Consider the following 120,344-nt stretch of genomic DNA (forward strand, 5'->3'; position numbering starts at 1 on the left):
AGCTGTGACAAGCGAGCGGTTCAGAAGATGGATGGATGCACCAAAAATCAATGAGGTGGACTCAAACCAAGTATATTCATAAATGGAGAGCAAGGAACGATTTCATGCTTGAAGAAAACAGTTCATGACTGCAAATGTTTGTTTTTTTCGTCATCGGTCAGAATGCGGCAATTGTCTCGGAAGCAGGAAAATGCCGAGTCTCTGCGTGAAAGGGAGGGAAATTCTTGCGGTGTGGAGGAGTTTTTTTTTGAGTGCCGGGGGGGGAGGGAACGCTCAAAGAGGAGGAGGAGGAACAAGACCACTTTTTTTGTTTTTTTGGCTCAAAGGAAACTTCAGGCCTGCTTCGCCCTCCCGCAAAGAAACTTTTCACCCAAATACCTGCTCGTACTTTTCAATCTTTTCTTTGCCACAAAGTTGAGAGCAGCTGGACAAAATCCATCTTGTACTTTTTCACAGTCCAGTCAAGTTTCATTTCCAAAATTTCCAAAAGGATTGCGCAAATTTCCTGCATCTTTTCACTCAGAACTTCTTGACGCTTTTTTGGGCTTTGTTTTCCTCATAAAAAAAGGATGACCAAACGTGAATTCTTCGATTTGAAGTCATGTTTTTCTTCTGAAAGAAACTTCTCACCCAAAAACCAGCGCAAAGGTTTTGAGTTATTTGTTGTTTTGGGGTCTTTGGTGGCTCATCTTGCGTTTGCTGACTCGGAAAAGTTTTTTGTTTTGCTTGCACGAGACGCAATCGCCGACGGGCGTCCTCGCTTTCACGTCACGTTTGCGCTCTCAAATATTGCATTCATATGGACAACTTTTCCCCCTCATTAAAATAAATCACTCATTAAAAACGATTTGATTGATTTGTACGGAAGCGTATTGCATTCACAAGCGAATTGTCCTTCAGACAACATTTGAGATTATTACATAATTTATATTGTATTTTTTAAGTTTGGATATCATTTTCGAATTATATATATTTTTTATTTGTATTTATTTATTTATATTTATGAATTTTATTTTTTTATTATATCCATTTTAATTTTCACTTGTAGTCTTTTATTTATTTATTTAGTCATGTTTTTATTTCTTCATTTATTTATTTTAAATTTTGTCAATTCTGGTCCTCCATACAATGCAGCCAACATGACAAGCAATTAAAAGAAAAAAAAAAAAGAAAAAAGAAAGAAAAGAAAGAAAATCCCAACAAAAAAAAACTTTCGCCCGCCTGGCGTCTGCTTTCAATCGCAGGCAGATGAAAATGTTGAAGGGGGGTTTGGAATGAGGGACAGGAATCATCTTTCACCCTGTAACCCCCCCCCACCCAAAAAAAAAGAGAAAAAAACCCAAACACGGGACCAGAAGGATGCTGAGCTGCTTTCTCAATGGAAACCACATGTAGGACAACAGAAGGGGGAGTTCGCGGGGGGGCGGGGTCTCTGATGACTAAACCCTGCCCCCCTCCTCCTCCCGTAGCCCCTCCCACCCTCCGACATTCCCGACACACCGTGCAAGGGGACGGCAAGCGAGCAAGCTAGCGAGCAAGCTAGCGAGCGGCAACAAAAGAGCCAGCGGGCGGCGTGAGCGCGACGGAACTCGCAACAGAACCTGAACAGAACCTGACAGGAACCGGCAGCGGCTCCAACAGCCAGAAGAAGTCAACCCGAGGACGTTCGCCGCCCACAAGAACCCTCAACATGTCCAACGCGCTGCTGAGGAGGAACTCCAGCAAACAAGGTCTCCAGAACCTCATCAGGTGCGTCAGCAGTCAACTTCCATTTGTTTTCTTTTTTTTCTTTTTTTTTTTGGCGTCATGATTGTTTATTAAACTCTCTGGAAGTTTCTTATTCAAATTTGCCTTGAAAAATCTTGCTGGCATTTCAAACTCAGCTGGCAGCCCGTTTTTGTTGATGTTTGGAGACCAGCAGGATTTTGTGGTCTGTGACAAGATACGCACCAAAATCTTTTGGAATTTTGCTTTTTGTTACTTTTTCGCTTCTTGACCAATCAGCAATAGAACTTAAGCTTAGTTTCACCAAAAACATACAAAAAGCGGACAAACAAAAGTTTTTGAGCCAAAAAAACCCCCAAAACAAAACGTGATTTTGACATTCTGTGACAGCTCAAACCATAAAACAACACAACCAGGAAGACAATTTTGACTTTTGGAGGAAGCCTGGAAACAAACAAAATCAACAGAAAATTGACAAAATGGCCGACGACCTGTGTCAATTCAGGTGTGCTTTTTTTTTTTTTTTTTTTTGTGGTTCTCGTCTTGATTTTCAAAGCTGTATTTCGAAAAGCTGCATTTCAACAACTCTTCATTGAACTTTATCGAGTGTTGTTGACTTCCTGCAAGCACAAAAAAAACAAAAACTTTTGACGTCTCCTTGGTGTTAGTGAAAACGTCGGGATCGCTGTGAGATTTTTTTGTTTTGGTCAGGATGGTTTTCGGTTTGACACATTTTGTTGACGTCGTTGACAGAAGAATCCTGACGAAGATGCAACCTTTTTTTTTTTTTTTTTTTTTTTACAAGCCGCTTAGGTGCATCATGTCAACACTCGCGATGAAAGCTCCCGCCGGGATTAACCAAGAGATTTTTTTTTTTTGTGTGGGTCACGGAGGTTTTAGGGTGTCGGGGATTTGGAATGTGACGACGCACAACATGTTGACGTCCATTCGGGGACAAAAAAAAAAACAAAAAACGAGATCTTTGTTGTGTTTGCGGTGGCCCGAAGAGGCGGGGCAGGAAGCGGTGCCAGTTTCAGAGGTCAAAGGTTACCCGCTGAAGCGTTTTCAACCATCCGCGGGGGGGAGAAAAGTTTGAGAGGAAACGTTGAAAATATCAGACATGATTCTTATTTGACTCTTCGTGACAATTTCAAAACTGGAAAGCATCAAAAATCAGCATATTTTTTTCCAATTTAAAAAAAACTTTTTTTGTATGTCTTTTTTTTTTTTTTTTTTTGTCTTGTGGTTTCATGTGTGGAAAAATATCCGCCGATTAATTGGGTTGGCTCTTAATAATTGTAACTTTTACTGTGACGATTTTTGGTTTGGTTTGGTTTATTGGTTTAGAAATATATACAGAAACACATTAAACAAGTTAAAAAAAAAATGTTTTTTTTACAATTTGTTAAGGGCCACCGATTAATCCACAAGACAGAGAATGAAATTCAAAAATATATTATATTTTTTAAAATTGGCGTAATTAACTTTTTTCAAGGCATCGTTACTCGTGACAATACCATGGCGGCCGTTTTACGATCAGGAATTAGAAATAAAAAATTGGAAGAATAGAAAATTTCCATTAATTTCATGTAATTTGAACCAATTAATATCATCTCATTCTATTTTTTTGAACATTTATGTATAAAAAGTAGTTGGTGGTATCGGTACTAAGTATTGGTATCGGTGACTAGTCAAGAGTGGATCACTTGTACTTGATGTTGGTCTGAAAAAAGCGAATAGTAAAAAGAAAACTTGATTTACGACACGTCAAGTTGGCCCCTTGTGATGTCATCACCGAGCGCCAGCGTCATCGGGACAGCAAACGGCGACTCATGGCGATGTCATCAGCCGGCGCCGCCTGATTCGCTCGCTGACTGCGAGTCACGTCTGAGTGACCAAAAGCAGGAGGCGGGGCCAGCCGGGTGTCACTGGCTCAGTGATTGGTCAGACGGTCCGAGATGGCAGGTAGGGTTGTGTTGCCGCGGCGACGCAGCAGCCAGGTCATGCCATTGGAACGGGACGGCTGGAAACTTTATCACTTTTATTTTGACAGCTTTTCAGAATCGGCTTTTTATTTTTGAATTTGGTCGCCAAAGAAACGCCAGCGAGTTGAGTGTGCTTATCTCAGTGTGGCGATGATGTCATCGCAAAGGAAGCAGAACAGCTGTAACCAGACTGCAACCTATGACCCCCCCCCACCATCCGACACGCACACATATTTTTACGATATGGCCAGATAAGTGCCTGAGGAATGTTTTTTTTTTTTTTTTCTCTTTATCAGATTGATTGACAGGGGATTGAGCCCCCCTCCATGCCACCACTCGGCCCCTCCACCACCCATGCTGTCTGTAAACAGTGTCATTCCTGTTTCCCCTCAAAGTGTACATCTGTTAGCATATTTAGCTAACTAGCATCACTCGAATTAGCTAGCTCCAATGTTGCTAGTGCTTACTTTTGTGTTTCTTAGTGATAAAACCAAAAAACATTTTACATGTTATCATGCTTAGCTAGCCTTAGCATACTTGGCTAGTTCTAACATTACTATTGTACCACATAGCAGTGTTAAAAGAATATACGATACTAACATGTATCTTTTTATACAAATTCTGTGCTTTTTATGTTTCGTAGTTGGAAAAAAAGATGAGTTTTAGCCCTAAAATGAAAAAACCTGAGCTATGTTGTGTGTTAGCGCGCTGAACTGGCTAGCATTGGCATACTTAGATTGTGACAAGTTTCCAATATTAGCTTTGTGTTACTTAGCTTTACTTAGTAGTAAAAAGAATATACATTTGTGCAAATGCAGTTACTTTCTACATGTTAGCCTACAGAGCTAGCTTGTATTAGCATGCTTGGCTAGCTGGACTTGCTTTCATGCTACATAGCTTTGTTCTCAAAATGATATGTTACATTAAAGTGTATCTTTTCATACCAACTCTCTTTTCTTTTTTCTCTTTTTAAATGTTTCACTGTCAGGGAATCAAAGTTGAAAGTGTTTTTAGCTGAAAGGAATGTTATCCGCTAGCATGAGATGAGAAACATGATGACAAACGTCTGCTGACAAGTCGTGACTGACTCGCCATGACATCATCTCGTCTTTTCGTGCGTGACCTGTAATTATTATTTTTGTCGTTGATGACAACACATCAACTTCATCCTTCACTTCATCCTTTTTTTTTTTTTTTTTTTTTTTTTTAACACTTGTGACATCATTCTCGTCTGCGAAAGGGCAAACAAGTACTGACATGTTGCTAACAAAACAAGCAGGTGGCCTTCATGGAGACTTTAAAAAATTATTTTTTTTTTTACGTTATCTATTTGTGGTGACGAGATGGACGTTTGAAAGCAAAACTTGACGTCCTCGAGTCGTAAATGTGACTAAGCATGAGGTTGTTTGCGGCAGGTTGACGGCCCAGAGGAGCGTGGAGGACGCCGAGGAAATCGAACGCGAACGCCGGAGACGAGCCAGAGACCAGTCGTGTCGCGGGGACAACAATGATGCGGCGCACGCCGACGAGCGGACGGGCAACCGCCACGCGTAAGTTGTCTCGCACACGCACGCCAGCTGTTGTGACACAACTTCCAAAGAATGCAGATGACGTCGCGTCTGCCGTGTCGTCGCTTGCTCAACAAGCGCCCGACTGGCGACCAGTCCATTGTTTTCCTGCCGGGAACTGGCGACCAGTTGTTTGTCGTCGTTTCATCTTGCTGCCACTTTAAATGTTTGACATGCATTTGGAGCAGCAGTTTTCTTTGGGGCAAAACCCTGGAAACAAATATTAGCTCCCAAGTTTGAGCAAGCAAAAAGCGAGGTCGACGACCTCTTCCTCGGCTGAGGTCACGCGGAGAGTTGACGTCAAGGCGGGATTGCGAAAGAGTGATAAACGGCTCGCAAATGTTTGTGGATTCCTCACAAACGGGCTGAATCATGTGACGGCATATTAGGACCACGTACAAATAGATTTTTTTAACGGGGCAGGGGCAGAATGTCGAGAAAAAAAGTGGCAAAGTTGCGACTCTAAAGTGGGAAATTTGCGAGAAAAAAACTTGTAAAAGTTACGAGTTTATAAATTGACACATTTCTGAGATTAACACCAAATTTGCGACTTATTAAAGTCGCAAATTTGCGAGTTTATAAAGTGGCAATTTGCGAAAAAAAAACACCTCATAAAAGTTCAAGTTCATAAAGTGTCAAATTTGCGTCTTTCTAAAGTGGCAAATTTGCATGTTTATAAGGTGGCAAATTTGCAAGTTTATAAATTGGCAAATTTGTAAGAAAAAACTCATAAATGTGTGAGTTTAGAAAGTGTCAAAGTTGTGACTCTATAAAGTGGCAAATTTGTGAGAAAAAAACTTGTAAATTTGCAAGTTCCGAATTTATAAAGTGGCCAAATTTATGAGTTTCTAATGTGACAAATTTGCGAGAAAAAAACTTGTAAATTTTTAAGGTTAGAAAGTGGCAAATTTGCCACTTTCTCAGCTGGCAAATTTGTCGCAAATTTGCGAGAAAAAGAAAACTTGTAAATTTGTGAGTTTAGAAAGTGGCAAATTTGCAATAATTTTTTTTTTCCTTTTTTTTTTTTTCTTTTATTTCGTTACTGAAACTGAATTTTAGTTGTTTATTTTTTTTTTTTCGTTAGCGGTAGTGAACTCAAATAACCTTGTTGGTCTCCCGACGCCATTCCATTTTTTTTCCTCCTGCAGATTTGAGGAGTCGCTGAAGCCTGGCGGTTCGCCGTCGCAGGAGGAGGACGAAGGCTTCAGCGACTGGACGCAGCGCAGACAGCAGAGGAGGCAACGGCGCCTCCAGGAGGTCGCCGCCGGGGGAGGACGGGACGCCGACCGGGACGAGGACGAGGAGGACGAGCGCAACAGCGCCGCCTACCGAGCAGCGCCAGAAGACACCTCCGGCTCGTCTTCATCCACTCGCGTCCAACGTGATGAGGAAGATGAAGACGGCGAGCGAAAGCGCACGGCCACGTTTGTGCCCGCTCAGGTGACCGATCATTTTTCTCCATTTTGTCATTCACATTCCAGTTGAGCACCCTATGGAGGACCAAAAGTGCCAAAATTCAAAATAAATTGGAAAATTATATAAAAATAAATAAATCCAACTGAAAAGAAAAAGAAAAAAATATATATAATTCAAAAATTAAATATATAAATATATTTATGTCTAATGTATTTTTTTATTCTTTTTATTTGCATTTACAGTTATTTTTTGATATACAATTTTGGAATTATATATTTTTTATATCCGTTTTTATTTTCACTTTTAGTTATTTATTTATTTATTTATTTATTTATTTACTCATGTATTTATTTAGAATTTTGGCAGTTTTGGTCCTCCATAGTTTGATCCCATGTATGTCATGTTTGCATTTTGTGCGGTTCTTGCATCCAGGTGGCGGACCGACGACAATCACAAGTCTCGTACACATCCAACGTTTTCCTTCTCCAAGACTCCAAACCGGTTGCGGATTCTGCCCAACAGGAAGTGACATCACCTGCCAGCGACCAATCAAAGAGCAGGTCCGCCAGGTACGCGCGCACTTGCTACGCGGCGACGCCGATGAATAGCATTAGCATTAGCATTAGCATACGATTGATGCGTCAGGTGCGGCCAGCGGAGCGAGGCGACGCCCATCTCGGAGGCGGAGCGTCGCCTGGAGAAGATCCGGCAGGGCCTCCAGGAGAAGGAGAGCCAGGAGATGGAGCAGCTGAAGCGACAACACGCCCGAGCCGAGCACGAGCTGGAGGAGCTGGCCAGGAGGAGGGAGACCAGGAGGCGCCTCCGAAGCGAGGACGAGCGACGGCGGCGCCTCGCCAAAGAGGAGGTGATCAGTTGACGGGGACGCGTCACGTCGCGCTCAAATCATGTCACTTTCCGAGAGGGAGCAATAAAGTCAAGTCAAGTCAAGTCAAGTCAAGTCTCAGTCAAAGGATGGCCTTCATCCACCGACAATATTGTGCAATATTCAACATGTCCACGAAAGACATTTTATAGAATTAATCATTCATAAATAAATTAGATCAAAAAAATCTATAATAATATGATATATAAATAAGAATTTAATATAAATTTAAAAATAAAAAAATAAAAAATAATATAAATAAATAAATAAATCATATATAAATAATAATTTAATATAAAATGAAAAATACTATTAAAATAAATACATAACATTATATATTAATAGGAATTTGACATCAGATTTAAAACAATTTAAGAAATATTATAAAAAAATAAATAATATAATATATTAATAATTTAATATAAAATTCAAAAATCAAATTAAAAAATAATATAAAAAAGAATAAATAATATATTAATAATTTTATACAGAAATTAAACCAAATTAAATTAAAAATAATATAAAAATATATAAATAAATGAATAATTTAATATAAAATAAAAAAAATAAAAACAAATATATAAACTAAATAAATAAATAAATAATATGATATATTAATAATAATTTGGTATAAATTTAAAAACATACTAAAAGTAATATAAAACAAATAAATAAAAAAAATATATTAATAGTAATTTAATATAAAATTTTATCATTTATTTAAGGGCTGCCGCACAGCATTTGATAATAAAACAAAATGTCAGTTCCGACTTGCATGGAGTGATTTACGGCATGAATTGCGCGAGACTGCATAAACTTTTGAAAGCTTTGCTGCTAAAAGATAAAAAAAAAAAAAAGTTGCCTAATATGCAGGTTGCGACAAAGTGGAAGCCTTTGATGGTTTGTTGATGTTTGATTGATGGGAGGAGGGCGGTGATTTGATTGACAGGAGGAGCGCGGGCGCATGAAGGAGGAGATGGCGACGAGGAGGACGGACGCGGCCGAGAGGATGAAGATGTTGAGCGACGACGGCGCCGAAGGTCAGGCCTTCAGCCCCATCAGGACGCCCACGCACAAAGTAAATAAATGGTTGCTTAGCGACTACCTCTGCTGACTTTTGGGGCCAACACAGGCGCAATTGTGTCGCGTTTCCGTGGCGACAAAAAAAAAACATACAAGCGCTTCATGTGAAGTCCGTTGTTGCACAAAATCCAACACTTCTGTTGTCTTAGGGGCCTTTTTCAAATCATTTCATTCATATCCTCATAATAATATAACATTGTTACTTTATTATCATGATTTTAATGAAGTGAATTTATACATTTCAAAAATATTTTATTATTATAGGCTATTAGAATGATTGCTAGACAAATCGCTAGCAATACTTAGCTACGTTAGCGTTAGCTCCAGCTAGCAACATTGAGCTCCATGCATAAGGGCAATATCTGAGGGCGGAGTTAGCGATGCACGCTTGCTGATGATTGGTCAATGTAGTAACTGCTGACTATTCAGGTGTGTTGTTACTCCACAGCCAATCGCCGCAGACGCCGCCGCTCGTAAGTTTGACGACGCATGTTTTTATTGCTTGTACACTTTTCATTTGGGTCTTCCTGCACGTTATTTTCATCTTTTCGAGCCGAGACGTGTGAGATGTTCCTCATAGACGTCATCTGGATGTCCGATGATGATGATGATGATGATGATGTCATGTTTGAAGTTTGCACGTTTCTGTCACACGTGTGTGCGAGGCCAACACATTAACTGGCCGGTATTAGTAAATGCTTTTCAAACTGGGGGGGAACTTTTTTATTTATTTTTTTAATTTTTTTTTTTAATTTTTTTTTTAAATTTTTTTTTTACCCCATTTACACATTTACCCCAAAACTTTTTTTTTTTTTTTTTTTTTTTTTTTTTTTTTTATACCCCATTTACACATTCCAACATAAGACAAACATTCTGATAAATGTTTAAAACATTTGTAATATTTTTTTCTGGTGTAAAGTCATACAAATACTCGTCGAAAGTCATTGTTCTAAATGTTCAGGGACCAAAAAAAAGCTATTATTTTATTTTATTTATTATTGGCCAATTGATTGATTATTGGCATTTTTACTTTGCCAAATCTGCACTTAATTGTGTCAAATTGTTTTCCTTTTACAAATACTGTATGTGTGCTTCACTCTGATTGGCTGCCGGCTTGAACCAATCAGAGCCCAGCTGCTAAAAATGAAGCGAGCAGCCGACTTGTGGGCGGCCAACAATCACTTTGAAACACTTCTTGGATCCATTTTAAAGACTTGTAAACATTTGCATAATGTTTGAAACCATTTGCACAAATGTTAAAGATATTTTGATGTAAACATCTTTTCCAAACATGCTTTTTAAAGGCTTTAATTGTATTCAAGACACTTTTTTTTGATAACTTCATAACTTAATGACCTCACTTCCTGTCTTGTCTTGTGACTTCCAGATCACCGAGAGGACAGAGTCCCTCAGCCGCTCGCTGAAGAAAAGGTAACTGAAATATCAATATTAATATATTACATATGCATGATGTCAATATTTTGGGACGAGGTCTGCAGTGCTGAGCGCAAACGTTATTTTTTTATTTAATTTTTTTTTCAATTTTATTTGAAATTCCGTAAAGTAGAAATGAATGTTTCCTGGAGCTTGAAATGGAGCTAGAGCTGGAGTGGGTTCTTCGTTGTCTTGTTGTCATGGCAACCGGGTCATCGTTTGTTGTTGTCTTCAAACCTTTCAGCAACAGTTTCAAAAAGACGCCAGCGCCCGTCCTCGTCAGCAACATCGACGACAAGATGGAGCAGTACGCGCACGCCGTGGAGGTGTGAACACGCGGATAGTCAAGATGGATCCATAGTCCAATCAATCAATCAAGCAGTTACTGACTCTCTTGTGTCCAGAACTCTCAGGAAGCTCGAGGCTTGAAGGGCCTGGTGGTGGTGGACCTTCCCAACTCGCTGGAGGCCGTCACCTCCAAGAAGAATCTGTTTGAGGCCGGCGAGGTGCGGACCAGCAGCCCCACCAAATCTGCTTCCTGTCGGGTAAGAGTTGCCCGAAACTGGACCGAAACGGAGGCTGAATTTAAGAATGGCGGATAAAAATGAATACTAGCCTTGACCTTCTCGCGGATTCACCAATCAGGACACTGACGGCTTCAAGGTGGGCGTGGCCAACCTGATCACCCAGTGGGTGAAGGGCCAACCAGACGGCGGGCGACCCCTGCAGAGCCGCGCGGCGGTGAGTAACAATCGTAACGCGCAAGTCTCCAAAGTAAACAAAAGTCATGCTAATGGCTTTATGCTAAGCTAAGCGCTAATTGCTGACTGTGTGTTGTCAGGATGTCAAGTGTGGTGATGTGATGCAGAAGAAGAACATGTGGGAGGTCATTGGCGATTCCTCGGGGAGGCCCGCCGCAAACGTCAAGGTAACAAATGCTAATGCTAACATGCTACGTGTATTATTTCTGCATGTTGATGTTTGTTGCGCGTCTTCGTCAGGGCTCGGCAGCAGCGAGTAAGAAGTACACGTTTGTGGTGACGGGACACGGCAAGTACGAGAAGATCTCGGTGGACCAGGAACATGCGACCGACGGAAAGTCTGGTGAGAGAAGTCGCGCCCGCTTGAAATAAACTGGAAACAAAACTAGAGGCACTTTTCTACTGTGAATGGCCAAGAACCTCCACTTCTTGGTACATTTTAGTTTTTAAATTATCACAAAAAGATTTGGGAAAATAGGTTCCAGTGTATCTTAAAAGTATTACCCTCCCAGTGGGGTCTTCTTTCAACCTCAAATATTCCCAGGAAATGAAGTTTTTGACAAATAATTCAAGTACTAAAACGTCTGAGGACATCGGTACATTGATGTAAATAACATTACATGTCCTAGCAGAAGTTCCTAGACCAATGTCTGAAAACTGTCACCTCTTGAAAGCACAGTTACTACCACACCTCTCAACTAGATCTTCTTTTGGCCAAAAATATCTCCAGGAAATACCTTTTCGGCACTAGTTCATGTGGTTGGAACATACAAAGTACTTTTGAAAGTTAAATACTTAAATATTTGACATTCAGATCAGCAAAAAAAAAAAATATAATATATCTATCCTGAAACCCCTAATCCTAAACCTACTTAACCCCTAAACCAGACTTGGGCCCGTTGTTGACGGATGCCCACCTTTCCGGCGAGTGCTTCAGTCAAGTGTTCAGTCCGTGTATTTTTTCGAGGCTTTGCATTGTAAAGCACTAATCGGAAAGATGGGCATGCATCAACGATGGGGTCGATGGAAGTGCCCACACCTGTCGTAAATTCAAAGCCAAACCATTAAACCCCTAACCCGACTGAAAATCCCAAATCCGAGTAGGTTCAAAATGATATCTAATTGACAACAATTGGCAACAGGTGAAAAACTTTGCCTGGTTGTTTTATTTTGAAAATCCCTCAGGAAGTGAAGGTGGAAATTCAGATTTCGATTTTAAAAATGTAAGATGAGCGCGCACACAAAAAAAACCAAAACATGCATTGACATTTCCAGTTAATCCCACTTCTTGACTGTCCAACCATTCGTCTTTTCAACTTTCACGACGACCTTCAAGTCTCTTGACATTCTGTTGACACAAACGTTCTCCTTCTGGAATCAATTCCGTCTAATCTAGAACACAACAAAGTCAAACGGCGTAAACGTTCCTTTTTTTGTTCTCTTTTATGACACAATCTAAAAGATCCAAAAGAAAGCATCAGACTTAAGGAAACTCGAGTAGCACCATGGTGAGCATGTACGACCACCAAAGGAACATTTGGAACAAATTGGGAGGCTCGCTACGGAGTTCAAACATCAAAGCTTTTAATCGGAAGACAAACGAGTCGTAAAGTCCAAACAAGCACAGCCAGGACCCAGCGACGACTTGAGGCCTGATGATTATGAGTCCACACACGCGCACATCGATGACGCTAACCCTTTCCCGAAAAACATCCGAGCTCCTTTTCGACTTCTTAAGAAGAGCTGAAGCCTCTGGCGGTTCTGTTAAAGTCTTTGGGTTCGTCTTCTTTCGCCTTGCGCGCGATCAGGCCCATCTCAAAGACGGTGGAGAACTTGGTGACGGGTCTGGAGGCTGCCTCCTTCAGCTTCTTGGCGTCAAACCTGGGGCTGAAGAGCAACAGGGGCAGCCGGTACGCAAAGGACGGGATCTCCTTGACCTCGTCCTTGGTCTTGTTGTCGTCGTTGTCGTCGTCGTCCTTCTTCCCCTCCGTCTTCTGCTGCTGCGCTTCCTTCTTCTTCAGCTCGATCTGATGCATGATGTTCTCCTTGCTGGAGAACATCTGGAAGAGGACGGCGTCCCACATCTTGGTGGCTTTAGGGGGTGTGGAGCCTGCCTGGCTCTGGTCCTGGCCTACTCCCTCTGTTTGCGGAAAGAAAGGCTCTTCCTGCTCCACTACCATGTGCTTCTTCAGTCTGGACCAGCCGCTCATTTTGGATTTCAACGCCTTTGGTTTCTGGACGGTTTTAGGCGGCTCACCATCTTTCTTGCCAGCTCCTGCAAGTGTTCCGGCCTTGGTGTCCTTGTTTTGACTTTGTGCAGATTTTGCTTTGACCTTCTCAACCTCTGCGACTTTCGCCGGCTCTTCCGCCTTTGCCTGATCTTGTCGTTTAGAGGGCAGGACTTTGTCTTTGCCGAGAAGCTTTCTGACTGCCATTAGAGGGTCCTTCTCAGGAGCGGGAGGAGCTTGTTTGGCCACAGGAGGTTTTGGCAAGTCCGTCTTCTGGTGCGCGGCAGTTCTGCTGTCAGAGGTTGGAGGTTTGGCATTTGGTGTTTCCTTGGTCTGCTTTTGTTTCTCTGGGAAAGGTGGAGGAACCATCCTTGCTTCAGGCTGAGGTGTCACTGCTGAGTTTTCTGGTGTCTGGGAGACAACAATCATAGGAATTATTGGGGTGGTCTTGTCCTCAAATTTGGAGGTTTCTTTGACTTCTGAGGCTATCACTTCTTGGGTTGGTGTTTTACGCTGGGTGGCTGCAGCGTCCTCATGAGTAGCATCCTGTGATTCGGTAATCCCAAAGGCCGGCGTGTGCGTTCTGATTCCACCGTAAGCAGCGTACTCTCCAGGCATAAGCCCGCGGTAGCCAGACTTGGATTTGGGCCCCACTAGAGTTGGGGTCTTTGACCTCTGGAAGGCTGCAGCCGGTCCACCTTGGGGGGACATCCCATATGTGGGAGTTCTTGGTCTTTTAAAAGCCGGAGATGAGCTTCGCAGCCGGGATGCCTCGGAAGTGGGGGTTTTCGGCCTCTGATACCCAAAGGATGTCACCGCGGATGTTAGCTCAGCTGTCGGAGTTCTTCTGGTCAGATCTGGTTCTGATGTGGACTTTGTAAGCATCAAGCTTTCCTGGACCTCCTCGTTCAGAACTGTCGTCAGCACGTTGATCTCTGGAGTCTTGGCTCTCATTTGGGGGGTTCTGGACCTCTCTGGCTCCATCATCACTGGTGACACCGCAAACAAGAGAGGGTTTGCTTTGGAAACCTCAAACACGGGCGTCGCAGCGCGCTTTGCCGGGGTTCTCGGACGCCCTGTGAGATACAGCGGTGATTGCGTTTCCTGGGTTGGTGTTTTGACCGTCATTTCTGATGTGGGCGTGGCTCTCTTGATCTCGATGGTTGGAGCTACTGCAGCGTTGATCTCAATTTTTGAGCTTTCTCTTCCCGCGTCTGTGGTGGATGTTTTTGCTTGTGGCTCCGAGGTGATCAAATGATTCGGGGTGGTGGACCTCCTGGCTTCAAATGCTGGTCTTGCTTCTTGGTGGCTTTCAGTGGTGATGGTGCTGCCAATGGCAGTCAGAGCGACCGTGTCATACACAGGCGGCGTCCTGGATGTCTCGTAGTAGGACGTGCTCGCTGTGTACTGACGGATTTGGGGGACATCAAACATGGACTTGGGAGATTTGGAAGGTTCGGTGGCCTTGAACGTTGGACGCGGACTTTTGGGCTTGACGAACTGAGTTAGCACTGTGATAGGCCTAACCATAGCCTGAGCTCCCACTGCCGAGTAGGAGAACGGATTGGGGCTGATTGGTTTCGGCTTGGTTGGTGGCGGTACAGCCAGTCTGGGAGTTTCTGGAAGAGGACTCAAATTTGGCGTTTTCGACTCTGGAGGAGGAACGCTTAGCTGAGGCACAGAAGAAGAAGGTTGCTGAATGATTAGAGGGGACATCGGCTGGACGAGCGGCGCTTGTTGCGGCGAACTCGAGTACAGAGTCGCGGCACCGGCGCCAAGTTGCGGGTACTGCGAGAAGGCGAGCGGCTGAGGCGAGAACCTGCCCGCTCGAGAGAAGGCCGCCCGCCGCGGGTACGGCGACGCCACATGCTGGTAAAGCGGGCGGGCGGCGAAGCGGGCCGGCTGCCGGGTGGCGTAGAACGCGTACGGCGCCTCGGGGGTTTTGGGCGGCGTGGCGTGGTCGCTGCGCTCGAGGTCAGGGCTGGCTTCGTTGACGGGGGAGAGGCTGGAGCGGAACGGGGCGGCCGACTGCGACACCTGCGGGGGCGTCTTCTTCTTGGCGTTCCGCTTCAGGAGCTTCTGGAGTCGGGCATTGTCTTTCCCGGGCTTGGGGAACAAGGGGGGCGGGTACTGGAGGGGGAAGAATCCGGGCGGGAAGGCTGCGCCGTAAGCGACCGCCATCAGCACCTCGACCTCCTGAAGGCCAAACCACAACAAAGTGTCAGACTCGAGCATATAGACAATGCAAACATAATTAGCTTAGCATGCTAAAGTAACACTCAGACCAGTTTTTCAGCAAATAACTGAGGATAGATTCCATAAAAAAGGAACTGAAAATCTAGACTCCGCCCCCCTTGTTGCACAAAAACTGTTTTCATTTTGATGTTGCAAGTTAAACCATGAAAAATGAAAAACATTTTTGCCGAGATTGGACTTAGCTGTTCATAGATGTTACATGTTTACTTTATTTTATAGACATTTGTAAATATATAATTTTTTTTAAGTTTTAGGCCTTAAAATGTCTATTTTACCCGTGCAATAAAAACTGGGTTAAATTTGATTCCGCCTTTCAAGAAACTAAAAAGTTTTAGTTAGTTTCATTAGTGTATTCTTTGTTTTTCTTTGCTACACCAAAAATGTTCCCACTTCAGTTTGACCTATTACAAGTTGCTGAAAAAATAAAACATGTTAATTTTGTCAAACCAATAAGGTTGAATTGTCTTTGGTGTTTTGGCATTTGCTATTTGTTTTTGTCAATGTTGAACATGTTTTTTTTCTGGATGTTTAAACTTTAAAATGGGTCAATTAAATCCGCAATACGACGGTCAAAAAACAACAACAAATAATTATAGTGACAATGAAGATTTTTTCATCAACAATAAGAATTTTTTATTTTTGTTTGTCTTTTCCAGATTTGTGTCAAAGTCACGACTGATGTGATGTGCTCACCTTTCTCCAGCTTGCCCCGCCCCAAACATACACACTGAACTCGCTCCCAAAATATTTCAGTACTTAAACGTCACACATCAATCACGTCGTGTCATATGTTGCTGTACAATCACTTCCTGTTTACTGTCCATGTTTACCTTGCAATCACTGAGGCCTTTTTTTTTATTTTTTATTGTGCTTGTATGAGTTTGTACCGCCATTTTTTAAAGTCAATTAAAAAAAAATTTCTACCACAATAATCTTTGACGATTTATCAATCTATATTCAAACAATTGTTGATTATTGAGGTGATATTTTCCAGATTAAAAAGGTTTGCTGTCGAGTGAAAATGACATCAGAGTTGCTCAGTTGAGCAAATGTGAAGCCACTTTCAGTTGACAGCACGTGTCAAAATGGCCGCCGCTAGAATTGAATAAAAATGTGTGGATGTTGGGGGGACAGTGCTAACGTGGTAACAACCAATCACAGCTCATCTTGAGAATGTCACATGACCAAACTCAGAAAACAGGTGATTGGTCGTTAACGTGAGCCGCTCAGTAACTGTGATGTCATTTTCAGCCCACTGCAAAATGGCCGCCCCCTGAGATGGATCAAAACGTGTCGATTTTCCTGCCTAATTCGTAAACGCAATATTCATCAGAATGCCATGATTAGATTATAGTGGATTAGATTACATTTGCTGGGTTGACTTTCCCTTTAATTGGAGGAAACATTCCATTTTTCATAAAAAAAAAAATGTTTTTTTAATTCATTTATTCCATTTGTTGCAATGTCTTGAGTGTAAGCTTTATTATCTTTCCTCCTAGCACCTAAGCTTACAGTACGTGTGTATTTATACTCGCCTATGCGCTGAGGTGCCAAAATAGGTTGTGATCATGTGACTGATGACATCACACCTGCCTGACAGCTGATTGGCTGCCGCCCAGCCAGAGCCAATTGTGGGAGGAGTTAGCAAGAACGAAGAATAATAAAAAAATAATAATCACAAAGTGGGGGATCGTAAAGAATCAGCTGTCACTTGGTGGGGAAATTTAGGCCAGCAAAACCAACCGGGTGGGGGGGTCCGCCAAACATATGTTACCCCCCACCCAGTCAGTCTCACCCTCCCCCCCCTCCTCCTTTTAAGGCACTAGAAGGTTGGCGTCAAAAGTGGAAAGAGTAATTATAGCCGTGTCATAAAAGCCGTTGTGGTCCACAATGACTGATATGGACCCAAAAAGACCCTGGTCCCCCCCGGTGACCCCCCCGAAATGTTCTTACCGGCTTGCGACTGGCGGCTGAAGTGCAGCAGGCAGGTTCCCCTTCAAGCAAGACAATTCCAGTCAGGAAGTCACATAGCAGGCACAACATGTGAAGCTTTCAAGGACTGTGCCGGCCCCCCCACCCACCCCCACCCCTGACAACAAACAGCGGCAAGGTGGGGAGGTGGGGCTGGCTGGACTGGAGCCACACCCACAACCCCTCCCGGCCGGAGAAGAAAAAGAAAAGGTGCGTTTACCTGGTCCAGTGGCGCTGGGGGGGCTGGCTGCTGCCTGCTTGTCGCAGCCCGGAGTGTCAAAGCGGCTGCTTCGCTCGGCGCCCCCACTGGACCCCCCCCCCCCCCAACCCCCCTCCTCCTGCCTCCGAACGCAAGGACCGCACGCCATGACAGTCCCAAAATAAACGGAGTGACAGCAGCGGGCCGCTGGGCTGCAAGTGCGAGCTCGGAACCTTTAGTTTCAACCCCCCCAAGCAGGCTCCAAAAGCGGGCTCAGGGGGGCCCCCAGGGGACCTGACTGCACCTGCAAAAGACCCCACCTCCCAGCTCAGCCTTCCGATACACATGAATCATAACTGTTTGAGGTTTTGAGCTAATGCTAAATGCTAGCTTGGGTGCTATCAACAGCGCTAAATGCACTCGGCATCATCCAAGCTCTTTTGGTCAGTCCCGGCGGTTTTTGGAACCTTGCGTCCGTCCCGCATAGTAACATTGGAAATATGACGCCAGAAAAGTTTACCTTGCTTTAGGCAACATTAGGCTAATACGACTACATTTCCCATGATTCTTAGACACGGAAGCCGGAAGGAGTTCTAGTTCCTTTATGACAAACGACACGGCTGCTAGTGAAGAGTTGTCGTCGAATGAATCGATAAGATTGGAACACTGAAGGTGGCTGCTTATGGAAAAAAAAAAATTGCGATCGGCAAAAATCGAGATCGGCAGGTCAGAATTTTTAGAAGATCAGGGATCGGCCGCAAAATTGTGATCGGTGCACCCCTCGTCTGCACAGTGCATGTGATTTAGGGTTGGCATAATTTCCCATAATGCAACGAGAAATGAACTGGTGCACGTAATACGCTGTTGCATTATGGGAAAAATGTCATGTTTGTCACATTGAGCCTACCAGCATGTTTGAACATATTCGTAAATATGCTCAAATGGATTCGAATGTACTTACAAATATGTTCAAATATACTGGAGGTCAAAAATGTTGACTCCATTTTTACACTCCTTATTGCTACATGACATATTTTGCATTTTGTTATTTTATGTTGTAGTTCATTTTCTATGGATGGAGTCCACTGGCATGGAACCTAAAAGTGTGTGTGTGTGCCTTTTGTGGGGGTGTGTTAGGAGGCGGTCCCAGTTTCCCTCACTTCATTCAGTGCGACTGCAGCACCCCCAAGTGGAAGGATGTCAGATCTGTCATAACAGGACTTTCTTTCAAAGCCCAAATCCATTTTCTCAACAGTTAAAAAATTGTTTACCGTCAATCATTCGATCAATACAATCAAAATCCGGAGAGGAAAAATGTTCCAAGAAGAATGTTGAGGAGAAGAACATCCAGATGAGAACATTCCATAAACTTTTTCAATTCGATTCTTGAGAGGAGCGCGTTAAAAACACAAATTTGAAGAGGAGAATGTTCAAGGACCTTAAGAAAAGTATGAAGAATCTGGAGAGAACGTCGAGAGAATTCTGAGCGGAAACATTTTGAGGAGCAATTTGAGAGTCAAGCAGGATGTTGAAGAATGCTGCGAGGTGAACGTCACCAGGAGAACGTTTGTTTCAGGGGAGGATGTTCAAGAAGCTTGAGAGGTAGAACATTGGAGAAGGGTAAGAAGATGAGCAGGGTTGGAGAATCCAGCAGGTCCAGAAAGTCCAAACCCTCAAAGCGATTGGCTTTAGCCACAGGTGCTTCTACTCAACCGGCAGGTCAACGAGCTCATCTCCACTTGTTGCGTCGAAACACCTGTGACTAAAGCCAAAACTGGTTCAGGTTTTTTTTTTTTTTTTTTTTTTTTTTTAAATAAACTTTCTGGACCTGCTGGATTCCCCAATCCTCAAGATTACTTTCATGGCAGAACCCTGAGAGAACAACTTGGAGACCAGATCACTACAAAATTTAAGGTGAGCATTTCTAACAGGCTTCCTCACTCCTGATTCTCAGGAGCCGGACTCCTGCAGGTTTTCGACATCCGTCCTCCAACACAGCTGATTCCTCTAATCAGATCCAGATCCAGATCCTGATCCTTCAAAATCAACCATGTTCGAGGATGGAAACATCTCAAACCTGCAGGACTCCGGCTCTCGAGGTCCAGGAGTGAGGAAGCCTGATTTAGAGAGCATCTGTTTCTTCTTCTTCTTCTTCTTCTTCTTGCTGATTGTGAAATGTGCTGGCCTCATGCCGTGTTCCCAGAATAGCCCAAAGACTTCCAGCTGGTTCTTGTCCAAACTTGAGCCAGCTTGCGTCCTCCCCGCCCAGGTGCTGGCATCTCCTTATTGAGGACCTTGAGAAGGAAGGAGGGGTCGCTTAGCGTCACCGAGACGGACCCTCCTGCCCGACTCCTCGGCCAATGAGGATGCCTGGCGGATCCAGTGTCACTATAACACAAGAACATAATCAGGAGAAGCTGACAGCCGCTCTGCGCCAGCGGGGGACCTCCACGCTTCACGTTTCTTCCAGCTTTTAGCTCAGGTAAGAAAGTCCAAATCTCAATTCTAATCCTAATCCTGGTTCTATAGTCTTAAAATAGTCTTTTAATCCAGTGATTTCCTATGAAGTGTGCTGTGTGACATCATCAGGTATTAAATTTCACTTCCATAGTCCAAAAACAGATTTTTGACAACAAATAATGTATCTTTGCTCAACTATCCATGCTAGTGACTTGAAGTGATCCGGTAATCCTGGTCCCAAACCTGTAATCCCGGTCCTAAAGCCTCCAATCATTCTGTTCTGTTTCCAGTCCAAGTGTGAAACTCAAATCCATCCACCATGTTGTCACCAGGACAGCTGTCGGTCAAGTTCACTTTGAGGTCCTCGTACAGGGACGGGCCTCGAGGGCCGGAGTCCTGCAGGTTTTGGAGGTTTCCCTCTTCCAACACAAGTTGATTCCAATCGACAAGATCGTTATCGGGCATATGCGGAGCTCGCTGACGAGCTGATCATATATCAGCTGTGTTGTGAAGGGAAACACGCAAAACCTGCAGGACTCCGGCCCTCGAGGACCACCTTTGCCCAGCCCTGTTCTAGTAGAACCGCTCGTGTGGTCTTTGGTGGACTGTGTCGGATTTACACGGAAAGCTGTCAAGTCCACTCAACTGTTGATTCCGATGTCGTTGCTTTGTGTTGGCAGGTTTGGAGGGTTCATTTAGATCGGAGGGGGGGGGTCACCCACACAGTGGCCCCCCACACAGTGGCCCCCCCCAAGGACCACTTGAGCAGCCCGCTTGCCTGTTTTAAAAATAGCTCAGCAGTAATAGCACATTGCGATTTCCTACGACTGTTAAGTATTTGTTTTCTATCCGTTGATCATTTTTGGAAGGAAATTTTTCAAGGTCATTTGGTTCGAGTAGAACTTCCTGTGTTGGTGTCAGTCTACTGAAAACGCTTCTTCAACTTCTACTTTCCTATTAAGCTTCCTGTGTTGTCTTTGACGTTGTGTTATGCGTTGGATCGTTTGGTAGGCGCCAGTCGATTAAGTCGAACTTCCAATGTCGGCTTTTAATGTTTGTTGGCTCAGTCAAAGCGTTTGTTTGCCTCTTGAGGGATCAACGGCAGATGGTTCCGACCGTGTCGTTTTTCCGCTCTCGCCGTCCCCGAGGGTCGCCAGCGTCTATTTTGCGAAGCCGCAAATGGGGCGTGGCACGCAGCCACATGGCGGCGGGATCAACACTTTAGCGCTGAGACGGGCGGCAAAAAGGTCTCCAGACGGGGGCGAGGAGCTCACGTCAACACATTCCCGTGGTCAACGTTGGGGAGGCGGGACGCCAGGACCCTTTTTTGCCAAAGGCCGAGTCAGCGGGGAGTCATGAGGTCGGCGGGTCAAGACGGGTCGTGATTGAAGGAAGCCAGCAGGCGGCCGCATAAGGAGCCGGCGGCGGCAGGTGGAAGGCGAGGGACCTCCTCCAAGGAAGGAACCGGATCCCGGGGACGGCGTTCCGGGAAACCCGAGTCGGGTGGGCGCCGCGCAGCTGCCACTCGGAAATAGACGGAGGAACGTGATAATCGGAATAATGTGTGCCTAAGCTCCTCTGCTCATTGGATCAACTCTTCACTCTATCACTCACATGTAGCATCTACGCTACGCTACGCTACGCTACGCTACGCTATGCTATGCTATGTTGTTCCAATCAATTTGATGTACTCATTTGATTGGATAAACTGTCACCGGGCATGTTAATCGCTACCACAATATGATACTTGATTCCATTTTGAATCAGTTCCAGTTAATTCGATTCTGTTAGCGAACACAAATTATTTCTGTTCGATTCTAGTCAATTCAATTCAATTAATTTAATGATACAATGCAATACGACACGATTAGGATAGTAAATTTATGATTACTTTTCCACGCGCTACGCTTTGATTGGGCAAAGTGTTGCCGGGCGAGTTAAACGATTGTGAAATGAATCTCTCATCTGATTGGATGAACAGTTGCTAGTAATTTACGATATTTTAACCACATCATATGATAGGTCGTTATTATTACAGTATAGTCTTAGATTAAGATTTTGATCATATTATGTCAGCGCTCTCATCTGATTGGATGAATTGTTGCCGGTCGCGATACGATATGAAATAATTTTGTGCTAAACTATTGCAAGAGAATCGATATACGACATGATCGCATGTGATATATGTTTTGTTTTAGGTCACGATTAATGTGCAACTAACCTCTTTGCCTTTCTGAAACGATCAAAATACGATACAACAGCATCTTGTAATTGTAAAATTGGGGTGTGCCGACGGGTTTTATTTCCTATGTCTAATTTTAAGCTGTTGACGATTTTTTTGCAAACTCGAAACTTGCGCCATCTGACACCAGTGGCAGCCGCGCACATTTTTATGCTGCTTTTGGTTTGGCGACGGGAGGGTGGGGCGTGCGGGGGTGTGAAATGTTTGTGTGGTGGAGGGAGGGGGGCGGGGCTTGTGTCAGTTATTTGAAAGCTGAGCTTTAAATAAAAGGCATCTTGTCGCCAACTCAAGTCAAGACGTCGCCTGTAAATGCGTCCGAATAACGTGAGCGCTTTCGTACGCAAATCGGCCGAAAATCAATTTTGTTGCCGCGAGTTTGAAAATGTTTTCTTGTTTTGACTTTCAGGTTGTTAACGTCCACTTTCAACATGTCTGACACCGAAGACTAGTAAGTCCCACGGTACAACAACAACAACAACAACAACAACACTCGCGTTTTGCTTCGGGTCGCCGATTTTTGTGGTCTTTTTTTTTTTTTTTTTTGTCCCCTCTCCTAACAACTTGTCCTCTTTTCTGTCCTCGTCTCCTCTATTTTTGTGCTTACTTCTGCTCTTGTATCAACTTGTTTCTTTCCTCTCATCTCCTCGACGCCAGACTTTTTCAGTCGTCTTTTGTCTTGTCTGTCTTCTATGGTGTCCTCTACTGGTCTCCTCATGCCTTCTCCTTTAGCTCTCCTGTCCTCATTATGTCCTCATTCTGTGTCCTCTGTTGTGTCCTTCTTTCTCTCCTCGTCTCCTTTTGTGTCCTCCATTTGTGTCCTCCGTTGTCCTTGTCTCTCTGTGTCTCCTTTTGTCCTCATTAGCATCCTCGTTTCTCTTTTATCCTCTCGTGTCTTCATTTCGCGTGCGCCGTTGTGACCTCATTTCTCATCCCGTGTCCTCAATGTTGTTCTTCTGGGGTGCATTTCATAAAGCAGGTTTAGTGAGAAACGTGGATGGAGAAACCGTTAAATGTGGGGAAACTCTGCTTTTTCGGTTTCAGAGAGGGAGGAAACTGAAACCGGAGGAAAATTGGTAACTTGAGCCCGTTTCATAAAAAGAGGTCATTTAAGGTCTCGGTCAGTTACCGTAGTAACCCGGTCCAATGAACCTGTTCGCGAGCAGGTTTTCCACAATGAAGCTCGAGTTTTTCCCTTGTCCCCGCCTCCTTTCAGCCACACACGACAATTCATTTCATCATATGATTGCATTAAGATTTTCGGTTGAGAGGGAAAAAAAAAAAAAGCTTCCCCGTTGCCATTGAGGTGGTCTTTAAATGCTTCATACGAGGGTGGTCAGAATTCGGATATATCTGAGTTGTTTTTTTCCCAGTTCCAAACCTTGAAAGCGTTTGAGGCGAAAGTAAACAACCAAAACAATGGATAGCGATAAAAAAAATGTTTATTTTGTTCCTCAAAACTCATTTTGAACTCCAGCAAATTTACCTTCTCACAGTTTTGCTTCCTTTATTGTTTTGATCTTATTTCATAATCATTCCATACAGTTCCGTAGTTTGGTGTCTTTAAACGCTGTCATTCCTGCTTCCCCTCAAAATGTACATCTGTTAGCATATTTAGCCAACTAGCATCATTCTTAATTAGCTAGCTCCAATGTTGCTAGTATACTTTTGTGTTTCTTAGCTTTTGTGGTAATAAGAAAAAAAAAAAGCTGTAATAATAAAACAATAAATGCATTTTACATGTTATCATGCTTAGCTAGCGTTAGCATGCTTGGCTCGTGCTAAGGTTACTATTGTGCCACATAGCAGTGTTAAAAGAAAAAAAAAAGTGTATATTTTTATGCAAATTCTGTGCTTTTTATGTTTCATAGTTGAAAACCGATCCGTTTTAGTGCTAAAATGAAAAACCTGGGCTTTGCTGTGTGTTAGCGTGCTGAACTGGCTAGCATTAGCATACTAATGCTGCATTGGAGGATGGTCGGAAGTCGGATATTTCCGAGTTGGTTTTCCCCAGTTCTGACCTGAAAGCGTTCGAGGCGAAAGTAAACAAACAAAATGGCGGATCGTGATAAATTGTGTTCTAAACTCATTTTCCACTCAAGTGGAATTTCCGAGTTGGAGGGGGCGTTCCCGTAGACACTTCCTGGTTTGAACTCGGAAACTTCTGAGCATCCTCGAATGCAGCATAAGTCAACATGGTGCAACTACTCAGCGTTGATATAACTCAGCTGGAGTGGAACCGAAAACGTCGAGTTTTGAAAACGCAGTTTCCAATCCTACCTGAACTCGTTCAGTTTTATTGAACCTGCTTTGTGAAATGGTCTCTTCGATTTGTATCATTTTTTATCTTCTCGTCTCCACCGGTGTCCTTTTTTTTTTTTTGGTCTCACTGTGTCTTCTCTTTCCTCTGCTCGCTCGCCTTCCGTTTTGCGTCTGCCATCTGTTTTCTTGTCATCCCCAGCGCTCCTTCTGTTCTCATCTTGTGTCTTCTTGTGTCCCCAGCGATCAGGCGGACGGTAAGTACGAGCGGACGTCACGGGCTCGTCTTTCACATCATCATCATCATCATCATCATCATCGTCATCGTCGTCACAATAGTCGTGACGCTCGTCATGGTCCTCAGTCGTCTTGTCTCGCTGCTGCCGGCGGTCCGGCTTGACTCCTGCTGGCTCGTGGCGGCAACTGCAGCTTCGGCATGACGGCCCGCATGGATCCCGCCGGCGCACTCGCTGGCGTTTTGACCGCGGGGACGCCGGTGGGATCTTTTTGTTGTTTTTCTTTTTGTTTTTGTAAATGTCTTTCTGCTCCTTCTCTTTCTCGGGCCGCCGTGAAGAGTACGATGGTAAGACCCTCGCGCTAAAACCTAACGGCTAACGGCTTCCTGTTCCCACTTGCTGAATTAACCCCTGACGCCGCCTTCCAGCAACGTTTGCGCTTCCTAACAGCCTGTGGGACCGCCCGGTTGGTCCTCGCCACTTCCTGTTCCCGCCCCTAAACTTGCCGCTTCTCTGCTCGTGGTTCTCAAACTGGAGGTCGGCAGTCGTAATAAATCCACAATAATGTCCGATAAAACTCATCGGAAAATAATATAAACAAAATAAATAATAAATAAATAAATATATAATCAAATAAATAATCAAATAAATAATAGAAAAAATTTAATAATATAATAATATAAATAAATATAATATAAATACAAAATATATTTACATTAATAAAATACTATTCATAATAATAATCATAATTAATGTCATGAGTCTTCTTCGCCTGAAGACTTGCGTCCATTTCCCTGTCACTCTTATGAGTCGCTCCCCCTAGTGGCCCGCCAAGTAATTGCTCAATAAGTCATCAACAATGGAGCCGTTCTAGTGGCTGTATATTAACAACAAATATGGCGTTTTGATAATCTATCTGGAGACAAAGTATCACGATTTATCGCGGTATCGATATATTGTCACACTCCGACTCCCTAGTGAAGTTTTGAGCCAATCAAAATGAGCAAAGAAGCTACTTACCGGCTTGGTTATTATAGACTTGGAATTTTTCTTTTTAGTTAGTTTTTATTTCATTTTGAGTTGTTGTTGTTGTTTTTTTAATTTAGATATTTTAGTTTAGTTTTTAGCTTCGTTTTAGTTCAGTTTGAGTTAGTTTCAGTATTAGTTTTAGATTTTTAAAAATGTGTATGACTTGTGCGCAATATTGAAAAACCACCATGCGAGCGACGTCATCTTTTAGTGCTTTTCTATTGGCTGCTGCGTGATGACATCACTTCTGTGTGACACATTTTCAATTGTCCTTATTCCGGTGAACTTTCCGCTCACCTCCTTTACTTGCTTTTATGCTTTTCCGCTCCCGCGTGACCTTCAATGTCTGCTTTGTGCTGATTGCTCACATCCGCATCGCACCGGCAAAGCGTGCAGAAACCGCCGCCAGGAAATTGTGCTCTTTCATCCATTCGATAGGAAAACATGTCCGACGTTTTGGCTTTTTTTTTTTTTTTTGCTAGCGCTGCTTTTTGCTGCCGTTTGGTTGCTGTCAAAGAAGACGGCGAGGATATGACGTTAGTCAGTTAGCCACACGTGAACTTTTTGTTCGCATTCATTCAACCAATGATTTTTTAACTGAAGCCGCTCTCGGCCAATCACAGACCAGTTGTGACAAACGTGGGGGTGGGGCCTGATGTTGGGTCACATCAACTCAACTGCGGCTCATTTTCTTGAAAAAGGACGACAAACCTGCGTCCTGCTTTGGCTTGCACAGGACGCAGGACGCATCACTGAAAAGTAGGACTTGTCCTGCCTAAATCAGGATGTCTGGACACCCTCAATTTTAAATCTTCCCCTTGGTCCTAAAACCCTCCCATTTCACTTGGGGGGAAAAAAATTGACCCCCCGATAGTGGTGTGCGATACTGCAAATTTTGGTATCGATCCGATACCAAGCTAATACAGGTCCAGTATCGCCGATACCGATATTTTTTTGAAAATTATGGTATATAATTATTTTTTTAAAATTAAGTTAGCTGAGTGATTGAATTGCTTATTCACAAATTTCAACCTTTTAAGTGTTTTTTTTTGTGTTGTTTCCTTTTTAAACAAAGGCCAAATTATTGATCAATAGAAAATACTTTATCAATATTTTGTCCCCCCAAAAACATACAACAACAAAAAATAATAACAATAACAATAACAACAACAAAAATAAAATTAATGTTCTTCAACAAAGTGCACAAAGTGATCATAGGTAAAGAAATTTAAACAAGTATTTTCTCATATACTGTTCAGAAACTTACAAATATTAAAAATGCTTCTAAATTCTCTTTTGTGTTTTTTTTTTTTTAGCACTAATTGTAAACTGTTGTGATTGTGTATTTTACATAATAATTAGTGGTGTGTGATGCTGCAAATTTTGTTATCGATACGATACCAGATAAATACAGGATTCGGTATCGCCGATATCGATACTTCTTGAAAATTATGGAGAATTTTTTTTAAATTGCTTATTCACAATCAAATTTCAACCTTTAAGTGTTTTTGTGAAGTTTCCTTTTTTTTTAAAACGACAAAATTAGGACAAAGTTTATTGATAGATAGAAAATACTTTATAAAATACTTTATCAATGCCCCCCCGCAAAAAAAATATTCCAACCATAACAAAATAATTTTTTAAACAAAGTGCACAGAGAGTGATCATATGAAAAGAAATGTAAACAAATACTTTATCATATACACATAAAAACAATTCTGCCTTTTTTGACCGAAATAAACAAGATGCTAAAGATGATCATGCAAATATAAAACATAACACAACATAGAAAAGAAATGATTTTCCAAGTCCAATATTGTATGTGTTCATGCAATCGACTACAAAGATGAGATGCTAAAAGTGGCGTGATGTCACACGTTCAAAGCCGTTATCGGTTTGACCGACTTGGTATCGATAATCTCGATATTTGGATCGATCCGCCCACCACTTTGAGAGCCAAACGTTTCCGTCGCTTTGCCTCCATGAATTAAGCGCATGTGGTGTAGAGGAGGTCGAGGCGGCTCTCGAGTTGAGCCAGAGGTAGAACCCGAAGCGGTAGCGGAACCTGAGGTAGAACCCAAAGCGGAAGCGGAACCTGAGGTAGAACCCGAAGCGGTAGCGGAACCTGAGGTAGAACCCGAAGCGGAAGCGGAACCTGAGGTAGAACCCGAAGCGGAAGCGGAACCTGAGGTAGAACCCGAAGCGGTAGCGGAACCTGAGGTAGAACCCGAAGCGGAAGCGGAACCTGAGGTAGAACCCGAAGCGGAAGCGGAACCTGAGGTAGAACCCGAAGCGGTAGCGGAACCTGAGGTAGAACCCGAAGCGGTAGCGGAACCTGAGGTAGAACCCGAAGCGGTAGCGGAACCTGAGGTAGAACCCGAAGCGGTAGCGGAACCTGAGGTAGAACCCGAAGCGGTAGCGGAACCTGAGGTAGAACCCGAAGCGGAAGCGGAACCTGAGGTAGAACCCGAAGCGGAAGCAGATGAGGATGATCCCCAATGTACGAGGCATGGACGGGGGAGGGCGGGCCAGGAAGGTATTCTATCACGCTAATGCTAATGCTAACGCTAATGCTAACTTACCTTCCTTTCACCTCTGGGCAAAGTTAAAAACTCGCAGCTAGCTTCATTTCCACATTCATGTTTATGGATCATTTTCATATCATTCCTTGTATAATAAGTGAAGACTTGATTTTGTGTTTTCAATGATAGCGACTCAAATTTAGTTTGATAGAAGCTAATAAGTGACATTTGAAAATGGTGGTAGCGCACTGAAAACCAGTTGAACTTTTCACGTTAGCGTACGCGCTACTTGCTTTTTATTTGGCTCGTCATCCGAGAACGATGCGTCATCATCAGCTTCAGTTTTTTTCCATTGTTGTTGCTCCTTTTGATTATCTGGTCAATTAACTTATGAGAATTAAAACCTTATTTGCTGAAATCAGTTTGTATTCCTTCGATAGCGTTGATGATTGAACAGCGATCATCAACACAAAATGGACGCCAACTTTGAGCTTTTTTTTTTTTTTTAGCATTTAGCCTCAAGTTTGCTTGCTAGCAGCAAAGCTAACATTTTTATTTTCTATTCTGCCTTTGAAGAGGAAGGTATGTTCTTTTCACAATAAAACTTTTTCATATTTCAACTTTGGAGTTTGGCACAATCGTGTCCAAAATGTCAGAAAGTGTCAAAAACAAACAAACAAGCGCTAGTGGCAGAAAAAAAAAGGATGAAAGAATATGATGAGATGCTAACGACTCCCCACCGCCCGTTAGCTGCATGCTAGCCGCATGAAGCAGCCGGCCAATGGGAGAGGACCCTTGTGATCATGTGACTTTGCCCGTCCAATCGACAGAGAAGACGACGACGAGTTTGTGGTCAAACCAACGAGAAAGACGGCACACATTTTGTTAGCGGTTAGCCGTTAGCGACACTGAAGAGGAGAATCATTAATAAGACAGTGAACCCTTTGATGAAAACGAAGGACATTTATACTGTAATGACTTTAATTTTGTAAACAAAAAATGTAGTTTAGGTTTTTTAAAAATATTTTTTGTTTTCATTTCATTTTGTTAAAACAAATAGTTTTTTGAATTTTAGTTTTAGAATTTTTTCGTTAGTTTCACTTCTTCTTCTTCTCTTTGCTGTTATTTGCACTGCATCTCCACCAATTGAGCTCAGTGCTGCCAACCGTCCAGTTGTGGCACAACGTGGTACTCCACTGACGTCGGACATCACAAAACGATGGCTTGAAAATTCACTGTCATCATCTTTTTAATATGTTTGCTCCCCCCTTTGAAAGTCTAATCACCGATTAATCATTTGAAAGCGTTAATAATCCGTTTGGCTTCTAACAAGCATTCAATGTACTTGTGCCCCTCCCCCTTCTCGACCGCCGCCGCCATCTTGACTTGCGTCCCGCAGAGGAGAAGCCAAAGTTCAAGTAAGTCGCATGACCACGAAAGCTTTTTTCACGTCACCGCTTCTCAAAAGCCAACGGAAAGATTTGCGATGTGATCGTAGGATGAGCGCTCCCAAGATCCCCGAGGGCGAGAAAGTCGACTTTGACGTAAGTTGCCGGCACAGGTGAGCTCATCATTCACCTTTTGTCACAAAAGTCCCAAGGCCGTCTCAAGCAGGTCCAGTTCGGCCGCGCTGACTTGACTTTAGTCAGTCATACGATAGCTTGTCATGTTCTCACGTTTTTCTCTCTCGTCGTGACAACGTTCAACGTTCAAATCTCATATTTTCTTCCTCGTTAGCTAACCCTCATTACGCTGCGATCAATAAATCCAAAACTGCCGTTACGTCATCACTTTGATGGAGACCTGTCATAACGATCTAATTAATTGACAACTATTTTAATCATCGAGTAATCTTTTCGAGCGCTTTTGTTGTTGTTGTTGTTTTTACTTTGGAAAACAACGACCGAACCGGTAACATAGTCCAACATCAATCTACCTTTTGTTTTTCAATAAAATTCAATTCAATTCATTTCCTCTTTAAAGTAAAAGAAATGAAAGGGGACAGAAAGAAGTAAAACTTATGTCTGTCCCTAATAAAAAAAAAATCGACACAAAATGAATGACGCTTAGTGTAACAATTAGGGGTGTTAAAAAAAAATCGATTCGGCAATATATCGCGATACTACATCGCGCAATTCTCGAATCGATTCAATAGGCGGCTGAATCGATTTTTAAACTTCCATCTTTAATGGGAAAATATTCAACAAAACGTCTAAATTTCACACCGTAAGCATGGAAGAATGTTAAATGAACGGAACATTAAGCCTTAATATTTTATTTTAATGCTGCTCAAACATGAAACAGATTATAAGACTGACGTTTCAGATCAATAAATAATACATTTTCATACAAATCTTACACTGATGAGTATTTTCTAAATTTGAATGAATAAAATCGCAACAATCGACTTATAAATTCGTATCGGGATGAATCGGTATCGAATCGAATCGTGACCTGTGAATCGTGATACGAATCGAATCGTCAGGTAGTAGGAAATTCACACCCCTAGTAACAATACTACAAAATAACTGCATGTCCTTGTGCTATATATACTTTTGTAGTAAATGTGCTTTTATACATTTTTCAAAAATCCAAATAGACTGAGAAGATTTTGTTTTACAATCCAAATTGTTCCACAGAATTGAAATCCATCCTTCTTTTTGTTTTGTTCTGTATTTAGGTTTGGAAAAAAATGTCTATTCCTCTTAATTTATGCTCACTTTCCCTTTTTTTTTAGAAATCTGATTTTGTATATTAACTGCTAAAATTTCCTGATGGGCTTTTTTACATTATTTTAAGGCGGTTAAACTCCATCAATTCATTACATTTGAACGTTTTTAGTTGTATAAATAATGGATGAGTGTGGTCTCTGTATCCACAACCAAAAATGACACGGGTAGCACGTTTGTGTTTAAGAAAAATTGCTTCGGTGTCAATTTTGCCAGCATTTTTTAATCACTATATGAATACGAAGCACAAAATAAACATCAATCACTGGTTTATAAAGGCTAATTTTTTATAATTTTTTTGCCTTAATTAAAATGAAGAGATTATCTAGATTCTTCAATCGATTAATCAGATTATTGATTCTAAAAAATGTTTGATAATGATAGTTTTTGTAGATGAAAATTTCCTTCTGTTGTTTTTCAACAAATACTAAAGGACAATAATTAGTCAACCAATCAAATGTTGAGCCTGTAATTTGTCGTCGTAAGCGGTAAGGAAAAAAAAAAAAAAAAAGAAAAAGATTTCATTCATGTTGACGTTGATGTCATGACGCCGCTGTGGTCGCGTCCCGCAGGACATCCAGAAGAAGCGCCAGAACAAAGACCTGGTGGAGCTGCAGGGCCTGATCGACGCCCACTTTGAATGCCGCAAGAAGGAGGAGGAGGAGCTTATCGCCCTCAAGGAGAGGATTGTGAGCGTCACTCGGGCGACCAATCGTGTTGCACTGCATCATTTTCACCTTTCCTTACAGAATTTTTGTTTTTTTGATGTCAGAACTGTGACAATTCCTTTGAAAAAGAATCTTGTTTGATGAATCTTTTCATATATTTTGCTTTTTAAGTTTTAGATTCATAAGTGTAAATTTAGTAAGTCTGTTTTTGATATTACTTTTTTAATTTGCAAAAGTCAATCATTAGCTTTTTAAAAAAAAAATATATATATGTATATATATTTCTTAATTAGATAAGACCCCAATTTTTTTATTTTTATTATTTATATATACAGTAGTTTAAGCCCCCAATTTTTTATTTTCTTATTTTTTCTATTTTTTTTCTTTAATTGTTATTGTGAGATTGTTATGTATGACTTGTAAGTTTATTGTGTTAAATGTTTGCCATGTTTTGGCTTATGATTTCAATTTGTTTCAAAAAAAAAAAAAAAAAAAAAAAGCAATGGCGTTGCGCTTGCCGATTGTGACACTTGATTAGGTACAGCCAATGAAAAGTCATCGATTTGGCGCAGATCATGAAAGAACGCGATCGCCTCCTTTCAAAGTGACACTTGGCAACTTCCCGCAGGAGAAGCGTCGCGCCGAGCGGGCCGAGCAGCAGCGGGACCGCGCCGAGAAGGACAAGGAACGCCAGGCCAGACGGGAGGTCCGTCTTCAACTCTGGGGAGGACCAAAACAGCCAAAATTCACAATCAAGAAATACATGAATAAATCAAAAAAAAAAAAAAACGACTAAAAGTGAAAATAAAAAGGGATCTAAAAAAATAGATCTCTAAATTATATATATTTATTTATTTAGTCATTTATTTATTTTGAATTTTGGCATTTTGGTCCTCCATATAAACTCCGCCCCCCCCCCCCAAATCCCTCCCCTTCATCGTTTTTTGCGTGTGCAGGAGGAGCGTCGCATCAAGGAGGAGTCGGACGCCAAGAAGAAGGCGGAGGATGAAGCCAAGAAGAAGTCGGCGCTGTCCAACATGGGAGCCACCTACAGCAGCCATCTACAGAGGGTACACACACGCATGCATGCGCGCATGCGCCGTCACCACGGCAACCAAACGGATGTTGGGTGGATGGATGGATGGACGGACAGATGAACAGATCGATGGATGTCAGACGGATGTTTGGACATCTGGACAAAGGAAGAGACGTTAGACGCTGACCCCGATGTGACTTTTTTTTTTTTTGTTGTTGTCTCGGCCGCAGGCGGACCAGAAGCGAGGAGGAAAGAAAGAGACGGAGAGAGAGAAGAAGAAGAAGATTTTGGCCTCCAGACGCAAGCAGCTCAACATCGACCATCTCAACGAGGACAAGCTCAGGTTCCATACATACGCCAATACACAATATGGATTCCATATTGGCAAATGATTGACGTCGTCGTAATCGTTTGTTCCAGGGACAAGATCAACGAGCTGTACGATTGGATGTGTCAGCTGGAATCGGAGAAGTTCGACCACACGGAGCGGCTGAAGAAGCAGAAGTATGAGGTGAGCGTTGAAAACACACTCAAGAAATAGGATTCTCGTTCTTATTTTTAAATGTCGAAAACGATGGAACGATGGACGTGGTCTTTGTTTGCAGGTCACCACCCTGCGCAAGAGAGTGGAGGAGCTCAGCAAGTTGTAAGTCACATCTTTGAGCATGTCGGTGTTACAGCGCCGCCGCTGGTCAGGAGGACACATTACACCATTGCAATTCTATTATTATTATTATTTACTAAAGGGATACTTGACTCATTGAACCATTTTTAGCAGTGAAAAGTTCAGATTTTGTTCAGTATTAATTCGATAACTTCATTTTTTTGTTCGTGTGTAAGTTTCACATTTCAACATGCTAACGTGGCTTTCGTTTGTCCGTTCCGCAGCAGCAAGAAGGGAGCCGCCGCCCGCCGCAGGAAGTAGACGTCGCCACTGCCGGCAACGTTAGCCTAGCTGAGAAGAAGCGCCGCGTCATCATCGCGCCGAGGATCGCATCGTCATCGCCTGCCGCTAGCCACTAGCGGGCTAGCTGCTAATGATAGCAATACAAAGAAAACATGTTGGACCTCCTCGCTCTCTCCACTGTTTGGTTCTCAGTATTTTTGTAAATAAAGTTTGACTCTTCAAGACGACGTTTTTGGCGACTCTCGTTATTCAATGATGCTAACAGGAAGACTGGGGCTAAATGCTAAAGAAGCTATGACGCTAACAAAATGGCTGAAACTGAACATAAAACAAAAGAGAATTACATTTGTGTTCGTTAAACAACAAAACTTTGCCTTCAAGCCCTCTTAGCTTAATGCTAACAAACAATGCAAAACACCCTTGACATGCTAACGCATGGCGCAATGGCGCCCCTGTGCCGGCAGGGGGCGACGTACGCCTGTTGGTTTGGACGCTCTGGGCTGATCAGCCAAAAAAGAAGAAGAAAGAAAAAAAGAACTGCGACCAGAAGACAACACGTTGCTTTTTGGTGGATTGATTGGCAGCAACAAAGAAAAAGCAACATGTAAAAAAATAATAATAATTTTACTACAATCAAAATAAAAAAAAATCACCAATAAATGATTTTTTTTTAAAAATAATAATAATTCAAAAAAATCTATGAAGAAATATGTTGAAATAAATTCCCCTTGCTGTCGGGAGAAGTGAATCCACCAGCGGCCATCTTGCGTTGCCCCTCGCTACGTGCGCCAAACTTGAGTACATTGTTTTCTCCGTGGCGTTTTTATTAGGGGTGTGAATAATTGTGCTAAAACAATTCAGAATCGAATTTAAATTTCCCCAAATTGATTTAAATTATTTTATACTGTGCCTTGTTTGTGTGTGCCTTTATTAGGAGCGCTGTTCATAGTTGTACACGATTTGGCCACTTGGGGGCAGTGTGGCTCCACGCGTTCTGATACACTGTCAAGTTAGAGCCACATTAGAGAGTAGAAGAAAAAGGTCACATCCTAAATCATGCCAACAAAAGTTGTTTTTTTTATGCAGTTAGGAAGAGCATATGCCGGTGAGTAATTTAAAGATGCTTCTCTGCCAACATTCCTTGAGCGTTTTGTATGAAAAGTCGTTCTTTGGAGTGATCAAAGTGCCGCGAGTAGCGCGCTAATTTAGCGTTAGCGAGTCGATGGCACTTTCCATTGTACGCTAACATTGTTGTGGGAGGACATCATGAAATATTTCTATGCGGATTGTTAGTCCAAAATCTGTCATCTCTCCTGCTCATCCTTTTTTTTCTCATGTTCAGCATGACTAGCAGAGGTCAGTAAAGCACCAGCAGCAATGAGGACTCGAAAACTGATGAATGATTCACTTTTTAAATGTGATGGCTGCCGCATGTTCCAAAAATATTTGGAACGGGGTCTTGTGTTATGTCATCTTTTCTTTGAACAACATTCAATAAATCTTTGGGAAGTGACCAAATGAATTTCCAGTGAAGATCCCGGACCCGTTTCACCATTTGTCTTCTATTTTCATTTGGCAATATTGCTCCATATATCGCTGGTTATTTGCAATTATTCGTTATTTTTCGTCATCTGCTTGCCTTTCTATTTTAATCATATATAATAGCTGATTGTACATTATCATGATATAAGTTAGTGGGGGTAGGAATAGAAAATTTGACACTTTAGAAAATCGCTAGTATACGAGTTTTATTCTTGCAAATTTGTCACTTTAGAAAGTCACAAATTTACGAGTTTTCTTTTCTCACAAATTTGCCACTTTAGGATGTCGCAAATTTGCCAATTTCTAAACTTGCAGATTTACGAGGTTCTTTCTCACAAATTTGCCACTTTAGAAAATTGATAATTTACGAGTTTTTTTTCTCGCAAATTTGCCACTTTAGAATGTTGCAAATTTGCCAATTTCTAAACTCGCAAATTCATGCATTTTTTTCTTTTTCTTTTCTTTTTTTTTTTTTTCTAATACGCCGTCGTACATGTCCACCATCTTCTTGTCTTCTTTTCACTGTATTTCACATCTGCACTCATTGAATGAATGAATGAATGAATGAATGAATGAACATTCCTTCTTGTAGCTCACATGAAGGACGTGCACTCTCGTTCAAAAGTCACCATTTGATGTGTGACTGTTTTCAGTGTTGGACTTGATGATGATGATGACGATGACGTCATTCCAATTCCATCCGCGTCTGCTTCCTGTTAATCATGACCGCAACTTTCCACTTGTTGTTTCCAACGTGCTCAGACGCGCACGCGCACGCTGCTGGCTGGCTTTATGGCTGTGTGTGCGCGTGCGTGCGTGCGTGCGCTGAACTGAATTCTTTTGTCATCGTGCACGTGTGTGGAGATTTCAGTGTGCAGTAGGGGGCGCACTCTATCTGAAAACAACTCCAAATACAAATTGATTGATTGATTGATTGATTGATTTGTATCAGGGACAATACATATGGAAAAAACATTTCTGTAAATATGTCAGAATGATCCAAACAGCAATTTTTTCATCTGCAGTCCCGAGACAAATGGTAAATGTCACCCTAGTAAAAATCAATCAATAAATAAATAAAATGCACAACAATAACACATTCAAGTAAAGTTTTTATTTATTTATTCATTTTATTTTATTTTATTTTTTAGTTCAAGCGTAAATGGAATGTTTTTAGATTTCTGATGTTAACAGGAGTTTATGAAATATGCAAATAAAATGAAAATGGAAATTAAAAATAAGATACTATAATATCGTTTTTATATTTATTTTTATTTATTTTTTATTTATTTTAATATGATATATTTTATTATTATTTTATGAGTTTTGTAAAAAATAGATAAAATAAAAAAATCAGTCCCACAGTCGGTTTTAATGAGCAAAAAGAAGTTTTATAAATGTATTATTTATTTCCATCCATCCATTTTCTTGGCCGCTTCTTCCTCACAAGGGTCGCGGGGGGTGCTGGCGCCTATCCCAGCTGGCTCTGGGCAGTTGGCGGAGGACACCCTGGACTGGTTGCCAGCCAATCGCAGGGCACACAGAGACCAACAAGCATCGTATTTATTTATTTATTTATTTATTTAAATTTTATTCTTTATTTGATCATTTTAGAAGTTTCATAAAAAAATAACATTAAAAAAAAATCAGCCACCACAGTTGGTTTTATTCAGTTTTATTCAGTTTGGTTTTTATTATTTCTTTTGTTATTATTTTATAAATTTTATAAAAAAAATAAAATAAATTAAATCAGCCACCACAGCCGGTTTTAATTAGCAACAAAAAGTTTTATACATTTATTATTTCTTTTGTTATTTTATAAATTTTATAAAATAAAATAAAATAAATTAAATCAGCCACCACAGCCGGTTTTAATTAGCGACAAGAAGCTTAATAAATATATTATTATTTGTTTCTTGTTGAGTTTGTTGCTGCTTGCCAGGAATTGTTGTAGCCGCCTTTGCCATGTGTGTTGCACATTTCCTTTTTTTTTGTTGTTGTTGTGGCCGCAGCGGGGGACGAAAGGTGGCGAAAAACAAAAAGTCAAAGAAGTGACGAGGTCCAGGAAAGGAACAAACGGCGGGTCGGGTTGGAGGGGGTGTTGTTGTTTCTGCGGTTGGGTCTCGCCCCTCGCAGATAAAAGGAGTGTCGGGCAAGTGTGGAGTTCGCATTTGTGGATCTGCGAGTGTGCGTGCGAGCGTTCGTCAGCCGTCTGTCAGCTCTGCCATGGATTCTTTGCGCTTCCTCTTCATCTTCTGGATCTGCCGCCTTCTGCCAGGTGACAACACACAAAATACTCCACATAAGACGCATGTTTACATTCACTTTTACTTCTATGACTTGTCTTATGGCCTCCATGATTTTTTTTTTGGAAGATGGCAATTTTGTTACGCCAATCTCTTCCGTTTTTCAAATGAATTCCTCAGAAATTGTGTGCTTTGAAAATTCGAAACATAAAATGTTTTAAAACGTTACAATTGAACTTTTTTTCCATCGAAACATTTGCAAACGTGAGTGAGTTGCTCATGAGTCTTCTTCTTCCAATCGTTTCCCGTCATTCTTTTGAGGCGCTCCCCCTAGTGGCCCTCCAAGTCATTGCTCAATAAGTCATCAACAATGGATTTGTTCTCGTGGCCGTATATTAGCTACAAATATTGCGATACTTGCATCGGTGTATAATTTTGATGCAAATATTTTCTCTTAAACTGCAAATGAATACCGGCTTGAAATATCGGTTATCGGCCTCCTGGACTACTGGTACTAATAATCGGCATCGGCCCTGGGGAAACCATATTGGTCTATCACTATTAGCGAGCTTCCCCCCCAAAAAATAAATAAAACCAGTTTGCAAAGGGTTTTATTTTGAAATAGAGCAGATTTACCTTGATGTGAAACGCGCGACTTCCTGTCCGCTTCGTGTCATTTCTTCAGCTTCATGAAAATCGGCATGCGACGTCTGGGAAAAATAGAACGCTAGCGGGAACCTTCCGCATCACCGCTTCCGTTCCGCACCGCAGCTGGTGTGAATTGACGTATGACTCAAATGTGTTTTATTCTTGTGGCGTGCATCCGCACTGCATCCGTTCCGCAGTCAGTGTGAATTGGTCGTACTTCAGTTTTGGGACTTGCAGACTTCAAGGTTGCGGTGTCAAGAAATGATTTTTTTTTTTTTTCAGTTCTTGTGACATTTTTCTCTTCCATGTGGCGGCATTGCTAACAACATGAAATTGTTTTCTTTTATCGTCAACTGTTTTCTTGTCATGAATATTTGTGGACATTTGCAGTCTGAAATTCAGCAATTCCTCCGCAGACTTTCAGTACTCGTTTTTTGCATCACCCGCAAAACTGAGAAGTTGGTGCTCAAAGATGTTGTTACATTTGTAACATTACTTTCATGTTACAAGCTCAACGGATGCTCGATAAATGTATTTGTGTCAACATTTTGCAAATTGTTTTGGTGTCATGCACCATGACGTGTACGTATTCTGTAAATTCAACAGACTTGCTTTCACTTTTGTTTTACAGGCAACATATAATAATTCCATGCTGCAATCATAAGAATATGACTATGATCATGTTAAAGTCTTTGTTCATTAGCAATCACTTAGCGTTGAGGCGGCCGCCTCTGAATTTTGTACACAGGAAAAACCCTTGAAGAAACAATCGAGAAGGAATTTGTTGTGTCTTGACACATTTTATTGAGTTTGCTTTCACACAATTAATCATCTGATGAAGCGTTAAAAAGACAATCAATGGAGACGGACGCTTTGTTGTTTAGTGCAACATTGCGCAATCATGTCATCATTTCAAAATGGAAAAATATCAAAGAGCAAGCATTCAGCGTTTGGTAAAATTGGCACAAATTGGCACAACGGATGTCGATAACCGATAAGTAAGCCGATAATTGTTTGCAAAATTGACTACAATGCAAATATACTTTAGCATACTAACAAATACATTGAAACAACTTTACGCAATGTTTCAATGTATGTAAAAGCTGAATTTTATTGATATGAAGCACAACAGATGGAACAACGTGACATGTCGATTATTATTGTTGGACTTATTTATTATCTAATTTATCTGTACGAAATCAAATTGGTTGATAATTATTGGCGGATTTCTCTATTATCTGGTTGACTTCTATAATGTCAAATTGGTTGATAATTGGCAATCATTATCGGCAAATTTCTGATTTATCAGTATGACGTCAAATTGGTCAATAATTGCCGATCATTATCAGCGGATTTCTCTATTATCTGGTTTATCTGTTTGACGTCAAATTAGTCAATTCTTGCCGATAATGAATCGGAGCCTGATATCGTGCAAGAAAAAGGTTCTTTTCACTCTTTTCTATCGTTTCCGCTTCCACTCGACTAACATGCCCGAGTGTTTGTGTTTACGTTTGTGACCACGACAGATGTCAAAATCGGTGGTGGAACACAATCGATTTGTGTACCAGCCAGGTGAGTACGATTTCTTGGATTGAAAGTTTGGATGTTTTTGTCATACTTTTGGATGAATTTAGCAAATGAGCAACAGATTAGTTGTTTTGTGGAGGATGGTGACGATGAATCGACTTTCTGTATGTTTTCTTGCTGTTTGTAGCCAAATGGTTTGGTTGCGTTTTGTCCAATTGCGCGAAGCGAGTGTTGCACGAGATGAAGCCCTGGTCCCAAATGGAGCAAATGATTGGCGGTTTGACAGGATCGTTCACGCGTCCTATTCAAAAGTCTTTTGGATACGTTTGATGACAGGATATTTGCCTTGGCCGCAAGCGTTTCCATGGAAATCATCCAGGTCCACAGACTTGACAAAGGCTCCTCCCAATTTGGCTTTGATGATGTACTTGGCCTGGATGGGCACCAAAAACGTTTTAACGGCTGACCAAGTGAAGCTCAAACGTATCTTGTTGGTTTTGTTGACGTTCGGCTACCTTGGCTTCAATGGTGGCGTCGCTGTCGATGTGAACTGTCAGAGGAAGTTTGCCAGTGCACACCTGAAAGTCGGATTCACCTTTTTTTTCGCATCACGGCTTCTCATTGCTCGGAATGCTCTCGCGTCTTACCTCGGATCTGGCCCGGATACTCGGATTGTTAAGGAAGGTGTTTGTGTCAAAACCATACGAAGCGATTCCCATGTTGAGCTTTCCCTTTGGCGCCCCCTTGCTGACCCAGTGCTGCATTGCATTTTGCTATAATTTAAAAAAAACAACAAAAAAACGTCATGGAGTGCTTCAACCAAGGTTGTTCTTTTTTTTTTTTTTTAGCATCGACCTAATTGTGCCGACTTACCGCATTGATGAATGGTGCTGGGTCACTGATAGGTGAATGAATTCGGTCAAGGTCAAAGGTCATCACATTGAAGAAGTCGACGATCCTAAAAAACACACACGCTGTTGATTTTGTCTGCCATTTTGAAATCTCATCTGAGTTTTAGTCCAATTTCAGTCACGCTTGTTAGTTTTTTTGTTTTTTTTCTTAAATCACAGTTAGTCAACCTCATCCCATTTTTATTTAGTCCATTTTTTTTTAGTGGACTATAAATCTAGCATTTTAGTCTTTATTATAGTCCAAGAAAACATCATTCATTTTAGTCGTCTAGTTTTAGTCAACATTTTAGTCAGGACAACCACAACGATAACCCAAATGTCACGATACGATAATTCTCACCATATTGTGGGGAGGTTGGCAATACAAAAAAGGTCACAATATTATTCAAAAAAATGTAATTGTAAAAATTGTACAATATTGTGTTTTTGTACATTACAGCAATAAAAAAATATATAAAACTTTGATAAATATCATATCAAATAATGTGCAGTTCTAGCACCCTCTGGTGGCTAGTTTTTTTTTTTAGTGCAGTTTCATTTTAACATGGCATATTTTGGCCCTTCTGTGTTGCATTAGACATCGTGACATGACGACGACGATATATTGTGGCAGTTTCAATATTGCGATAACATGATATTATCGTTACATCGCTATTTACTACTGTATATATATTTTTGTCAGCAGATTATATTTCACATCAAATGTTCTCATTTTTGATGAAAAACAACTTGCCACATAATTACAGTGGCGATTTGGCTCCATGCTATGAGCTAGTAAGTTAGCTAGCTTTCGTTAGCAGTCACATTAGCATTATTGTTCAAACGTTGGATTAATGTTCACTTATAACTCTATTTTATTTTTTTATTATTATTTTTTTTTTACAATGAATCCAGCTCCTGTCTGCATCGATAACTGCAGATTTGAAAGGGGGCGTGTCATTGTGTCACATGACAGATAAGCAGAGACAACATCTGACAAAATCGTATCGTTTTCATCTCATTTTTGTTCATGAACTAAAACGTCCATAGATATTTTGGTCTCGTCTTCGTTAGTCGGCAAAATTGCAGACTGATTTCGTCCCAGTTATTTTTTATTAATGAGGGTTTTAGTCCGGCGAAAAATGTGTGCTGACGAAATGATTTTTGTTGACGAAATGAACACGACACACACGTGAGTTTTTTTGCCCGTCTTGGTCTCAGTGCAGCTTTTGCTGCCAACTGATTTTGTTTTTTTTTGTGTTTACCTGGTAAGCGCCGGCACGTCATAACTTTGGTCGACGACAAGTATGACGGCCGAGACGCTCGCGGTGAGCATTCGCACGCCCTCTTCGTCCAGCTTGTCTTTCAATTCCTGGTGAGCAGAACAAAAAAAATCGTCAAATCTTTTTGGCAAACACATTTCGAGCGGCACAATTTGGAGATCGGACCTGCATGAGAAGTGTGAATCTTTTCTTGTCTTTTGGTTGATTGACGCTTTGTCGAAACGCCCACACGACGTTGACGCCATCGAAGCGCTTGTTTTTCACAATCTCAATCACAGATTTGATCAAAATGTCCGTGTTTGTTGGCGTGAATCTGGTCAACGAGGCAAAGGAAAAGTTTTAAAGAACAGCGCCACAACAAAAGACGCCGATGCTAACTGTTAGCATGTCAATGGCATTTTGTTATATGCTTGTTGGAAATAATTAATGTGTCATGTTGTTGAATTAGTAGCTGGGAATATCCAGAAAGCGCTTCAAGCCTCCTTTTTGAAGAATTGCCCAATAGTTGCCAAAGTACTGTGCTCATATCTCAAGCACTGGCAAGTCAAAGCAAAAAAAAATGGCCAACTCGGATTTGGTGAAAGTGGTCACGCGGGGTCGCTCGTAACTCGAGGCGGCGGCGGCAGCGTGACGGACAAGAAGTACAACAAGATCTGCTCAATTTGTGACTTACATGTCGTTGGAAGTCAAGTCAGTCAGGTCCACTTCCAGAAGGGTTTTAAGGTTCGGGTTGCTGTTGGAACAACAACAACAACAACAAAAAAAGTTATTATTCAAGTACAGAAGCGTAGAGCTGCCAATGTGGAGTAAACATTTTTTGGCTGGCGAGTATGTTTGAACGTATTTGCGAATATGTTTGAACGTATTTGCGAATATGTTTGAACGTATTTGCGAATATGTTTGAACGTATTTGCGAATATGTTTGAACGTATTTGCGAATATGTTTGAACGTATTTGCGAATATGTTTGAACGTATTTGCGAATATGTTTGAACGTATTTGCGAGTATGTTTGAACGTATTTGCGAGTATGTTTGAACGTATTTGCGAGTATGTTTGAACGTATTTGCGAGTATGTTTGAACGTATTTGCGAGTATGTTTGAACGTATTTGCGAGTATGTTTGAACGTATTTGCGAGTATGTTTGAACGTATTTGCGAGTATGTTTGAACGTATTTGCGAGTATGTTTGAACGTATTTGCGAGTATGTTTGAACGTATTTGCGAGTATGTTTGAACGTATTTGCGAGTATGTTTGAACGTATTTGCGAGTATGTTTGAACGTATTTGCGAGTATGTTTGAACGTATTTGCGAGTATGTTTGAACGTATTTGCGAGTATGTTTGAACGTATTTGCGAGTATGTTTGAACGTATTTGCGAGTATGTTTGAACGTATTTGCGAGTATGTTTGAACGTATTTGCGAGTATGTTTGAACGTATTTGCGAGTATGTTCGAACGTATTTGCGAGTATGTTCGAACGTATTTGCGAGTATGTTCGAACGTATTTGCGAGTATGTTCGAACGTATTTGCGAGTATGTTCGAACGTATTTGCGAGTATGCTTGAACGTATTTGCGAGTATGCTTGAACGTATTTGCGAGTATGTTCGAACGTATTCGCGAGTATGTTCGAACGTATTTGCGAGTATGTTTGAACGTATTCGCGAGTATGTTTGAACGTATTCGCGAGTATGTTCGAACGTATTCGCGAGTATGTTTGAACGTATTCGCGAATATGTTCGAACGTATTTGCGAATATGTTTGAACAGACTCGCAAATATGTTCGAACGTATTTGCGAATATGTTTGAACAGACTCGCAAATATGTTCGAGCGTACATGTAGACTACATGCTACAAAGTTAGCATACCTTCCCATAATGATCAATTACCAATTAATTAGAAAAATAAGTAGACAAAAAAAAGTGTTTATTCGAAACTTTTATGATTTATTATGTGGTCCAAATGACTAAAAAAAAAAAGGGGTTTTGTTTTCACTGGCGCATGTGCAAAAATACCCCGTGGCATTATGGGAAGGTAAGCTAACTTTGTAGCATGTAGCCTACAAGTACATTCAAACATATTTGCGACCTGAACATATTTCGAACGTACTTGCAAATATGTTCCAACGAAAGCCAAAAATGTTGACTCCACATTGGCAGCTGTCCGCTTCCGTATATTCAAAGAATCCAGCAAGAAAGTTGAAAGTGTTCCAAGTCTGACCTGTTCTTGCGGCTGTTGAATTGTGGGAAATTGATGAGGTCACTCGGGCTCGCGGTGACCTGCACCGGGTCGGGCTTGACGGAGCTGTAGATGAGATGAGTGCACAGGTACGGATCCACGTCCCCCACGATGTCAAAGGTGTTTGGAGCGGACGCCTTCTCATAGGTGCACACCAGCTTTCGTGGTATCGTAACTGAGACGTGAAAATCGCCAGCAGTTCTTAACGTCGACGACGCACGTTTGCTACAAATCGGCACGAGGGAGGCGCAAACTTACCCCACAGGGCGTTGACGGCGCACAGACCTTCAAAATCAAATCGACACATTTTGTCAACACTTTCAAAGTCCAACAAACAGTTGGGAAGCTTTGGGAAGTTTTGCTTTCGATTGCTGCGTCTTACGTACCTGCCAGAAGAATCAACGCGTACATCTTGTTGCTGGAAAACCAAAAAACGTGGTCAGTCCAAGCGGCCAATCGAGGATGACCTTTTGGCGAATTGAGGTCAAATCGAAGAGAAAATCGTCCTTACTTTTAACGGGATTGCACTTGAAGGTTTCCCAAACAAATCTTGAAGGACTGAAAAGCACACAAACAAGAAATTGGGCGGTGACATTCATTTCAAAATGGCGTTTGGAAATCTTTTCTGGCCCCCTGATTTTTTTTTTTTTTACACACAAATTTTAGTGGTCGAGCAGTCATAATAAGCTAGTAAATGCAGTGCATTTATCTGGTTTTACAGTTAAATTCCTGTTTGTCCCGTTTTCCTCGCCGAAAGGCCGACAGCTCGTTTCTTCGGGATGTAACGATACCGGCAATATCGTGATATCGCAATATTAAAACTGCCACAATATATCATCATCGTCATATCACGATATTAAAAGCAGCACATCAGTTCTAGCACCCTCTGCGGTTTAATTTTCACAAGGCATGTTTTGGCCCTTCTTTGTTTAAAATCCACCTGTTGGCACATTTTTTGACAGTTTTTTTTTTTTTTTGTGGGAGACAACCCCTTTTTCCAAGAAAATACATATTGAACAATTCTTAGTGTATCTTTGAAGAATATTGTGAGAAAATTTTATATGCATATTTTCTGCAAACTGAAAATGTCATTTTTAGTTCTCCATCTGCTTAAGCGACGTGTAAAGTCCCCGCCTCTTTGTGGGCCCCCATTTGCGTGAATAGAAAAACTGTGAACCGCCCCCACCATCAAGCCAGAAGGAAATTTCACTTCACTTTATTTATTTTGACATGTATTTATTTGAATTTTCCTCCTTATTTTGAAGCAAATCCGAATTCCAAATGCGTCTCAAGGGGATATCCTTGAAAGCAATGCAATTACATTTAAAAGATCGGTCGATGATGATGATGATGATGATGATGATGACGTGTGTGCGTGTACTTACCAGCTGGAAGGAAGCTTGCGAGTGCCTCTCAGTGGAGAAGTAACGTTTGCCTCGGACACGCTGGCATATTTATCTGCTGACTGGGCGGGGCCGACCATCGTTTCGCAGCAAAGTTGACGAAGGAATTCCAATTAATTGCTTCATTAGGGCAATTAGGTCAGAGCAATTTATTTTTTTTTCCATTTGATCCGGAGTCGCTTGTTACAGATCGTTTGAGGGAAAACCAAAAAAACAACTTTGATCTTTGCTGACTCAACACCAGCCAAAAAAAATAAATAAAAAATAAAGAGCACTTCCTGGTGCTGGACGCGAGTTTGGACTTGATTGATGTTGGACCTCATCAAAGAAGCGATTGGGTTCACACCCTTGGCAGCTCGCCTCGCACGTCCGCCTTGCACTCCTTGTGACCTTTTCTTGTTTCAAAGTTTTCTTTGCTGGGAGTAGCCGTAGGAAAAACTTCCGAAACATGTTAGCTGCATTCAAAACGCAAGCGCAGAGTTCAACAATTGATTGTTTTGGAGCGAATGCGTACAGTAGACAGACACCCGCATGGTCGCACCCACGGAGTCAACTGGCCCATGTACACCCGTTTTTGCTCCGTTTTAGAATTCACAGAGGAGGAAACACCCGGTAAAAATACTTTTGACTTCTACTCATCAAGTACATTTCAGAGCTGGCATTTTACTTGAGTAATTATTTGAGGTACTTTTGCTTTTACCAAAGTTTTTTTTTTTTTTTTTTTAACAAGTAATTGTACTTTTATTCAAGAATATCAGTACTTTTCCCATCTCTACGAACCAATTTGGCTGGTAGTGCATGACGCAGTTGCCAAATTGGCGAGTCCGCCATGTTTTATTATATGTATACAAGTTTTAGAAACAAGGTTTTGTGACAAGAAAAACAATATTTATCGCAGATAAACAAAAGAAAAGCCAAAACGCATTCAGCAATGGACTCAATTGATGCGTTCAGTGACCACACACATAGTAGGAAATCGTTTGTCTTCCACGTATTTGAATTTTAAGGTTATGGTTAGGTGTTGGGAACAAGGAACATTTTTGAAAAATGGCCACTTTTATGTGCACGGTAAAAGTTGTAAGATGCCACGGCAATTCGCTCCCGGCAAAAATTGGTTCAAGGAAACACGAGCAACATCAACAAGCATCTCCAGCGCCTGATCTACACACATTTTTTTGGTATATTATTATTATTATATTATTTTGTATTATTTTGTTTACATATTTAATACTACTGCGTAGCATTACTGTCGTTGCACGATGCAATTTTTGCTGACAAGCAAAATAAAGAGAATTTTGGGGCGGGATCGTTCTCTTTCCACACAAATGACGTACAGAAACCAAACCGAAACCGTGGCCCAAAAAAAAACCAAGGTACCCAACTGTGGGCCACCTGTACCGTCGCATCCCTTATATATTCATATATTCAAATGTGAATGTTGTCCTTCCATTGAGTACTAAAAACATATTTAAATTTGTTGACAGTTTTAATTTAGAATTATCGTAATTTGCTTTTCTGGTTGTTTTGATGAAGTATCTCGATTCATTTGACAAAATCAAATGTCATTTTATTTCATTGAATTCAATGCATCTTGATGGGAATTCTTAATTTGTGGGCCGCATTTTGCATCGTGTCATGTTTGGATTCGGCTTCTTCGCGTTTTTGGGCTACTTAACGCCTCCTTTGATCACTTTGGAGGATTTTTTCATTTGTGTCCAGCATGCGTAAATGCGGCGACCCTAAAAAATATGGAGAGAAAAAGAATCTCGTTTGTACGACAAGAAACAAGTTGTTGTTTCATGTCAGCCATTTTGTCCAAACGTCGCGTGAAAGCGAGACAAAAGAAGCCAACAATTTCTTCATGAAAGTGGAACTTATTATATTTAATTGTTGGGTGTCGGCAATTTTGAAAATGGCAGATAAACACCTGACACACCCCTAGTGACTTTTGATGGAACTTTGGACTTTTCTGGGCTGGCATTTGGCCTTTCTGGTCGCTTTCCAACTTGCTTTGCCAAACACAAAGACATCAAAAAACGCAGATATGTTCCCACACATTTGACACTTTTTGGCTTGGGATCTTTTCAAATGGAAAATTCCCACGGACGACTTCTTGCCAGTCCGAAGTCATTCGAGTTCATAGAAACTAAACTGGACAAATATTTTCATGAAGAAAGTTCAACAAAAGGAGCGTGTTTTTTTTTTTTTCTTCTTCTTTCAAAAACAAAAACCAACTGAAGCATTTTCTACTGAGACAACTACTGTTTCGTGCCTATTTGAAATCAAAGTGCAACATACGCTTTCACCAGCAGATGGTGCTTGCGTATCAGCAGTGTATGACGTGTACGGCCATCGAGGAAGAAGACGAGTCAGTTGACGATGACGACGCAAGAAATGGACGCGCACCACCGCGAACGCTGTATAACTTTTTGTTATTGTGCTTTTGACAGGTAAGATATGTTCTGAGTGTAAATGTAAACGATAGACAATGGTAAAAAAAAAAAAAATAGAAAGTGATTGTAAGTGTTTGACAAGGTCACATGTCGCGCTAGATTGTCCATGTACCATGTTTAGGAGCGTGTAGAAGTGAGTCACGTCACAAACGATGTCTACTTGTAATGGCGGATTAACGCCGAAATGAAACACGATGTCCGCGTGTGGTAGAATAAGAAGAGAAGTTATTGAAACTACTGCTGAGAAATGTATGTGAAAAGTAACAGAAACAAATGTTAAGCAAGTACGTGTCATGTCATGAGACACTAGTTTTACTTGTATGATTGAGCTAAGCTAAGCTAATCACAGTCATGCTAGATTGAGCTAATGAGCACACCTGTGGATTTGTAATTTTTGCATCAGTGCTATTTAATTTATTAGCCAGTGATGGACGCCATAACTGTCCACATTTTGTGTTTTTGGATTAAAGAGCAGCTACATATTTATTTAGGTCAATAATCGAAAATATGTTTGGGCATTAAAGTATAATAGTAATTAAAACAGGGTTAAAAACACTTAGGTTTAAATATTGTTCATTTAAGTGTTTCAGAGTAAAAGGCATATTGTGAATTTTTTTTGTTTTTTTGAGAAAGTAATATCTGAAAGAAATGATGTGCAACGATACGAGTGTTGTCACGAAACCAAAATTTTGACTTTGATACTATACCTGCATAAAATACCTCTAACGGTACCTCGACAAAAATCTAAAACGTCAACAGAAGCAGCAATATTAACTCTTTGTTTGCCAGGTTTTGGGAATTCCCGAACCCTTACAGCACTCTTCAGGTGTTTGTGGAGTACAAAAGAAACAAAAAACAGCGTCATAAACACTGATGTGCATGAAATACATCTTTTCACAAAAAGCCTCTTTTGTCCAAAGGACGGGATTTTGCTCTAACCAACTTGTTTTCTACTGCAGATTACGGAAAAGCGGAATAAGATAGAGAAACACTTTTTTTTTTTTTCTGATGAAAGATGAGACTTCAATCTTTCATTTGGTAGTTTCCGTGCTTGCGTAGTCCTAACACACAATTTTCTGTGGGCCTTGAAAGATCGGTCAAAATGCTCTGAATCAGCTTTTCTGAAAATGTTCAAAAGAAATAGAATGTGTTCCATGAAAAAACATTATTTCCCCAAATATTTTAAATGAGCTCATTTTAGAGCTGTAATTAGGTCTGGGAATAAAAGTTGACCAAGTCGGTTGGGTTGAGCATAAAAAGTGATCGACGCAAAAATGCTTAGCTAATCTATTTTAATAATTAAAATCAAACATATTTGTGGCACCTGGACGGTGCTGGGAGGCGCAGAACCAATATTTTGTGTTCCGCACGGACATTTATTGCTCATGGACCCACAATTTACCACTACTAAGATGCTTCTTAGTGTTTCTTTGTGGTCTCTTTAGACTGGAAAAAGGAGAAAATTAACATCTCTACGTCTTACGTTTGTAACAGAACAATCCGCGTCAAATTAAGTCATTGCTAATATCGTCTGAACAAAACACATTGACAATGCTAAATGTGCACTTATTGTCGTGTGCTTTATTGGGGTAAAAAAAAAAAAAAGACAAAAATCCCCAAAGTATCGCTCTTAAAAAAATATCGCCGAAAAGGTCATCGGTTTTGTCAAATTGGTCTGATGTCGCCCATGATGAGTCTGCAGTAACTTTAGTCGGTGTGGAAAAACAATCAGTGCAAAATCCTGGAATATTACAAAAATCTACCACGTTTCATATTTGCACTGTTAAAAACGTGAGAGGGCAAAACAAGTGAGCGAGGGTGGCCGCATTTTGCATTGTGTCGTGTTCGGATTCGGCTTCTTCACGTTTTTGGGCTTCTTAACACCTTATCAATTTGGAGGATTTTTTCATTTGTGTCCAGCGTGCGTGCTTTCAACAAGCTCCAAACGTAAATACGGTGACCCTGAAAAATTCTGAGAGAAAAAGGATCAAGTTGTCGTTTCATGTCAGCCATTTTGTCCAAACATCGCGTGAAAGCGAGACAAAAGAAGCCAACAATTTCCTTATGGAAGTCAACTTATTATATTTAATTGTTGAGTGTCACTAATTTTGAAAAGGGCAAATGCAGATAAACACCGGAGACACACCCACTTTTGTTTCTGACTTTTGTTGCCACGTTGACTTTTCCGGGCTGGCATTTTGAAGGCCTTCCTGGTCGCTTTCCAACTCGCTTGCCAAACACAAAGACAACAACAAAGACATCAAAAAACGCAAATATGTGCCCACACATTTGGCACTTTTGGGCTTCGGATCTTTTCAAATGGAAAATTCCCACGTACGACTCTTGCCGGTCCGAAAGCCGAATTTGTTTGTTGCCTGCGCTGACCGAAGCTATTCGAGTTCATGGAAACTAAAGTGAAAAAAGATTTTCGTGAAGCAAATCAAACCAAAAGGAGCGTGCTTATTCCAAAACAAAAACAGACTGAAAGTACATTTTGTTTGGGTTCTTGTACACGTCATTGATTGTTTGATTTTGAGCATCCACCATGTAGGGGAACATCTGATCTGGGCCTTGTCCACCACCACTTGTCCGCTAGACTTGTGGCTACTAACTCTTTATTTTTGACTTCTTGTAAAACAGGCGTAAACAAACCAACAGGATTGTCTTTTGATTGTAATGTTGGTTGACAATTTATTCTTAATTCACAAAAGTCACAACTCTCACAGTAACAAAACACGACAGCCTCAATCAGGAGCTTAGAGAAGATGTTTAGAAGCTCGTTTTTCACGACCGTGCTCGCTTGTGTGACTACTTCCAACTTCTGGCCTCTCACATTTTCCTTCTCAATCATTTTAAGCTCTTTGTTTTTAGCCAACAAAACTTTTTCAGTCCTTGTCCAACAAAGTCGAAGTTCAGCCATGACTTTTCTCTGTTCCTGCAAGGCATCTTCCAACTGGTTTTCCATTCTCTCTGTTTGTTTTTCCCGAGCTCTTTTATTGTCTCTTAGTTTCACCGAAGAACCTCTCAAGCGTCTTCATTTGCTGCATCGTGGCTCGGACTCGGAGGGTCTTCGGCTGCCCCTGTAGCTCGGTGATCTGCTCCTCCCTGAACGGGTCGGCTGATCCTGGTTCACCTTCGATCCGCCTGTGTGTGTTGACCTGCCCGGGGGTCGTGCCAACGGCTTGTCTGGGTCTGAACATTTTATTCCTTTTATTTTATTTTTTATTTTTTGCGACCGACTGGGTTTGCTAATTGTCTTTTTTTATTGTTTGAGTATTGCCGTGTGCCTCCTGGTGGTTGGGCTAGGCACTTGGGGGCGGTCCCACGGGTTTAGTTTACACCAGGGGTGTCAAACATACGGCCCGTGGGCCGGATCTGGCCCGCAAAGGAGTTCAATCTGGCCCGCGAGATGATTTTATAAAGTTAAAACAAAACCCAAAAAACTAATAATCAAAAATTAAAAGTCGGACCAATTAATCAGCCGGCCACAATCTAAACATATACATTTGTGATTTCACAAGCATTCCTCAGATAAGTAATGCAACTTGTACATGGTCATTATTTTACACACCACTTCATGTTTATAAAAAAAAATATACAAATAAAATCATAGAGCAACATGACCAACCAAATTCAATAACTGCTAATTTTGCATTTGCATTCGTGTTATTTTTGGAACAATATATTTACAGTTGAGCCCCGCTATAATAGGGCTGACCAACCCCCCCCAAAAAAATAAAGAAAAAAGAAAAATAAGAAAAAAAACTGTCTATAATAGACGCCAATTGTTTTTAAGTTGGCGGCATGAGGTTGGAGTCCAGACTCTGGCCTTCCTGGGTGGAGTTTGCATGTTCTCCCCGTGCCCGCGTGGGTCTTCTCCGGGTACTCCGGTCTCCTCCCACATTCCAAAGACATGCATGGCAGGTTAATCGGGCATCCGAATTGGTGTGCTTGTGGGCGTGGATGGTTGTTCGTCTCTGTGTGCCCTGCGATTGGCTGGCAACCAGTTCATGGTGTCCCCCGCCTACTGCCCAGAGCCGGCTGAGATAGGCTCCAGCACCCCCGTGACCCTTGTGAGGAATAAGCGGTCAAGAAAATGGGTGGATGGATGCATGTTTTGGTTATATAGCATGATTGCCCTCGTAGTAATTGATTTCCCTCCATGTGGCTAATATGAGTTTGACACCCCTTGTTTACACCGTTTTTGTTTGCCGTGTCAACTGCGGTGAGTACGAGGTACAAATAGTTTCATGTTTCTGACGTTTTCGGGCGTCTTCCCTGCTAAATGAACCCGACACGGCAGGAAAGGATTTCAAGCTCGTCTCTTTTTAGTGAACTCTGTTGTCGAACAAGGCTCGCTCAAATACACCTCTCTCTCTTTTGCTCTCATTACATGCGCGCTGTATAAAACATTTAAGCACATAAACTAAATATATAATTCCAAGTGTAATAATTTACAAAACAAATAAAAATACACATTGGCAAACATTACACTAACAACATGAAATGGGAAATTGTTTTCTTGAAGTAACGACGCCGGGGCAAACAAACAAACAAACAAATAAACAAACAAACCAAACATGGATGACGTGACGCTACAATTAATTCTGTTCTCTCGGAGAATTATTGACATTTCTTTGTTGAATCTCGAACGAGACGCGCTTCGTGCATTTTTAGCTGGTAAATATAGTCGTATTCCCCCAACCCCCCCCAAAAAGTGGTCCAATCAGCTCGAAGTATCGTACAGATGTCCCGCCTGTTGTATTTTGTCCATATGTGTGGGCTCAACAGATGACAAGAAGCTGGGTGGTTTCCACCAAGTTATTTTATTGTCCATTTCCTTTACCATTCCGGCCTTCAAAATAAAAGCATACCAGCAAACCATTCAGCTACACATCACCACCTTTCCCAAGCAAGTCACAGTGGAGCAGTCCCTTTAGTGAATCACAATTATCAGTCTGCCTATTGCCAGGTTAGATGTTTCATCGGTGGTGGAACACAATCGTTTTGTGTACCAGGCGAGTTTTTGGATTGAAGGTTTTCATGTTTTATTGGATGAATTTTGCGTCTGAAATGCAACAAATGAACTTGTAGTTGAGCAAATTGTTTTTGTCTGGAGGAAGGTGACGATTGATGTCTGTTTCTTGCTATTTGCAGCCAAATGGCTCCCTTTGTCACCTTTTGTCAAATTGCGATAAGCGAATGGCGCATTAGATCAATCAAGCCCTCGTCCCAAACGTAGCAAGTGATTGGTGATTTGACAGGATGGTTCCCTTCACCGCAGGAAGCGAGCCATGCATCCTATTAAAGTGATATGTTGTGGATCTGTTGGATGACAAAATAAGATAATCCCCTTGACCGCAGGCTGCATCCAACTCATCCAGGTCCACTGACTTGACAAAGGCTCCTCCAAATTTAGCTCTGATGATGTACTTGGCCTGGATGGGCACCAAATGGGGGGAAAAAACGTTTTAACGGCCGACCGAGTGAGGGACAAAAGTATCTTGTTGATTTTCTTGACATTTGACTACCTTGGCTTGAATGGTGGCATCGCTGTCACTGACTCTTGTGAGGAATAAGCGGTCAAGAAAGTGGATGGATGGATGGATGGAAGTTCTAGCACCCTCTGGTGGCTAGTTTAGTGCAGTTTAATTTTCACAAGGCATGTATTGGCCCTTCGATGTTTAAAATTCATGCTAATGGTGTTCATAGAGATTGTAGGTTGTTTATATGCATTGTTGTCATGTACAAGAGCACAATTTTGTTTTGTTTTTTGTGTCGCCAACCTCCCCACAACATTGTGATCATTATCGTATCGTGACCTTCATATCATGATGATATCGTATTGTGATGTTTGGATATCGTTACGTCCCTCGAACCAGGCGAGTACGAGTTCTTGGATTGAAAATGTGTTTGTTTTTTGTCATGCTTTTGGAGGAATTTTGAATGTGAAGTGCTGCAAATGAACTTGTAGTTGAACAAATTGTTTTTGTTTGGAGGAAGGTGACGATCGATGGACTTGCAGTCTGTTTCTTGCTATTTGTAGCCAAATAGGCTTGGTCACGTTTTGTCAAATTGCGATAAGCGAATGGCGCATTAGATGAAGCCCTCGTCCCAAACGTAGCAAGTGATTCGTGATTTGACAGGATAGTTCCCTTCACCGCAGGACGCGAGCCACGCGTCCTATTAAATTAATATGTTGTGGATCTGTCGGATGACAAGATAATGCCCTTGACCGCAGGCCGCATTGAAGTCATCCAGGTCCACTGACTTGACGAAGGCTCCTCCAAAGTGCTCAGCTATGATGTAATTGGCCTTGATAGACACAAGAGGGAAAAAACAAAACATTTTAATGGCTGGCTGGCTGACTGAGTGAGGGGCAAAAGTATCTTGTTGATTTTTTCTTTGAGATTTGACTACCTTGGCTTGAATGGTGGCATCGCTGTCCACGTGGACTGGCGAAGATGTGGTGGCACTGCACACCTGAAAGTCGGATTCACATTTTCACATCGCGGCTTCTCATTGCTCGCAATGATCTCACATCTTACCGTGTATATGGGCCAGATGAGCAAATTAGCAGTGGGGCTTGTGTCAAAACCATACGCAGCGGTTCCCATGTTGAGCTTTCGTTTTGGTGCCCCCTTGCTGACCCAGTAGTACATTGCAGTTTGCTAAAATACAACAACAACAAAAAACCAGAACAAAAAAAAACTCATGGACAAGAGGACAGATTGGGTTAGCCAAGGTTGTCCAAACTACAACCCACTTGCATTTTTTTTTTTTTTAGCATCGATCCAGTTCTGCCTACTTACCGCATTGGGGAATGGTGCTGGGTTAGTGCCAGGTGGGGGAGTTCGATCAAGGTCGAAGGTTATCACATTGAAGAAGTTGACGATACTAAAATACACACGAGATTTTTTTGCCCGTCTTGTTCTCAATGCAGCTTTGCTCCCAAATGATTTTTGTGTTTACCCGGCAAGCAGTGGGACTTCATAACTGTAGTCGATGTAAATGTTCTCAGCTGAGACGCTTGCAGTGAGCATTCGCACGCCCAGCGCGACTTGCATCTCGGCTTTCAATTCCTGTTGAGCAGAACGCCATCGTCAACTTCTTTGTCAAACGCGCAACAAATTTGCTCACCGTTTTTAGAGCAGGACAATTTCAAGATCAGACCTGCATGAGAAGTGTGAATCTCTGCTTGTCATTTAGTTGATTGACGCCTTGTTTAATCACCCACACGATGTTGACGCCATCGAATTGCTCAGGAATCATAACATCAATCACAGATTGGATAAAAATGGCCCTGTTATTTGGCGCGAATCTGGTAAACAGATGGAAAAGGAAAGTTGTCTTGAAAAAGGTTTGCTTCCTTATTGTGACTTTTTCCAATTGTTTTGCTGCCTTGAGATACAAGCTCAGTTCATTCTGTGACTTGTATCTCAAACCGCTTGTATGGGAAATGATCTTTACCCATAGAAATAAATCACAGCGCCATTAATACGTTCCAGCCGAAACCAAAATCAATTTTTTTTTTTTTTTTTTTAAATCAGGAAAACAGTGCAGTGTAATGTTGAGTGTGACGTAATTGAACAGAAGGTAAAAAATTACGGCTGGGTCTAAAATATCGATATATCCAATCGGTATTCCTTTTCATAGCCCAATATCGATTCATAAAACCATGAATCAATACTTTTAACACGTCTTTTTTTCCTTCCGATACCAGTACCGGTATCGGTAACCGGCGTTATGATTTAATGCTGCAATCCAATCCATTGTGCTCATCCTTCTGCTGTCCTGTGCCCTGTCCACTGGAGGGCAGTATAATAATGAAAACACAAAGCAAGATGAATTGGACTTCTTCTGTTCCTGAGTTTCTTTGTAAGCTGCATTAATATTAACAATTCTCTTTAGTGGATAAAGAATATATGCTTGTGAGTGTTGCCGTATTGTCTGTCTAGATGTGTTGCTACACTGTTTGTGTTGACTTTCCTAAGTCAGTTATGTGGCAGCATGATGGACAGAAAGTACAACAAGATCTGCTCGATGCCTTTTGTGACTTACATGTCGTTGGTAGTCAAGTCAGTCAGGTCGACTTCCAAAAGGGTTTTAAGGTTGGGGTTGCTGTTGGAACAAAAAAAAAGAAAGTTTCCTTGTTATTTTTCAAGGAATCCAACAACAAAGCTCAAAGTGGTGAAAGTCTGACGTGATCTTATGGCTGTTGAATTGTGGAAAATTGTTGAGGTCACTCGGGCTTGCGGTGACCTCCACCGGCTCGGGCTTGAGGGAGCTGTAGATGAGATGAGTGCACAGGTACGGATCGATGTCCTCCACAATGTCAAAGGGGTTTGGACTGGAGTCCTTCTGAAAGGTGCACACCAGCTTTTTTGGTGTACCTGAGACGTGAAAATCACCAGCAGTTCTTAACGACGACACGGCACATTTGCTGCAAATTGGCACGAGGGAGACGCAAACTTACCCAACTGAGCGTTGAGGGCGCACAGACCTTCAAAATCAAATCGACACATTTTGTCAACAGTCCAACAAGCTGTTTGGAAGCTTTTTGACACTTTTGTTTTCATGACTGCGTCTTACGTACCTGCCAGAAGAATCAACGCGTACATCTTGTTGCTGGAAAGCCAAAACAAAAAAGTGGTCAGTCCACGCGGCCAACAACCAGGATGACCTTTTGGGAATTGAGGTCAAATAGAAGAGAAGGTCGTCCTTACTTTTAACCGGATTGCACTTGAAGATTTCCCAAACAATCTTGAAAGCCTGAAAAGCACACAAACAAAAAATTGGATGGCAACATTCATTTCAAAATGACATTCAGAAATCTTTTCTGAATTTTGACATGAAATGTCTTCCTGCTAGTTTTTCACTTGGCAAAAATGTTGACGCTGGCCTTTCACAAAAAAAAAAAAAAGTGGTGGAGGCACTCGTTTGTGGAGAAATTTTGGCTGCCCCACCGTTTGATTATTATTTTATTTTTTATTTTTAAACAAATCTCAGTGGTGGGAATGATATAAAGACGTCTCCTCTTCTACAGTGGAGTCGCACATACGTGTGATTTGCAGCACCTACTGATTCTCCTGTTTGCACATTTGTTCTCAATATTTTTTCATGTATTATTATTGTAAGTATATTTTCTAAATTTATCAATATATTTTAACATATTTTATCAATTATATTTTTATTCAATACTTTTGAGTAGCTGTCAATTTTATATGTGTATTTTCTGCATATTGAAATGTGATTTTTGACCTCCATCTACTTCGGTCCCCACCTCTTTGTGGGGCCCCCTATTTGCGCTCATGACAAACTGTGGCCCCCTCCATCATGGAAGTTGCCCGTCCCTGCAGTCGATAATATTAGACGCACTTGCTTTCAAGTTGAGCGCAGACGTTGAAATGCAAAACAGTCAACGGGTTGATGATGATGATGATGAGGATGATGATGACGTGTGTGCGTGTACTTACCAGCTGGAAGGAAGCTTGCGAGTGCCTCTCAGTGGAGAAGTGACGCTTGCCTCAGACATGCTGGCATGTTTATCTGCTGACTGGGCGAGGCCGACCATGAAAAAGGAATTCTAATTGCTTCATTAGGGCAATTAGGGCAGGGCAATTATATTTGTTTTTTTTCCCCATTTCATCCAGAGTCGCACCAGCCAAAAAAAACAACAAAAAAACAACAGCACTTCCTGGTGATGCCACCGAAAACTGAAGCAAGTTTGAACTTGATTGAAGTTGGGCCTCCTTGCACTGGTGACCTTTGCATTTCCGGTTTTCTTTGCTGGGGTACCCGCAGGAAAGCCACACAAGCAAATGGCCTCATTCTTGTGTGGCTTTTATCCGGGTACGCCAGCAAACTTCCACCTTCCAAAACATGTTAGCATGTTAGCTTCATTAAAGACGCAAGTTTAGATACGTTTTTTTTTTTTTTTTTTTTTTTTTTTTTTTTTTTTTTTTTTTTTTAAAGACACCCGCATGTTTTCACCCACAGACCTTGCATACTAGCTACTTTTAAAAATATTATTTGTGCACTTTAGTAGCCGTCAATTACGGGTGTTCCATATCATACCTTCTACGATATTACCGGTGTATTTTTTTGTGCGATAACAATTTGAAATACCGCGAAATTGAGGTCATGCGTAGCATGATACATCTTGGTGTCAATTTGGACGTACACGCGTCATTCGCCGCTGCATAAAAAAAACCTGATGTCGGACTGTGTGCGGCTGCAAGAGCTGCAGCTAGTTGTCGCGTCTTCGGCAAAGTGGGAGTGCGCTTCGTCGCGTGGCGGCGGTTTCGTTGCAAGAGGTCGCGGTCGCATATTGTTTGGCCAAGATAAACAATCCGCGGTGTTTATTTTACCATGACCGGTAATTCGCCATCTTGTTCATGTGAGTTTGTGATGCTAACCGGCCGCTAAGCTAACGTGCTGTCAATGAGACGGCGTGTGCGTTGCTGTCAAGCGTGTGAATGTTTTTTCAGTTTGGCCTCGGCTCGCCAAGCCCGTCGAGAGTAACGAGAAGAGAATCCATCTTGGACCGAGCCCGCTGATTTCCATTGAACAATAAAAACATCTTTCAATTTCACAGTTTTAACGTATAATGACCCTAATTACAACTTATTTGCTTCCTGACAGGTTATTTGTTTTGATGAATTAGCATTTGACATTTTGTTTCATCGACTTCAATGCATCTTTGTGTATTCATATTTGTGCATTGATTAGTGACACTTGCATCATTTGATTGGAATGTGATGCTCGGGGTCATGTTCAAGTGTGCCTTTACACATGCTACGGAAAAATGAAGTCATTTGTCATCGCTAATATCTTTTGAGCAAAACACATTGACAATGCTAAATGCTCACTTATTGGCACGTGCTTTATTGGGTTCAAAAAATGCCCAAAATGTTTCATATGGAGTCGAAATTGTCACGAGTAATCGGTGTGCAAAATCCTGGAATATCACGAAAATGACCACATTTCATATTTGCACCGTGAAGCTTCTTCACATTATTGATCACGTTGGAGAATGTTTTGCATTTGTGTCCATCGTGCGCGCTTTCAACAATGCGGCCAGCCTGAAAAATACGGAGAGAAAAAGGAACAAGTAGCACGTTCGTACGACAAGAAGGAAGTTGTTTTGCATGGCAGCCATGTTGTCCAAACTGAAAGCCAGACAAAAGAGGCCAACAATTTCCTCATGATGCAATCATGAAAGTGAGCTTAATTATATTTGTCATTATTGTCAATTTCGAAAATGGCAAACTCGGCTAAACACCTGACACACCCGACTTTGACATTTCTGGGCTTTTATTGGGCGGGCGGCTTGAAAGACTTTCAGGTCGCTTTCAATTGGCGTGTCAACACCAAGACCTCAAAAAACGCGGGTGTGTCCCCGCATATTTTGGCACTTTTTGGCTTCGGATCCGCTCAAATGGAAAATTCCCACGGACGGACGGATGAGTCTTGCCAGTCCCAAAACCGAAAGTTTGTTTGTTTCCTGATTTGATTGACAAATAATTTCCGCTTCAATTTACAGATATGCGCAACATTGTCATGATCTACTCCAGTCTGCTTTGCAAGACAAAATGACAAATAGAGACATTCAAGTGTCTTTTTTTTTTTTGCTTAAAAATTTATTAATTTTGTATTGTAAGTGCCTTTTTCCACAAAAACAGCATTTGGGCTTTCACCTTCTTCTTCATTTCTAATTTAAATCAAATCGATTTTTGGATATTAAATATCAATTCGATTTGATTAATAAATGAGAATCTATTTTTTGGCACACCCCTAATGGATACCCTACGAACGGCATTAACTTGTAGGCATGTAGTTGATTCAATGGCTGAATTGATCCATTTTCCACAGCATTTACAGTACATGCACGCACAGTCGTGAGTACGTTGACCGCCATATTGGATGAGTGAAGACTTTGTAAAGATGCCTCGTTCAGTTTCTCCTTAGATGCATCATCAAGTCACAACTCATTGGATGAATATGGACCTTTGATTACATCATCCCATTCCAACTCAACATTGCTCATTATTTGCCGATTTAATGGCGAGTACAATTAATTGCTCCAATATGGCGGATGCGCTGACATATCGCTATTTACCGATTTAATGTTTGTCCTCGTCACAGCCAAATAGTGTTAATTTCGTAAACAAATATTAAACAAAGAGAATTGAGTCACCACACATTTTTCACTGGACTAAAACTCCCATGAATGAACAATAACTGGTTCCAAATCAGTATTCCTTTTCGTCGACTAATGCAAATGTACTTCACTTAAATACTCGACTAAAATCTGTGGACATTTTAGTTCATGAAGAAAAACGAGATGAAAATATGATTTTGTCAAATCTTGTCTCTGCTAATCTGTCACTGTGACCACACCCCCTTTCAAATCTGCAGCTAGCAACATGCACAAATGCATGGAACAGACAGGAGGTGAAAAAAAAAAAAAAAAAGTATAGTTATAATGTAACAACGGCTAAAATGTTCCGATAATGTTTATCCGACTACTAACTAATGCTGGCTAACTTACTAGCTCATAACATGCAGCCATAGTACTCTTTGTAGCCACTTGTCGATATACTGTAATCGTGTGTAAAGTTTTTTTTGTTTTTGTTTTTTTTTGTTATTAAAAAGATAAAAGAACATTTTGTGAAATTGTTTTAGATCCAAAATGTTTAACATTAACTGCTGAGCAAAATATATACCGGTATAAAAACACATATACCGGTGTGTGTGTGTATATATATTAAGGGTAAAATGATTAAAACCAGACTAAAATGTTGCCAGTTCTTGTTGACTAAAACTAGAGGAATAAAATTGTTTTCTTGGACTCAAATAAAGACTAAAATGCTCGCTTTATAGTAGACTAAAAATGGACTAAATAAATATGGGATGAAGGTCTTTAATTATGATTAAAATCTAACAAACGTGATTGAAACTGGACTCAAACTTTCAAAATGGCAGCAGCCGAGTTGGTCCTCGTCATAGCCACTCCACAGCAAGTCGAGGCGAATCGGGTCCTGTCGTGTCATGGCGACCAGTCCAGTTGCATCCTGTCGTGTCATGGCGACCAGCCCAGTCACGATTGTCTGCTCACCTTTTTCCCTGCGGTTCATTAAAGCAGCACGTGTTGCAGTCGATTCCTGTTTTGCTGCGTTATTCTCCTGCATTTTGGCTCCGCCATCCCTTAATGACACACACAAAAAAGAAAAACAGAAACAGACTGGAAGTCCGTTTTGTTTGGGCTGACATTGGTTGTTGTACATGGTCATTGTTTGATTTGGACTGTCATGTATGGGAACGTTTGATATGCCTTGCTTGCCTGCTTGTCACAACTTCTGTTTCAACGTCCTATTGTTCAGAAAGCCAACAAATTCCTCATGATGCAGTCATAAAAGTCGACTCATACTTAATTATTGGCTGACAGCAATTTGCAAAAGGACAAACACCTGAGACGCACCCAGTGACACAATTTTGACTGTTGTGGGGTGGCATTTAGTTTCAAGGCCGCTTTCCAACTCGCTTGCCGAACAGCAAAAAAACAACAAAAAAAACAAAACAAAACGCGGATGTGTTAGCACACATTTGGCACTTTTTTGGCTCCGGATCTTTTCAAATGGAAAATTCCACGGACGGACGAGTCTTGCCAGTCCCAAAGCCGAAAGTTCGCTTTTGTTTTGTTTTGTTTTGTTTTGTTTTGTTTTGTTTTGTTTTGTTTTGTTTTCTTTTCTTTTCTTTTCTTTTCTTTTCTTTTCTTTTCTTTTCTTTTCTTTTCTTTTCTTTTCTTTTCTTTTCTTTTCTTTTCTTTTCTTTTCTTTTCTTTTCTTTTCTTTTCTTTTCTTTTCTTTTCTTTTCTTTTCTTTTCTTTTCTTTTCTTTTCTTTTCTTTTCTTTTCTTTTCTTTTCTTTTCTTTTCTTTTCTTTTCTTTTCTTTTCTTTTCTTTTCTTTTCTTTTCTTTTGTTTTTGTTTTTGTTTTTGTTTTTGTTTTTGTTTTTGGTTTTGGTTTTGGTTTTGGTTTTGGTTTTGGTTTTGGTTTTGGTTTTTGGTTTTTGTTGCCTGCACTGACCAAAGTCATTCAAGTTGAACTGAAAAAGAAGAAAATCAAATCTAAAGGAGCTGGCTTTTTCCAAAACGAAAACAGACCCAAAGTACATTTTGTGTGCGATGACATCATCATGGTGACACTTTTGGTTGGTGTACATGTCACTGATTGTTCCACTTTGACCGTCCATCATGTATGGAGTCTTTTTGCTAGCCGTTGATTGATGAGAAGTGATAATGTTTGTCATTTCGGTACTGTACAGATTTTTTTTGATTTTTTTTGGTGATACTTTATATGAGATGCTTTTGTTTTCATTTTAGTTGTAAAAATCATGACGTGCAACGCCAAAATTCAATTCTATTCCAAACAAAAATGTACGCTAACATGATCACAATGACACATGCTAACATGCTAAAATATGTCAATATTAAGTGTGGGAATCTTTGGCTTTGTGTCGTGCGTTTTGCTGGCGTCAGGTGGGCGCGTGTGCTTCAACCTGGACGGCAAGCGAGCGCAAATCTTCCGCGGCTCCAAGGAGAGCCACTTTGGCTACACGCTGCGGCAACACAACGCGCTGGGACGACAATGGTGAGTTCAACCGCTCCTCCTCCTCTTTTTTTTTTTTTCCTCCTCTTCCTCCTCCTGCGTTTTCCATCTCAGCTGCTGTTGCTCTCGTCTGTCTCATCTTTTTTTTTTTTCTTTCCCAAGTTTGCAACGTGTTCCTCTTTCTCCCGCCATCCCGGGAATGTTGCGCTCCCGCCAAGGCAAATTCCTGCACAGGCAGCTGCACTCAATAAGACAAAAAAGAAAACAAAAAAAAAAGACGACCTGCGTGTGCGCCACGTGTTCACCTTCATCATCGTCTTCTTGATGTTGACTGTTGTGAGGGGAAGCGCGGCGATGCCCCGCAGTGCATTATGGGACAAACAGCGGCGCTTTTATTAGTCAACAGGAAACGAGATCGTCCTTAATGATGACACGATGTGGCGTCTGGTCCTGACTCATCGCACGCACACACCTGCAAAATGCACGCAAATACACGCACACGCACGTTTCACTTCTCTAGCTACTCGGGGTGTGCCAAAAAAAAAAAAAAAAAGATTCTCATAAGACTCGCGATTCTCATTTAGTACAATTCAGAATCGATTTGATATGTCCGAAAATAGATTTGATTTAAAACGATTTGATACGGTCTTGCCCTTGTTTGGGATCGCTGGTCATGTTGTACCCGATTAGGCCTTCACTTATTAAGCCCATGATAGCAATAAAAAGTTCATATTTTGTCTATGATTAATTTGATGCTTTCATTATTTCTCATGTACAATTAGTACCTTTGAAAACACATTTTGCAACTTGCTGTCGAGTGAAAATGACATCACAAGGGCTCAGATAACCAATCACAGCTCACCTGTTTTCTAGGTTTGGTCATGTGACATTCACAAGCTGAGCTGTGATTTGGTTACCTGAGCCCTTGTGATGTCATTTTCAGTCGCCAGCAAGTTGCAAAATGTGTTTTGAAAGGTACTAATTGTACATGAAAAATCATGAACATATCAAATTGATTATAGGCAAAATATTGTTTGACTGCCAAAAATGGCTCAACAAGTGAAGTATCCCGAGACAGGGGTCGATCGTGACAATTATTTGCTAATCTTTAAACTGAAGCAGAAATCAGTCTAAATGAAATCATTTTGAATCGAAAATCGATTCTGAATCGCATCGGAGGCCCAAAAATCGGAATCGAATCGTGAGACAGTCAAACATTGCCACCCTTACCAGTTACAGATAATGCGATATTAAAACTGCCAAAATATATATCGGCGGTGTCCTGTCACGATATTAAAAGCAGCGCATCTGAGTCCGGTCATTTGATTTGTGTGTTGAAAGGCTCCTGGTGGGCGCCCCCCTGGCCTGGACGGACGGCGAGCAGACGGGCGACGTCTTCAGGTGCCCGATGGACGCCGCCGCCGCCACAGCTCTGAACTCGAGCGCCGCCTGCAGCCCCTTGCGGCTGGGTGAGCAACTCCGCCCGTAGCTCCGCCCCCCACGGCGCGATTCGCTGACGTGACGTCACGTGACCAGGAAACGTATCGGTGGACAACGTGCTGGCGCAGCGCAAGGACGGGATGAGGCTGGGAATGACGCTCGCCGCCGATCGCGAGGACGGAAGCTTTGTGGTAAGTCACGCGCAGGCGCCGATGACGGGTATCGGTTCTATGCCAGACGGAAAATGTACGCTAACATGATCGCAATGACACATGCTAACACACTAACAAAGATACACGCATGAACACTGACATATGTAATTATGCTAACATGCTAAGACGCTAACAAATGCGCATTAAAATGATTAAGGATGGGCGAGTACCGATGCCAGGTATCGGTTCTATTCCAAACAAAAAATGTTTGCTAACATGATAACAATGACACATGCTAACACACGCTAACAAAGATTCAGTGCGAACACTGACATATGTAAATATGCTAACATGCTAACAAAAATGGTTAAGGATGGGCGAGTACCAATGCCAGGTATCGGTATCGGGCTGATATTTCAAGGTACCGGTACTCATGTGGCCATTTTGCAATCAGGAAGTAGAATTTAGAAATTAGAAGATTAGAAAATTGTCATGCAAATTTAAAGAAAAATGTGACATTGGCATATATAAAGGTATTTCTTCAAAACTGCCATTTTGTTTTTTGTTTGTTTTGGTTTTGTAAATGTTCAGTATTGAAAATAACCGTGGTTGGTATCGGTATCCGTGACTTGACTCGTGAAGAGAGTGATCTGGAACATGCCTGACAAATGCTACCAAAGAAACATATGAACATGCTAACAACGAGGCACTCTAACGGGCGTTTGTGTGTTCAGACGTGCGGGCCTCGCTGGTCTCACGAGTGCGGCAGCTCCGTGTACACGTCGGGAATCTGCTCCCGCGTGGGAGCCCGTTTCCAAACGCTGGAGACGCTCACGCCCGCCTTTCAGAGTAAGTGGCCGGCCTCCGCGTGGCGAGCGTTGGGTCTGCGCGTCCACACGCGCGCGTGTCGCTCTTGCAGGGTGCGAGACCTTCGTGGACCTGCTGATGCTGGTGGACGGCTCCAACTCCATCTACCCGTGGGCGGACGTCACCGACTTCCTGGTCAACATCCTGCGCAAGGTCAACATCGGACCCGGGCAGACGCAGGTCGGATGCCGTCACGGTTTTTTTCCTCTTCGTCACGATTTTGCTCATCGTCCTCGACCACGCCGTCTTCACTTCCTCTTGTCGTCCTCATCTTCTTCCGGCTTCTTCTCGTCTTCATATGGAAGCAACATTCCCACCAGTAAAAAAAAATAATATATATATCAGAAGCCCATTTCTGCCAGCGGGCTGAAAAAAGGTTTATTTATTTATTTATTTATTTTATTAATTTATTTTTGAAAGAATCCATCAGTGGGGAAAAATATATATATATATATACTGTGTATATATATATATATATATATATATATATATATATATTAGGGGTGGGAATCTCTGACATGAGGCCGATTCGATATGTATCTCGATACACAGGTTGCGATTCGATTTGAAAAACGATTATCTTTCAGAACAGAACGGTTCGATTAAGTTTGGGAACGATACAATTTTCGATTCGATACGATTAATTTCAATATTCAAAACTTATAGTGACATTTGTTGCTTGTAAACATTAATCTTAAAACACCACAAATTTTTACAGTATCTACAAATGTGTTAAAAAAGAACAAACACAATGTCTTCTATATTTTTATATATTGAATCAATTATTTAAATGGACCGGAACAAAGGGCTGGGCGATATGACTGAAAAATGTATCAGTTTAAATATTTATTAGTCGTTATTGACAGTTATAATTGTTTTTTGTTTGTTTTTTTTAATTCAAAATCAGGATCAGGAAAACAAAAGGCTGATCATTCAATTTGAAATATAAATATTTAACCTTTAAAAAGACACCAACACAATTAAACAGAATATGTCCACATTGTGAAGTATTTCAGAAACATAAATTTAAGACATGAAATAAACCTACCGTCCAGCCAAAAGAAATATGAAGCCACCTTATGGAACAATAAATCTATCAAACACATTTTAACCACTTAATATATCCAAAAATATTTCCAAAAGTGCCCTAACCTTTTTATCAACAATTTTTGTTTTTAACAATTTTTGTTTTTCTTTGCCATCACTTTCATTTTTGGTTAATGTATGACATCTTTTTTGTTTTTTTAATCTGAGACACGATGATGACCACAGAATCACTACTGTTTATATTTTGTTTTTTGGGCTGTCGTAATCGCGGGCACGTCTCAGTTCTCCTATCTGCTGCTCATGCTAGTTGTGTACATTGACAGGGAGCCACAAACTGAGAAATGAGATACTTGCAGTGTGCTTTTAGCTTAGCTGGTGTGTTGGCTGTGGGACATACCTGTGTCGTTTGAATCCATGCATTGGATCGTCACGGGAGTTCTTCTTTTTGGCTCGCGCGCAGTACCAACGCCGGCCCGGGAAATACAAGTGCACCGAGAGGACTCGATAGCCATGGGAAATACCGAGATGTGAGGCACCGGCTTCTGCTAACTGTCTCCACTGTTGCATGTTGTCACTCGTTGTGCGCGCGCGCGCCGTGTCGCGAGCACGGCGTTGACTGTATCGGTATTGGTATCGGAACAACACTAATAATTACTCAATTACTTGTTGGAACTATACTAAGTGCAATTTCTGGAGAAATTGCGTGGGAATGCTGAAAGCTGAATGCTAAGTTGAATGCCTATGAATGAAATTGAAGGATACATACATAGTAGTAGGACTAGTAAATTACAAGTAGTAGTAATAGTAGTCGTAATATTATGTAAGTTATGTATTTAGTGCATTTAGAAATATGTTTTTATTAGAGGTGCACAATAGTTCTATTTTCAATCGGTACCTATCAATCAATTTAAAAAGTGCCGATGTCGATAGCCGATAATTGTTGTTTTGTTTAAACCTTAGCAGTAGCTTAACATGCTAACTTAGCATTAACTTAGCATCAGCATAACTTTCAGCATTCCCACAACAATTGATAGGATAATCGATTTGAAAACGATTGGATAATGAGAGTCCTTCTGCCTCTCTCGTTCCCGTGCCGATGCGCAGGTGGGCGTGGTCCAGTACGGCTCCAGGGTGGTCCACGAGTTCCATCTGGGCGAGCACCAGACGGTGGAGCAAGTCCTGCAGGCGGTCGCTGACATCCGACAGCGAGGCGGCGAGGAGACGCGCACGGCGTTGGCCATCGACGTCGCCAGGTGCGCCGCTCGCCTCGCACGTCACCTCGTGGCCGCGTCGTGTATGATGATGTGTGCGTTGTTAGGTCGCGGGCATTCAAGCGCGGCGGCCGTCCCGGCGCTCACAAAGTTTTGGTGGTGATCACGGACGGAGAATCTCACGACAATCCTCAGCTGGACGACGCCGTCACACGCTGCAAACGCGACAACGTCACCATGTACGCCATCGCGGTGAGACAACATCACAAACACCACAAAAACGACGACACAATATGACACAAACCCAGCATAACACAATCAAAAGCAGCCACACTTCCTGTGTGGTTTCTAACATGGCCGCACTTCCTGTGTATTTTCCAAAATGGTGTCACTTCCCGTGTCTTCCAACATGTCTGCACTTTCTTGTGTTTTCCAACATGCTAGCACTTCCTGTTTTTCCAAAATGGCCGCACTTCCTGCATATTTGTGTCTTCCAACTTGCTAGAACTTTGATTGCTGCCAAGTTTGTATGTCTTACTGCAAAAAAAAACAACAAAAAACTCCCAAGTTGTTGGGAGAGGGAAAAAAAAACAAAAACATTCTAACGCTTCCTGTGCTTCTTTCAACATGTCTGTACTTCCTGTGTGTTACACTTAACGAGTTGATTCCAAAATGGCTTCACATCCTTTGTGTCTTTCAACGTCTCAGCACTTCCTGTGTATTTTCCAAAATGGTGTCATTTACTGCGTGCCTTCCAACATGCTAACACTTCCTGTGTGCTTTCGCAACATAGACACACTTCCTATTTTCCAAAATGACATCACTTCCTGTGGGTCTTCCAACATGCCAGCACTTCACGTGTGTTTTCCATCTTGCTAGCACTTCATGTGTGTTTCTCCAAAACGGCCACGCTTGCTGTATTTTTTCCAGAATGGCTTCACTTCTTTCTTTGTATCCTCCAACATGCCAACACTTCCTGTGTGTTTTCCCATAATGGAAACACTTTTCGATTTTCCAAAATGACATCACTTCCTGTGTGTTTTCCAACATTTTCTGTGGCGTGGCGTTTTGAGGTTTTGGGCTACTACAACCGCCGCGGCATCGACCCGTCGTCCTTCCTGAATGAGATCCGCTTCATCGCCAGCGACCCGGACGAGGAGCACTTCTTCAACGTGACGGACGAGGCGGCGCTCAAGGACATCGTGGACGCGCTGGGAGAGCGGATCTTCTCGCTGGAAGGTCAGCGAAACTGGCAAAACTGGCAAGATGAGCGCCGGCCGGCGATTTTTTTTTTTTTTTTTTTTCTTTGCAGCCTTCAGCGGCGTCCGCTCATTGATTGGTCTCGTGTTTGTCAGGAAGCGGCGGGCAGGGCCGAGGTTTCGGCCTGCAGATGGCGCAGGCGGGCTTCTCCTCGCACCTTCTGCAGGTGAGAACGCCCGATGCGCATGCTAATGCTAATGCTAATGCTGCTACGTGTAGCCACATCATCCAGCGTGCGTGACTCGTCGAGAGGCCGAACGTGGAAGCGTCAGGTCACGCAAACGCAACACAAGTCATCTCAGATAACTTAAAAAAAAAAAAAAAAAAACAGAAATGGAAATCAAGAACACACACAAAAATACTCAAAGGCCTACGATAGAATGTAGTCAAATAAATGTAGCACACTGTGCTATTGCTAATGATAACGTGATTTGATCAATTATTTTTTTTTAATTATTATTCTTATTTATTATTGCGATTGGATTTGTATTGTGCGTATTATTATTATTATTATTATTATTATTATTATTATTATCATCATTATTATTATTAGGATTGCAATTTGATTTGCATCATCCATCCATCCATTTTCTGAACCGCTTATTCCTTACAAGGGTCGCAGGGGGTGCTGCCGCCTATCCCAGCTGGCTCTGGGCAGTAGGCGGGGCACACCCTGAACTGGTTGCCAGCCAATCGCAGGGCACACAGAGACAAAACCATCCACACGCACAAACAATTGGGAGCGGCCAACCAACCTGCCATGCATGTCTTTGGAATGTGGGAGGAGACCGGAGCACCCGGAGAAGACCCACAGGGGCAGGCACGGGGAGAACATGCAAACTCCACCCGGGAAGGTCCGAGCCTGGACTCGAACCGGAGACCTCAGAACTGGGAGGCGGACGTGCTAACAAGTTAGCCACTGTGCTGCCCGCTTATTACTATAATTATTATGATGATGATGATTATTATTTATTTGCGATTTGCATCGCGCTTAATTATTCAAATTTTTAGAATTATAATTATTATGATTATCATCATTATTATTAGTGATAGACCGATACGTTTTTTTCAGGGCAGATGCCGATACCGATTATTCGTCGTCAAGGAGGCCGATAACCGATATTTCAAGCCGATGTCATTTGCAGTAAAAGAGGAAATAATTGTGTAAAAAAAAAAAAAAAGAACCTTTTAATTTTAAAACATATAAATAATAGACAGTTTTTGATTAATTAAAAATTTTAACAGAAATTGTAGAAAATGTAGGGAACTTCCAGGGTCATCAGCAATGTGTTAAGCTAAACTCAAAACTAAGCAAGCAAATAAATAAATAACTAAATAGTTTTCTACTGTAAATAAAGTTTTCCAAAATTTCAACATGATTTCTAAATTTATTTGTTTATTATTATTATTATTATTATTATTATTATTATTTTTATATAAATTAAAAAGTGTTGGGACTTCCCAGTGTTTGCAGTGAATAAATAAATAAATAATTTTCTAAATTTTTCTACTGTAAATAGTTTTCCAAAATGTCAACATAATTTCAATTTTTTTTTTTTTATTATTATTTTTAGTGAATTAAAAAGTGTTGGGACTTCCCAGTGTTTGCAGTGAATAAATAAATAAATAAATAAATAAATACATACATAAATAAATGTGTTTTCTTAAGTTTTCTACAGTAAATAAAGTTTTACAAAATTTCAACATCATTTCTAATTTTTTTTTAATTTAAATTATTTAATGACATAACTTGATTCCAGCTTTATTGCCCTTCAAATTCGTAAAACGGCCGATGCCGATATTGGTCAACAAGTCAAATATCGGCACCGATAATCGGCCCGGCCGATAATCGGTCTATCCCTAATTATTATTATTTATTATTGCGATTTGCTTTGCATGGCGCTTTTGCATTGCAGCTGACGAGAAAAGTTTCCTGGCCACAGCGTTTGCAAATGAAGTGTTGCCACGGCAACAGATTCCTGAGATTCCCGGGTGTCAGGTGTCGCGCACGCCGAACGGGTCGAGAGGCGAGCGAGCGAGCGAGCGAGCGAGCGCCCATGTGGAAAGCAGACGGGCGGACGTGCGTGAGCAGCGGAGCGGAACGTCCGTCATCCCGCTCCGGAAAACATTTCTTTGGCAAAACTTCACCTCATCGGCATCTGCTTCCCGCTGGATCCCGCGACCGATCCGTTTGTCAATGGCCGAGCCCATTGATTGGTCGCCAATCGCGCTCAACAAACGATAGACTGGTCGCCTTTCCATGTCAAGGCACATAAAAGACAATCAATAATAATATCAATAAATTGATGCATTTTTTATTATTAATAAAATCAATACATTAATAATTAATGACATGAAATAAGAAATTAATAAATCCAATAAATTGAGTTCCTTCACAAAATTGACTGTTCACAAGCAGACGACATTCTGAAAATGAAACTAAAAAAGTAGCCACCAGAGGGTGCTAGAACTGCACAAGTGGAAATCAAGCCACTTTTTTTTTTTTGGACCAGATGTGCTGCCTTCAATATCGCGACATGATGATGACGATGTATGTATTGTGGCACTTTTAATATGTTGATATCACGATATTGCCGTTATCGTTACATCCCTAGTGGCCAAAGCTTGGAACCAGTGAGATTGAGGCGCGCTAACCTCTCCACGTTTGACCCTCAGGACGGCCTCCTGCTGGGCGCGGTGGGCGCGTTCGACTGGAACGGCGCCGTGCTGAAGCGCGGCGGTCCGCACGGAGATCTCCTTCCCGACCGGTCGGCGTACGGCGACCAGTTCCCCGAGGAGCTGCGGAACCACGCCGCCTATTTCGGTACGACGCGACGCGACGCGACGCGACGCGACGCGACGCGACGCGACGCGGGCGAGCGAGTCCCCGCTGACGCCGCGACCTTTGGCAGGGTACTCGCTGGGGTCGCTGGTGGGCCCGGGCGGGTCGGAGGTGGTGGTGGCGGGAGCGCCCCGCTTCAACCACAGCGGAAAGGTCATCGCCTTCACCTTGGACGGCCGCGCAAACGTCAACGTCCTGCAGGCGCTCCTGGGAGAGCAGGTTTGACTCCGCCCCCACCCCACCCAAATAGTTGTTTTTTATTTTTTATTTATTTATTTTATTTGTTTATGTATCTTTTTTTTGGTTGTTTTCTTAATTTTGTGTCAGTGTCTATATATTTTCTTTTTGTATTGGATTTTTTTTATGTATTTTAAAATCATTTTTATTGTGTTTTTACATTTTTGTTTATTTGTTTTTTTTGTTTCTTTATTTTGTGTCTGTGCATATTTCTTTATATAATTTGTTTTTGTATTGGATTTAAAAAATATATTTTATGTATTTTAAAATCATTTGATATTGTGTTTTTACATTTTTATTTGTCTTTTATGTTTAATTTGTTTTTTATTTTCTTTATTTTGCATTTATGTGAGTTTTTGTGTCATTGTGCATGTTTTTGTGCGTGTGCCTCAGATGGGTTCTTACTTTGGCAGCGTGTTGTTGTCGATGGACGTGGATGGCGACGAGGAGAGCGACCTCCTCCTAGTGGCGGCGCCCATGTACTGCAGTCAGGATGCGCAGGAGACGGGCAAAGTTTACGTCTACAAACGCAACGCACATGAACAGGTAAGCACGTGTACACGCACACACACACACACACACACACACACCTGACCTCACACACGTGTCTATATATGGGCGTGTGTTTTGGCAGGCCGCGTTGGTCCTGCAGGGGGCGCTGCTCCCGTCGCCCGCTCTGAATTCGCGCTTTGGCGCGGCGCTGGCCCAGATCCCCGACGTGAACGGCGACGCTTTCAACGACTTGGCGGTGGGCGCGCCGCTGGAGGACGACCACCGGGGGGCCCTCTACCTCTACCACGGCCGACGCGGTGGCGTTCGCTTGCGCCACGCGCAGGTGGGAGCCCGACGACGTCACGCTTTTTTGTAATCGTTGACGATTCGTGACGCGCGTTCTCCTCGCCAGCGCCTTCCCGCTGCCGGCTTGGACTCGGGACTGGCGTACTTCGGGCAAGCTCTGGACGCCGGCAAGGACGGCGAGGGACTGGCGAGCGTGGCCGTCGGAGCGCTCGGAGCCGCCGTCGTCGTACGGTCAGTTTGGGCGCATGTGTGTCGTGACTTACGATACGTCGATATCGCCATAAATGGTGAGACTTGTGTCCTGATAGATACATTATTTTATATATATATATATATATATAATTTAATTAAAAAAAATCTAATTTATAAAATGAAACACTTGACTATAGATAGACATTTGTATTTGTTTAAAAAAAAAAAAAAAAGCCCTGTGAAGAAGATACCAGTTTTGTTGTGTTTTTCTCTGTATTTTTTTTTCTGTATTTTCTCATTAAAAAACTATCAGTTTATGTCTTGAGTAGTTTGATCACTGTGGATTTATAACTAGTGTTGTTCCGATACCGATACTGTATTAAAACAGTGGTATCGGTGAGTACACTATTTATGACCTGACCAATATATCAATAATGGCAATATCGTCATGTCATATGAGATTATCGTGAGGTTGCCACCCTTATTTGTGACCACGCCCACCCCCTGTGAATGCCCGCCCCCACCCCGCAGGTGTCGTCAGGTGGTGCGCGTGGAGTCCACGCTGACGTTTGAGCCGGAGAAGGTGAACCTTTTCCACAAGGACTGCTGGCGAGGCGGGAGGGCGCTCACCTGCATGGCCGCCATCGTCTGCCTGCGGCTGCGCCGCGTCGCCGCCGCGCGCCGCGACGACCACCGTCGACGCGTCGGTACGTGCCGCCCGCCACCTTTGCAACATTCTTTTTTGTCTTTTTTAACAACCACTTACGGGTGCAGTATCAATAACACTCGGACTTTTCATACTAAAAACAAAAAAAAAACAGTGACCGATAATCATAAAAAGCGTCGTCGTCATATTTTTTCCACTGCTTGTGCCACGCTCACAACTTTAAGGTGACATCACTCTGTTTGGATGACAAGTGGACACGTGCGCGCGCCAAACATCTGGACCACATCACACACACACAACACACTAAGAACAGACGCACTCGCAAGCGCACGTGCACGGTGAGAGAAATGTCAAGTAGAAGTCGTTTTAAGACTGGGAAAAAAAAAAAACGAAAATAGAAATTTAAATGCTGATTTTGAAAGGTACTGTTCACATACAATTTGAAAGTAGTTTTCTTTCATGAACTTATTATTGAGAATGTTCCTGATTTGTATTTTCAATTATTGAATTAGAATTAGGGCTGCACAATATATCTGGAAAAAAATTATGGATATCGTGATATTGGCCCATGCAATATGCATATCACAAAGACGTGCAATAAGTTTCATGTAAAGTTTTATGCTTTGACCTGAATTTCACGCAAACTAAAATGTGCACCACCATCAATAATTGAACATTATCGAGAGGTCATTACAATTAATTAACTGACAATATATTGACTTTGCTTATTTTGCTGCATGAAAAAGTGTCATTTTTTCATTCGATATAAACATGTCATTTCTTTAGGTAACATGATAAATATCGCAATAATATCGATCACTATATTCAGCAACTATATTGCACGATTTTCCAATATTGTACAGCCCTAATTAAAATTATGACAATATTTTTCATCAATTTTTGTGTAACACGTTAGTTGATCATAACACGTGTTACTTTCATGAGTAAATGAAATCATTCAAAGTTACTGCAAAACTTTAATTGGAATTTACAAACAATTGATGTTCCATAATTAATTGAAGTGAAGTGAAGTGAATCGAATTGGGGGGAAAAAATTGAACCAAACTGAACCCTCGTGAATCGAATCGACTCCGCAAATGAGACTCGATACCCGGCCATGCTGTCGAGTCACGAGCGCAATCACTTCCTGTTCACGCCTGACTCCGCCCCCCTCCTTAGCGGTGCGCTACCAGCTGAGTTTGGACGAGAAGCGCTTTCCTCATCGGGCCGTTCTGGACGAGCGCCAACGACTTCAGGACAACGTGATGACGCTGACGACAGGAAGCGGACCGCAATGCCGACGACACGCCTTCACAGTGCAGGTCACACACGCACACACGAACGCACACACGAACGCACACAGGTGAGCCAAACGTCAACATTGACGGAAGGTGACCGACGGCCATTTTGTCGACGATTGACGGGAAACCAACTAAACATGGTGATGTCAAATAGGACACGATGGATTACGGCCGTCCAATCGCGGTGGGGCTGGAGGCGGGGCTATGGAGCGCCGATGACGGGCCGATGCTGGACCCCGATTGGCCGACCACGCTGAAGGCCGAGGTGAGCTCGCTCACATGCTAATTATGGAGGACCAAAATTCAAAATCAATAAATTCAACAAATTACTAAAAGTGAAAATAAAAATGGATATAAAAAATATCATTCGAAAATTATACCTCAAAAGAGCAAAAAATGTATACATTTGTATTTAATTTTTGACAAATATTTTTTATATCCGTTTTTAGTTTCATGACAAGATTGCTGGAGCTTCTCCGTTGCAAGCCGGCGAGACTTCCTTGTTCGCCCGAGCCGCTCACTCCACCAATGACAGTCAGTTTGCAACGGGGCGGAGTCCAACCCAAGACAGGCGTAGGACCGCCCCCTCATTTGCATAACATTTCCACTTGGCAGTACGGACCAAAAATGCCAAAATTCAAAATAAATACATGACGAAATCAATAAATAAAAGTGAAAATAAAAATGGAAATAAAAAAATATAGAGGAATTCAAAAATTAAACACAAATGTATATACTGGTGTATATATATATTTTTAATTGTTTTATTTCCATTTATCTTTATTTTTTGGATATCATTTTTAAAATAATTTTCAAAAAGTATATATTTCAAAAATTAAATACAAATGTATTTATATATATTTAGTCATTATTGATTTATTTTGGTCGTCCACAGCTAATCGCTGACGTGACGCAAGTGACAGTCCAACGTAGCATTTAGCATTTAGCTGAAGTTAGCTTTTTCCATCAGTTTCAAGCTATCTCGTTTAATGTTTTTTTTTTCAGCTTCCATTTTGGAACGGTTGCACGCACGAAGACGTTTGCGTTCCCGACCTCGTCGTCCACACTCACGTTGACCTCACAAGTGTACAGTAAGTGGCTACTTATTAAGCTTATTATTTCATTTAGTTGCGATTATTTTATTCCTTTGATTTCATTTTTATTTCATTTGGAGAATTTACTTCGTTGTAATTAGTTTGTTACAGTACTTCTGTTTCTTTTTTATTATTAGTTTTAGTTATTTAGTAAGCGTTTAGTTTGATTTTTTTTTTTAAAGTGTATTGAAATCAACACACACGCATGCAATGTTGATGTGCGTAGGCAGATGTGCTCTTCCCCGGAGTGGGCGTGGCGGCGGTGGTGCGGCCAGCAGGGGGCGCACGTGGTGGATGGGAGGCGCCGGCGGGCGTCGCTGTGGACCCGCCTGGAGAACCGCGGCGAGAACGCCTACGGGACGTCCGTCCTGCTCACCTCCTCGCCCAACCTGATCTTCGCCGGCCTCGTGGTCGTCAAGGTAACCCAACGTCCGCTCCGCCTTGCCCAAGCGCCCTCTGGCCCCACCCCCTTCTCTGCCAGGACCAATCGGACGTGCAGATGGAGTGCTTCCCTCAGGCCAGCAGTCGGACCAGGTGTAACGTCAGCGCTCCGTTCGTCAAGTCGTCGTCTCAGGTGAGATGGCGACCGCTCGCGCTCCGTTCCTTTGTTTCTTCGTTGTTGGTCGCGTACACGATTTTCCGTCCAGGTGTCCTTCCGAGTGGACTTTGAGTTCAGTTCTTCGGCCTTTCTGGACCACCTTCATGTGGGCGTGGCGGCCAGCAGGTCAGAGTGCGCACACGCATGCACACACACGCACACGCACGAATGGAAAACAGGATGTGTGTGCGTGTTCCAGTGAAGGCGAAGACGCTTTCCCCGACGACAACGTGAAGGACGTGACGCTCCCGCTCAAATACCGAAGCGAGATCCTCTTCGCCATGTCAGTCGTCCGTCCGTCCGTCCGTCCGTCAATCATGCGTCTGGTGGCCAATCAAATGACAGCTGGTCCCTCTCTTCAGGGATCCTAGCCCCGCCCGCTTTGTCGTCCAATTACAAGACGACGATGACGAGGACAACTTCCCCACCTTCAACGTTTCCTTCTATGTATGTATATAAATGATATATACACACTCCATTATAAAAGAGTACAAGGTAACAGAACCCTGCCAGCAAAAGACAAATTCTGCTCCCACCTGCTGGCTGTTTGTGTAATTACTACCATTGGTTCAACCATTCTTTGCAGTTGAGAGGCTGCATCAAAGCCTTGTGTATGCTCTAGCTAGCATAAACAAACGTATAAATCCGTCTTTGGGACACTTAAGACATTGAAACTAGAACGTATTTATACGTTTTTGGGAGCAAATGAGTTAAGCACAAACGATGAATGCTTAGTTGATGTTAAAACTGGTTTTGAATCAGTGTTGTTGCATGATTTTGAAGAAATGAAACCTTGACATTTTTTGTTTTTTGTTTTTTTTGTCCCTAACGTGTTTCAGCTGGAGAACCTGTCGTGGTTCCCCGTTGGGGGCGTGACCTTCAGGGCCGACCTTTGGGCCGTGAGTCACCGTGGCAACCATCTGCTGAGCCTCACCCACTGCGGTCTGGACCAGGACCAGGACCAGGACCAGGACCAGAACCGGGACCGGGACCAGGTGCATTCCTTAGCCCCGCCCTCCCGGCTGTCAATCACGTGACTGACGCCCTCGTCTCCGCAGGCGACCGCCTCCTGCGCCCTGACGCAGCCCGCTGCAGCCAATCGGGCGGCGGCGGAGGATCTGACGCACCTGACGCAGATGGTGGGTCGGCACGTGTGCGTGCATGGATGTGTGCACAACTCACTACGCGTGCGTGTGTGTGCCCGTTCAGAATGAAAGTAACAGCGCGAGCGTGTGGGCGGAGTGCCGCGTGTTCCTCCCCGCCTCCCAGCGGCTGAAATTGACCCTCCGAGGAAGACTCCAGCGAGACGTCCTGACGAAGGTCGGTCGATGACCTTTCCCACAAATGACGCATCAAACGTGCGTGCGTGTGTTTTTGTTGTTCAGGTGTCGTTGAAGACTCTGCAAGTTTTGCTGAGTGCGGACGTCCGCTTGGACGTGTCCGCTCCGTTCTTCCTGCAGGACGAGCATCAGCTCAGACAGGTGCCAGTTGCGCAACTTGCCGTTGGTACACGTCCATCCATCCATCCATTTTCTTGACCGCTTATTCCTCACAAGGGTCGCGGGGGCTGCTGGCGCCTATCTCAGCTGGCTCTGGGCAGTAGGCGGGGGACACCCTGGACTGGTTGCCAACCAATCGCAGGGCACACAGAGACGAACAACCATCCACACTCACACGCACACGCACACCTAGGGACAATTCGGAGCGCCCAATTAACCTGCCATGCATGTCTTTGGAATGTGGGAGGAGACCGGAGTACCCGGAGAAGACCCACGCGGGCACGGGGAGAACATGCAAACTCCACCCAGGAAGGTCCGAGCCTGGACTCGAACCGGAGACCTCAGAACTGGGAAGCAGACGTGCTAACCACTCGACTACCGTGCCGCCCGTTGGTACACGTCCACAAGTAAATTTCAAAACAAGCGCAGCTTTGGCGCCATCTGGTGGCCAACAAGCTGGTGGCAAAAAAAAAAAAAGAAAGCCTTGCTATGCATGGCTTTTTTTAATTGCCTTGTAAAAAAAAAAAGAAGAAAAAAAAACAAAAAAAACCTTAACTTAAAAAACCCGCCTTGCTATACATGGCTATTTTTTTAAATTGCCTTGTTTAAAAAAAAAAAACCTTAAAAAAAAAAAAAAAAAAACTTAAAAAAAAAACAAAAAAACCTTACCTTAAAAAAAATGCCTTGCTATACATGGCTTTTCTTTTTTTTTAAATTGCCTTGTTAAAAAAAAAAAAAAAAAAAAAAAACAACCTTAAAAAAAAACCTTACCTTAAAAAACCCGCCTTGCTATACATGGCTATTTTTTTAAATTGCCTTGTTTAAAAAAAAAAAACCTTAAAAAAAAAAAAAAAAAAACTTAAAAAAAAAAAAAAAAAACCTTACCTTAAAAAAAATGCCTTGCTATACATGGCTTTTCTTTTTTTTTAAATTGCCTTGTTAAAAAAAAAAAAAAAAAAACAACCTTAAAAAAAAACCTTACCTTAAAAAAAACGCCTTGCTATACATGGCTATTTTTTTTAAATTGCCTTGTTTAAAAAAAAAAAAAACAACCTTAAAAAAAAACAAAAAAAACCTTACCTTAAAAAAAATGCCTTGCTATACATGGCTTTTTTTTTTTTTTAAATTGCCTTGTTAAAAAAAAAACTAAACAAAAAAAAACCCCGCCTTGCTATACATGGCTTTTTTTTAATTGCCTTGTAAAAAAAACAAAAAACAAAAAAAAAAACCTTACCTTAAAAAAAATGCCTTGCTATACATGGCTATTTTTTTTAAATTGCCTTGTTTAAAAAAAAAAAAAAAACCTTAAAAAAAAACAAAAAAAACCTTACCTTAAAAAAAATGCCTTGCTATACATGGCTTTTTTTTTTTTTTAAATTGCCTTGTTAAAAAAAAAACTAAACAAAAAAAAACCCCGCCTTGCTATACATGGCTTTTTTTTAATTGCCTTGTAAAAAAAACAAAAAACAAAAAAAAAAACCTTACCTTAAAAAAAATGCCTTGCTATACATGGCTATTTTTTTTAAATTGCCTTGTTTAAAAAAAAAAAAAAAACCTTAAAAAAAAACAAAAAAAACCTTACCTTAAAAAAAATGCCTTGCTATACATGGCTTTTTTTTTTTTTTTTTAATTGCCTTGTTAAAAAAAAACTAAACAAAAAAAACCCCGCCTTGCTATACATGGCTTTTTTTTAATTGCCTTGTAAAAAAAAAAAAAAAGAAAAACAAAAAAAAACGCCTTGCTATAAATGGCTTTTTTTTTTTAATTGCCTTGTTTAAAAAAAAAAAAAGAAAAACAAAAAAAAAACGCCTTGCTATAAATGGCTTTTTTTAAAATTGCCTTGTTTAAAAAAAAAAAAAACAACCTTAAAAAAAAACCAAAAAAAACCTTACCTTAAAAAAAATGCCTTGCTATACATGGCTTTTTTTTTTTTTTAAATTGCCTTGTTAAAAAAAAACTAAACAAAAAAAAACCCTGCCTTGCTATACATGGCTTTTTTTTAATTGCCTTGTAAAAACAAAAACAAAAACAAAAAAAACCTTACCTTAAAAAAAATGCCTTGCTATACATGGCTATTTTTTTTTAATTGCCTTGTTTAAAAAAAAAAAAAAGAAAAACAAAAAAAAAACGCCTTGCTATAAATGGCTTTTTTTAAAATTGCCTTGTTTAAAAAAAAAAAAAAAAAAAAAAAAAAACTTACCTTAAAAAAAACGCCTTGCTAAACATGGCTATTTTTTTTAAATTGCCTTGTTTAAAAAAAAAATTAAAAAAAAACCTTACCTTTAAAAAAAAAACGCCTTGCTATACATGGCTTTTTTTTTTTTTATTGCCTTGTAAAAATAAATAAATAAATAAAACAAAACAAAAAAACAAAAAAAAACTTACCTTAAAAAAAAATGCCTTGCTATACATGGCTATTTTTTTTAATTGCCTTTTTAAAAAAAAAAAAGACAAAAAAAAACCTAACCTTAAAAAAAAAAAACGCTTTGCGATGCATGGATTTTTTGAAATTGTCTTGTAAAAAAAAGAAAAACCTTTAAAAAAAAACAAAAAAAAACACCTTGCTATAAATGGCTTTTTTTTTTAAATTGCCTTGTTTAAAAAAAAAAAGAAAAAAAGAAGAAAAAAAAACTTACCTTAAAAAAAAACGCCTTGCTATACATGGCTATTTTTTTTAATTGCCTTGTTAAAAAAAAAAAAATACAAAAAAAAAACAAAAAAAAAAAACCTAACCTTAAAAAAAAAAAAAACGCTTTGCTATACATGGATTTTTTTAAATTGTCTTGTAAAAAAAAAAAGAAAAACCTTTAAAAAAAAACAAAAAAACAAAAAAACACCTTGCTATATACATGGCTATTTTTTTTTAATTGCCTTGTTAAAGAAAAAAAAACAAAAAAAACCCGCCTTCCTATACCAGTTCTTTTTGAAAACCAAAAACTGCAATCCTGGGCAGGCGGTGGTGGAGCTGACGAAGGAGCGCGTTTCCGGCGCCATTTTGGTGGCCGTCATCTTGGGAAGTTGCGCCGGCGGCTTCCTCGTGCTGGCCGTCATCGTGCTGGCGCTCTGGAGGGTGCGTAGCGTATGCATGACGAACAGCAAATACTGCCGCATGCACGCATATCTGATTTGTCTTTCTTTTTTTTGCAGCTGGGCTTCTTCTCCAGGAAGAGGCGGAGTCAGGAGCAGCCAGCAGCCAATGGGAAGCCAGCAGAGGGAATGTGATGACGCTTGGCTGCGCATGATGATGTCACTGACGATGTTTACATGATATGGGGGAGATGGGGTGGAGCTTGGGGAGAGGACCCTGAGCACACTGACCCCATCATGGCCACGCCCCCTGCAGTGACTTCAACACTCAGCATGGTGGCCCGAGGATACTGGCAGCCATATTGGATGCCAATGTCAACTTTGCAGTTCACGTTAGCAATTAGCATGGATGTCAACTTTGCATTGAGTTGAATGAAGCGGCTAACATATTAGCATTTATGTCAACTCACAATATTGAAATGGCACAATTAGCACTAATTTACATTCGTGCTAATTGTAAAGCAGGCAAAATAAATTAGCATTGAGTTCAAATTAGCTGTCAAGATAAGCATTGGTGTTAAATTAGGAAAGTTCACTTTAGCTTTGATGGATGAGGGGAAAAAAATGAAGCGGCTAACATATTAGCATTTGTCAGCTCGGAATATTTAAATGGCGCAATTAGCACTAATGCTAATGAAGCAAAGTAAACTAATTAGCATTATAAATAAGCAAAGTTGCCGTTAGCTTCCAAATTAAAGTTGATGTCAGCTTAGCAGCGTTGGCATTTGCAATTAGCAATGTGTGGTGGTGCCGCCCTGAAGCCGCGCATGCTTCAAGCATGTTTGTCGCGCTCGGAACTGACAACATTTCAAGTGAAAAACATGAATGACACTTTAAGAAGGAAGCAAGAAGACCTTCACTTGTTTTCACAACTTTAAATGTTATAAATTCTTTGACATTTTTGGTAATAAAACAGATTTGCCGTTGCCGTCGATATTGTCGTTCTCGTTTTTGTAGTGTTTCTTGTTGCTATCATTTCTGTCTTGTTGTATTGGTCACTTGATTTTGTCGATATAATTGTCTTTACATTTTGTATGTCGATATTGTAGTCATTATTGTTGCTGTTGTTTTTATAATCATTCATCGTCTTGCTACTTTCTCATTCTGATGTCACGCTTGTCTGCAGTCAATCTGGCTGTTATCGACGTCTTTGTCACTACTGTGTTGTCTTAACATTAGTTAAAAAAAAAAAAAAAAGTAATTATATCGTCTGTTGTCGTGAGTTGCACAATGACAGCAAGAGCACTTTTGAGGCACTTAGTGGGCGGAACTGGAACAAGTTTTTTTGTTTTTCTTTTTTCAAATCACCCGTTAAATCAAAGTCACACAATCAGCTTGTCAACGACAAATTAAGAGGCGGCCTGGCACTCCCCCCAAGGAGGTGACTTAACCAGATGAGGTCTTGTGGGCGGAGTCTCTTGAATGACGGCATCACGCTTGCCACATGCTACATTAGCCTAGCGGCTAACGTTCACTCGCCAAGTCGACGACGACGACGACTTAACCAGGCTTGGGAAATCCCGGTCCAGAAAGAACAAAACCCTGAACCAGTTTTGACTTTAGCAACAGAGTCTTTACTTTCTGGACCTGCTTTATAAATGAGTTGAGTTGGACTCGCCAAAAAAAGTGACCGTCGCACGCTGACAATGCTAACATGTCAACAACTGCATGTAGCGACAATTAGCACTTAAGCTAACGGTAGAACACGAACTGGCTAACATTGATCTTGTGGTGTTATGACGTACTGATTTTTTTTGTTTATCTCACAAACCAAGAGTCAACTATGTTGTCTCGTATATGAAAATGTTAACGTAGCAAAGAACATCATTTGGAACAAGCCGAAGAACGGCGACAACGTAAACAATCGCATTGGAGTGAACGTTAGCATGCTAGCATAAGCATCCGGGTCCAGAGAGAACAAAACCCTGAAACAGTTTTGACTTGAGCAACAGGGTTTTGACTTTCTGGATGACAGTCGCGTGCCGCCAACGCACGTAACGACAATTAGCACCGAAGCTAACGCGGACTGGCTAACGATTCTGTGCAAATTAATTAAGACGTACTGGTTTGATTCTTCATCTATGAAAACGTCAAGGTAGCGAAAGCGGGAAGGATTCCCGACGCGCCGCGAACGTTAGCACGCCGGCGTCAGTGGAAGTCGACGAACTCCTCGAGGCTGGCGGGGATCTGCTGGCGGTAGGGCAGGCGGTGGCGGCGCACGGCGCGCGCCGCCAGGCACTTGAGGCTCATCTTCATCTGCGTCTTGAGGAGGATCTCCGACACGCCGGTGGTGCTCTTGTCCAGCGGCGTCTTGCGCTGCTTGTTGGCGCGGTCCGTGTGCGCGCCGGCCTCCACCAGGCCGATGATGATGGCGTGCAGCGTCAGGAAGTCGCTGATGGGACGGTTGTACTGCACGATGACGTGCAGCGGCGTGTTGCCCTCGCCGTCCACCGCGTCCACGCGGGCGCCGCAGTCAAGCAGCAGCTTGGTCACCTGACACGCAAACCAGATACAAACGTCGTCACCTTATTGTGGGGATGTTCGACATACCAAAAAAAACAAACATTTTTTTTGCTTTTGTACATTACAGCAATGCATATTCACTATGGAGGACCAAAACTGCCAAAATTCAAAATAAATGACTAAATAAATAAATAATATCCCAAAAGATACATATAAATGAAAATAGATATATAAATAAAACACACAGAAATAAATACATTTGTATTTAATCTTTGAAGTATATTTCCATTTTTATTTGTACTTTTAGTCATTTATTTATTTATTTTTAATTTGGACAGTTTTGGACCGCACTGCCAAGTTGAAATGTTAAAATTCAAAATAAATAATAAATAAATAAATGAGTAAAAGTGGAAATAAAAATGGATATAAAAAAATAAATGGAAATAAAATGAATTGATTTTGAGTTTTGTTCCTCTATAATTATTTGTCCCTTCATCAGAGAAGGGACAAAACGAGCCTTGTAAAAAAAAAAAAAAAAAGTCTCCACCAGAGGGTGCTGCTTTTGGGATCGCGACACGACGCTGCCGATATACGGCGGCGTCAGTTTGGATCCGAGGATATGGGCGGTCCGGTTCCGGCGTTGCGGACCTGCGCGTTGGGGAATCCGCAGACGTCGTTGGTGTGGAAGTCGTCGACGGGCGTGCTGGAGCTGATGGCCAAGTGCAGCAAGGTGGCGCCGTCGCGGGCGCGCGGGTCCATGCGCACCACGTCGTACACGTGCTTGTTGATGCGGGCGCGCTGGCGCTCGTCGGCGCACGCCGTCTTGGTGGCGATGCAGGCCAGGTAGAGGAAGGTGAAGACGTTGGACTCGTAGTTGTCGGCCGCCTGCGCCCAGTCGGCGTCGCCCTCCGACTGGGCGCAGGCGCGCGAGTGGGCGCGCGCCATGCTGCGGCCGATCTCCAGCGCGCTGCAGCCCAGGACTTGCTCCACCTGGGGGAAGAAAAATGAATTAAAAAGCGGCAACAATTGAGTTGCAATTGAGTGAAACCAACCAACCAACCAACTTGGTTTCAAGTGAGGTTTCAAATAGGCTTTCCAATTTTCAAAGTAAGCTTTGAAACGAGGCCTCCCGATTCAAATTTTGAAAGGAGGATTCGGGTTTCAAATTGTGCTCAGCTTTCAAATGAGAGTTTTAAACTCGAATTGGGGTTTCAAAGTAGGGTTTTAAAAAAGAACTAAGCCTTCAAATTAGGGGTTGGCTTTCAAAGTAGCCTTTTAAACTCTGGTTAGAGCTCCAAATTAAGGTTTTAAACGAGAGTTAGGCTTTCAAAACAGGCTTTTCAAAATAGGATTAGGGTTTCCGATGAGTTTTAAATTGTGCTAAGCTTCCAAAGTAGGGTTGAAAACAGGATTTGGGTTTCTTTTTTTTCTCTTTAAACTGGGGTTTAAAAAATGACAAATTCGGAGTTGGGTTTCAAAGGAGGGTTAAAGTTGAAAAGAAGAGATTTAAAATAGGATTGGGGTGTCAATTATTTTTTTTTTTTTTTACTTTTACCGTTTCAAAGTAGGATTTGAAACTAAGAATGGGCTTTCAAATTCGGGTTTTAAACTGGGGTTAGCGCTCCAAATGAAGGTTTGAAATGAGTTTCAAAACAGTGCTTTGATGTTTCAAACTCGGGTTTCCAATCAACAATATCCGAAGCGCGCTCGCAAACGGCAGAACCAACCGCGTGCGCGTCCAGCGGCTCCTTCAGATGCAGCATCTGCGAGAAGACCTGCGCGAAGCGCAGCAGGTCCTTGTGGGTGCCGCGGCGGGCGCGCTGGCGCAGGCGCAGCGCGTGCAGCCACAGCCGCACGCAGCGCTCAAACTCCATGCCGTCGGCGTAGACGGCGCCGCGGTAGATGACCGGGTGCGCCACGTCGGCGCTGTCGGCGCCCAGGATGCGCTCGCGGACCATCAGGCCCTCCATGTGCAGCGCGTCGCGGTCCGAGCGGATGGCGTCCAGCTCGGCCGGCGTGCGGCACTCGGGGCGGCCGCCGTAGGCCTCGGCGGCGGCGGCGGCGGCCCCGGGCCGGTCCGGCAGGCCGTGGCGCCGCCGCTCCTCCATGGCGGCGCGCAGGTAGCGGTAGGTCTTGTCCAGGTCGTAGTTCTCGCGGTCGTTGGCGAAGGAGGCGCCCAGCAGCTGCAGCGCCTCGGCGCGGCGCGCCGGCTCGGCGTGCGCCAGCAGCAGCGCCACCACGTCCTCCTTGCAGCTCTCGGCCGCCACCTTGAGCGGCGTCATGCCGTGGCCGTTGGGCGCCATGGCGGCGCGCCGGCGCACCAGCTCGGCCACCACCGGCAGGTGGCCGGCGTCGGCGGCGAAGTGCAGCGCGGTGGCGCCGCAGTGCGCCCGGGCGTCCGGGTCGGCGCCGCGCTCCAGCAGGAAGCGCACCACCGGGCCGTGGCCCTTGTAGGCGGCGATCATCAGGCAGGTGTTGTCGTACTTGTTGGTGATGGCCACGTCGGCCGCGTGCTCCACCAGGTAGCGCACGATGTCCAGCCGCCCGTCGAAGCAGGCGGCCCGCAGCGGCGTGGAGTTGGTGACGGTGGTGTGGTTGACGTTGGCGCCGTGCGACACCAGCTGCCGCACCGCCTCAAAGTGGCCGGCGCCCGCCGCGCACCACAGCGCCGTCGCGCCGTCGATCACGTAGCTGCGGGGGGGCACCGGGCAAAACTCGTTATTGCAACACATCGCCAACTGCTTTTTTGCTTTGTTTGTTTCATCCACCAAAGTGGATAAAACTCATCGTTATTTATTATTAATATTTTTAGTCATATTATTTTTTCATTTAGATATTTTATGTTGTTATTACCTCATTATTTCCTTCTCTTTTTTTTTTTTTACTGCTACTTATGTTTTGGCCACACACATTTAGCCTATTCTAAACTGTTAGCAATCGCAATTAGCATTAGCGAGCTCGCAATTACCGTATAAGGTAAACAAACACTATTATTACACCCAAGAAGACTACTTTTTTTTTTCTTTTTTTTTTAGGTTAACCCACTAAAGTTGAATTGAGTGGATAAAACTACTCAAATTATTCCCTTTTGTCCATGAGTATTAAACACCAGCACAATTAGCTTAGCGCATGCTAAACTGTTAGTAATTGCGATTAGCATTAGCACGTTAGCAATTACTGTAAAAGGTGAACAAACACTATCTACATTTCAGTTGACACATTCATTATGAATAATTTCTTCAAAGTCACCTCCAGACGGTGCGTCAAAAAGTGGAGCCTGTTAGCAACAATCAACTTCCTGTCTACTGCATGGAGCTGCAAAAAATGGCTGTGTCGAAACAAACATGGTTCCAGCCAGGCGGTTTTAGTCAACCCTCTTTTGGAAGAGTAATGTTTATTAACCAGTGTTGGTGGTCATTTCATACTTTGTATTCGTATCGTGACTCCAAAAAAAAAAGGGGGGAGGGATTGTTGTTGTACTCGATGTTATTGGTTCTGACATTGTTTTCCAAAGTCAAAGCAGATGTTTGCAAATGTCTTATTTTTACACAGAAGATAATCAGTCTTCTTTCATCAAGGAATACAGAAATCAGTCAACAATTACTGTTCATATGCTGAAATCAGAGGATTTGGACAATTTGAAATAAAAAAAAATAGCTCCAAACGATTACTCAATTATTATAATGGTCGGCGATTCATTTTATAATCGATTAGTCAATTAATTTTGACAGCCCTACTGTTTTAATATACACATGCGCACAAAAAAAAAAAGCTCATTTAAGAGCAGTCATTATTTGTGCTCACGGTTATCATTCCTAATACCGTCGTATCTGCTCCGTTTGCCCACTTACCCATCGAAGCGCGTGGTGCCGGTCTGCTCCGTGTCCACGCGGTAGTGCTCCAGCAGCAGGCGCACCACCTTGTCGTGGCCGTTGCGGGCGGCGATGATGAGCGGCGTGGAGCGCTGGCCCGCCTGCTGGCTGACGTAGCCGAGCAGGAAGCGCGTCTCGGCCTCGCTGTGGTTGAGCAGCAGCGCCGCCAGCGTCAGCACGCGGCCCTCGCTGGCCGCCTTGTGCACGTAGCCGGCCAGGGACTCCATGCGGGCCCCGAACGCCGCCTCCTCCGCCGCCGCGGCCGCCCCCGCCCCCGCCTCCGCCTCGCTCCCGGCTGCTGCTGCTGCCCGCGACGTCCAGTCGGCGAGCAGCGCCCTCCCATCAAAATGTCCGGGCGAGGCCCCCCGCGCGCATGGAAAGCCGCCGGCGCCCTCCGTGGCGCTGATGGTCCGAGCTGGAGCGCTGGTCGGCCCCGAGTCGAGTCGCTTCGTCCGACGGTTGCGGCTAGCCGAGATGCTAGCACGCTAGCTAGCTAGCTAGCTAGCTAGTTTGCGGCAGAGGGGCGGCCGTCAAACTACGCAAATGTCACTTTTAAAAGACAAATAAAAGTACCGGCTCATTCCTCGTCGTCCGACGAACCGCAAACGGTTCTTTTACTGTGCTAAATTAATACAGATATAAAACGTTTGACATGTGAAGGAATCCAGGGCAGCACTAATTTCACTTCGGGATGGCGAGCAACTTTCCGGAAGTCAAGTCCAACGTCAAAATACTTCCGACTGGACCGTTCGGCGTTCGCAGTACAAAGTTCATCGTCGGAAACACTTCCGGTGTACGTCTCGCTTGAAAAACAAAACAAAAACACCTGTATGCACTTAAAATATCAAATAAGATTTAATTTAATAAGAATTCCCTGTGGCATATCGTCGGAGACAAAAGTTCACCAGGAACTCATAAACCGCCTGTAAGTCTGTGTTTTTTCTACATACAGTATAACCTTGTGGCGTCAGTGTTGTTTCTGTAGTAAACCATTTTAGCACGCTAGCTAAATGTGTATAATAGAAATGCCACAGAGAATTCAGGTATTGCCTTTAGCCGACAGAGGGCGCGCTCCCCTGTCCTGAAAAGCTGGCAGGCGTTGTCGTGCTTTTTTTTTTTTTTCAATACCAAATCTCATTTTTCACTGTGGTTAGCATGTTTGTGAGATGAGGCAACGACGACCAAGTACAAATTTGCAGACTTTATTATCAACAAACTGCTCATGTTCGAACCTGTACACAACAAAAAGAGCAAAAAATAAAAGAGGACAGAAGCAGAAAAAATATCCTTTTTACAAAACATTTAGTTGAGCACAAAATCAAGCTGGTCGACTCGCCACTGACAAGAACCGGAAGAAAAAAAAATGACACTTTGTGCGTGACGCGCCGGCGAGTGTGACGTCACGTCGCGATGACATCATCACTCGGAGCCTCCCGTGAGGCGCGACGGCCGTGGCCGCAAGCGCCAAACTGGACGGACGCACGGCGCCATCTTGGCGGCCAGTCGCCCATCCCACATCTAAAATGCGCGTTCACAAACTCCCGTCCAATCACAGCAGAGGACGTTTGTTGGAAGGCGGGCGGCGCGCACGTAAAAGACGACGTCCCCACCTAAACCAAATAAATAAGGCTAACCAGCTAACTAGCGACTTGTTTGTTAAGACTGTGCAATGATTCCAGCGTGGCCTCCACGCTTAAATTTAAAAAAACAGAAAAAAAAAAAAAGGAAAGAAAAAACATGTTCTGTAGTGTACTTGCTCCGCCCACAGAGGGCAGCAGCACCCTGGCTGCCACAAATGATTTCACAACTTCAAAAACATTTAGGAGAAAAAGTAAGTCCATCCGCAGGTGTGACCATCCGAACGGTGACGCGCAAGTCGACATCATCCTGCCGCCATGTCGTCTTTTGGCGGCGGCGTCCTTGTTTCGGGGACTGCACGCGCGGTGCTCATCTTTTTGCCAGTGATGTCATCGAAAGGTGACAGGGCGGGGCATGATGACATCACAAAGCGGCCACTGCGGCGTTTATGGGACAGAGGCGACGTGGGGCAAAAAAAAAAAAAAGTCTTCAAGCAAAATAAAAGTCAAGTTATTATTATTAAAGAATTATTTTTTTTGGGGGGGGGGCTCGGCACCGCCCATCTGGCAGTCACATGGCGATAAATCAAACACCTCACCCGCACGCATCCAAAATGGGGGCGGAGTCATTGTAGCGTGCCGCAGATGAGCAGTTCATGTGACTTTTTTTTTTTAAGTTTCTTTTGTTTTTTTGTTTTTTTAATTTACACATTGGGCTTCCTCACGTCTTCACCTCCGACCCCACCGCCCCCCGCCCCCCACAGGAAAAATAAAAATCAAGAAAAAAAACAAAAAAAAAGGTAGTAAATCCTCCGACAGTGGGCGGGGCTAGTAGAGTGGTTGACATCCACTTTGGAGCGTGTTCCGGGAAGGTCGTTGAGAGTCGTGGGGTTCCTCCTGTGGGCGTGTCCAGAGCCCCGGTGTCCCAGGGGGCGTGTCTACCTGTCCTTCAACTCCCGGGTGACGCGTTTGGTGAAGCACCCGCACAGCAGGCCCATGAAGAAGAGCAGCGCCACGCCGCCGCCCATCACCGTCAGGATGTAGTTCTTGGACGGCGACATCAGCACCTGCGCCGCCAGGTCCGAGAAGCCCTCCGCCGGCGCCACCTGCACCACACGCAAAACTTCAGTCGGCAAACACTGCCCTCTGCTGGTTGGAGTAAGACATTGCAATCTATGAACCATCTCAAGGGAGGGAAAAAAAAAAAAAAACTTTCATTCTGTTAACATTTTTTCAACATTTGTTGTATTGATGAGTAAAAATGGATCTTTAGCAAATGCAATCTTTATCCTTTTTTATTTGCAATAATTTATACAAAGTTTTGAAGAACAATCTAGTTTCTTTCGTTTTCAGGAGAGATGCTTCAATAGAAATAATTTGTCTTGTTTTGGCTATATATAGCTCGGCCGTCCCGCCCAGTTGACGACGTCACCAAAAAGTGGAGACGCCCAAAAATGGTGACATGGCTGCGCTTTTTCCCAGCCGTTGCCATAGTTACCTTGGCGGCGTAGCTCCACATGTCGATGCGGTCCTGCAGTCTTTTTTTGCACTCGGGCTGCAGACGCACGCGTTTGTCCTGCAGCGCCTCCATCAGGCACGACATCTCTGCACACACAACAGACCAAAAAAAAAAAAAAAAAAAAAGTGTGACATCCATCAGATTAAATTGGTTCTTGTTTTGTTTTTGGTTATGGAGGTAACGATGAAAAAGATGCTGGAGTCTAGTGTTCATTTTGTCAACATAAAGTAAACCAAAATTATTTGGTCAACGCACATTTTTTACCGGACAAAAACGAGATTAAACTGGACAAAAAAAACCTTCATTACTAAACAATAAGTGGGGACGAAATCAAGTCCGCATTTTCGTTGACTAATAAAGACGAGACGAAAATGTACTTCACTTAACACATTTTCTCCCAAAACCGTATAAAAACATTTTATTTTAAATACTGCCATGGTCCCAAAAACGTATTTATACGTTTTCATGTTTGTTTGTTTTTTAAATATACTAGAGCATACAGATGGCTTCGATGCAGTTTCTGACCTGAAGAGGTCGCTTAAAGCAATGGTAGTTATTACAATAAACGGCCAGCAGGTGGTAACAGAGTATAAGAGATCAAACATGTTGCAAAAAAGCTCTTTGTATTTTCAACAGATTTATGAATAATGATGAAACTTAGCCATATTCTAATGCTAATTTCTACAAATATATTTTTTTCCCCTGATGAAAGAAGAGACTAATCTTTCTTTTGTTAGGTGTCCATGTTTTGATAGCAATAGAATCTTGTCTCTGCTAATCTGCCACTGTGACACTGTCATGTGACACACAGTGACACGCCCCCTTTTCAAATCTGCAGCTAGGTAAAAAAAAAAAAAAAAAAAAAATGGTTTAAAATAAGATTAATCAAACGGCTATAAAGTTCCAAAATTAATGTTAATTAGACTGCTATCTAATGCTAGCTAACTTACTAGCTGATAGCATGGAGCCATGTTAGCCACTCGTTGATATACTGTCATTGTGTGTCAAGTTGTTTTTTATTAAAAAATAAGTAGGTCAGGGGACGTCACTAATATTTGTCAAATTGTTCCAAATACATTTGAATCTGTGATTTACAATCATAACATTCTAATTATGTGTTTAAAAAAAAAAAAGGATTGAAGATATTTTTTGTTTTTTGGCTGCTCAAAGTCAACCAGTTTGAAGACTTGGAAGGATAATAATCATCATGCTAATAATAATACCGTGCAGGAAAACGCGTACAACAGATGATGTTGATTGAGCGTCCGTCCGACACGCCAAAGTGCTTGAAAACGAGCGTGTGCGTTGGTTGGCGTGCGTGTACTCACGGCGGCCCTTGCCAGGCGGGATGGCGGCGCATTGATGCTTGATGTCCAGCGCGCAGGCCGTGTGCAGGACCGGGTCCACAAAGATGTCCGCCTTGCTCTCCTTCAGCATGTTCAACACCTCCTGGAAGAAAGAATACATAAATACATGTTACGAGGACGGAATGCAAGATCAGAGGTTTAAAAAAAGCAAAGAAAAAAAAAAGCAAGCAAGCATCTTCCTCCCACTTGGAAAGATGGTGACAAATTTGCAGCCATGTTGATGGCTTCTTCCAAGTTTCAACTGGCGACTTAAAAAGGCGTTCAAATCAATAATCAATCAAGGAGGTGACCTTCTTGCAAGGGTCCTGTTTGATCTTCAGCAGGTTGACCTTCAGACATTCCTCCACTTGACCCGTCTGCTCCTGCGCCGCCGCCTCCTCCGGACACAGACGCGAGATCTAAAACAAACAAACGTTAGCTTAGCACGTTAGCTTAGCGTGTGAAGACGGACCACTGATCTGAATATATGACTGGATATCCGATAGGCGGCCATATTGCTCCTCCCAAGAAACGTTTCCCGCCATAGCATCCCATACATTTACAGGATGGAAATTGGAGAACACTACTTAGTAGAAACAGCATCATTTCGGTTTTAATAAATTTGTTCAACATAAACAAGAGGACTTTAGACACTTTACAACTTGCCTTCAATACATGTTAAATTATATGCTTAATAATGTCGACAGGAGGAAACTTGTATATTTTTTTTAAATTAAAGAATTATAACAAATTCAATAAAAGATGCCTCTGCCAAATCTTATATTGGGGTCTAAGGAACAGGTATATTATAGTTTTGGAATTTTTCATTTTTGTTAGTTTTGATTTTGCTTTGAGTTTTGTTTTTTTTAAATTTAATTTAGTTTTCAGGATGGGTCTGTTAGTTTTTATTACTTTTAGTTATTTAATAAATGCTTCGTTTTAGTTTAGTTTTAGCTAGTTGCAGTATTAGTTTTAGTTGTCTTTTTTTAATGTGTATTATTTGTGTGCAATATTAAAAAAAAAAAAAAAAACTATAGGACTGATTTCATCTGAAGGTGCTTTTCTATTGGCTGCTGCTCGATGACGTCATTTCTTTCATTATTCCGGTTCATATCAAAATAAATTACTTAAAAATCACATTTAAAATCATCCCCAAAGGCTTGTGGATTAAATTAATTATCAAAGACTAAAACCAAGGAAATTTTTGCTACAATTGTCGTTTTTTTTTATATTATTATATATTATATTTCTTTTATTATATACTTTAACATAAAATGTACTTTCGGTTAGTTTTCGTTTTTTTTGTTTTTGTTTTTTTTTTTAAAAGCATTTTCATTTTTAATTTATTTCATGAAAAAAAATGTTTTTTGGATTTTAGTTTTTCATTAGTTTTAGTTCACTAAAATAATCTTGTTAAGCAAATGAGCAATAAAACAAAAAGGGGATCTTCAAAGGAGCACATACTGTCCAATTGGAATTATTATTATTTTTTTTAACTTGCTAAAAAAAATTGTGACCACCGACACTATACGAACGACCTCCAAACTGTGTATATGTCTCATCTGTACAAGTATGCTGGTGAGGTGGGAGTAGCAAGATGGCCGCCCTGTGACTTCAAGGGCTTGCACGGGCGCGTACGGCCGATCGGCTTATCCAGTCGTATTATTCAGACGGGTGAGGACGGACGGACGGCCGCTTGTGAAACCTCCTGAGTGCAATGCAGCTGCAGCTGCGGGTCCAGTCGGTAGTCCAGCGCCGACTCCTGCAGGATCACGCGGATCTGGTCCTCGCAGTCCGACGACAGACGCTGACAACAACAACAACAAAAATGAAAAGAATGGATTAAAAAAAAAAAAAAGCAAAATGAAGCGAGAGCAGTTTGGTGCTGACCTGGTCGGCGTATTTGAGCTTGAGGCAGGCGATGACTCGTCCCTCCAGCTCGCCGTCGCCCGTGGCCGAGTTCAAGACGTCCCGGCAGAACTTGGGAATGTCGGCTTTGCACGCCTTCCGCAGGACCGGGTTCAGGCGGAAGTCTGGACCCAACACGTGCACAAATTGGACGAGTCAAGTGACGCGCACGCGTGTCATCCTCAAGTTCCACGGGCACCATTGATGTGGATTTTGGAGAGCAATTTATATTTATATTTTTATTATATGATGAATTATTTTTTATTTATGTATTATTTATTTTTTATTGTTATTTTATTTGTATTTATTTATTTATATTATTATTATTACTATATTATAAATAGTTTTTTTTTCCGTAGATTATTGTGGATTTATGACCTGAGCAATATATTGATCAGCGCGGTATCGTCATATCGTGAGATATATATATCGTTATTGTGAGCCTTGTATCGCATATCGTAAGGTACGCAGAGGTTCTCACCCCTAATAAAAGCAATTAAGTGCCTCAAGTGTTATTCAAGATCGTTTATATGCATTGCTGCAATGTGCACTTTTTTTTTTTTTACAATATTGTGACTTTTGTTGTATCTCCAACCTCCCCACAACATGGTGATAATATCGTATCGTGATGTTTGGATATCGTTACATCCCTAGTTTGTATTAACTCCACTAAATTTAAAAAAAAAAAAAAAGTGTAGGCAAGCGTAGCACCGAAAGGAAGCGGTTGTCGTTGCTATGGTAACCGTCGTACCGGTGTTTTGCGTGATCTGCCGCTTGGTGATCATCTGCTTGCACTTGGGGTCCATCAGCTCGCTGTTCTTGTTCTGCTTCAGACACTGAAGGACGTTCTTGCCTTCCGACTCGGCGCAGAAGCGCTGCGGGACGCGTACGCGCAGCAAACGTCACAAAACTCAACAAAGGCCAACAAAACGGCGAGCGACGTTAACGACGGCCCAACGCACCCTGATCATGTGCTTGCAGACCTTCATCAGCTGATAATCCAGCTCGGGGTCGGCCATCTCCACTTCCTGCAGCTTGAAGATCTTCTGGCGGCAGCGCTGGGTCAGCTGACGCTTGTTCTCCTTCAGGCACTCCATCACCTGCGCGCGACACGTCACGTGACACGTCACGCGTCGGATGTCACGCGACGTCTCTTACCTGCGCGTTTCCGAAGGCCACGTTCTGGCACAGGCGGCCGATGTCCTGCTTGCACGACTCATACACGTCCGGCTCCAGGCGGATGTCCTCCGACTGTCGACAGAAACGCGGGAAGTCGTCACGCGTCACGTCATGTCATCGGGCGCCCTCTTGTGGCCGTTTTACCAGCCAGCAGGAATTGTTTGCGTCATTCAAGTGTCATCAAATTTGAAGGGGAAATCAAAATGGAGATGTCGCGTTTGGGCTGCTCCATTAGGAAGAAAATATTCATCACGATTCATTTTTGGACCAAACAAGATGTATTAAATTAGTTATTATAAGACAAAAAAATGTGCAAATACAACTCAAAATTAAAACGTTTAAATATAAAGCCAAATACGTTCAACTTTTTTTTTTTGAAACACTATATGATGCAAGTTCCCTTTGGACAAAAGACGATGGATGAATTTGCGTACCATCTCCACCTCCTCCACGCGCAGCTGCTTGCGACACTTGACGGTGACGCGTTGCTCTTTGCCCTCCTGCAGGGTGTCGTTCCTCACCGTGGTGCTCAGACACATCACCACGTCCACCCTGGGGGACAACAAAAAAAAAAAAAAAATAGCACAACATCAGACCACGAGTCCAACTCACACCCGCAAATTGTTGCGAGTCGTGAACTGCATGTGACCCGCCGCCTTCTACAACAAACCGTTTCTTGCATGAATGAAGCAATTGTTTCCCCCCCCTAAAAAATTTTTTTTTTTTAGAGGGCGGGGCAATATGGCGAGAAAAAAAGTGGAAAAAGTTTCAAGAAAAAAAAACAACTCATAAATTTGTGAGTTTATAAAGTGGCAGATTTGCGAGGAAAAAAAAAAAGTCAGAAACTTATGAAAAATACATGTAACGTAGCTATGGTCTAATCATTTGTTAGTGATTAATGGGACGGTTTCTAAAATGAAAAGTTAGGACGGAGACGGATTCATTCTTCATTTCGAGCAGTGAGAGCGACAACACTTCCTGATTCTCCTATCAGCTGACTCACACGAACCAATCAGAAGCGACCATACTTAAATAAAATAATAATAAATGTATATGTGGCCCTAATATGCCGTCGTAGAATGCAGACGAAAAAAAGGACATAAGTGTTTTTCACAACTATTTTTCACCACTTGTAAAAATTTAAATAATAATGCAGATGATTCAAGATTGGCAAATTACTAACAATTCTTCTCAATATGCGTGCGTGTGTGCGTGTTTGAACTTTTCGGTGATCAAGTGGGCGGGGTCTTACTTCTTCTTGATGTTGGGACAAAGTTTGAGGACGTCCTCCTTGCAGGCCGTCTTGAATTTGTAGGAAAAGCGGAAATCTTTCACTTGGATCTGCGAGTGTCGCAAACAAAAACAAAACGGGAAAAAAAGCAAATGTTTTTGTGCTTGTTGGTGACATATGAACCAAAAAAAAAATAATGATAATAATGATCGTCGGTCTCACCAGCTGGAAGTGCGTGACCCCCACCGAGCACTTGTCATTCATCTCCTTCTGGTGCTTGTTGCGCGCCAAACACTCCATCAGGTCTCCCGAGTCGATCTGGTTGTCGGCCACCTCCTGCCCAAAAAAAGCCGACGCCCCCTCCGTCAACCGCTGGCTGACATCATCATCATCATCATCATCATCATCATCATCATGTTTGGTGGGCGGCGGCCAGAGGCCGGACACTTACGTGACAGTGAGCCTGGATGACGGGCTCGCAGGCTCGCATCAGCAGCGCCTCGATCTGGATGTCCTGACAACGCCACATCGGTGGTCATCACAAAAACAGACAGCAGGTGGCGGCAGAGTAGAAGAGATCAAAGCGAGCTGATTTGTCGCACAATTTTAAATAGATTTGTGAATAATGATGACATTTAGCTATATTCTAAACCTAATTGCTGCAAAACAGAAACAGATAGAAATGTCCTTTTTTTGAACTTATGAAAGAAGAGACTTGAATCTTTTGGTAGGTTCCAATATGAACTCATTTGCTCCCAAAAACGTATAAATACGTTCTATTTTAAATGTTTTTAGTGTCCCAAAGACGTGCTTCTATGTTTTTTTTATGCTACAGCATACAGAAGGCTTTGATGCAGCCTCTCAATTGGAGACAATGGGTGACAAAAATGGTAGTAATGAGAAAAACGGCCAGCAGCTGGCAGCAGAGTATAAGAGATCAGCCAGGGCCATTTTAAAACAAGCTGATTTCCGCACGATTCAAAACCGATTTGTGAATAATGCTGAAACTTGCGGCCTACCTCGGACTCCAGCTCGGTCAGGTTCCCCACCACGGTGCGGCAGTCCGGGACCAGGTCCTCCAGGTGGTCCTGAAGGCACTCCAGCTCCTGCCCCGTATCCGTCTTCTCGCTGCACCACTTGCCCAGGTCGGTCATGCAGCGCTTCTGCAGCTCGGGGTCCAGCTTCACGTCCAGCGCCCTCTGGTGGAGGATCCTCTGCACCTCCACTTTGCAGTCCCGCGACAGCTGCGGCAAGACCAGATCCACATGAGCAATCGCAATGAGCAGAAAGCCCGCCCCCCGTTTCCTAAGCCGCATGATTGGACGGGACACAAATACCAATGCCTTGACTTGACTTGGGAGTTTTGGCCCCTGATTTTATTAGTCTTGCGATGTGAGCAAAAATTGGAGCTCACGAGCGCACTTTGGACCTAAATCACTTCACAACAACGAACCAACACCAATTTGAATTGTTGTCAATGCAGGAGGGGTTAAACAAGTTATTTTGAAATTAAAATATTTGTTATATATAATCATTTATATTTATGTATATATCTACTATTTCCAATATTACATTAATAAAGTTTTTAAATGACTAAACAAAGGTTGCTTCTGGCTGAATAATTTTCATTCATTTTAAAACGGGAAAGATGCCTGATTTGAGATACAAGCGCCTTAAGATACGAGTCAGTTTGTATCAAGGTAGCACTGTAAACAACATGTTTTGTAATCATGTTTTTTTTGTTGTTGTTTTTTTTAAGGCCAATACCGATTATTCGTAGTCAAAGAGACGATATTTCAAGCTGATATTTATTTGCAGTAAATTATTCACCGCTCAGTGTCATACCAGCTTTATTGGCCTTCATTCGTCAAAATGGCAAATATCGACACGGATAATCGGGCCAGCCGATAAAGGGTCGATATTTTTTTGTATATATAGACAGAAAATATTATTTGTACACCGATTCACTTCTTCCTAATTTGCAGATTTTGATGTATTCATTTCTCATCTAAAGCGTAATTACAGCACGTACTGTAGAATCCGATCGAGAAGCTGGATTTGGAAGTCGGGTTGGTCCGTTCATGTCCATAATATAATTGTCGTTTTCTATTTGGCCGATTGGACGGTTTGTCAAACTGAAAATTTGCTCCGTTTGATTTCACGTCACATTTAAAGCTCGCTCGTAACTCAAAAAAAGCTGACCACTTGAAAAACTGCTAAGTCGGGCCGCTCGTAAGTCAAGGTGAGCACGTGAGTTTGATTGATGACATCATCATTGTGAGCGTTGAGAAGCTCGCCACCGTAATTCCGAGTCACCGATTGATCTCCCCGAGCGTCAACGTCAATTTCAATTCAAGCCACAAACAATTTGTAAAGAAATGGAAAAAGCATCTTTGCCAATCACGAGCCTGAAGATTGGAATCCAAAATCACATTTTCATTCAACGTAATTAACAATTACAAGAAAAATTGAAATGCTGAAAAAAAACAACGTCACTTTTGGGAAATGTTGACACAATTGCCACTTCAAAATTTGAGTTTGCAAATAGCAAAAAAAAAAAAAGAGAAACTTAAAAACCTGCAGTGTTCCCCCAATATATTGCAGTTCGTTTTATCAATCCTCAGAATGCAAACTTTTTTTCTTTTTTTTTTTTAAAGTCATGTGCCTTCGCGTGTAGTACCACTTTGTGCCATGTGGGGCAGTACTGCGCTCCACTGGGAGAAGACACGCCTCTTAGCAACATTTGAAACTTTTGCATCTGAGCCAAAACATTTCCAAATCACATTTGATCTCTTTCACGAGTTTTGACTGAATAATATTCACAACTTTTTTATTGAGCGTCTTGACACAAGGCTGTATGTTCCTTTAATGAGCCAAATAAAATAATGTCATTTGGAGAACATTTGTGCGGTTTGCAAAAGTCAAAATGCAAACGAGCAAGCAACAATGTTGCTATAAAACAAAAATATCACAGGCCATTGAATTCATGGAGGCCCCGCCTCTTGTCGTCGTCATGTGATCTGAGCGCTGTCACTCAAACGTTACTCAATTCGTACACGAGCCGTTCAACTGAACATTTGAAAACAGGACGCGCTCAATGTTGCGTTTTGTGGATGTGGAACGTAAAGCGCAATAAACCGGGGTTTCACTGCATCATCATCATCATCATCATCATCATCGGCAGTTGAGCAGGAAGTACTCACGATGGCGTTTTCTTCTTCTTCCCTCAGACGGACAGGACGCTACGGGAACACGTGGCCGTCAATAAGCGTACGCGACACGGTTGCTAGGTTACGGCGTCTAGGCCCCGCCCATATTTCAAAGAAGAAAATTCCAGAGCAAATAAAAAAAATATATATATTTATATTGATTTTAATTTTTAAGTAAATGTCTTGTAAACAGGAATATTGTGTATTGGATTATACTTTTCTTTATGTCTATGATTTGTTTATACTTCCTACTCCTTTTGGAACATGTTTCATGTAGAAGCTGGTATTTTATTATTACCAGTTGTATTGATTACTTCTGTTATGATTTTTTTTTGCAAGTTCCAGTAATTTCTTATGAATGTTTAAAATTGTTTTGTTTTGAAAAAAAAAAAAAAAACATCAATTTTACAACGCTTCAGTGTTTACCTTTGTGATAGAAGGAAAAAAAAAAGGCCATTTGTTTGTTGAGTGTCATTATCTTTGTCTTAGCTTGTGATGCGTTCAAATAAAATTTAAGCTTGCGATACGATAAAATAAAATCAATAAATCTTAGCCTGTAATGCGTTTAAAACAAAAAAATAAATAAATTAGCCTGTGATGCGTTATAAATCTAAAATATTACCGGTAGCTTGTAATGCATAAAAAAAAAATTCCCGCCCACTCGCCAGCCCCGCCTCTCACTCACCCTGCGTCCCTGCTCGACCGAGCGGTAGGCGTGTCGATACAAGCAGGAGAAGATGGCGCCGGGCGGCATCATCTCGTTGGTCTCGTTCCAGCCCTGCGTGTGGCAGAGGCGCGCCGCGTCGCCCTGGCACTTCCGGTACAGGATGGGGTCCAGCCTGCGAGGGGCGGGGCGGCGCTCAGCGGCGGTTGCAAAAACCGAGCTTCTGCGTGGGGGCGGGGCTTACTTCCAGTCTCGGGCGATGAAGTACTGCAGCTCCAGCAGGCGCCGCTCGCAGTCCTCCACCATCTTGTCCGTGTACAGGTGCTCCATCAGGCACGACAGGATCCTGCGGGTACCGCAGCCGGCGACAAGAAAAGGTTAAAGGCGAGCGGCGCCGTTTTGGTTGGAGCAAACAAACAAATCAAATCAAATCTGACATGGGGTCGCCACTGCGGATGTGCTTGCACGCCGTCTGGATGACCGACTCGCAGGCCTCGTTGAGTGCGCGGTCGATGCGGTAGTCGGCGCCCGGGTCCGCCTCCTGGATCAGCGTCTGCAGCTGAGGGACGCAAAAACAAAACAAAACATTCCATCAAACTCAATCATGGGAGAGTCCAAGTCTAAAACTTACACAAGTGTATTGCATTCACTTGAGGAAAAAACAAAAACAGTATTTTTTTTTCTGTTTTTCTGTTGTTGTTTTTTGTCATAAAATAAATATTCCAAAAAAAAACAGAAAAAAAATCCAAAAAACAGAAAAAAATATTATTCCAAAAAACAGAGCACCAAACTTCTGTTTTTCAGAGTACTTTTTTTTTTTTTTTTTACCTCAGAAGTCCAAGTGACTTTTAAGTGATAATTTTTTTTTTTTCCCCCCCGTTTTTCTGAATACATTTTTTTCTCCTGTTTTTCTGAGTAATTTTTCCTCCTGCTTATCTGAATATTTTTTTCCCGTTTTTGTGAATATTGTTTTTCTGTTATAAAAAAAATCAGTAAACCCCAAAAAAAAATACTCCAAAAAAAAAAAAAACAAAGCTCCCCAAATTTTTTTTATTTTTTTTTCAAGTGAATGCAATACGCTTCCATAAAAACTAACTAAAGTAAAGCGAAGCCTCTATGAAATAGCTGAAAATAATAAAAAAGTAAGCGAATTCAATTTAAAAACCAAGCTGAAAAAGTGTCATAATAACTGACGGCGCGCTGGCAGTCGGGGTCGACGGCGTCGCCGCCGGCGCGTCCGACCCGCATGAGGCAGTGCAGCGTGCGTCCTTTGCGGTGCAGGCCCGAGCAGTGTCCCTCGATCTCGGCGCGGCAGTGCAGCACGATCTCGGGGCTGAGCGAGAAGTCCTCCATCAGCATGCGCCGGTAGTCCATCATCTCGCCCTGGCACTCGCCGCTCACCGCGCGGCCTGGACGCCGCAAAAAACAAAAGAAAACATCAGACGGGTGCCGAAGCGGCGGCGGGTGGGCGGGGCCTCCGGCTCACCTCGATGCACGGCCGACTCCAGGCAGAGCAGCAGGTAGGAGAGTCGCGCCTCGCGCGCGCGGGGCATGCCGGTGTCCACGCTGCAGCGGTACTTGCGCAGGTCCGACTTGCAGGCTTTGGCCAGCGAGTAGCTCACCTTGTAGTCCTGCGCGATCAGCTTCTGCCTGGTGGTCAGCGCCTCGCGACACTTCAAGGAACACGCGCGCGTTAAGCCAACTTCAGCAAAATGACATTTGTTGAGGAATTGCTGGGATCCTCACGATACGATATGTGATACAAGGCTGACCAGATCACAATATAAATCCATCATCATCTACGATAAAAATACTCAAGACTATTGGAACACAAAGTATCACAATTTATCGCGATATATCGTCACAAAGGACGAGGAAATCACGCAGGAGGATTTGTGAAAATTTCATGTGGAAAATGTGCAAAGAGGAAAGACATTTTTGTGGAAGAAGGAAATCATGCATATTTAACAAAATGTGAATATTAAAAATGCGTCAAAATAATTCCTAATGTGATTTGACAGAATTTTGAACTGGGAAAGATTTTTGTGGAACGTCCGATTGTCCAAGTTGCATTTATTCACCCTCTCCGACATGGCCTCCTCAAACTTGTGGTTGAAGAGACACTTGTAGACGCGACCCTCGCCCGCCAGCGTCTGCACAAACACGCACGAGAGGCACAGATTCACAATTGCTCATCATCATCATCATCATTAGCAGCGACAATATTTGCCATTTTGTAGCGCGTCAATTTGTTTATTTTGGGGCTGCATCTGAGCCAAAAATGCTTTGAAGCCATAACAAAGATACGTCAAAGATTCACATTTGAGATTTTTGGGAAAACTTTATTAACCTTAGAAATTTGATTCACAAATGAATGAAAAACTATTTTAAAAATAATTACATAAATACAGTACAGATAGGTCTGATGAACATTTTGAGTGGTTGAAATTGAAAAAAATATTCCTAAATGACTTCGTTATGACACTTCAAAGGAAAAGCCATATTTTGGACAAAATCACACGAATGCAGACAAAATTGCAAAATTTGCAATCAGGGGATAATAATACTTGAGTATTTGTTTTTTCATTTCAAATGGTCCAAATCGTTTGATTTCAGCATATCAACAATAATTGTTGACCGATTTCTGTAATCCTTGACAAAAGAAAACGGATTATCTTCTGTGTTGAATCAAAATCAGACAATTTCATAAAGCTGATCAATCAATGGAAACAATCGATAGATTCTAAAAATATTTGATGGTGACAGCACTAACTGGATGTGACTTGGTGTTTGTGAACACGGAAGTGGCCCAAAACGCGCGACCGACCGTCTGGCGAACTCACGCTCTCGCAGAAGCGCTCGCGGTCGTCCCGGCAGGCGAAGTAGAGATGTCGGTCCAGGTGGAAGTCGTCCGAGGAGAGCTCGGCCACGCGCATGATGGCCTTCTTGCACTCGCCCTTGATGGCGTGCGCCCCGCCCGCCCGCCGCTCCTTCTCCTTCTCCTTGTCCTCGTCCTCGTCCTCGTCCTCGTCCTCCCGCACCAGGCCCTTCTCCAGGCACGCGATCACCTCGCCCTGCGAGTGCACGTCCTAACGCAAAAACGCAAACGCACAAACACGTCAGCGACAGGAAAGCGCTCCACACAATCGACATCATGGAAAAAAATCAATCATGAGTCTTGATCATCGATTCATCGTTGATGTTTAGGGATGGTACCTTTCACATTTCAAACGCGACTCTTCCAATATTCGCGACTTTCAAATTTCGCTATTTTGGCCACAACATTTTGCTATTGGAAATATGATCAGTACATCCAAAGAATGTCTATATACCTTAAAGAAGGTGTGGTCGTGTACATTCCACCATGTTTTGGTTCGGGTTCGTGCGCCCGCCGACACCTCCCCTCAGGCGTGCACTGCTTGCAGGGAACCGGGGACATAGCCAGCGTGTACCCGGCACGCAGGCTGCCATACTTGACAAACTGCATTTCTTTGGCTTGCTGACGTTCAAATCTCGCTTGCTTCCAAAACCCAAAAATGGATTCATTATTATTATTATTATTATTATTATTATTATTAACTTTTTGTTGGGAAAAAAAAATCATTGAAAAGGACCTTGAAAAAAAATTACACATTGCAATTGTATTTTTGTTTTTTTTTCATTAACATTCACAAAAAGAACTTATTGCAACATGAGCCTTGCTGCTCTCTTATACTCTGCTGCCACCTGCTGGTCGTAGCATTGCTTTAAGCCACCTCTTCATATAAGAAGCTACATCAAAGCCTTCTGTATGCTCTTACATAAAAAAAAAAAAAAAAAAGTATAAATCCGTTTTAGGGAATGAAGGACAAAGTATTAAAAAACGTATTTACACGTTTTTGGGTTTGAATGAGTTAAAGGCATTTAAACAGTAGTTTTTATTAAAAACTTTTTTTTTCCTGCAAATGAATATCAGTTATCGGCCTCCTTGGCTACCGATAATCGGTAGAAAGCATATCTCTACTTTCCCAAATTGTGCTTCCAGCCCCAAATGAAGGTGATGGCGCAAAGATTTTCTGGCAAGAAAGCGCTCCATCGTGTGAAAAAAAAAAAAAAAAAAAAGTGTGTAAATCCGCGCGTACCTTGTCTCCGGAGTTGATGGTGCCGCAGTGCAGCGCGTTGATGTCGTCGCGGCACTTGTCCACGAATCCGCAGATGAGGCGGTAGTCGCTGAAGACGATGCTGGTCATCTTGGTGACGTACTGCTTGCACTGGTACTCGCTGACGTTGGCGCGGTGTTCCACCAGGCACGACACCAGGTAGCCTTTGCCCAGCTCCTCCGCCGCGCACTCTTTAATCTGCCGGCACACGAGCGCCTCGTCGTCACGCCGGCCGCCAACTCGCAAGTTCAAGTCGTACTTGGTTTCGTTCAAATCTACTTATTTGTTCATAACAATTATTTGATTCAATTGTCCCAATAAATTACTAGTTGAAATATTAGCACAGGAAAAATATTAAACATACATATTTGAATAAAATTCATGAAGACGTTGTTAAATGAAGAGTATTTCATTTCAAATAGAATAACTTCTTTTATGAGTCAAATTAAACCGTTATCCTTTTGTTTTCTTGTCATTTTTATATTACTAAACAATGGTTCTTTTTTTTGGTTAATTGTCAATACAATAAATATGTCACTAAAATGAGACATGTTTATATTTCTTTAATCATTGACTTATCACATTAATAACTGGCTATATATATATATATTTTTTTTTTTTATTTATTATTATTTACAACTACTGTTGACAACAGTTTGTCCAACATATTTTGCCGACGGCATGTTAGTTAATGCATGACTTTTTTTTTTTTTTTCCACCCCTTAGAACGCGGAGCGTTCTGCACGCGTCCTTTTCATTTTTGCTTTTCCAGAACGAGCAGCGGTCCGCGTTGACGTCGAGTGTACCGACCTCGGAGATGGTGGACCTGCACACCTCCACGGCCACCGATTCAAACTTGGCGTCGGTGGTCAGGTTCAGCTTGTAGTTCCACAGTAGCTACAGCAAAATAAATAAATCATTTGAAAAGGAAGCTGGTGGCCGCAAGCCGTTTGATCCACGTGCACTCACGTGGCTGCACTCGGCTGCGATGTCCGTCTCCTGAAAGTTGACAAAGATACAAAGAGTGAGCCAAACACTTTCCAGAAGCTTCTTGATGCCGTTGGAATTGTGTTGAAACACAATTAAGTGCATCATTCTGTCAGGCAATTTCAGAAGCGCTGACTGATCATCTTTGTAGTTTTTCCAAAATAAAACATTTGATCACATCCACTTTGATTGTGGAAACAAAACCAAGATCTCAATTTTTCTGAGAGACCAAAGCAGAATTGGAACTGAAATCGTGATCAATTCACACGTCACTCAAGTGTTTGAATCAACGCGTGGAAATTTGGGTTGGGAACTTGTGACCACCTCACGATACGATAAGCGATACATACGATAACGATGATCTCACCACATGATGGTGCCACGATTATTGATATATTGCTCAGGAAATAAATCCACAAATAAACTAATCATACAATGATAAGATTATTTGTTTTTAAATAATATAAATAATAATAAAACAATAAATTAAAAAAAATACAAAAAATCATAATATAATAGAAATAATACAAAAAAAATAAAACATAAAAAATCATTTGAAATATAATAATAGAAATACAAAAAAATATACTAGTTTATGTTTTTAAAAAGACATTTTCCAAAATGAAAGATGTGTGGACTTATGATTTAATATTCCAACTGAAATTTTCCTTTTACTTAAGGTCACTTAAATGCAACTTTGGAATCCCAACAACGAATGTTAGCTTACTTGCTATTTGGTTTGGAATTTGCAAAGGGCACAAAAGGCCAAGACGACTTACGTTGACGCATTCTTTCAATGAGGCGTGCGCACCTTTTAAAAAACAAAACAAAAAAAACAAAAAAACATTCACGACTTTGTCACGACGACGTCAAGTCGCAAGCTCGCCAACATGATTAACAACAATGCGACACAATCGCAAACGGATCTCGTGCAAAGGCATGCCAGTGAGAGAGAAAAATAATACAAAAAAAAGATGACATGATAGAAGGTCTTGGAGGCAAAAGTTAGCAAAAAGAAAAACCGGTGGGACGACCTGACAACGTTGGACACGCTGCTCACGCGGACATTCGACACCGCTTCTTTTCACACCCATACCAGTATGAGGATTTCACTCCTTCAGGAAGTACCAAAACTTGCAGTACTTTTGATATATAACATCTAATTTTCATTCAACAAATAATTGTCAACAACAAAACTTCATTCTGGGTGGGAAGCTTCACCTCCTTCAAAGTTTGTCAAATAAATCGTTTGCTGTCACAAAGTGTGTCATTTTGTGGCGTCTATTTGCATGATGAAATCGTTTTAGGCGAATGTGAGCAGACGACGCCTCGTCGTCTCCACCCAACTCTTCATCTTCTTCATCTTCCTCTTCCTCTTCCTCCCACTGGACTCCACGTACACCAAACCACAACGCACACGCACTAAAAACGTTGTGTGTCTAAAAGCGGCGAGACGCCGCCACGCCCGCCCGACCGCCCACTGCCAAAAAAAAATAAAAATAAAAAATATGAATAAAAAGATCCCAATTACATTTTAGATTATCAGAATATTATTGTTTTTATTTTATGGTTTTAAATTGCCAGCAAGGTTATTTTAGTGAACTAAAACTAACAAAAAAAACAAAAAAACAAAGAAAAATTCAAAAAAATAATTTTGTTCCTTCTTCCGATTTGGCCATCCATTTTCCGGTGTTGCAAACAAACAAACAAAGAAACAAATGTCTGCTTGAAAAGCACAAAGTGATGTTGGTTGTCTGTCTGCTAGTTCGCTCCACGTTGAACGTGGCGTGCAAGCGTCAACATTTGGACTCTCAAAAAAGAAAAAAAAAAGAAAAAAAAAAGTCAACAATTGGACTCATTGCCAGTTGTGCTCACTCGGGTGCCTTTTCTGCGTGATATTTGTCCAGGCAGTATATGTTGGTCTGGGCTGTGTATTGTGTGTCCCGTTTGTCTAGTCTTGGACCTTGATCTGTACATAAATGCTTGACAGAATCATTTTTCTGATGATGGTAATCCGGCGAGCACGCACAAAATGCCCACAAACAAGGTCGATGCGCCGTCGCCCCGACAACGCGCAAATGTTCATTTTGCAGCATGCAAACGATGACAAGATTGTCAAGACGCGTTTGATAAGACGTAAGACAAACACAAATTCATCATTTTTTGGGCCTTTTGAAAAGAATCCTAATCGCCAGAGTTTTGTGGATTAAACCCCACGAGATCGTTCACTTTCTGATGAGACAGGAAATGCTGTTGAGGATGAAGTGCAACCTAACGCACATCGTTCCCGAGACGATGTCACGTGACCGCGTGCCAACATTTACGACAATAACGGATTCCGTTCAGAAGCACCTGAACGGAATTTGGCTCGTCTGGCAAAATCTTCCGTTTCCAACGTCAGCAAAAAGACAAGTAGCGATCATTGACAAAAGCATACGAACGCGTTCTTCAATCAAGCGCAAATAACAAACAGGAGAAGATTTTGGACTAACATTCGGGTATGTGCAGCCAAGTCACAAATATTTTGCTCAATTTGTCATCGTCACTTCGCGCACTTTGACGATTCCAACATTTGAAAAGTTCCACATTTTGCATGACTGCAACAACTTTTTGCATATTGGAAAGAGAGTCGAAGTTGAGCCTTTTCGATTCCATTGAGTCAATGTGAACGTCTTCATAGATGCTCCAAAAAGAGCAACATCAGAACACTGCGATTAATCGGCAACAAAAGCTACACTTTAAATCGAGAATGATTAGCAACCAAGTTCGCAATATTTCAAATTGTATGGAAATTATTTAAGCATTTGCATCATTAAGCAACATGAAGTTTCTGTAGTGTGCTCTTGTGGAGAGAAAGTCATGAATGGACTTTTTTTTTTTTTTATTGTATGGAATTTATTTCATATTTAAGCATTTGTTTTTTAAATTGTATGGAATTTAAGAATTTGCATCATAAAGCAACAAGAAATTCCTGTAGTGTACGCATGTGGAGAGAAAATCATGAACGGACAATTTTTTTGATTTTTTTTTCCAATTGTATGGAATTTAACATTTGCATAATTAAAAACAACATTAAGTTTCTGGAGTGTGCACATGTGGAGAGAAAGTCATGATTGGACATAAACTCCAAAATATTGTAATATTTGCAGTGGGAATTAATATTGACAGCAATTTTCTGACTGTTCTGATGTTTTCAGACGTTTAAGTGGACATGAGTATGCAGAGATGTGCACATGATGAATGTTGGTGATGATTGATCACAGTTTTCTGACATATATATATTTTTTTTTTACTTTCCCGTTGAATTGTTTCCCAAACTATCCAGAGTTGAGCGAACTCCAGTGCGAGCTCACTACTTTTTCCCACGTCGCTGCCCTGTCACGAGATGGCCCAAAAACCGACAAAATGATCGCGTACCGGACGGTGTTATGCGATCGATTCGGTGTCTGGTTCGTCAACCAGGAAGAGGCGTCGACAACACGGCGAGGAAAGTCATTTTAGTGAAAAGGGAATGACGCCGAACGGAACCGCGGAGCGCGGACGCCCGGTTGGACGCTTTGAACAAAGTTGTCCGCTCGATATTATTCGCGCAAAAGCGCCGAAGAGTTTGGAATGGTCCAAATAGCCACCGGGCTTCTTCTGTGTACGTGGGCTAGCAGGTGGCTAACAGAAGCAAGCTAATCTTTTAGCTCCATCGCGTCCCCCCAAAAAACGAGCAGCAAGTTAGCAACCGACCTCCTTCTTGTCCTGGAGACACTCGAGCACCGCCAGGTTGTTGTTCCACGTCTCCTTGGCGCACAGGCGCGTCAGGTCGTCCCTGCACACCGCCTCCTCGGACAACTTCCAGACGGCGGGTCGCTTCCGAGGCGCCGAGGCCCCGCCGCCGCCGCCGCCGCCGCCAAACAGGTTCCTGTCGGCGGCGGCTCCGGCGTTGGCCGCGCCGGGCAGGTTCTGGAGGTTGGCGGCGAGGGGCCACGCTTTGGCCGGCCCGTTGGCGTCCGCTCGACACGGCCGGAAAAGCGACGAGACGCACAAGAAAAGCAGGAGGCGAGGAACACGTATGCAGTCCGCCATCTTCAGACCGCTGATGCTGCGTTCAGGGACGCTGGGGAATGTTGGCACCGGCCTGGCCTGTGAGTGGGAAGAACCATGGACGAACTCTTCCGCCGGGAAGCCTGACTGACTGACTGACTGACTGACTGACTGACTGTGGGCGCCTCATGAATAATTAATGAGCGCGTGTGGGTTCACGGCGGAGGGTCACCCAATCGCGATGGAAATCGTGTCTGCGCATGCGTCCTGAAGAGGAAGGAAGTGTGCCGTCGTCGTCTCACCTGAGGACTGACTTCCAAGCATGTTCTTTTTTATTTTGTAAAAGAGTGGTCAACATGAAGTTTTTGTGCTGAATTTGCCAATTATATTAGCAAAGTTGTACATACTTAAATGTGAATTTGGAACTTACAAACTATTTTTTTTTTCAACCATTATTTTATAAAGCCTTTTGAAATATATTTGCATTCAGTCAATGCCTGCCAGAATAAAAAACGACAGAGGACTTTGAATGCATGTGCTAGATTTAAGTAATATGGATTAAAAAAAAAAAAAAAAAAAAAAGTTACATTTTCATTCATATATTTTTGTTTTGTGAGCGTTTTGTGGCATTCTCTTTGTTTTTTGGGGGGGGGGGGGCGTGATTTATGGTTGCAATGTTTTGGTCACTGTGATGATGTCAGATTGCAACAGTTGTTCAATAAAGATTTTTTTTTTTTAAAGGTCTGACTCATTCAAACCCCAAACCACTTTGTCCGTCATTTCCAAAAACGTATTTATACGTTTGTTTTGTGTGTTTTTTTTTAACTGCAAGAGCATACAGAATGCTTTGATGCAGCTCTGACATGAAGATGTGGTTACTTCTTTCAGTCCCTTTTCAAATTGAAATTGAATTGAACTAAAAGAGTAACACAAACTACAACAAGCGGACGAACTAGAAAACAAAACAGAAATAATATAATATAATATTAATCATATTCAAAGTCGGTCTTTCATAAACCTATTTTTGTAAATCAACCCAATCCAAAGTTCAAACCAAGTCAGACTGAAAAATATCTTTTTTATTCACTTGAAAAACGATGGAATAACACGTAAAAAAACAAACATGGGTCATCATCACACACTGTACATTGTTCAAGTTGTGAAAAAGAATTTCAAAAGTCACTTTTTGGCGAAATGATTGGGAACATTTTCAGAAGGCCGACTTCTTTGTCTGCTGACCAATCTGACATCCCTGAAACTTTCATTCTTGAACATTCAAACAATCGTGCGTAAACCAATAAGCCAAAAGGGGAACCTCCGACCTTGGAACGCTCCAACATGATGAACGAACGAACGAACGTCAACTTGCGATTGGCCCGCTCACGGGCGTGCCGCCTTCTCACTTCCACTTGTACAGCTTCAGCATCTTCTCCGTCAGCGTGGCCAGGAAGTGCTCGCCGTTGACGGCAAACGGCGAGATGTCCAGCACGGGGAGGTCGGCCGGGAGCTTCTGGAGGAGCGCGCCGCTCGACGCCTCCCACACCTGCAATCGGCCAGTTGGGCCAAATGGACCATTATTAAAACCGTTAGAATAGAAGAAAACACAAGTTTCCGACGCTCTGGAAACACACTGAATGCACCATTTCGCTTGTGTAGCATTAGCAAGTAGCAAGTGTGTAGCGTATGTCAGCATTCTTTAAGTTGTTTATTGACACCGAAGTTGGAGTTAACTGTCAAACTAAACACACCTTAAGAATTACTTCCACCGTATATTTAAATACAAAACGTGCTTCGTTTTTCAGGCATCGCTAGCCTAGCGCTAACAGGAATTAGCAAATGCTATCAGGAAGTTAGCCTCGACTTGGGGAGTGTTTTTCCTTCAAATAACGAATGCGTTGTGGGAACACATACCCACAGGTGAGATAACACCACACAAAGTCTTCCCAATATGTGAAAAAAAACAAAAAAAACAAGTTATTTTCATAGAATTCAATCGCAACTTTCTTCTGTACTCACTTTTAGTGTGTAGCCCAATACATGCACGGCACCATACTGCCCCCAAGAGGCAAAAACGCACAGGAACACTCAGTATTTCTTCTTACTGTTTTTTCAGTTGCTATTATTTTAGTTTATTCTATTCTTATTTCACTTTCTTATTATTGACACATAAATCTATACAATAACCTTGTACACTTAATTATTTTTTTGATATGGACTTTGTCATTCAAAGCAGAAAATCTTAATAGCGAAAGTTTGTGCGTAAATGGCACCCACTGAAAAGGAATTGGGGAAGAGGTTAATTTTATACATTATATATATATTTTTTTAAAATAATCTGCAGATTAAATCGGTATTTTTTCTGCCAAAAATTGTTATCGGTCTTAAAAAAAAAAAAAAAAAAAAAAAAAAAAAAAAAAAAAAGCATCTCGGCCGGGCCCTAATCTGTATGACGTCAAATTGGTTGATAATTGCTGGTAATTTTCGGTGTATTTCTTTATTATCATTGTTTATCCATCCATCCATTTTCCTGACCGCTTATTCCTCACAAGGGTCGCGGGGGGTGCTGGAGCCTATCTCAGCTGGCTTTGGGCAGTAGGCGGGATACGCCCTGGACCGTTTGCCAGCCAATCGCAGGGCGTGTTTTATCTGTATGAAATTAAATTGGTTGATAATTGCTGATCATTTTGGGCGTATTTCTTTATTATCTGGTTTATCTGTATGATGTCAAATTGGTCGACAATTGCTGATAATTAATCGGCCACCGATATTATCGTGCATCCCTAATTGTGTTGAAGAACTTCTGAAGGAGCATCATCATTGAGGTTTTGTTTTTTTTTTCCCGGGGCCGTACCATGGCGGACTGCGTGGCCTCGTCTCCGGCGCACACCAGCGCGCCGTCGCCGCGCGGGCTAGCGAAGACGGCGTTCTTGGTGAGCAGTTTGCAGCACGGGCCGGCGCTGAACGTCTGCACGGGCGAGCACGAGCAGCCCGGCGGCTCGCCGCCGTCCCCTGCCGGCGTGCGCGTCAGCGCCATCAGCACGCAGCGCGTGGTCGGGTGGAGGCGGCCTGCGGGGCAACAAAAAAAAAGAAAAGAATAAGCGCGGATGACTTTTTGCTCGTCCGTCATGCGTGCGTGAGCAATCGAGCTACATGACTTGTGTCTATTTCCCTGCCACTCTTATGAGGCGCTCCCCCTAGTGGCCCGGCAAGTCATTGCTCCATAAGTCATGAACAATGGAGGCGTTCTAGTGGCTGGATATGAATGCCAAATATCGCCATACTCGCGCATAGGTGTATCGATAATCTGTTGGAGAGTTGTCAATTCCTTCTCACTGCTGCCTCCCGCAGGCAATGAAGCGCTACTGCACGTGACGGGATCCAGTGACGCGCGCACGCTCACCGGCTCGGTACGTGACCAGGCAGTGCCGGCTCTCCGTCTCCACCTGGATGTCGGTGCAGCTGCCGGCCTCCAGCGGCAGCACGTGCGGCTTGTACGTTTTGTCGTCCAGCCGCTCCCAGAAGCAGGCGCCCTCCAGCGTGCCGGCGATCAGGCCGCCGCACGGGAACGAGCTGGACGCCGCGCGCGGGACGTAGCACAGCGACGCCACCGGGGCCCTGAGAAATACCCGCAAACAATTTCCAACATTTGGGTGCTGACGATTGACCAAAACAGAAATACAAATACCACCGCAACACTTGAGCTCATTTAGTTTTCACGTTGTATGAACAAGGTTAGGTTAGTTTAGTGGACTAAAACTAATGAAAAAAACTAAGATTAACTAAATAAATAAAATAATCAATAAAATAAATAAATATATAATCGAAAGGAAAATGCTTTCTCCAGACCTGGAGCGCAGCGGCTGGAACTCTTGCACGTGCGTGCTGGTGTCGCGGATGTCGTAGAGCAGGACGGAGCCGTTGCTGAGGCCGGCGTACACGAAGGTGGGCTCGTCCGAGCACCAGCAGCAACTCCACACCGGCTTGCCCGCGTTGTACGTCTGCACCACCGCGTTGGACGGCAGGCTGCAAAAAAAATATTTAAAAAAAATGACATCAAGTCACCGGAGGAAAGCTCCGTCCCGAAAGTTGCTCCCCACTAGAGGGCGCACGTGACCTCACCTGGTGACCTTGAGCGTGTTGTCGAGGGACGCCGACAGCAGCAGGCCGTCGCTCTGCCGGTTGAAGCACAAGGCGCGGATCTGATTGCCGTGGATGGGGACGTACTGGCTGGAACGGATGTGCGACAGGCTCACCTTCTTCACGCCCCAGCCTGACGCAAAAGCGGAAACACCGCAAGAGACAAAAGGGGCGGGCGGAGGTCACGAGGGGCAGGGGATGACAACGGAGGAGGAGGAGGAGGAGGAGCGTATGACGAGAAGGTTGAGCAGCAGCAGACAAACAAACAAAAAAAAAAAGGAGGAACAGGAAGAGAATGGGAGGAGAAGTAAGATGAAAGGAAGGGGAGGAGAGGAAGCTGAAGAAGACCAAACCGGGAGAAGAACATGGAGGTGAAGAAGGAGGTGAAACTGTGAGAGCAAAGCGAAGGAGGACGAGAGGCCAACCGAGTCTCATGCGGTGACGGAGCAGGACAAGCTCAAGTGGAGAAGAGAAGAAAAGCAAGAAGGGGGAAAAAAAAAACGAGGAGGACGAGGAGGAGGAGGAGGAGGAGGAGGAGCGCGCTCTCCACCACTAATTTGAAAAAGTCCATTGAAGTGACATCATCGTTTGCAAAGAAAGATATTCTGACCCAAAAAAAAAAGAAAAAAAAAAAAGATATTTGGACTGAAGAAACATAAAAAAAATAATAATAAAATTGAAAAGATATTTGGACCAAAAAAATATATATATATTTGGAGTCCAAAAAAAAAAAGAGAGCGAGAGAAAGATATTTGGATTGGGAAAAAATAAATAAATAAAAAACATTGAAAAAAAAAAAAAAAAAAAAAAAAAGGATATTTGGACCGGGAAAACAAAACAAAAAAAACAAAAAAACAAAACTGACACATCATTTACACAGCTTAGAAATCATTTTTCTTGTTAAAAGAAAAAAAAGAATAGACAAATGTGATTCATATCTTTGAGCAACCACTAGAAGTTGGAAGCAAACAAAAGAAAAGAAGTGGAAGGAGAAGCAAGCAGGAGGAGGAAATGAAGGAGAATGCGCGCGTCTGCGTCTCTCTCACCGGGCAGGAGCGCCGCCTGCGGCGACGGCTGCGAGGCCAACAGACAGTTGAGCGACGGGCAGTGGGCCAGAACGCGGCAGCCGCCGTTGCTGGACACCAGCACCGCGTCGTGGAAGCTGTACGGCGCCGGCGCTTGCGAGCTGGAAAACGACGGCGGCTGCGAGGACGACGAGGAGGTCCACGAGCCTCCGCCGCCGCCTTGAACCGTCCGCGCTCGCATTTCCTGACACACAACAACAAAAGTGACGCGTCGGCAGCTTTTATTCAACAGGAAGCAAACAGGAAGTAGTTACCTGCAGTTCGTGCTGAGCTTGATCGTATTTGCTGGCGATCACCTGAAGTTTCAGTTTGCACTGAGCCGATTCAAGCTCCGCCTTCCGCCTCAGTGATTGCTCCTCCTCCAGGGACCTGCGCACGCACGCACACGCACGGGCTAATCGGCTATCCGCTCATCTATATCGGTGAGTGGATCACAAGTTGCGATTTGTTTTGACCTCTTGAGGCTCTCGTGCTGGATGTTGTCGACGGCTCGCAGCTTGGAGGCGTAGAGCAGCACGATGTCCGAGCGCTTGGCCTTCTTGTTGCACTGAGCGCAAGGAAGAACAACGCACGTTGCTCGCATGACTACTCGGGCTGCACAATACATCCAGAAAACATCCACAACGCGATATTGGCCCACGCAAGATGCATATCGCAAAGACATGCAAAACTTTTCAGATTGAATTTTATGCTTTGATCTGAATTGCTACGCTCAAATGTTAAAAATTTATTTGAGAAGCGTGTGTCAAACTGCTTTGCATAATCAGCGGCCAACAAGTCGCTTCGAAATGTTGTTAATTATAGTCTTTCAAACAATTTTCTTTATCTTTATTTATATTTCAAAATGTTCTTGTTTTGTAGTTCATGTTTGTCAACATAAATACATAGGCCTATTATTAAAAAATATATTCTATATTCTGTTTGGTCCAAATGGAACTTAGGTACATAATTATAGCACTTATATATTTTTTTTAATGTTTAAACATTTTCTTGTTTTGTACCAACAAAAATAAACGACTGTCCTACTGTACAGTGCACAAGCTGCATGCCAACAAATCTTTTAATTAATATTTTTAAATGCTTAAACCTGTTCTTGTTTTATATCTAAAAAAATTAATAAACCGTTTGAATAATCATTTCAATTATTGCCAATATAATCGTGATTATTATTTTTCCCATAATCGCGCAGCCCTAATAATGAATATGGACTAATTTACTAGCTCAAATCATGGATAGTCGCCACTGTCATTGTGTGTCAAGTTGTTCTCCAACAAAAAGATGAGCCAACATTTGATGTGAAATAGTTTTCAAAAATATACATTCGATTGTCCTGGCTCAAAACTTTGTTGCCGAAAACGAGACGACTCAAATGATGTTTTCTTGGGCTAAAACAAAGATTCAAATGTTGAATGTTGACTAAATGAAAACGGGTCGACATCCTGCGATGAAATGGAACAATTGTGACTGAAATTGGAGTAAAACCGAGACGACGTTTGCAGATTTGGCGCAGCCGCGACGGCGGGCGACGTGACGGACCTGCGGACATTTGGCGGCGGAGCGCTGCGCGGCCAGCCACCTCTTGATGCAGGTGAAGCCGAAAAGATGGCCGCAGCGCAGGGCGGCCAGGCGGTGCTCGCCCGCCGCCGTCCACGCCTCGAAGCAGATGCTGCACGTGTCGGCGTCGCCGCCGTCCTCGCTCGCGGCGGGCGGCTGAAAGCAAACGGATGACCACCATCACGTTTCATACGGAGAAAAATACATTCACGGGCGGGACAATTTCATGCAATCAGATACTGTCAAGTTGTTTGGTTTCCATGACAACACAAGACAAAGATGAGGACAGTCAAAGAAAAATGGAAGGCAAACGTTTGTGTCTGTTGGACATCCAAATGTCGTCAAGCGGTCAACATGTTCTGCTCGGGTTTTTCCTGCCATCATCCCGTCTATGATGGCTCACGACCAATACCAGATATCAATATCAATATCAGTATCGGTACTCGCGGCCGCATTGCCGACTAGAAATTAGAATACAAAGTTGCCATTCATTTTTGCAATTTTTTAACTAGAGTCATTAAAAATTCACCCACTAGTACATATTACATTGCAAATATAGTTCAGCGTTGTTGTCAAACACTATTAGGTTCATTGTATATACACCCATTATTATTATTATTATTATTAGTTTACATTTATTATTCATTATTATTTACTTTTATTCTATTTATTTATTATTAACTTTATGTTTATTACTAATATTATGTTCATTATTTACTTGTATGATTATTATTATCATCATCATCATTATTTACTTTTTATTATAAATATGGCTTTATTATTATTACAATTATTATATTTAGCATTATTATTATTATGTTCATTTATTATTATTATTGATTTATTATTATGTTTATTGAGTGTTTAGCATTTCTTATTTATTATTATTATTATTATGTTTATTATAAACTATGATTGTTTTTTTATTTCTTGTATTTATTATTTATTTATTATTATTATTGTTTATTATTTACTTGCATTATTATTATTTACTTTTTATTATTTATTATTACTAATATTAATATGTTTATTATGTTGTATTATGATTATTATGTTTATTATTAATATCATTGTTTTTTTTATTATTATGATGATTCTTATGATTATTATTATTATTACTATTATATTATTGATATATATATTTTATTGGGATGATGATGATGATGATTATTATTATGATTATTATGATGATTATTATTATAGACTGCATTTTTTATGTGCACCTCCAGGAAATGGGCGTGTGCAACGGTGGCTCCATGATCCGTTGCTGTTTTGTTGAGCGATTTCAGTTTGTCAGGTTGGAGGTGGCGAGCAAATCAGGCGCAGGCGGCCGCCTCGGAATTTTGGAGACAGGAAGAAGCCCGCCTCATTGATCATTTGGATTCTTTTATGACGTTACCTGCACGCCAGGAGCGCCGTCATCATCTCCTCCTTCTTTTTCTTCGCTCTGCTGGTCTGCAGCTGAACAACGAGACGAGTTGGGTTGAAAGAAACGCGCCGGACGCCATCTTGCCATCCAAAAAAAGTGCCGGGGACTCACCCGGCGTCGGCGCGGCGGCTGCGCGCGCGTTCTCGTCCGAGCCGTCGAGGCGCGGGGGAGTGGGCGGGGCCGGTCGGACGGCGGCCCGCTCGTCCTCGTCCGACTCGCTGGCCTCCGCGCTGCTGGACCGACGTTCGGAATCGGCGGCGGGCGCTCGCAGCGCAAAGTCGGGGAAGCCTCTCGAGGGCGCCGCCGTCTGGCTGGAGTAGTGCACGCGGAAGCCCTGCCTGGAGGGCGGCGGCGGCACCACATCAATCATTTTGTTGCCTTGCGACAAGCTTATTATTATTATTGTTACTTTTTCATTTCCTTTTGAGGGTTTTTTTTTTTTTTTTTTTTTTTTTTAGCTTTAATTCATTTTCAGGGTGGTTTTGATAGTTTTTAATAGTTTTACTAGTTGGATAAATGCTTAGCTTTAGTTAGTTTCAGTATTAGTTTTGGTTTAAAAAAAAAAGTGCGCAATAATCAAAAAGCAACATGGGAGCGACATCATCGAACTGAAACTACATTTTAGGTTTACAAAACCAACTAAAACTATAATTATAGCAAAAATGTCCTTGCTTTTAGTTTAGTTTAAATAACTAAAACTAACAGAACCACCATGAAAACTAAAACTAAATACATTTATTTAATTTATTTAAATTATTATTTTTTTTTAATATTGCGCACAATATGCATTTTTTTTAACTAAAACTCAAACTAAACTAAAAGGAAGCATTGATTAAATAACTAAAACTAATTAAGACTAACACAACCACCATAAAAACTAATTAAAACTAAATAAATAAATAAAAAACTCAAAACGAAATAAAAACCAACTAAAATTCCAAAAACTATGCTATCCCTGCCCTTTACATAATAATAATAATAATAATAATAATAATAATCCATCAACTTTTCTGACTAATTTCTGACAAACCAGGAAGTGATTCATCATCAATTCATCTTTGTCTATTTTATGCACTGACCTGTTTTTCATTTCAAAGTACAAAAACTGAACATGCTTTTGTCCAATTCATCGATGAATCAAAAAACAACAACAACAACAATCAATTGTAAAAGTAATTGTCATTTTTGCTCCGTTATCGACCCGACTTGCTACGGTGGCCGATTGTCTGCATTGCGCTCGACACAACTTGACCACAAACGGACAATTTGTCATCGGCGGACGTCACGAGGCGCGTCGGGTCGGGCGGAGCAAGGACGGCCGGACGGACTCACCTGACCCGCCTGCGTGTGGGCGGAGCCTGCGTGGCGGCGGCCCTCCTCTGATTGTGACTGAAGGCCCAGGTGGCCAGGAGCGCCAGGGGGGCGGCCCCCCGCTCGCCGCCGCCCGCGTCCTCGTCCTCGTCCACTTCCGTGCTGCTGCCCGAGTCTGAGATGATGAGTGGGGCGGCGACGGGGGCGGGGACTACAGCGGGGGCGGGGACTACAGCGGGGGCGGGGACAGAGACTACAGCTGGGGCAGGAGCAGGAACAGGGACGACAGCGGCGCTGTGTTGGACGGGGTCCACTTCCATGGCTTCCATCTGATAAGTACACCACATTTGGTCAAATACACAAGAGACCAACGGATTTTGTTTTGGGCTTTTTTTCACCACAGGTACTGATTTTTCGCAGTCAAGGAGGCCAATAAATGATATTTGGATGCCAAAATTCATTTGCAGTACAAGGGAAAATGTTCTGTGTCAAATTTTTAAGTAATACAAACCCCCAACATTTGACTTGGTGCAAAATCATCATTTTATTCACTCATTTGCCCCAAAAGGGAAAAAAAAAAAAACGTATAAATATGTTCTATTTTTAATGTTTAAAGTGTCCCAATACACTGTTTTCAATACACTAAAGTACTCACTGCGAAGAGAACACCAGTTTTAATATTTCAGTGATGGTACTTTTATTTTCTCATCAGTTTATGTCGTGTGGAGTTTGATCATAGACGATTGTCCATTACCTGACCAATATATCGATAATCGTTATCGTGAGCCTTGTATCGCATATCGTATCGTGAGGTGACCACAGGTTCCCACCCCTACTATGAGCGGGCGGCTGATTTATCTATCAGAGCCCTTAAATGCAGAACAGCACTAGTAGGTCACGGCAAAATATCCACTGAAGTGGGAAAAAAAAAAAAAAAGTTGGCGACCACTGGCGTACTCGATCTTTTTGGGCATCCAATAAACTAAAGCTAGTTCAACTGAAAACGTGCCCGAGCTGCTAAACTTACCTGCGAACTAGTTGCTGTTAACTCCAGCTGCAGTGTTAGCCGCCAAGCTAAGCCGCTTGCTTCCGCTTCTTTCCTCTTCGTAGCGGTGCCGTTGAAGGACCTTTCAGCTCATGGTTGAGCGGGGGCGAAGGAACGGCGGGCCCCGCGGCAGTCGCTGGTGGTCAGAGCGGACTCTGATCCGAATGCACCGCGAGGCAAAAGTGTGAAAAAGTAGCCAGCCGGTTGCACACGGAAGTGAGATTCTCCCGGGCTTCGCCAACGTCATACGCTTCCGCCTACGTCAGCAGCAAAGATCGCTTGTTATCGACAGCAGGTCTCATACGCGCGCGTTCACAAACGTCACAAGAACAGCAAAAAAAAAAAAAGTGACCAGAATGAATTTTTATTCTTATTAGTATCATCGTCACATTGCTTGAAATGAAGGACAATTATAAGAAAAAAAAAATGATTTTCTATGAATAAAGTCAAAAATATTAACGAGAAAACACAGCTGTACTGTACAATGACTGTTACGGCAATATCTGTTTTCAAGCAGAACTTTCACCATTATTATTATTATAATTATTATTATAATTATTTTACAAAAAAAATAATAATACGTCTCCAAGTACCACCAGCAGGCAAACGTTTTGTCCGAAAATGTATTTTACATTATTGTGATCAAGCCACTATTAAAAAAAAAAAAAAAAAAAAAAAAAAAAAAAAGTGTATTTTTTTTAACATAAACACAGGATGCTTGTTCAAATTGATGCGTATTGCACATAAGTGTTAAATTACAAGTGTTTATTAAAAAAATAAAAGCCTCAAAACAAAACAAACAAAAGTTCAACATGTTGATTCAACAGTTATTTCAAGTCCGTTCTGAGTGATCGAGATCAAGTAGCCCTGATCCAAGATGGCCGCTCTTATGGCGACGTCACTTCTCATTGGCTCACGGCCCGCCAGAGGGGG

General features: G+C 42.2%; 9 protein-coding genes across 19 annotated transcripts; 3 read left to right on the top strand and 6 right to left on the bottom strand.

Annotated features, from left to right (window-relative positions):
* The first annotated feature begins 1,470 nt into the window (after positions 1-1,470).
* On the top strand, positions 1,471-16,271 carry lsp1a (lymphocyte specific protein 1 a). Of its 2 annotated transcripts, none has more exons than XM_077517819.1 (13): positions 1,471-1,749; positions 5,126-5,260; positions 6,427-6,718; positions 7,127-7,263; positions 7,340-7,559; positions 8,527-8,655; positions 10,048-10,091; positions 10,339-10,420; positions 10,499-10,639; positions 10,740-10,835; positions 10,936-11,022; positions 11,096-11,198; positions 15,996-16,271. In XM_077517819.1, exons 1-13 carry the CDS (start codon positions 1,691-1,693, stop codon positions 16,016-16,018), a joined length of 1,548 nt encoding a protein of 515 aa, XP_077373945.1. In that variant the 5' UTR covers positions 1,471-1,690; the 3' UTR covers positions 16,019-16,271. The 2 variants fall into 2 exon arrangements, with proteins under 2 accessions (XP_077373945.1, XP_077373946.1); XM_077517820.1 differs by having other exon boundaries at positions 7,127-7,254.
* prr33 (proline rich 33) lies at positions 12,061-17,590 on the bottom strand. Its single transcript, XM_077517818.1, has 3 exons — positions 17,531-17,590; positions 17,293-17,333; positions 12,061-15,279 (listed from the first exon to the last, which is right to left on the bottom strand). The coding sequence occupies exon 3, from the start codon at positions 15,262-15,264 to the stop codon at positions 12,589-12,591; it is 2,676 nt and encodes an 891-aa protein (XP_077373944.1). The 5' UTR covers positions 15,265-15,279; positions 17,293-17,333; positions 17,531-17,590; the 3' UTR covers positions 12,061-12,588.
* Positions 17,591-19,723: 2,133 nt separating this feature from the next.
* Positions 19,724-33,821, top strand: LOC144016556 (troponin T, fast skeletal muscle isoforms-like). Of its 8 annotated transcripts, none has more exons than XM_077517824.1 (12): positions 19,724-19,991; positions 22,618-22,659; positions 24,711-24,724; positions 29,654-29,672; positions 29,753-29,798; positions 31,556-31,672; positions 32,280-32,357; positions 32,608-32,721; positions 32,918-33,030; positions 33,108-33,198; positions 33,293-33,333; positions 33,576-33,821. In XM_077517824.1, the coding sequence occupies exons 2-12, from the start codon at positions 22,640-22,642 to the stop codon at positions 33,610-33,612; spliced, it is 690 nt and encodes a 229-aa protein (XP_077373950.1). In that variant the 5' UTR covers positions 19,724-19,991; positions 22,618-22,639; the 3' UTR covers positions 33,613-33,821. The 8 variants fall into 8 exon arrangements, with proteins under 8 accessions (XP_077373950.1, XP_077373952.1, XP_077373953.1 ...); XM_077517825.1 differs by lacking the exon at positions 19,724-19,991 and adding an exon at positions 21,347-21,472; XM_077517826.1 differs by lacking the exon at positions 22,618-22,659 and having other exon boundaries at positions 19,941-19,991.
* A 3,418-nt stretch (positions 33,822-37,239) lies between these two features.
* Positions 37,240-81,658, top strand: LOC144016557 (integrin alpha-11-like). Of its 2 annotated transcripts, XM_077517830.1 has the most exons (30): positions 37,240-37,414; positions 62,363-62,474; positions 63,774-63,901; positions 63,969-64,063; positions 64,759-64,873; positions 64,944-65,071; positions 67,043-67,191; positions 67,257-67,401; positions 68,223-68,388; positions 68,505-68,575; positions 71,086-71,233; positions 71,322-71,470; positions 71,882-72,034; positions 72,123-72,323; positions 72,393-72,517; positions 73,010-73,185; positions 74,325-74,467; positions 74,601-74,711; positions 75,452-75,537; positions 75,767-75,959; positions 76,022-76,114; positions 76,188-76,264; positions 76,338-76,421; positions 76,501-76,585; positions 76,978-77,133; positions 77,197-77,277; positions 77,348-77,458; positions 77,524-77,619; positions 80,591-80,707; positions 80,785-81,658. In XM_077517830.1, the coding sequence occupies exons 1-30, from the start codon at positions 37,363-37,365 to the stop codon at positions 80,857-80,859; spliced, it is 3,621 nt and encodes a 1,206-aa protein (XP_077373956.1). In that variant the 5' UTR covers positions 37,240-37,362; the 3' UTR covers positions 80,860-81,658. The 2 variants fall into 2 exon arrangements, with proteins under 2 accessions (XP_077373956.1, XP_077373957.1); XM_077517831.1 differs by lacking the exons at positions 64,759-64,873; positions 64,944-65,071.
* Positions 38,817-45,472, bottom strand: LOC144016783 (acidic mammalian chitinase-like). Its single transcript, XM_077518105.1, has 12 exons — positions 45,351-45,472; positions 44,477-44,523; positions 44,352-44,383; positions 44,224-44,250; positions 43,948-44,140; positions 42,404-42,463; positions 41,896-42,043; positions 41,713-41,819; positions 40,431-40,515; positions 40,205-40,330; positions 40,073-40,135; positions 38,817-39,990 (listed from the first exon to the last, which is right to left on the bottom strand). Exons 3-12 carry the CDS (start codon positions 44,374-44,376, stop codon positions 39,859-39,861), a joined length of 966 nt encoding a protein of 321 aa, XP_077374231.1. The 5' UTR covers positions 44,377-44,383; positions 44,477-44,523; positions 45,351-45,472; the 3' UTR covers positions 38,817-39,858.
* Positions 52,629-60,909, bottom strand: LOC144016603 (acidic mammalian chitinase-like). The gene is made up of 12 exons (XM_077517943.1): positions 60,769-60,909; positions 56,505-56,593; positions 56,418-56,449; positions 56,298-56,324; positions 56,025-56,214; positions 55,883-55,942; positions 54,995-55,142; positions 54,794-54,903; positions 54,634-54,718; positions 54,370-54,492; positions 54,242-54,304; positions 52,629-54,136 (listed from the first exon to the last, which is right to left on the bottom strand). Exons 1-12 carry the CDS (start codon positions 60,907-60,909, stop codon positions 54,008-54,010), a joined length of 1,197 nt encoding a protein of 398 aa, XP_077374069.1. The 3' UTR covers positions 52,629-54,007.
* Positions 81,584-87,861, bottom strand: fem1b (fem-1 homolog b). The gene is made up of 4 exons (XM_077517835.1): positions 87,039-87,861; positions 84,915-85,878; positions 83,836-84,177; positions 81,584-83,217 (listed from the first exon to the last, which is right to left on the bottom strand). Exons 1-4 carry the CDS (start codon positions 87,284-87,286, stop codon positions 82,873-82,875), a joined length of 1,899 nt encoding a protein of 632 aa, XP_077373961.1. The 5' UTR covers positions 87,287-87,861; the 3' UTR covers positions 81,584-82,872.
* Positions 87,862-88,245: 384 nt separating this feature from the next.
* On the bottom strand, positions 88,246-109,030 carry LOC144016558 (Golgi apparatus protein 1-like). Of its 2 annotated transcripts, XM_077517834.1 has the most exons (26): positions 108,554-109,029; positions 104,801-104,830; positions 104,642-104,728; positions 103,814-104,029; positions 102,536-102,781; positions 101,774-101,845; positions 101,179-101,365; positions 100,887-101,101; positions 100,130-100,251; positions 99,937-100,038; positions 99,714-99,867; positions 99,023-99,061; positions 96,839-97,063; positions 96,271-96,333; positions 96,042-96,155; positions 95,841-95,929; positions 95,023-95,140; positions 94,568-94,660; positions 94,372-94,509; positions 94,161-94,284; positions 93,392-93,534; positions 93,207-93,308; positions 91,813-91,920; positions 91,484-91,604; positions 90,135-90,241; positions 88,246-89,742 (listed from the first exon to the last, which is right to left on the bottom strand). In XM_077517834.1, exons 1-26 carry the CDS (start codon positions 108,890-108,892, stop codon positions 89,575-89,577), a joined length of 3,522 nt encoding a protein of 1,173 aa, XP_077373960.1. In that variant the 5' UTR covers positions 108,893-109,029; the 3' UTR covers positions 88,246-89,574. The 2 variants fall into 2 exon arrangements, with proteins under 2 accessions (XP_077373960.1, XP_077373958.1); XM_077517832.1 differs by lacking the exon at positions 99,023-99,061 and having other exon boundaries at positions 108,554-109,030.
* An 878-nt stretch (positions 109,031-109,908) lies between these two features.
* rfwd3 (ring finger and WD repeat domain 3) lies at positions 109,909-119,696 on the bottom strand. The gene is made up of 13 exons (XM_077517836.1): positions 119,394-119,696; positions 118,388-118,695; positions 117,167-117,393; positions 117,026-117,087; positions 115,609-115,782; positions 114,528-114,619; positions 114,327-114,441; positions 114,034-114,256; positions 112,970-113,120; positions 112,697-112,873; positions 112,251-112,465; positions 111,702-111,916; positions 109,909-110,393 (listed from the first exon to the last, which is right to left on the bottom strand). The coding sequence occupies exons 2-13, from the start codon at positions 118,693-118,695 to the stop codon at positions 110,250-110,252; spliced, it is 2,103 nt and encodes a 700-aa protein (XP_077373962.1). The 5' UTR covers positions 119,394-119,696; the 3' UTR covers positions 109,909-110,249.
* Positions 119,697-120,344: the final 648 nt, after the last annotated feature.

Source organism: Festucalex cinctus, chromosome 3, assembly GCF_051991245.1.
Source record: "Festucalex cinctus isolate MCC-2025b chromosome 3, RoL_Fcin_1.0, whole genome shotgun sequence".
NCBI lineage: Eukaryota > Metazoa > Chordata > Actinopteri > Syngnathiformes > Syngnathidae > Festucalex > Festucalex cinctus.

Bases quoted from the DNA above. Each gene is read 5' to 3' on its own strand.
- LOC144016556 (XM_077517829.1), top strand. From the start codon at position 27,728: ATGTGGTGTAGAGGAGGTCGAGGCGGCTCTCGAGTTGAGCCAGAGGTA. The intron at 29,799-31,555 runs GTAAGTTGCCGG...CGCGTCCCGCAG, and splicing joins GCGAGAAAGTCGACTTTGAC to GACATCCAGAAGAAGCGCCA. The intron at 33,199-33,292 runs GTGAGCGTTGAA...CTTTGTTTGCAG, and splicing joins TGAAGAAGCAGAAGTATGAG to GTCACCACCCTGCGCAAGAG.
- lsp1a (XM_077517819.1), top strand. From the start codon at position 1,691: ATGTCCAACGCGCTGCTGAGGAGGAACTCCAGCAAACAAGGTCTCCAG. The intron at 5,261-6,426 runs GTAAGTTGTCTC...TTCCTCCTGCAG, and splicing joins CGGACGGGCAACCGCCACGC to ATTTGAGGAGTCGCTGAAGC. The intron at 7,264-7,339 runs GTACGCGCGCAC...TTGATGCGTCAG, and splicing joins TCAAAGAGCAGGTCCGCCAG to GTGCGGCCAGCGGAGCGAGG.
- LOC144016603 (XM_077517943.1), bottom strand. From the start codon at position 60,909: ATGACACGACAGGATGCAACTGGACTGGTCGCCATGACACGACAGGAC. The intron at 56,594-60,768 runs GTTAGATTTTAA...TGTGCTTTTCAG, and splicing joins GTCCAGTTTCAATCACGTTT to GCTTTCAAGATTGTTTGGGA. The intron at 54,305-54,369 runs GTAAGATGTGAG...TCCGACTTTCAG, and splicing joins TCATCTGGCCCATATACACG to GTGTGCAGTGCCACCACATC.
- LOC144016558 (XM_077517834.1), bottom strand. From the start codon at position 108,892: ATGGCGGACTGCATACGTGTTCCTCGCCTCCTGCTTTTCTTGTGCGTC. The intron at 97,064-99,022 runs GTGAGTACTTCC...GTCTTGCCGCAG, and splicing joins AAGAAGAAGAAAACGCCATC to CTGTCGCGGGACTGCAAAGT. The intron at 96,156-96,270 runs GTAAGTGTCCGG...TTTTTTGGGCAG, and splicing joins TCATCCAGGCTCACTGTCAC to GAGGTGGCCGACAACCAGAT.
- LOC144016783 (XM_077518105.1), bottom strand. From the start codon at position 44,376: ATGTACGCGTTGATTCTTCTGGCAG. The intron at 44,251-44,351 runs GTACGTAAGACG...TTGATTTTGAAG, and splicing joins CGCGTTGATTCTTCTGGCAG to GTCTGTGCGCCGTCAACGCC. The intron at 42,464-43,947 runs GTCAGACTTGGA...TTGTTCCAACAG, and splicing joins TTCAACAGCCGCAAGAACAG to CAACCCGAACCTTAAAACCC.
- fem1b (XM_077517835.1), bottom strand. From the start codon at position 87,286: ATGGAGTCCCTGGCCGGCTACGTGCACAAGGCGGCCAGCGAGGGCCGC. The intron at 85,879-87,038 runs GTAAGTGGGCAA...GCCCCCCCGCAG, and splicing joins GGCACCACGCGCTTCGATGG to CTACGTGATCGACGGCGCGA. The intron at 83,218-83,835 runs GTCCGCAACGCC...TTTGCGTGTCAG, and splicing joins GCGGATTCCCCAACGCGCAG to GTGACCAAGCTGCTGCTTGA.
- prr33 (XM_077517818.1), bottom strand. From the start codon at position 15,264: ATGGCGGTCGCTTACGGCGCAGCCTTCCCGCCCGGATTCTTCCCCCTC.
- rfwd3 (XM_077517836.1), bottom strand. From the start codon at position 118,695: ATGGAAGCCATGGAAGTGGACCCCGTCCAACACAGCGCCGCTGTCGTC. The intron at 117,394-118,387 runs GTGAGTCCGTCC...GCCGCCCTCCAG, and splicing joins CCCACACGCAGGCGGGTCAG to GCAGGGCTTCCGCGTGCACT. The intron at 110,394-111,701 runs GTACGGCCCCGG...GGCCGATTGCAG, and splicing joins AGGCCACGCAGTCCGCCATG to GTGTGGGAGGCGTCGAGCGG.
- LOC144016557 (XM_077517830.1), top strand. From the start codon at position 37,363: ATGGATTCTTTGCGCTTCCTCTTCATCTTCTGGATCTGCCGCCTTCTG. The intron at 68,389-68,504 runs GTCAGCGAAACT...CGTGTTTGTCAG, and splicing joins GCGGATCTTCTCGCTGGAAG to GAAGCGGCGGGCAGGGCCGA. The intron at 77,278-77,347 runs GTGGGTCGGCAC...GTGCCCGTTCAG, and splicing joins TGACGCACCTGACGCAGATG to AATGAAAGTAACAGCGCGAG.